A 138,036-nucleotide genomic window follows, 5' to 3' on the forward strand; every position below is an offset into this window, starting at 1 on the left:
CCCAGCGGCGAGGATGGGCGGCGGGATGGGAGCCGCGCAAGCAAAAGCTTAGGGAGGAAGTTGACCTGCCAAGTGGGACCCACAAACGGAGGAGAACGGATCTTAAAATTCTGTCATCGTGTCCCTTCGATCAAACAAAAAATTGTAACCGCTCCGTCCCCCTAACAAAACATCTCTATAGCCAAACATCTCTATAAAAACCATTCTATCCTAAAAATAGGGATGCAACCATTCCATTCTACCTCACTCTCTGACCAAATGCTATCTAACTGAATGTTACTAGCTTTTTCTGACAGCAAAACAGCTCGTGCGAACAAACAAATTCATATCTGCAGTTTGTTGATGGAAAAAAAAAAGTGAACCATACACCTATAGAAATCTTGTTACAATGCTAAAGCAGAACTAGTATGAAAACACTAATAAAATAAAGCAGAACTAGAGAATTATTGCCGATAGAAAGGATTACTGCTGAATATTATCCGAAAATACTACCTTTATCACCGGCAACCATCTTTTGATTTGGATAACTCCAAATCAACTGCTCTTTGTCTGTTGCCACTAACCTTTTGTAAGGAATAATAACAACTAAAGGGTTATGTACAGTAACTCCAACATTCGTACAACACCCGTTGATTGTATGGGAAAAAAATACACATAATTGCAAAATCTAAATTGGGGTGAAATTTGCCATGCAAGTATTCCAAACATTCTGTGCATTCATTCTTTTCCTATTATTGACTCTTCTAAGTAACCTTACAAAAATAGTTGCCATGAAAAAATTCACTTTCTTTAAAAAATCATAAAGTTGCATAAATAAAAAAATTCTTTATAATAAATAACTCCCATAATAATACTAGAACTCTGTTTCTATGCTTGCTTAAAGCAGATGATGAATAGTTGCTTTATTAAATTCGTGTAAGTGCCTTGTGTACAACTCGATTCTTTTATAAAAACTTGATTTTGTTGGCATGAGTTGTGATCTTACCCATATCTTTAACCTTGTGGGAGCAAGTGCTTCAACCCAAATCTAGGTTGTTGCGAGAATGTGATACAGTTGAGATTTGAGTTAAATCTAGTTATAATTCTAGTAAGGTGAAATCTCAATTTTGTCTTTGAAAAATAAAATCTTAAACAAGTTCCTCAATGGTTTAAAGTTCCTGCTAAAGCCAAATACTTTACATGATCAAACCATTACAGTGTTACCTTTTGTCGTGTTGAGTTTTGTCAAACATTGCGCCCTTATTAAGTAATGATATTTCAAAGACCGAACATTTTCCTTCATGTTTACCATTTGTTTTTAGCCTTTTTAGGTCAGGTTATGCTGAATTACAAAATGGATCCAAACATCCACCTTCACTAGATATTTCTCCACATAACCTAAACCTATCGCTTCCTTTGTGTATTTTTCATCCTATCCACCAATATGAGCACTCCAAATAAATACCCCAACCATATTCCACATATTCCCTTGGAACCCCTTTCAAAAAGAGACATAGGGCTATAAAAAAATAGTTAGATAGAAAATAAATAAATAAATATAGCTCCATGTTCTTAAGAAAAAATTCAAGGGGGTTTGGGCGATATAAGGAGTTCACTTAATTTGTGACCATATTCTTCCTCAAACACAACATCCGGTGTGTTGTACTTATTAGTATCATACACTATCTCACTTGAGTTTGTTCTAATCCTTGGGATGAGTCCATTTTCTCCCTCAACCATGAAATGTTATTCCAATGATCGCTTTGAGAAGTGTCATGACCTTCATAGGATCAAATTTTGACTTAACAAAATATACAACAAAGGTAAGCCCTTCTTAATCTCTACCTTTGACAGCTCCACATAAGCCTTTAGTTAGAGGGAAAAGAGGTCCAATGGCCGTGGTGAGGATTAAAAACCACTTGAGAGATCACAGAGTACCATTTGAGGAACTTGATATTTTAATTACAAAGTTTCCAAACCTCCGAGAATAATCTGGAAAGAGATTTTACCATACAACACTCTGTCAAGACTATTCTGTCTCTCAACACCTAAAGATGAGGTGAGAATGCTAAAAAGCCCCGCGGGTATGAATTAAAAGATTGGGATACACTTGTGCTAGTTTATTCAAGTCATATAAGGTGGAGTGTTGATTTTGCACTTGATACTTGCGGAAAAGTAACATTAATGCAACTCCTTATCAGCCGAGACCAAGTCTAGCTTTGCTCAAGAATGACCAAATATTTAAAATAGGGTGTGTTGATAGCTGTTATTTTTGAATTTTGATCGCCAATTTTTTTGTGAATAAAAGGGATATAAATATAGTACCATGCATTGTTGGTTTCTGTCTAATAAATTCCATGAGTTTTGGTGACTTGAAGTGCTTTGCAGGAATGTGATAAGAATGATATTAAGTGGAGCAAAGACAATTGGCGCAAATGGACATGAGATGAAACCTAATATACCGCATCATAAATAATCTTAAATACTAAATTGGAGTACGCCCTTGTGAAGAACTCCTCAATATGATGGAAATGGACTTTTGGTTCATCCAATTTGGAGTCTGGATGCCAAAGTTTTGCATGTCAAGATTGTAACGCGAGCTGATGAGTGGGCTGAGTTTGACCAAACTTGAGGTCTTCGGTAGTGAGTTCGGCCGAACCCAAACAAGCTTGAATGATCCGGGCCTTTTGCAGAAAGCTTCTTTGGACATCCTAGGATGGTAGTGCCGAAGGGAAGGAAGTATTGGGCCATAGGTCAAAAAACCTTGGTTCAGCCGAACCAGGCCGGCAGCATTTCCTGGTCCCTTTTGCCACATGCAAGAATACGGTGAGAGAATGCCTTGGCGCGAGAGTTTACAGCCAACTGACTTCCCCCATGTGCTAGGTGGCAAGAGGAGAAAACTTGGAGGGAGAGTATTCCCTAGCATCAAGGAGGCCTTCACCACTCTTCCAAGGCAACTCTACATTATAAATAGTACCCTCTCCCTCACTGGATTTAGTCTCTCTAGCTACTGCTTCCGCGATGGGTTTTGATCCAAGTACTAGTTATTAGATCGGACATAGGCTTTCCTCTGCCGAGAGCTAGTTAGGGGATAGTTCTAGTTTGAATCTATAGGCATGGTACCTAGAGCTACTTGCTGACTTGGTTTGCATCTAACCCCATGGATTATAGTGGTAGCCAGCACGTGACAGCCCTGTTTGGTCTATGTATTCCACTACATGAAAGTGGTTGGTGCGGCAGGACTTATGAGTGGCGGGGCGGCTCCCCTTCTCATTCTTTTGTTGAGTTTGTTCTACCCGGGCACCTAACGTATCTAGAGAATGACCACTGCAATTATACTTTTGTCAGAGCTATTTATTAGTTTACTTCTAAATTAGAGTTAATTCGAAATTATAGGAAGTCCATAGGAATCTATATCATATCGTTGTCCTCCCAACTAACTAGATCACGTATCACTCCTTATCCTTTAGATTTCTCATGTGTGTATCATTGCATATCACTCCTATCATTCCATTTACCCCCACTCTAATTTAGCTGGTATATTAATTACTGGATATATCCTTGTTAGTTATCATTATACTTTAACCATTGTTTCCCTGAAGAAAAATATGATAGTATGGAAACCTACCAGGTGACATGCTACACTGGGTATTCTGTGCATTTGCAGAATTAATTTTGTATTCAATTTGTGGACATAAGAAACACTGACCGCCACCAAAAGATGGGCATAATTAACAAAGACAAAGAAAGTGAACCGAAGTGACCGGACCAAACCCAATTCATTCCTATGTTCTTGGTAACCTAATTAATCATGGTTATTTTTGTCTAGGTGTCGGGTACCTAAAATAAACAAGCAGGCCGGAATTGCAAAGAGGCCTAGTAATACTACCATCTCAGCCCCCTTCAGCTATACCAAATCAAGTCAGCCCAAACTGGCTTCGTCTATCTAACCCTAACCCACCCAAGCACTCCACCGGATCCTCTCTCAGCCTCTCACACTTTCAGCAATGTTGCTATCGTTCCCTTTCTCTCCCACTCACTGCACGCATGTGTAGTCGCCCCCCTGCTCCTGCATGCTCCCACTCGTGGTGAGCGCGCACACCCTTTCTCCCACTCGGACCTCCTTCCCTCATGCTGTCTGCTAGAGACCACGACTGGCGGCGCGGCTTCCTTCGATGAAGTACCCAGCCTCTTGTCGGCTTGGCGCTGGGATGGTGGGATGTGGGGATCACCATCCCCACCACCGGAAAATATCACACCCGATTTCGAAAAAAAATCAGATGCATTCTATATATACGTCAGATCAAGTTCACACACATATGATAGACGTCATAAGTGAAATATATCAAAGACAATGTTCGAAAAGTAAACTAAATAGAGTAAATAATATTATTATACTCCGAATAAAATAGACATGAAGGTCTTAAACATTTCACTGATATCCTAAACGAGATCTGCAATGAAGCTTCTTCCACAGGCGATTGACTAGTGAACGCACACCTAGAACTCCTCGAAGTCGATGTAGTGTTCCACTTCCATGGTTATTTTTGAACAGCAGTTAGACAAGGGTGAGTCCTCTTATAGTTGGTACTCAACAAGTGGGGGAAGAATGCAAGGCCAGCAAAAGAGGTTAAAGGCTTATAGCGGTTAGCGTTTTTAGTTAGTCAATTTTTATTAGCAAGCACCTTAATACATATAAGTTTATACCAACCCACTTAAGCATAAACGAAATAACAGTATTCCAAAACCAAAGAACCACAATTTAATTCATTCTTTAAGTTTAATTAATCATGTGACAGTCCAAACCGCTCGTAACCATGAGCACGGCTCATATATCAGTTTTAGACACTCAGCAGAGGTTGTACACTTTCACCATAAATCGTGTTCCCCTGAGTCACCCGGGTTTGCAAAGCCCTTAAACACTTCCGAGGTGAGTGGCGAGGGGTTCACTACAAAGCCTTTACAAAGACATATAGAAAACTAGATAGCCCGCTAGAGTTTCGGTAGCAGCGTGAACCATAACCCTTCCTAAAGGTCAGCACCTTAGCAAAGACTGCTACCCCAAGATGAACGGGCTATACCCCAATCACCGACCCCCTCCTTGCCCTTTTGGTAAGACTACCAGTTAACTACACGCTTAATTAATCAGCTAAGGTCAGAGCCATGTGACAATGTGGTTGTACGGTTTTCTTGGATGGTTCTCCATATTCCATTTAAACAAAGTGATCTTGCAAAATCCAAGTATAACGACAGAATAAAGTCATGTTTAACATTCTCAAAAGTTTATGATAACACCATTGCCAAGGTTAAGCAGCTAAGCATTTCTATCCAAAAAGATAACTAAAACCAGGTGTTTCAAGACTTGGGTGAAAAAACTAGGTCAATCCTTAATAGGTATCCCGTCAAGTTTATATAATTTGACAAGTAAAGCAAAGTGTATTCTCATGCTATTATTGGGATAAAAATAGAATACATAAGGGGGAAATCCACTTGCCTTCCTCATCAAACTGCTGGTTCTATTCCTAGTACTGCTGCTCTTGACCTTCCTCGAACGTCACGTCGTCTACACGATCACACAAGCAAATACATACACAAAATAAGAGACCAAACAACAAACAATATAAACATTGAAAGATAAGGTGATAAAGATATAGAGCATGCTGCAAGGATCGCGTGAGTGCAAGAATTACCAAAAACAAAGTTGAAACAAAGAAGATATTGCTAAAACAAGGTTCCAGGGACTTATTTGCAAGAGATTTGAACTTCCAGAGGCTAGGTCTGAAGAAACCAGGGGCTAAAACCTAACAAAACTTAAAACACACGGGCTAGACTAGAAACATAGAGATTAGGAGTGCGGGTACAAAACCTAGAAAAGATAGGGGCTAAAATAGAAAAGAAAGGACTGTTTTGTAAATACTTTTGAACTGCACTGGACGGCGGGTTGGTTTCTCGGAAATAGAGGGGTTTTTTTGTAAAAGAGATCAGAGTTGACCAGTCTGGAGGGGAATTGACTCGGGCTAGAACTGATCTGATCCGTCGGATCGAGATGGGGCGGTGGGGGTGGCTCGGGTGTGGCTCGGGCGGCATTGGGTGGCCAGCGGTGAGGCTTGCGGCGGCGGGCGATGGAGTTGCCAGAGTTCACCAAATTCGGTGTTCCGGGCCTCGGTTTTTCACGGGATTTGGCTTGGAAGCAAGAGGAGATGACGGCGAACTCGATGGAGGGCTCAGGACAGCAGTGCGATGCTAGAGAGGTGTGCGCCACGACGGCACGCGGCTCGGTTGCTCCGGCAAGCAATTGCCGCGGCGTGACGGCAAGAGAGAGCGCGAGGAAGGGACGATGATGACGCCCACCACCACGCAAAGCTCCAGTGGTGGCTTGTCATCTAGGAAAGGCGGTAGAGCGGCGGATCAATGGTGAGGCCGAGCTTGGTGAAGATGATGGCAGCACGAGCGAGAGCGTAGGGAGAGGGAGCGAGAGGGGAGAGTGGAAGGGCACGGCGGGGCTCCGCGGCTTTTATAGGCCGAGGGAGGGAGCGGAGTGGCCGGCAGGGGAAGAGGCGGTGTTGGTGGCGGCCGGCCATCATGGCCGTGATGGCGGCGGCGGTTTCCGACGGGAGAGGAGGCGCGAGTGGGGAGTGAAAGCGGGGCTCATCACGAGCATTGAATGGAGCGGGCGCAGTGAAGGAGGGGAGGGCGACGGGCGGCCAACGGCCGGGCGAAGCGCATGGCGCGGGGATGGCAAAACGGCCGGAGGTGGGGGATGACAAGCAGGCCCCACCCGGTTGGTGGCGGAGAGAGAAGAGAAGGGGGGAGGTGGAACGGGCTGGGGAGGGCTGACTGGGTCGAGCGCAGGAGGGAGAAAAGAGAGAGGGATGGCTGGGCTATTAAGAGGGCAGATGGAGATGGGCTATGACTTTTTTTTCCTTTTTTTTATAAAGGGTGCTACAAAACCTACCCCCTTAAAGAGAATCTTGTCCTCGAGATTCGGAAAGATTGGAAAACAACTAAGGGAATTATGCAATCAGCTCATCTTCTCTTTCCCATGTAGCTTCATCCTCTGAATGAATGGTGACTCCATTGTACTTTACGCATTTTGATTACTTTGCTCCGAGTGACTATCTGGGATGTTTCCAATATTTTGACAGGGCACTCTGAATAAGTCAAGTCATCCTGCACATTGAGTTCTTCCAGCGGTAATTGTTCTTCACGCACTCTCAAACATTTCTTTAGCTAAGATACGTGAAACACATCATGGACATCTGACAATCGTGCCGGTAGTTCCAACTGATATGCCACTTCACCCTTCCTTTCTAGAATCTCAAAAGGACCGATATACCGAGGTGACAACTTTCCCTTTACCTTGAATCTACAAAGACCTCTTATAGGTGATACCTTGAGATACACATAATCCCCGACTTCAAATGTCAACTCCCTTCTACGAGTATCAGCATAACTTTTCTATTGTGACTGTGCAGTCCTGAGGTTATTCCGCATTATCTGGACCTGCCTTTCAGCTTTTTGAAGAATTTCTAGCCCAAAAACCTAACTTTCTCTTGTTTGACTCCAGTATAATGGCGTTCTACACTTTCTCCCGTATAACGCTTCAAATGGGGTCATCTTGAGACTGGCTTGATAACTGTTATTGTAAGAGAATTATGCATACGACAGACTCTTATCCAAACTACCTCCATGCTTTAAAGCACATGTCCTTAACATATCTTCTAGGACTTGATTGGTTCTCTCAGTTTGACCGTCTATCTGTGTATGATATGCAGAACTGAAATTGAGCTTTTTATCCATTGATTCATGTAGCTTTTACCAGAAACACGATGTGAATTGAGTACCTCGATTAGATACTATCTTTTCTGGAACACCATGTAGACACACAATTCGTGACATGTATAGCTCTACTAGCTTGGCTCCGGTATAAGTTGTTTTGACTGGTATGAAATGAGCAACTTTTGTCAATCTATCCACAATAACCCATATAGAATCGTAGCCGTCACGAGTGTGAGGTAACCCTACGATAAAATCCATACCAATCTCTTCCTATTTCCATTTGGGTACTTTCAATGGCTCGAGTAAACCTGCTGGCCTTTCGTGTTCTGCCTTTACTTTCTAGCATACGTCACACAAAGCAACGTGGGTTGCTACATCTCTTTTCAATCCATACCACCAGTACTTCTCTTTCAAATCTTGGTACATTTGGGTACTACTAGGGTGAATTGAATAGGCTGAATCATGTGCTTCCTTCAGAATGAGTTCACGAACATGGTCAATGTCAGGTACACAGATCCTTTTTCTAAACCAAATAGTTCCCTGTTCATCTTCAGTGAAATCTGGGGCTTTCCTTAAACCAATTAGAGTCTTGATTTTTTTGATCCTAGTATCTGTCAATTGCCCTTTTCTGATCTCTTTTTTCCAATGTAGGTTCAATTTCCATGGTCATTGCTTCAGTATGATAAATGATCCCTAAACTTAGTCGTTCCATTTCCCAACATAATTCTTGGGGCATCAATCGAGCTATTGCCAAATTAGCTTGACCTTTTCGACTTAGTGCATTGCTACCACATTTGCCTTGCCAGGATGATACTAAATATCTAGATCATAATCTTTGATCAACTCTAGCCATCTGTGCTGTCTCAGGTTGAGATCCCTTTGAGTGAAAATGTACTTCAGACTTTTATGGTCAGTGAAGACCTGACATCTATTCTCGTTCATATAGTGTCTCCAAATCTTCAATGTGGGTACAACGGTAGCTAATTCCAAATCATCAGTAGGATAGTTTTGCTCGTGCTTCCTCAATTGTGTCAAGGCATAAGCTACCACTTTGCCTTCTTGCATCAGCACACATCCGAGACCTAGACATGACGCATCATAATAAACATGGAACCCTTTGTGGATATCGGGCATTATCAGCACTGGGGCTGTATTTAGCCTTGTTTTCAGCTCTTCAAAACAGGTCTGGCATGCGGCATCCCATTTGAACTCTTTTCCTTTTTCCAATAAAGAAGTGAGGGTTTTACGATCTTTGAGAATCCTTCAATAAATCTGCGGTAGTAGCCTACAAGTCTGAGGAAACTTCTGATTTCTGATATTCTTAGGTGGATTCCAATTTAGAACATCTCAAACTTTACTTGGGTCTACTGCAATTCCTCCATCGGTGATAACATGTCCAAGGAAAGAAACTTCTTTCAACAAAAAATCACACTTACTCAACTTGGCATACAACTGATTTTCTCTAAGCTTCTGCAACACTACTCTCAGGTGCTCTTCGTGTTCTTCTTCATTTTAGGAAAATACCAAGATATCATCTATGAACACCACCACAAACTTGTCGAGGTATTCCATAAACACCTTGTTCATCAGGTACATGAAGCATGCTGGTGCGTTCATCAACCCAAATGACATTACTGTGAACTCATACAGACGGTATCTGGTTGTGAATATGGTTTTGGGAATATCTTCCAGTCGGATTCTTAACTGGTGATAGCCTGATCTCAAATCGATTTTGGAGAAGACTTTTGCACCTCTCATCTGGTCAAACAGATCTTTGATTCTAGGCAGTGGATATTTATTCTTAATTGTTACGTCATTAAGTAACCTATAATCCATGACTCAGCTGAGAAAATCAGATGCAACGTCTTGCTCCAGTCAGCCTGCTACTTACAAGGAGTCTGTCATTAACACGACCAGAACGTTCAACGACGCTCTTTCAATGTTGGCGATATGGTTCTTTGCCGAATCCAGGATGACTCCGGGTTACACAAGCTTAACTCACGATGGGACGGGCCTTTCATCGTGCACAAGGTTACAGGACCTAGGTGGTACTGCTTACAATACCCCAATAGCCAGAAGGTTCATAATTCTTGGAATATTTAGCATCTACGCCGTTTCCGTCCTCAATCAACTAAGATATCTTCTGTCGACGCCTGGAGACCAATACTTCCAGTATAGCTCCATTTTACTGGTTTACGACTGGTATTACGCACAAGTTTGCTGAAGGGGCTCGCTCCTATACTTCTAGTAACAGATTACTAGTTTCCGACTAGTATCCTATGTTACTGAAGGGGTCTCATGCTCATACTTCCAGTATAACTCCATTTTACTGGTTTACGACCGGTATTACATGCAAGTTTGCTGAAGGGGCCTCACTCCCATGCTTCCAGTAATAGATTACTAGTATCCAACTAGTATCCAATGTTACTGAAGGGGCCTCGCGCTCATACTTCCAGTATAACTCCGTTTTACTGGTTTACGACAGGTATTACGCGCAAGTTTGCTGAAGGGGCCTCGCTACCATACTTTCAGTAACAGATTACTTGTTTCCGACTAGTATCCTATGTTACTGAAAGGCCTCACGCTCATACTTCCAGTATAACTCTATTTTACTGGTTTACGACTAGTATTATGCACAAGTTTACTGAAGGGGCCTTGCTCCCATGACGTTTACTAGTTTACGACTAGTTTTACGCGTGTTTGACTATTTTGACTACTCGTCTCGCCTACTAATCTAGTCGGAATCAACTCCGGCTAGACGGCTTCATCGATTGTTTAAGATCCAGCGGCAACTTGGTCAATTCCTGAGCTCGGGGTCGGGGGCTGGTGCCGTCGACTACCAGGCATATATTATGCGACTCATCTAGCTCCCTGGCTCGGGGGCTGGATGCAACAAGGCACTCAGTGTGCTTTCAGTGACAGCTCTCATGCTTTAAGGTTGGACGCTATAAAAATACTCGGAAGATCCCGATTCAAGAGGCTTTTGAAGATTTATCTTGGAAAGATAATTGTTAACCATTATTTCTAGGATTTTATTCCGAAATAAGGGGTTTTTCATATTATTACCCAAAGGTCTTATCTAGTCATTGACTCAAGGAACAAGATCTGATTTGAACAGTAATTTCGGGCCTTTTTTGGAGAAGTTATTTGCTTAACCATTTTTTAAGTTAATTCATCTCGAAAAAGCGGTTTTCGAATTACTGAGCCACTTGCCCATCTTAACCATCAGATCTTTACTGTCATATATTGCATACCACTGATTATTTGGATCCTTTATTCCAAACCTTGAAGATTTTGATTCAATGCTCGGGGGCTACGGGACACGTGTCATCAGCGATTTATTTTTTAAATCTGTTGGAAGATAAGGACAGAAGACTAAAGATTAAATTGACCCTCAGTCTGATTCTACGAGTCAACCTAAGGCTTGGGGGCTACTCCATATGGAGTGCGAGTTTAATCGCACCCATATAAAAGAAGACTTCGCAACTACTCAGAGCATAAGCACCTCACAACCTCGATGCAGCCAAGGAAGTACTTGGAGGACACCTTCAAGATGAAGCTTGAGAGAACTCGAATACGCCTTCAGAAGTACTCGGACGCCTGCAGTACTCGACAACGAAGAGCTCGGGGGCTTGTCAGATCCGGGCCCACGGGACTGTGCACATAGCGTACATTTCCTAGGATAAGGGATGGGACATGGCCCACACCCTACATCTGTTGTAACTAACTCGTAGCGTAGTAGGACTACTCATACAGTAGTAAAACTAGTCGGAGACAATAGGAAGGTAGGACTCCTGGGCTCGTACCCAACTAGGACTTCCATGTAAACCTGTCCCCCCAGACTATATAAGGGCAGACAGGCATCCCACCTTTATATAGTCTTGGGGGACAGAGTTAAATGGAAGTTCTAGTCCGATATTAGCTTAGGAGCCATACCCGAGTACTAGTCGGGTAGTTTCCTTCTATTCCGACTAGTTCTACCCTTGTACGAGTAGTTACAACTGGTGTAGGATGTGAGCCGTCTCCCATCTCTTATCCTAGAAAGTCTATGCCAAGTGCGCAGTCCCATGGCCCCGAATCTGACACTATGTGTTAGGCAAGAGGTCTCAGGTTCAAGTCCCACGTGGTGCATTCTTTTTTTTAGCGCGTCACAGACCCTTTAATCCTAGTTGCTACAACTGGGACTAAAGGCCGGGATCTTTAGTCCCAGATTTCTAGTCCCGGTTGCTACATCCAGAATTAAAGGGGGGTTCTAAACTGGGATTAAAGCCCGTTTCTGTACTAGTGTGTCCTGCCCTGAAATCTTAAAAAAGTATGGAACCTTATATTGGCGTGGAACCGGAACCCTATCAAACCACTCAGGATACGTTGCCGATACATATGGATTTTTCCGTAGGCCTGACCCCAAACTGTTCCCACATCATCTTAGTAATTGCATCGGCCAAATCATCACCTCGCTGTTGTTTGTACTGGTTCCCTTGAAACCCTTCTGGTCGATGCTGATATAATTGAGATGACAACAACAGTTGATGATCTTGCATTATATCCTGATGTACTATCATCATCTCTGTGGCCCTAAATTTCTCTGGCAAAACTATCGGCTTTTTGCTTACTTCGACAACCGATTGATCTAATGTGTCCACCGGCTTCATGCTTATTTCAGCAGCTGATTGATGTGGTTCGTCACGCTGATACCGATACGATTGCTCATACCGATGATGTCGTACTTGGTCATCAGGTTGCCCCCCCCCCCTCCATCCATATCATCGGCATTGGCATTGGCTCTTATCGTGTCATGACGAAGGAATCTAAGCAAAGCTTCTGAAAACCAATGATATGTTGCTCCATCTGTTGCTTCTGTTCTTTCATCAAACATTTCACCGTAACTTCGTCCTCAGACATGTTGGCTCATTTAATCGTGTCCTACCAGGCGTGCCAATTTGTGCTGCCGCAAAAAATCGCTCGGTTGACGATGATCCTCGCACGCAACACTCTAGCCTAGGAGATTTGCTTAGCTCCAATGCAGATCCTTAGCTTCTTGAGGTTCGAGGCGTACCAGTCAGTTTGATCCTGCAACTGACGAGATATACAGCGGATCAACCAGCAATCCGATATTGGCTATGTGTTAGCTGACAACCGATAGCTTGGTGTAAAATCGGCTATGTAGATTTTGGCAAAAAAAAAAAGCAATAAGAACAACTTTGCTGCAATCGGCTAAAACCAATTTGGATATAATCTTCATAAGTCGATACAACACTTGAACAGTATATAACACTTGAACCCGGCGATGAAACATTAGCATGAACCTATCGGATTCAACAAGGCTTCGATTATCAAAAGCAATATAGGAGATCTGACCTAACCGAGACAGTACGAGATTGTGCTTAATAATCTGATCTTAATGAGCTGATAAATCTATTTAATGTGATGGATATAACAGATCTATCTAAAACAACATCGTGATTATAGAGATATATCAGCTAAGGTAGAATATTGGACCTAACCAAGAAAGTTCCAACTAAACCGATACGTAGCACAATGCAATTAAAGATAGAACTGAGTATCATGTAGGCGACTGTACCAACCGAACCAGAGCAATCCAAGTTATCAAAATGATGCAGTCCCATACAATCGCTAGGGCTGGGCTTACCTCTTCGCCGGAGATCGAAACAATGCAGCCCCATGTTAGGTGCCAAATTCCGCCGGTGATAGAAAACCTCGAAAAAGACGATGCCGATGCGCCAAAAGTTGTATTGATCAAGAGATACCTGATACGGATCTTATATTTATACCCTGGACTGACACAAAAAACTTGCCTACAAGAAATGTCTAAACAAAACTTGTCTAACAAGAAATATCTAACCAAAAGAAAACATTACGATACATAGACTCTAATTTCCCTTTTTAAGCCCTTGCTTAAAGTTTTTTTGATCAATCTTGTCCTTCCTTGATATCAAATTACAATCTCCCTTCCATATACTTCATTATCTATAAAATTACTAAATTCTGGTGGAAAAAAAGTTATCAGGAAAATAGTAACAGGAATAAGAAAAGGAATGAACGAATGGAACCAACGAAAGTTGAAGTCATAAAATAAAAACGAAAGTCACGTCATCCAAGAAACGTTGAGGCGGAAGCTAAGGGTCCCTTTGGTTGAACTGTGGATTACTGAGAATCTGATTTCAGCTGCCAGCTGTGGGAAATCAGCTGTGAGCTGTCAGCTGTGGGAAAGCTGAAAGCTATTTGGCGAAACAGCTGTCAACTGTGGATTCTAGATAAAAATATCTGTTATACCCCTGTTATGTCCCTGAGTTGAGTATTAGTATTTATATGTACTTATTATAAGTTAAGTAGCAATATGCAAAACTATTATTTATTCTAGAACAAGTTTTATTTTAAAACTAGCCAATAAGCTTGTAGAACACAACATAAGGGACTCAATAAATTTTAGGCTGTATTTTTCTAATTTGCCTTACGAATTTTAAACGAATTTACAAGTTGCAGCTCTATACAACACTATACAGTTTTTAACCTTACAACCAGGTCCCTGACTTTATGCACCGAGAACCCTGAAAAGACCTTGATCTTTGCAATGTGGTCCTTGAGCGCAGCTGCGCTGGAGGGGCTTCAAATTCCGGCGATGGGAGGCTCGGCCGGCGGTGAGAGGTGGTGGGGGAGCACTAGGTCCGCGAGGGCGACACATGGGTGGTCTCAGTGGGGGTGTAGATAGCCGGAGGAGGGCCCGCGGCGGTAGCAGTGGGCGGGCGGCGGTGGTGGCGGCCGGGGGCAGGGCGGCAGGGGGCGGCGCGGCCGGGGCCGGGGCCGGGGGCGGGGGCGGGGCGGTCGGGGGCGCCGCCGCCGGGGAAGGAGCGTGCGCGCTGCCGCCGGGGAAGGAGCGTGCGCGCCTGTCGCACACAGGCATGGGAAAGACTCGGGAAAAGAAAACGTGAACCGGTACGTACATAAGCGGTGGCATTGCGGGTAATTTCACCCGAAACGCAGTGAAATCGGGGTCTGGGGCGATTCTCCCTATGAACTAGGCAACGCGGGTGCGTTACGAAAATCGCTGCACCTCACCAATCCGTTTGGTTTGGATTTTCACGTTCTAGACGCGAATCGGACGCACAACGCCCAACCAAACGGAGCCTAAAGAAGCTGAGCGTGAAAACCAGCACCAGCGAGGTAGAATTGTCGCGCGACCGCCACCAGGATGCACTCGCAGAAATCGCATTGAAAGTGAAAAAAACAATCACGCCGGCGCCGGCAAGGCCGGCAACATCGGACGCTCCGCCGTACAGCCTGCAGCACCGAGTCGTTTCCGTTTTCTCCGACGGGAACACGCCCACTAAACTAGTCGAAACCAAAACATCATGTGGAACCCGGAAGCCGCTAAAATCCATTCCAAAACCGCTCCTAGACACATCCAAAACCCCTCTAATCTCTCTCTCTCTCTCTGTGCTCCGTTACTCCTCCGGCCTCGCCTCTCCGCCGCCGGCGACCGACCCCAGGTACGGGCCGCCGCTCCCCTTCCTCTATCCGGGCTCCTCCGCCATTCCCTCTCGTCTCTCTAGCTGTACCCCGCTGCCTCACTCTCATAGCGCTCTGTGTCTGCTCGCAGGACGCCGCCGCCGGCCGCCAATCGCGCGCTCGCGGGGCGGGGAATCTGCGCCGCTCCTCCCCCCGATCCCGGGCTGCACTCCGTCGGGTCAGGTGAGGGGTTTCGCCCTGATCTCGTCTCCCTCCTCGGCCTCTCTCTCTCTCTCTACGTGCGGTCGCGCTTCATCGGGGCTCTCGCCTTTCGTTTTGGGCGCCCACCGCGACGGATTTACCACCGGAGGTCGCGCGGATACGTGCGTGCTTCTGCGCCGCCAGTGCTCGCGTATGAGTGCGGTGGCGGGCCGTGGGTGGGTGCCGTTCGGGGTCCTCAGGTGGCGGAGGAGCTCCACGGTAGACTCCGCCGCCGCCCCCACCCGTCCAAGACGATCTCCGAAATGGAAATTTTGGGGGAAATCTTAGTGTCAGCTTGTTTCCTTTCCAAGCGTAGGCTACTACTAGTTGTGGTTTGCTCTGATCTTGCAGCTCTGCTTTGCTTGCCGTGAGATTTGGTTACATCTATGCCGCACTCTGAGCCTAAACTACTGCTGGTTGGGTTGCTGGTACTATGAGTTTTGTTTTTCGGACAATATGGTACTATGAGATTTTTAAGAGCGAATTCGAACCAAGATACCATCAACAGGTCCTTCATAAAAATTTATGTTCTTTGGCATTTAGGTATGCCGCGTGTCATTTATGTAGACTTACAGGAACTTGGTGTGACATGTGGCACTGAAAGGATAACGTATTCCGTAACATGTAACGCAAACGTAATCCAGAATTTTGGCTTCTCCCTCCCGCTGCATGTGCGTTGTTCCTATGCTAAGCAGTCGTAACATGTAACGCCATTGTTCCCAAAAGTTGAAACATGCCTTTCTTTTCTTGTTTTGCAGTTGAGCCATGACTGCTCAGACAAAGAAGAGGGGTGCCGCGGAAAATGGGGATGGTGCTATTGGTTTGGGCCTTGCAGCCTTCATCGCCAACAAGGAGGAGTTGGGTCCCATTGTACGGCATGCTTTCGAATCTGGGAAGCCTGAAGCTCTCTTGCACAGCCTCAGGAACATTGTGAAGATGAAGGAAGTTGAGATTGAAGAGATTTGTAGACTTCACTATGAGGAATTCATACTTGCGGTCGACGAACTTCGTGGTGTGCTGGTTGACGCTGATGACCTTAAGGGCACGTTGTCTGATGAGAACCTGCGATTGCAAGAGGTTGCTAGCGCCTTGCTGCTGAAGCTTGATGAGCTTCTTGAGTTGTATTCGGTAAATAGGAGTGTTGGGGAGGCCCTTGCTACATTGAAGATCTGTCTGAAAGTCACCAGTCTGTGCAAGATATGCAACAGGGACATTGCGCAAGCCAAGTTACATTCTGCATTGAAAACTTTGGAATTGATTGAGAAGGACTACATGCAAAATATTCCTCTGAAACTTCTGAAAAAGGTTATCCAGAAACAAATTCCTGTTATGAAGCTGTACATCGAGAAAAAGGTTTGTAGTGAGTTCAATGAGTGGCTTGTATATATTAGAAGGATGGGAAAGGAGATTGGGCAGGCTGCAATAGACCAGGCCTCCTTGGGTCGACAGAAAGATGAGGGGATGTGTGCCCGACAGAGGGAAGCAGAGGAATGCAGCCATGTTGGGTTTGATGAGCATGCTTATTCCTTGGACATGGAGAACATGGATGAGGAAGCAATGCTAGAATTTGATCTTGCACCAGTGTACAGAGCGCACCATATCCACATTGGCCTTGGTCATGGGGAAAAGTTTCGAGAATATTACTTTAACAATAGGCTTATGCAGCTCAATTTGGACTTGCAGCTTTCTACATCGCATCCCTTTGTTGAGTCCCACCAACCTTTCCTTGCTCAGATAGCTGGCTTTTTTATTATTGAGGATCGTGTCCTTCGAACTGCAGACGGGCTTCTATCTGAGAGTCAGGTGGAGACAATGTGGGAAACAGCTATCTCTAAGGTCACATCAATCTTAGAGCAACAGTTCTCTCTCATGGATACTGCTAACCACCTCCTCAACGTAAAAGGTTATATCAGTCTTTTGGGTACCACCATGAAGAAATATGGATACCAAGCTACATCGTTGGTTGAAATCCTTGGCAAAAATAGGGACAAGTATCTTGAGCTGCTTATCTCTGATTGCCGCAAGCAGATAAAGAACATCTTGTCTAACGACTCATACGAGCGGATGGTTATAAAGAAGGAAAATGAATACGACATGTACATTGCAGCGCTTCAACTTGAACCCACTGATGTAGCACCAGATTTGCCATATGTCGCTCCCTTTTCCTCCTCTGTTCCCAATGCTTGCCGTATTGTGCGATCTTTCATCGAGGACTTGGTCAGATACTTGTCATTTGGTAGCAGCATGAACTCCTACGATGTGGTGAAGAGTTACTTAGACAAGTTCTTAATTGAGGTATTAAATGATGCTTTTCTGAACCTTATACATGGTGGTTCCCTGGAATTTCAACAGATGGTGCAGATTGCAGGAAATATTGCAGTTCTTGAGCAGTCCTGTGATATGTTCCTTTGCCATGCTGCTCAAATTTGTGGTGTTCCTAGGCGTCTTCTTGAGAAGCCCCATTCTGGTTTGACTGCTAAAGCTGTGCTCAAAGCCTCCAGGAATGCAGCATACAGTGGATTAATTACTTTGGTCAATTCCAAGGTTGATGAGTTTATGTTGCAGTTGCCTAGCATCAATTGGACTGTAGAGGAAGCTCCAGAACATGCAAATGACTACATGAACGAAGTCATTATCTATCTTCATGATGTGGTATCTTCTGGGCAGCAGATTGTACCTAGAGATGCCCTATACAAGGTTGTCTCCGGTGCACTAAGCCACATAGCAGACTCTATAATAACAGTACTTCTTAGCGACAGAGTCAAAAGGTTCAATGCAAATGCTGTAGCTGGTATTGACATTGACCTGAAAATGCTGGAGGGGTTTGCAGATGACACATATCACAGCACTGGGTTGTCAGACCTGAGAAAGGACACAAGTTTCAAAGATTGCCTAGTGGAGATAAGGCAGCTCATCGATCTTCTGCTCAGCAATCAGCCTGAGAGCTTCATGAATCCTGTAACCAGGGAGAAGAATTATGGATCCTTGGACCACAAGAAGGTGGCAATCATTTGCGACAAGTTCAAGGATGCGCCAGACAGCTTGTTTGGTAGCCTTTCAAGCCGAGCGACGGTGCAGAATGCCCGAAAGAAGTCCTTGGATGTGCTGAAGAGAAGGTTAAAGGATTTTAGCTGAGATTATCCGTGGTACATCTTTAAATAAGCTAGTACCCCCCTTTAAGAGAGAACTAGTTCAGTGTCTATCCTAGCCATTCCAAATTCCTTTAATTTCCTTTTCAATCACTTTGCTCCGTGTTCTTTCTGGAGCCTAGCTGTAATGGTATGTATAGATCAAATCTTCACTATTGTTATGAGTAGTGCACTTTGTTGTTATGTTCTCTCTTCATGTTATGACCTCCGGTAAAGTAATGCCCATGGAGGGCTACAGTACATGAATTGACGCACGAGGCTACTTGATGCTGCAAAACTATCATCATATATCATGGAAGAACTTATAGGTTCTGACATCAAGTGTGATCGATCTGATGGCGCCGATGCATGCAAGCACACCTATGATCGAGAACAAGATGGCGACAGCAACGCTGAGCACCTTCACAGTATACTGCGATCCTAGGTTATCAGGCAGCTTACTGGTCTTCAGAAGTGCCAATCCAGGCAGCACAAAGTCCAGAGGGGTGAACCCAACTGCTCCACAGATAGATACAAAGTCCCCAAAGAATGGCATTGCTGCGGAGACGAGGGTGATCACTGTCATGTATGCAGAAGTGTGCATCAGCCGCCACAGGCAGGATCTGCAGCTCCTGTTCTTCGCGTGAAGCCGCTCTTCAAAGTGCGCAAATGTTGGCCTGCAGTATATCTTGGCGCAAAAGTACAATTACTTGATGGCTGTGGCACCAAATTGGATATGGAAGTGGCAGGTGTTTACCTGAAAGCAACCTGCTATCTGAATGACTGCAAAAAGGTTTGCCATTACAATTGCCCATCTTGGAGCAGTCAGGGAGGACAGGATGTAGGGCTGGACTTGAGAACCGAATGCCCAGTAGCCACTGAATGCCAGGGTCCAGTAGGACATGACGATGATCGTGTACGCAGCCGAGACACCTTTGTACATGTTTGCCCTCACCGGTTCACGCACAGTACTCTGAATTTCGGTGAAGTTTTTGAGAATGGGAGGGTACTTTACTATTTTCTCTACATGAATCTCAATGAAACGTCATGTGTGTACCTGAATTTCTGGCAGCATAGCATCACCAAAGGAGAATGCTATGGTGCCCAGTGCGTTGAAAGCTCTGAAGATCTTAGTTGCAGTGTTTCCTTGAAGACTGTAACTGACTTCCTTTCTGTCGTTCCGATACCCTGCATAGCAGAGATTGCTGTTCATTCTTGCGTATATGGCAATTTCAGACATTTGTTGCAGGGTGAAAATGCACTGAGACTATTACCATCACAAATTGTGACACCAATGGTTGTCCCTGCAAATCCGACGGTGCTGGCAGTGCAGATAGCATTGACCCACCGGAGTGAATGGATATCAGGGAGCTGGGAGAGGAGCAGCTCGAATGCACCGAAGAGAATGATGAACTGCTGCAGGGTCATTGCGCTGTCGGCGGCGGTGTGGTAGTGCTTGTACACAGCCTTGAGGCTGCTGCCGGCTGCGATCTGGATTGCAATGTTGTTGCCCACCGATGCCACCTGCTGGAAGACCGACACATACCAGTAGCCCCAGGGACCTTCAACAATACCACAGTTTTAAACTTTTCAGTTGCAATGCCAACAACAGTTTCTTTTAACTGAAAAGGAGTTCACAGATGAGAAATCAAACTACAATAATCAGGAAGAACTTTTCTGCGAGAGATCATTAGTATCCTCATGATTATTGCTCTTTCAGAAAGTTTCTGCTGTGAGAGTACTGTCAGTTAGTACAAAAGCACTGCCTGATGGGGTGAAAAATGTTGCTGACCAAAGATGCTCTTTGCAAGTAGCCGGTAGCTGGTGTGCTTCTCTCCATTCCACTGCCACAGCGAGGCCACAACCAAGCTTGAGCACCATGTAACCAGTGTCCCAACAACCAAGCTGCAAACACCTGCGGTCTCAAGAAAAATTGGTTACTGAATTGTTTGTTTAGAAGCAAAGGCTGCATGTATGGAGAGCAAGCTCCTCTTCGGACCACGAAATTTCAGAACTCGACCAGCAGAAATTTGAGCAGCACGTGTATGGATAGACTAGAAGCTACTGCTCACCAAGAGGCCAGCCAAGGGAGGCGACGGCGAAGGGCAAGGGGGCGTAGGCCGCCGGCGTGGCGATCGTCGTCGCGACGTGGAAGGCCGCGTGCCGCCACGTGCCTCGCCCTCCCTGCTCCACGCCGACCTCGCCGCCTGCCCCCTGATCCTCCGGCGCGCCACCACCTCCCGCCGTCGCCGGTGACGACATGTGTGAGTGTGTGAAGCTGCGCTCCTGCTCTTCGCCTACCTTGAGGCTAGGACGTGTGGCGTGTCAAGCCACAGGTGGTGGTGATACTGAAGGGTGGCGAAGATCTCTCTCATTTCGCCCTTGGAAAGGAAAGCAGGAGGAAAATGGCGGGCCGATTCGTCTTATCTTAAGTTGACTGCAGAGTGCAGAGAAAGGCAGGCAGGCTCTCATGCTGGAGAACAACTTCCAGTGTTGCCTGACGTGGGACCTGATGTCAGCCTCACAAGGAGGGGTATGTTGTGGATTACGCTGTTATTGAGTGGCACATCGTGCATTTATTCTATCTCGTATGCGTGAGCTTAAAGTGATAGTATATTACTAGGGCTTCAATCAAATGGAATAAGCTAAGGTTTTATTACGTGATGACTTGGAAGGAAGGATTTATACACGGCTCAAGTTAATCCAAATAAAAAGATGCCTGTCAAAGGAAGAAACATTATAATAAAGAAAAAAAAAGCACGCTTCCCTAGGCTTCAATTACCTGAAAGCAGAGTGGTTTACTACTTTACAGTCAGGCGGACCATCGGCGACCTGCCTTCAAGATTTGGTTCCTCGCGAGAAAGTGTTCCCAGGCTTAGAGGGAACACTTCACTCTCAGAAGAAAGTATTGGTTCCTCGCGAGAAAGGAAAAAACATGATATTCAAAGTGGCAGATGACCCATTATCGCTTGTTTTTAATAGACAAATGTTGGTGCAGAGATAAATTTACTCATGAAAAAAAGGACGTAAGCCCTGTTTGTTTTAGAAATTTTATAAAACGCAAATTGCAAAAAGCTAGTTTACAACTGCTTGGCAACCTAATTCTAGGGTTATCAGATAGTTACAGCCTGGGGGAAAGTTGTTTGTTTGTTTCAACTTCGGATTGTAAGACCTACAATCCACAATTTGAAGCTGAAACAAACATGCCTCAAAGCTACGTGAAAGCAAATTTGGCGCACATGTTTAGTCAAGGGCAAATTAGTATAAGTTCCCCTAACTATCATCACATGTCAGTGGCCAATGGCAAATTATTCACTCAAGTAGTTGGTTAATTTGGATGGCCATTACGTGATACTTTGCATCCCAGGATAAGGGCATATTCACTGATTTTACAAGAACTGCATTTTATCATGTATAATTTGACTCCTCTTTGCAAGAACATCAAGGTTGGTTATATACATATATGGGACAGACTTGCTCCTTAGTCCAAACAACCACCGTATCACATACAAGAGATGTTTGATCTGTTTCAGTAATCTGCAACAATGGTCCAGCTAGGTCGATCGGAAAACTCAAGTCAAGTGCAAGAGATGGAATATTTTGGTCAGTTATGCCTTCTATCCCACATTGAGCCAGATCCAAACAAAGAACATTGGTACTCCTTCAGGTCTATGATATTTATGATGGATGGCATTATGGGCACTCACTGGAAGCACCATTCTTAGCCTGTACCATCTCTGCAAGAGAAGATCTGCAAAAAATATTGGAATAAACTGGGGTCAATTTCTTTCTGAGTTGACTGGAAGTTTTAGTGATAAGAACTGTGGTCACTCCATTTGTCAAATTACAATAAACTGTGCCTACACACTATTTTGGATAGTTAGGAACCATAAACACTAGCATCCACCAGGAACAAAATTTTAGAATTTTGTGCATGGTAGATAATGAAAGTTTCAGGTTCTCATCATAAGCAATGATGTCTTCATTATTCAGAACATGTTCCATAGTAACCCCCTGCTATTACATGATGACTAGAATAGTTCTTACCTCATGACGAAATAGTGTGAACTCAAGGCAACCCTTTTCCTTCACTGAATTGCAACTCTTCGCAGCTCTGCTAAATGGCTGGTTATCTCCTGTATACACCGCAGTCCATCACTGCCACATTGGAGGGAACTCAATACCTGCTTGAGAAACTCCTGATCAACTTCAAGTGCCATCAGTCTTATATTCAACAGCGAAATTTCATTCTTAAGACCTGCTACACCACCCATATTGTCATTGTGTGAAGGAGAACATGGACATTTATCCTTGTTGTCCTCAACTATTTCATGTCCTCCATGTTGCTGATCTGAAGTTGATTCACCGCTCATATGTTCATCCAACTGAGAATTCTCCCTGTACCGGCCATCAGCTCTTGTATGATCTTCAAACAGTAGGTCCTCTTGACTGATTTCATCAGAAGCAAGTCTGTTTGTGGAAATGCCGAGATTTTCCTCCAATCTGCTCAAGGATTCTAAAATATATGCCTTTTCATCTTCGAAACGTGACATGGTGCTCCTCACAAAATCCAGGCCATTCACGAATTCAAATGCCAGATTCCTGTCACCTATTGTGTTGTTCATTGTGTCAATGGCATCAAGTCGTGCACCATTGAATGGCTCGCTCTCTAGAAGCCTCCGGCAGTTTGCAAGTTCAGCATCCATGTCGAGTAATTCTTTCTCCCTCTCTGTAAGTAAATCATGTAGATTCTGTATTGCTTCATGGTCATGGTCAGCCTGCTGTTCCATCATCCTCAGGTATTGCAGTGCTTCCATCTGCATTGCAGCCTTTTCCTCCTGCAATCTATTGATCATGGCCATCGTCTGGCTAGCTGCAACCGCTGAAGCGCTCCGTTCTTCCTCAAGCTCTTTGTAGAGAGCAGCCATTGACTTCTTGTTGAGCTCGAGCTGCTTCTTTACATTCTCAAGAGAACTTTCCCCTTCGATATCATCAGTGAGGCTCCCGTCTGAAGGTTCCAGCACAGAATAATTCCTATCAAGAGATGGTTTCTTGCTCGTAGGATTGCCTTCTTCAGTCTGAACATTGATACCAGGCCTAGGAGTCCCTTCACTCAAAGAACTGTCAAGGCCCCTAACAGAAGACATCTGGGAAAGGAGTGCCTTCACTTCTTGCTGAGTTGTTGAATTGCTGTCCCTGGCAGAGATGATTTCTGATGGCCGAGGAGATGTCAAGTTGGCCCTAGACGCTAGCACATTTTTTACACTGGTGTTGCGGTCGACAGCAATGCATGTTGGTGCAGCAGATCTATATGTTGCTGGCTTTGCTGTCCCAGCATTTGCAGAAGGACCACTGTCCTTTCTAGACTGTCCATCTGATTCATGGTGTTCCTCAATACCGACCACAAAAGCTACATCAAGAAATATGATACAATTAATTAGAAAATAAAACAATTCAGTTATAATAAAACTGAAGTAAAACGGTTTGATAGCTACACATACCCTTCTCTTTTGGATGATCTGCAGGGACTTGTTCAGGCACAACCCTGGGTGTCATAGCAACAATGTTGTCACTTGCATAAACATGGCTCCTACACTCCACAGCATTGGCAGTTTCGGAATGCTTCTGAGCATTGTGGGTATTCTTGAATAGCTCCGAGCAGCAAGAACACAACCCTCTTGACCTCGATCTGGAGCTAGAGCTAGCCTCCTCACTGCCACCTACAGCTTTGCATGCGAGGAGGCATGTTTTGCAGAGATCATCAGAGCGTGCAAGCTGGTCATGGCTCTTGCAGTAAGCCAAAGATGAGATCTCTGAGCGATGCGCGGTGCAAACCAAATCCGCTGAGAACCACACCCTGCCATGGAGGGCATGGTCCAGCCTTGTGCAGAAGATGCATGGCACCTTGAGCCCGCAGATGTGCGCCAGCCTTGTCGCTGCGTATGATGCCAAAGCCGCCACATATAGCAGTATGATCACGAAAAGCTCGCCACAAGCGTATGACAGCATGGGCCAGAACCGGTGCCAGAAGCAGTCCTGTGATCCTGAGCCGGTTTTCGCAGCCATGTCTGATCAATGTACATAAAAACTTCACATACAGGTGACGGTGCTTCCTCGATGAATCACGCAGCACAGTTGGTGGGGAGGAAAACACTGGATCTTTGTCAGGCCAATAATGCCTCAATTCTGCTGAAGAAACTTCGATCTCTATAAGGAGCTTCCTTGACAAGGAAGAACGGATGTGAATTCGTGTCACCAATGCACGAACCACAGCAATGCAAACCTCTGTGGCAGAATTCCCAATATATCAGTGGTTGATTGCACAGGGAAAAGTAGAATTTTGATGGGGGAAATCAAGATCAAAACGTTCCCTGCAAAGAGGCTGCAGAGACGTGATTATGTTGACATAGTGGCATTCCACACCCCCGCATTTACACTCACAATCACTCAAGATTCCTCTATTGATAAACAATTTCCAAATAAGAAAAAAAGGCGCATTTGTGCATCATTTAATCGGTTATATTCAAAATGAGCTTCATAAAATTCAAAATTATCCCCAAAAGCATTCATATTCAGAGAAGACTGATGACGTTCGTTGCAATAAAGATGGGGGGAACGGGGTAACAGATTATGAGACGTACCCTACCAGGGGCGCGGATGCTGCAACCACCACCGGCCTGGAAGAACCTCGCCGGAGAATCGATCCCACCGAAAAGGGCGATGAAATGCGTGGGAAATCCGCGAGAAGATTGGGGGGAAATCCGTAGAAGAAATTTGTGGTTTCTTGGCAGGAAAGAGGAGGGGCGCTCCCCTGTCTCTCTCCCTCTCCACGCGGGAACGGAGAGAGGAGAGAGAAACGAGGAGCCGAATGCGTCTGCCTTGCAGCCGGGGCCCCCAAACGCGGCGTTTTCCCTCTCCAATGCCCGCATGCGCCCGGCGAGAGGTTTCAGCGCGGCCCCACGTTTTGGGATGCTGTCTGTACCAAGCACCAACAGAGAAAATACTCTGGTGTCGTTTTATAGGTCATCTGCTTGTAATTTTCTACTGCCTTTTGACCAAACAACTCCATTTTCACACTAGTTTTGCTTAGATAAACATTGCTATCTTGGGTCTTGACTCTTGTACTATCATACAATTTCGTATTGTTTATATTCAAAAAATTACCCATGTCAAGGCTAGATCCCTTCCCCCGGGTTTTCTCAGCATTAGTAGTAGGTGCCTTTTGTGCAGCACCGAGTAATCCTTGGCATTGTGGCAGTAGTAGCAACCAATATCCACACCCAAATAGCAAACGACTTTAGAGCAGCTAACCGAAACAAAGAATGGTGACGATGTCAAGGAGAAAAGATTAGTACGAATATGATCCATTGCAACGCAACAGTTCAAATTTAAAACATCTCAGAACACATCTTGTACTGTTACATCATCTGTGCCGAATCAACCAAAAATTCGCTTCCATGGACCATAAGCGCAGGCTCTAGCTTCTTTTTTCTCACCAACACCTCAGCCTCCAGTTTTTAAACCATGGAATGGATCAAGGCTACAAAACGGTCTACAAAAGAATCTAGATGAAATTATCAGCGTCAAAATTGGAACGGTATAATCATCTCAGGATAAACATCAAAACAACTTTCTGAATTTGCTGTATCGGTATTTCCTGTGTTGCCGGTATCAGGGTTTGGGTAGTATCTTTGCTGGTATGTGCAGAAACAAAACTTTTTGGGAGCTTTCAGTATATCATTTGCAGGCGCTGTTCTGGCAAAGTGACACTGCTTTTCTCAGTAGTAAGAATATTAGCAATGGGAGATCTGGATGCTGGCAAATATGATGGAATGAAGTCGAAACTATGACCAGGGGAGGCGGCAGCTGCTTCAGCCATAAAGTTCTAGAAAAGAAAACAATGATCAAGAAGTGAAAAGCCCATGTTTGTAACACAGATAACCATGAACAGAGTAATTATAAAGCATCGGCTTAAAACTAGTATTACAGAAAACAAGATGGTATGCAGAAGAAGTAAATTGGAGCCGCCACCATTTTACACTAATCACAAAGTAAGGAGTTGGCTCTTTCTTCGGCCAATATTAATGATAAACTGATGACCTGGTATTCTCGAATGGAATGCTTCGGCATCAAAGCTCTAGATATAAGTACAGATAACCTGATGCATTACTCCTTAAAAGGAAAAAGAAAGCACCACATCACCAGGATAGTAGCTATTAGCTTGTCTGCCGATGCACTTGGACTGATGTTGAGCATTTGAACAAAACCAGCAACACATTTGTGGCAGAAAGAGGCAGATTCTTACCCAACAGATGCCAATAGATTAAGAGGACTGAATGTAATTGACACTGAAAATAGGCATCCAACCAGGGGACAGAATTCTATGTTTTATATATGCAATCACAGAGGACTATAACCGGGAAATTTAATAAAATTGTTTGCTCAGCATAATAACCATGTAAAGTACTATCAAAACGATAATTAATATATTATCTTAGAAGACATATAAGAAATCTCTTAGAATACCTTAATCAGCTGTTCTGCAGTTAGAACATCTGTTGCAGCACTTCCAGTGATCTCAATAGACATTACGCTCTCCTCAGAATTGTTTATCAAAATGCTCGACCTGCTGGTACGACGAATGTACTCAATTCTTTCACCAGATGGGCCAATTACAGCTTCAGCATAGAATATTGGGACTTGCATCTTCTTCTTAACCTGTCAAACAACCCACCATCCCAAATAGATACTACCAATTTTAGCAGGACAATCATAACATGTGATCAAGCGTACAAATAAGACACCTTTGGTAACCACAGACCTGAGAAGCAACTGCTGCAGACCGACTGGTTGATGAAGGCGCAGCCTGATGTTGTGGTGCTTCTGGCCCATATGCAGATACACGACAGTGTAGAAGATTTTCCACAGTAGTTGGTGGACACATCCTGAAGGTTGGAGATGCTTCTCGTCCACATGCAGAAATACCAGAATTTGGAGGTAGTTCAGTAGCATCTGATGGTGACACCCTGGTTGGATGAGCTTCACTTAAATGTAAAGATTTTCCGAAGCGTGGATGTTTATTCATTTCATCTGATTGATATGTCTGTCTCCGTGGATGTGCTTGTTGTCCATACACAGATATAAGGGAGCGAACTCTTTCAACAGAAGCTGTTGGACTAATTGGAGTTGCATGCCATCCATGTATGAGGCTGCAGTGTGAATGTAATTCCATAGGAGCTGAATGATATGCCTCCATAGGTGAAGATGCTTCTGGCCAATATGCACTTCTAGCATGGTGTGGTGGTGTAACCGATCGATATTGCCTGAATGATGTAGATGTCTCCCATCTATGTTCAAATGTATCAGCATGTAGAACATTTTCGATAGGATGCCTGACCCTCGAATAGGAAGTGTCACTCCATGGTTCACAATGAAAATCTTCAGCACATACAGAGTGATAGCCTGGACTAACTGCGCGCACAGGGCCATCAGGATGGTCAATGTAGTGGCATAGAGGCATGTCCGTGTGTAATATTGGCATAGGGACCTGAAGGAGTCATCAAAATTAAATGTTGGCAAGGATAAAAATGTTCTCATCTCAGTATGCCTGTTAAGCAACTAATGTTCTAAAATTTGGCAGCTTACATGACGGTCAAACAATGGGATGACACTCCGATCAACTAGATACTTCCTCAGATGAGAAGCAACAAGCTTCAAAGCCTTATGCACTCCTGCAGGCAGTCCCCATATTTCAATAACCCTATCTTCTTCCAGTGCAACAGGCGGCAGGTCACCATCTAAACAGTTAAACCATGTAATGAATGAGGTACAGACTAAATAATACTTAAGGCTGGACTGACAACCCAGCAATACCAATTGCAAGAATAACACACTCAAACTGTCTGTCATGGTGCCTCCAGATGGACAAGATAGATTCTCATCTAGGCCAATAACAAGTTGAGACTTAAATTTAAATAATGCTGAACAAGTGAACACACTTTAATTCAAAGATGGATGAGGTAAAACCATGCTACTTCTAGTTCACAGGGGATGCATCATGTGATTTTTATGCAGTAACAATTGAAAATGTTTCTTTTCTGTTGTATTAATGAATCAAGAGCTGTCATTTCAGTGTTAAAGCTGATATTACTAGACAAAACTCCAAGAGATCAGTTGAAAAGTACGAAAAAAAATACATGAACAATTAAGGAGTTTAAAAGTTCCAGCACAGTTTGTACTTTACCAGAACTCTTTGAATGTGGGCCAATACTTTCTGACCATATATGACATATTGATACCTGACAACATATAGCACATATATGCATCACACACCATTGCTACAGCAACATTACATTTCAGAAGTGCATCGACAGTCTAATATTGATAGTTCAACCATGTTTGAGAAAAGATGCAATCATGCAAATTGCAATAGCAGGTGTACTTCTGTGATGAGAGAAAAGCACAATTTATGCTAGCATGAGCTTTAGCAGAGCAAGTTGGGCAGAAACAGGATTAACTGTTCTAATTTCATACTTCATTAGGTACAAAATCCTGTTGCTTGCAGCAGATTACTCATATTCTCACTAAGTCTGTGCAATCATCCATGCACTTCTACGACAATCACTGATATCAGCAGAAGGAAGAGTAGCGGGAAAATGAGCTGAGAGGTAGATGAAATCAAAGTAAGAAAGTTACCAAGGACACGGATATTGGTTTGAGAAGCTTGCATGATTGAACTTATCATTGCACCCTGCTCACCAATAAGGCTTGTTGCCTGTTCTCTTGGTGTAAGAATCCGTGTCACAATCGTACTATTGGATCCCACATCTAAATCATCATCTTTAATTGTTTGCTGATATACTCTTAGTAGTGCATCCATGGCCGGAGGTAATGGCTCATCAGGCTGCTCCTTTCCAAAAATGATTACCTTCCAAAAAGAAAGTGAGAGCAAGTTTTAGGACAACTCTTTACGTTGAACCAACACATGAAGGAATTTTGAATTGTCTTTATCAGCCAGCTCAGCAAAAATTTAACGGGAGATAAAGCTCTGTGATGGGTGTGGCATGAATTAAACAACTTTCAGAACAAGTGGCATGAAACGGATAATTATAAAAGCAATGGTAATTGAGACAGTGGCGTGAAATTTTCCAAACATAAATCAAGCTCTTCTTTTAAGAGCCATAGGAGTTGACAACAAAGGACACTAGAAAAGGAATATATGGTACAAGAATTGTTCCCACCAAGCCATAATATTTTGAAGAGTTTTTTATTATTATGATCAGCTGGTGGAATATTTGTCTTAGTAAGTGGCAGATGCTTTATAAGCTAAGCGGTTGTTCTCTTGTTTTGTTTCAAAATATTTCTATAAACCCTCAAAAACGAAACATTCTTCACTATATATCTTGTTTAGATTCATAGGATATCACGGATTAAAGGAGTTGCAGTTTTAGCAGTACTGCTCTAGCTCCTGGGTACTCGTGGAAAGCCATGTTGTTACAATAAGGAAATGAAACTGTACAATTTATAATAATTAACAGCACATCACAACATTAAGATAGTGGGTGGGTGTGTACTAGGGGCTCTTTATCCCCTTCTTCTATAATATAATGATACGCAGCTCTCCAGCGTGTTCGAGGAAAACTTTAAGATAGTGGGTTGACAATCTGTGCTGACAAAATACCCTTTCTTTGACCAGGATAAAGTGAAGTAAATATAGGATTCATGTGGGCTATACATTGATAGTTAGCCGAAGTTTGATGGGACCTACAAATTTAATGAAACAAAGATGCATTTTTATCTATTGTACTAACTAGTAACTAAGCCTGAAGGTGTTTATTACAAACAAATAGCAACAAGTTGTAATCGATCACATACAAGGATGAAAACCATTCTGGTTTTCAAAGGCCAATGAACATATTCTTTCCTAAAAGATAAAAGGGAAATATAATGCAGCCAAAAATACAAGAAATTGTATTATCCAATGAACAAGAAACATAAAGTCCTTAAGGTCCTGTTTGGAAACCAGGGAAATCCTAAATCAATTATAAGGTAAGGTTATTGTGCAGTGGACAACTTAGAACTTACAGCTTGCTCTGCCGCACAAAGATGGCCGCCTATAATTCGGACACAGGCTTTTGTTTCCTCACACAGTCTTCTAACCCTTTCACCTTTGTGGCCAATTATCGCACCGACTTTATGAGAAGGAATCAGCATCCTGAAGACACTGGTTCCAGGCCAACCAGGATACCTGTTTTCACCAGCAAAGGGGGTGGTACCACCAGAGTCTTCATCATCAACAGAGCCTTGTTTCAGGGGACTCTGCTCATGGGATTTGCCTGCCACTTTATGAACCTCTTGCTCCTTGGAACTTGACTGCATCTTAGCCATGCCACCAGCACTGAAGCACCAAAACATATAAACACAGGTCAAATCAACACCCAATAGAAACAATCAAATAATAATGATAATGGTGTTACATCTTAATGGTTAGGAGAAAGCAATAATGATGGGCAATGTTGAAGAATCAGAGCATTTCCACAGATACACAATAGAAACACACGCCGCAAGAACAATCAGGCTCGAAAATTGATTTCCCCCCAAATACAATACGAGTAATATTCGCACTCAAATGGCAGGCGCATATGCCAGCAATGTCTGATACTGATGCCAGGCAGCAGCCTTTCACCATCCAGACCATAATCTTAGTCCTACGCAAGCATCATACGAGCAGCAATCCGAAGAGATAAACCCAAAACTACGCCTAAGAATAAAAAGGAAGGGAAAAAAGTTCCAGAACCTTGCGATTAGATCAAGTCGACGCCGTTTCACACCCCCAAACGCTCAGGTCTACACCACGCTACCTCAATCCGACCCCATCATCCTTCCCCCAACCCTAGAAACGGAAGCGCAGCTCCTAGCGCCGAGCGCGGGGGCCGACGCCGCGCCGCCGCCCAACCCGACCAGAGGGCGTGATTCCCGGGACGCGCGCGCGCTCACGCCCGGGAGACAGGGTGCAGAGCTTATGCATACCTCTTCGCAGGAAGGGGGCCGGCTGGGCGGCGGAGGCTCGGAGCACACGGTGGAGACGGCAATGGCGGCGGCGACGACGAGTCGCGGCGCGGCGGAGCACGTGAGGGATCAAGGGGTTGGAGAGAGAGAGAAAGGGGTTTTAAAAGTTGGTGGAGAGCGTAGGGGTTTAGCGTAGCAGCAGCAGAGGAGGAGGAGAGGACCCGATTCACACCAGTCACCAGCGGCTGTTTGGGCCTTTTATGTGTTTACAGTGAGCTGGGCCGAAAGATGCTCATCGCTTTCGTGATTAGCTGGGTCCTCTTATTGGAACCTTGAGGGTTTGAACAATCCAGGCCCAGCAGCAGCCCACTTCTCTGTTTTTCTTATTTTTCTTTCATTTTGCTCTCCCACCTGATGACCTAAACCTCCCAACAGCTGAGGTAGTCTCCGTTAAAAAGACGCATATGTTGTCAGTTACTCTTAACTTTTTTTTAAGAACATGCACGCACGTATTTCATTAAGAAGAAAAAGAAGTAGTAACCTTTACATACTCGCCCCGATCAAACAAGACTAGCTATCTCCAGGAAGCACATGCGCGACCAGAGGGCTAACACAACAGTCACTCTAATTTCGCCGTGCTTTAAAAGATAGTGGATTTGTCCAGTATAAACAAATCATCATTCAATTCTATGACGGGAAATCATTTGTGTGTGTTTCAGCCCCCAAGTTGAAATTTATTGTGAATAATTAGGTGAGATGTGTGGAACCGAAGATCAATGTAGTGATGATGATGCTCTCATAGTTTTGCTAGGTTCTAAAAGAACATTTCAGCGAAGTTGTCTAAGGGTGCGTTTGGCAGAGCTCACGGAACTGATTCTCTGCTGAATCCAGCAGGAGCTCTGCCAAATAGTTTTTCGGGGAGAAGTAATTCCCCGCTGATACTGTGAAATGAACTAAGAAGTTGGAAGCTGAAAAAAATTAGTTTCTCCTGATTCTGTGAAATGATTCTCGATCCTGATTTTAAGAGTTTATGCTAGAGAATCAAAGAAAATTACTTTCAGCCACAGAATCACTTCTGTCAAAGAATCATCTCTTATAAAGAATCAAAATCAGGTTGAGCTCTAACAATCAGACCCTAAATCTTAAAAGCCAAGTTTAAGTCTTAAAAGATCAATGTAGTGTTGTGATAGGGGAGTCGTACATGAACTTGATCTCCCTGTCAATCGAAACGCCATACACTTAATTCTAGCCAAAGAATAGAAAATTGAAAATGAAAGGAAATTAGATGAAGAAATTGGATTTATTTCATGAATGGCGAAAAGGAGCCTCACAGAAAAACTCTTTTCCCTGCAGTTTCTCAAGTGCTAAGGGTCATCACTAGGTTTTAGAAATATCTTTCAGTAAAGTTATTCAAGTGGGGCAAAGCTACCACACCCCCCCCCACCGCTGCTGCGTCGCCCTCCCCTCCACCCCCCAGGATGCCTCCAGTGGCCGGGCGGGTGGCGGCGGCGGCCTGGCTGAGCCACTTCAGCTCAGCTCGTCCCTTTCCCACCTCCCCTTTCTCTTTTCCCAGCTCCAAACGCTAGGTTGTCTTCCCCGGCTCCATTCTTGGCCGCCAGCGACCGAATCCGCTTGCCCCATCGCCAGATCTGGCAGCCCTCTCTCACCGGAGGTGCTTGGCTGCTGGGAGGGACACCCGCTCCATCGCCGGCGCCGGTTTGGGTGCGCGAGGCCCCGGGACCGTCGGCCTCTAGGGTGCGTCGCCAAGGGGGCGCTCCCGACCCTCCCCTCGCTGGTGCCGACCCCCGCATCTCCTACAGCTAGTGGCTGCCTCCGTCAGCGGGGTCGCCGCTACTCCAGGCCCTCGTTCGATGTTGTGCCAACGGTCACGACAGAGCCGGCCTCTCCAAGAAGAGGATGCATCTTCTGTGCCTGCGTGTACTACATTTTCTTCCTCTCCACCATGATATGCTCCTTGTGCCGTTGCTACCAGGTTGCATTGGTCGTCTAATACTTCGTGTCGGTACATACAGACAGGGGTACCTCCTGCTAGGGTGTCCAGGCCCTTAGCGTCTACAATCCGTAATCTCCCCCTCGCCCTCTGGGTGACGTGGCATATGGCCCGGGCCTGACAGCTGGGACCACGGTCTCCGGGCCTTCCTCGAGCTTTGAGAGGTCCGGGGCCTCCGCACACCGAGGAGGGCAGGCGAGCTCTCGGGTAGCCCCCGCGGACCCGGACTCCCCAGGGGGTCCGGGGACGCCGCGTGTGATGGCCGGACCATCACGGGCCTGACCGCTTCAACCGGCCACGGAGGCCCGGACCCCCCTCCCTCCAGGACTGTTTCCAAGGCGGCGCGTCGTATCACCGTGCACAGTGCGCGGACTGTGTACAGTCCCATCACGGCGCTGCGTGCGTGATGATGGCCTATAATAGGCGAGCCAAGGCGTGCGCTGCGACAGTGCGCACGCAACGGGTCAGCGCTGTTTTTACCGCCTGATAGGAGGTTACATCCCAACAGTGACAGCACGGCTTCGCTGTTAGGCAACACTAACATCGGACACTGTGCAAGACAAGGTTGTACACGGCCATATCCTGACTATGGATACGCGCATCAACTTCCCGATAGAGAAGACTACGGAGAGGAGCTGGAGATGAAGATCTCCACATCTCTCATAGAGCAGGCTCCTGTTGGCCGGACCCACCTGTCAGGGCCTCGCACAGTGTAAGCACTCCCCTTAGGCTATAAAAGGGAGAGTGTACTCGTTAGAAAGGGAGGTTCACACACACACGTTCACGCTGCTCTCTGTTCAGGCTTGCATTGTCAATACAACACTAAAGTGGACGTAGGGTATTACGCTCCGGCGGCCCGAACCACTCTAAATCTTCGTGTCCTTCCTGCGTTCATCTGCCCACCGATCGAGCGCTCCTAAGTCTCCTCCAAACCCATCCTTAACTAGGTTTAGGCGGGTGCTTTCCGCCACCCGGCTGGAGAATTCCTCCGATATTTGGCGCGCCAGGCAGGGGGCCTTAGGTTTGGTTTGCGCTCGGTCGATCTTCACGACCTCAATGGCGCAGGAAGATGGTCACAATGACCTCCTGTTGGGTGAGGAGGTGGCGTCTACGACGCCACATGTTTCCCGTCGTCCAACGTCCAGGGCAGCGCGAGCAGCTCTGCAACGCGCTCCGGCGCGGGCGTCGGTGGCCCAATCGGTGCCCGCACTGAATGGGCCACTCATGGCGGCCAGGGAGTTGCTCCGCAACCCCCCTGGTGAAGCGGCCTCACCCGACGCACTGAGGCAATGGCGTGACGACGTCGACCGCCTCCTCAACCTGGCACAGGCTTCCCCGTGTTCTGCGGGGGGGGTCTGCCCCCAGGCAACGCCGTCATCAGGGTGGCGCATCCGGCTCTGTGCACTCACCATCAGTGAGGAGTGCACGGACCGAAGATCTCCGGGCGGAGCTCAACCGCAGACGTGCGGGAGAGGATGCCCGAGTGTCCATCGAGCGGGCGCGTGGTCACCGGCTTAGTATCGAGGGTCGCGACCTCGATGCCGAATTCGCTGCGGTGGTTCCGGCCCCGCAGGCACCTGCCCAGGCGCCAGTGTCTGGGGTGGGCTGCGCCGCGCTCGCAGACCACCTTCGCGCGGTTGCCTGGCCATCCAAGTTTCGGCCACACCTGCCGGAAAAGTACGACGGGTCCTCCAACCCGTCAGAATTCCTGCAGGTCTACATCACCGCCATTACGGCGGCTGGAGGTAACGACGCCGTCATGGCAAGTTACTTCCATGTAGCCTTGACCGGGCTAGCCCGGACCTGGCTCATGAACCTTACCCCGGGATCTATCCGATCCTGGGGTGAGCTGTGCGCACAGTTCACGGCAAACTTTGCCAGTGCGTATCAGCAGCACGGTGTGGAGGCCCACCTCCACGCTGTGAGGCAGCAACCCGGAGAAACCCTCCGGGCCTTCATCTCCCGCTTCACCAAGGTACGTGGAACGATTCCGCATATCTTCGACGCGTCTATTATCACGGCTTTCCGACAGGGGGTCCATGATGAGAAGATGCTGGAGAAGCTGGCGACCTACCAGGTGGAAACCGTCCCCACCTTGTGCGCTCTGGCGGACAAATGTGCCAGGGCTGCAGAGGGCCGTGCATGGCACTCTGCAACCCAAGCAGGACCCGCTCAGATGAGCGGGCCCAGTGTCGCTGCCCCTGGCAGCGGCAAGAAAAAGATCAAGAAGAACCGTGGCTTCGACAAGTCACAGATCGGGGGCCCGGCTGTTGCAGCAGCAACGACCGGGGACCAGAACCTCCGCGGCAAGCGCCCACGACAACAGCGCACCGACCCCGGGTCGTGCCCTATCCATCCTGGGGCTCGCCACAGCGCCACTGAGTGCCGCGAGATCTAGAAGCTCGCGGAGCGCCTCAGCAAGAGGCGTGACCAAGCCTCCAGGGAAGGCTCCTCCCCTCCGCGGCGGTCTGGGAAGGAGAAGGTCTCCGACGCCGACGCAGCCGCGACGGAGAGAGAACTGGGGTATCAAACCCCCAACAAAGACCTTAAGGGTCTCTTCCACCAGTCTGACTCCGAGTCCGGTGGTGACGAGCGTCGTAAGAAGCTGTACGTGATGTACGGCGGCAGCTCGGAGCTCATCGCCCGGCGGGACGTCAAGACCCTCCGCCGAGAGGTCCTCTCGGTGAAACCGGCGATGCCGAAGGCGGCACCGCACCAGCGGTGGAAGAACACCACCATCTCCTTCGGGCCGTCGGACTGCCCGGAGAATATGGCGGGAGCTGGTGTGCTGCCGCTTGTCACGGCACCCACCATCTCCAACGTCCGCCTTCACCATGTGCTGATTGACGGAGGCGCCGGCCTCAGCGTCATCAGCTATGCAGCGTTCAAACACCTGCAGATCCCGGAGTCCAAGCTGGCTCCTTCGCGCCCATTCTCCGGAGTGGGCCCTGACCCGGTTTACCCGGTAGGGACCATCACCCTACCGGTTACATTTGGGACCGAGGACAACTTTCGCACCGAGAACGTGCAGTTCGAGGTTGCGGAGGTTAACCTTCCCTTCAACGCCATCATTGGCAGACCGGCCCTGTACCGGTTCATGGCCATTGCCCATTACGGGTATTTGGTCCTGAAGATGCCTTCTCCAGCAGGCGTCCTCACCGTCCAGAGCGACCGGGCCGCTGCTGTAGTGGCGGTCGAAAAGCTCCACGCGCTGGCAACAGGACTCGCCCCTACAGCTGGCGCCCAGGGGTCCGACCCCTCGACCTCACGTGCCAAGGCTCTGCCCAAGGCGCCGAAGGTCCGACCGTCTGACACGGACGATGTTCCCGTGAAGACCGTCCAGGTCGGAGCGGAGGCCACCCAGACCACCCGCATTGGTGGCAATCTGGGAGAGAAATAGGAAAGCACGCTCATCGTCTTCCTCCAGGCAAATGTTGACGTGTTCGCCTGGGAACCGTCACAGATGCCCGGGATCCCTAGGGAGGTGATTGAGCACCATCTGAAGATCCACCCCGACGCCGGGCCGGTCCGGCAGAAGCCACGCAAGCAGTCCATCGAGCGGCAAAACTTCATCCGTGAAGAGGTCCGCAAACTGCTACAGGCTGGTTTCATCGAGGAGGTCTACCACCCAGTGTGGTTGGCCAACCCTGTCGTGGTCCCGAAGGCAAACGGGAAGCTTCGGATGTGCATCTACTACACCAATCTTAATAAGGCATGTCCAAAAGACCCCTATCCACTTCCGCGTATAGATCAAATTGTAGACTCCACCTCCGGGTATGATTTGCTGTCCTTCATAGATGCCTATTCTGGTTTTCACCAAATCAAAATGGCTAGTGATGATAGGAAGCACACTGCTTTTGTAACAGTGGATGGTCTTTATTGTTATATTGTGATGCCTTATGGATTGCTTAATGCTCTGCCCACCTTTGCTCGTGCAATGAACATCACTTTAGGTGATTTGGTTAGAGATATAGTTGAGGTGTATGTTGATGACATCGTTGTCAAAACAAGAGAGTCACATTCCCTATTAGAAAATTTAGCTCAAGTCTTCGACAAGTTACGAGCGACCTCCACCAAGCTTAACCCCGAGAAATGCGTCTTCGCCGTATCGGCGGGGAAGCTCCTTGGTTTCCTCGTCTCCTACCGGGGGATCGAGGCCAACCCAGATAAGGTCCGGGCGATCGAGGCAATGAGGCCCCCTGCGCGCCTCAAGGACGTCCAGAGGTTAACGGGGTCTCTCGCAGCCCTCAGCCGCTTCATCTCGAGGCTGGCGGAGAGGGCACTTCCCTTCTTCAAACTGATGAGGGGGTCCGGTCCATTCACATGGACTGAAGAGGCAGAGAATGCCTTCCAAGAGATGAAGCAGTACCTCACCTCCTTGCCGGTCCTGGTTGCACCGGACCCGGGTGAGACACTATTTCTTTATCTCGCAGCGACAGCCGAAGTGATCAGCATGGTCCTGGTCACCGAGAGGTCCGAGCATCTCCCGCAGGAGGCCCCCGCGGACCCCCCTACGGGAGAAGGAGGTCCGGCCTCCACCACTCCGGCAACCGGCCCTACTTCGGAGGGTTCGGCCGGGTTCCGACCCGGAGAAGCACCAAGCAACATGGGGCCCGACGGGTCCCCAGCACAAGCTGAAGGATCCAGTCCGCCTGGCAGAGTCAGGACCGTCCAGAAACCGGTTTACTACGTCAGCGAGGTCCTTCATGAGGCAAAGGCCAGGTATCCTGAGACGCATAAACTTCTTTATGCTATACTTGTAGCGTCCAGGAAACTCCGCCACTACTTCCAAGCCCACAAGATTGTGGTGGTTACCTCCTACCCATTGAGGGCCATCCTCCACAATTCCAACGCCACTGGCAACATCGCCAAGTGGGCAGCTGAGCTCGCTGGATTCCAACTCGATTTCCAGCCCCACCACGCCATCAAGAGTCAGGTCCTAGCTGACTTCGTGGCGGAGTGGACACCAGCTCCAAGCGTCCTAAGGGGTCCAGACCATGAGTCGAACCCCCCACAACTGGAATTCAGGGCCCCGGCGTTCACCGGACCCCACTGGACCCTCTTCTTTGACGGGTCCGCCCGCAGCAAGGAGGCAGGGGCTGGCGTGGTCCTCATCGACCCACATGGCGAGCAATTGAAGTACATGGTGCGCCTCGATTTTGAGGCCACCAACAACATGGCGGAGTATGAGGCCTTAATATTTGGGCTCACGACGGCTCTGTCCCTGGGGGTCCGGGAGCTCCTAGTCAAAGGTGACTCCCAACTCGTCATCAGGCAAGTCCGGGGGAGTGTTGCTGCAACAGCCCCCAGCTCGCGGCCTACCTCATTCATGTGAAGAGGCTGGAGAAGGACTTCGATGTGCTGGAACTGCAACATGTTCCACGCGAAGGCAATTCAGCAGCTGATGCCCTCTCCGCGAGCGCATCGACTCAGGCACCCGTGCCTGAGGGCGTCTTTTAGAGACGTCTGCTGAAGTCTTCCGCCCAGCCTGCCGACCTGGGCGAAGGGGGTCGGACTACCACCTCGAAGCTAGCGGTCCCGGCAGTGTTCCATCCGTGGAGCCCGTCAAGGGTCGTGTGCTCCCTTGAGGGTCCCGAAGACCTCAGGGAACCACGCCCAGTTTCTCAGAAAGGTCCCGATGCATGGATCTCTAAGGTCTGGGACTACCTGAAAGATAATTACCTTCCTGAAGACCATGCATCTGCTGAGCGTATTGTCCGAATGGCTAAGAGGTACACAGTGGTAGAAGGGGATCTCTACCGCCGTGGCGCCAACGACGTCCTCATGCGGTGCATCACCCAGGAAGAGGGCCGCGACTTGCTTGCGGAGATCCATGGAGGCGAGTGTGGAAGTCATTCCTCATCCCGCACGCTGGTCGGTAAAGCCTTCCGGCATGGCTTTTACTGGCCGACAGCGCTCCAGGATGCAGCTGAGTTGGTAAGGTCCTGCAAAGCGTGCCAGTTCCATGCAAAGCAGATACACACTCCAGCTCAAGCGCTGCAGATGATTCCTCCCTCTTGGCCCTTTGCCGTGTGGGGGTTAGATATCCTGGGACCTTTCCCTAGGGCCGTCGGCGGGTACCGATACCTCTACGTCGCCATTGACAAATTCACCAAATGGCCGGAGGCAACCCTAGTAGTCAACATCACCAAGGCGTCAGCAACCGCTTTTCTCAGGTCAATTGTGTGCCGGTTCGGGGTCCCGAACCGGGTCATCACCGACAATGGGACTCAGTTCACGAGCCAATACTTCCAGGAGTACTGTGAAGACATTGGCATCCAGCTCTGTTTCGCCTCAGTGGCGCATCCCAGGAGCAATGGCCAAGTTGAGAGGGCCAACGCTGAGATCCTCAGAGGACTCAAGATCTGGACCTACTGCGATCTTGAGAAACATGGCGCAAGGTGGATTGATGAGCTTCCGAGTGTGCTGTGGGGAAACCGGACCACACCCAGCCGGGCAACAGGGGAAACCCCTTTCTTCCTGATCTACGGGGCCGAAGCGTGCCTTCCCCCGGAGATCACTGTGGGCTCTCTACGAGTCCAGTCTTTTGATGAGGATTTGCAGGAACAGCAGCGCCGCCAAGACGTGGACCTCGTCGACGAGCGCAGATGGCGTGCAGCAGTCCGAAACGCACGGTACAACCAAGCGCTCCGGCGCTACCACCAACGATTCGTGCGTAGTAGGGAGCTCCAGGTCGGGGACCTAGTTCTAAGACGAATCCTAAACCGAGAGGGCATGCACAAGCTCTCCCCCAGTTGGGAGGGGCCCTTCAAGGTAACAAAGGTGTGCCGACCCGGGTCTGTTCGTCTGGCTGCGGAGGATGGAATGCAACTACCCAATCCATGGAACATTGAGCACCTCCGTAAGTTCTATCCCTAGGACCTAGTTGAGAGGAAATTTTTCCTTTGTAATTGATAGTATCACAGTGCGGACCAGGGCGGTGGAGGTCCGTCCTCGTAAACCCGGCCCCTGGCATACATCGCACAATCCTTCTGTACCAATTGATTAAGGAAAAATTTACTTCTCAGTATGTCCTTGAAGTCCATGCGATTCTATCTTTCTTTGCTCCTTGTTACGCTAACCCCCATGTGTTTTTCGCGTCTATGTCGTGCCCAAGGCCCTTCTTAAGTTGCTACGCTATGTCTCTGCCCGGGACCTCTGTTTCACAGGAGCAAAGGAAACGGACCCCTGGGGACTGGCTTCAGTGAGACGTACTCGCCCTTTGCTGGGGTCCAAGGTTGTGTAGTCGCTTAGCCTGGTTCCGTACCCTAAGCCTACATGCCCTGCCCTCCTAGGGTGAGTACCGTTGTACCTCGAACCATGGACCCGGGGGCCGGGACCCCTTTTAATCCCCGAACATAGGTCCTAGAGCTCCGACTCGCTATGCAACTTAGGAGGCTTTCGCTGGCCAGACCGGGAACCCGTGGGGACGTCTACTAAGCGTCGATCCTAAGTCATGTGCAGGACCTCGGTTCTATGGCAGCTAGCCCCGACCTATCGCGACTACCTCCCAGGGGGCCACGGGACCTCGATGTGCTCAACCGGGAAAACAGCTAAGTTTCTCACGAAGAATAGACGCATGAAATATTTGAACGCATCACTAATAATATGTACAACATTACGAAGTTATGTTACAAAAATAACTAAAAGATACTGGTACTACTGCTCTGGTGCTCCGGAGGTACTCCCACTTTCTGCAGGTTCGGGACGACGCCGGAGGCGGGCCGCGACCATGTCCACTATCTCCAGGACCCCTTCTCGCGCGGCGGCCGCTGTTGTCCGGAGGGGTCCGACCAAGACTGGAGTCAGTTGGATAGCGGGGTCGTGGCTCCGGAAGCTGGTGAGGATGTACTCTGCTGTTCCCCGGGCAACTTCTCGCCCTTCTGTCTCCAGGAGGTCCTGTATGCCGGCCTCCACGTCCCGCAGCCGCGCGGCGGTGGAGTCCAGAACCTGGAGGGCGGTGCCAAGTGGCGAAGGAGCCTCTGACACCCGGATGGGGTTGGCACCGAGCGCTTCCAGCAGAGGGTTCACAACGCCCACCCATCTTGCGATTCGGCCGACGCTGGCGCTTCGCTCCGCCAGGATCTCCTCCACTTTGGCCTCCCTCGCCCGGAGGGCCGCCTCCCGCTCCTGGAGCCTCCGTGTCCCGGCTGCCAGCTCCTCCTCCACGGCCTCCTCCCGTGCCTGGAGCCTCCTGGTCCCGGCTGCCAGCTCTGCCTCCACGGCCTCTTCCCGCTTCTGGAGCTCTTGGAGCCGGGCCATCTCCTCCGCTTCGCGGGCGGCCAGCCTCTCTTCTTTCTTCGCCGCGGCTGCCACCAGCGCGGCGACAGAGGCCTCATGCGCCTCGACCGCTGCCAACGCCTTCCTGACCTGGTCGGCCAGCTCCAGGGCGGTCCGCTCCCTATCCGTTGCCGCCTGCATCCTCTCCTCCGCCGCGATGTGCCGCTTAAGGGCTTCCACTTCCCATTGGCGCGCTGCCGCCTCCCGATCGCGAGCCTCTTGCAGTTGTTCTTGCAGGAGCTCGCGCTCCAACAGGAGCTTGGCGCGCTCGTCGGCGTGGCGGGCGGTGGCGGGCTTGATGCGGTCCCCTAGGTGGTGCTCCCAGTCAGAGAGCCGGAGGTCCTCCGCCTCCAGCTTCTCCCACTCCCGGCGCATGCCAGCCTCCAGCTCCTGCAGGACTTGCTGGCATTTGGCTATGAGTCGGGGAGGGGGATCTCCACTGGGCTCGGGAGGAGGCGCCTTCCCAGCACCACCTCCAGTTCCTCCTCCTCCGTCGGTGGTGCGGCGGTGCTGGCGGTGCTGGCGGCCTCAGCAGCCTCCGGTGCCGCTACCTCCGGCTCCGCAGCCTCCGGCACTGCTGCCTCCGCTGTGGCGGCGGCCCCCTCTGTTGCTGGCTCAGCTGGAGGGGGCCCAGCCTCGGCGCTTGGTACTGCTGCCGTTGTCGCGGTCGCCGCAGTGGGACTGGCGGCCCCCTCCTCTTGGGGGGCGGCTTTGGGTTGTGGCGGTGTGGTGGCCTCAGCCTCCGGACCCCTGGGACTGGAGACTCCTGGTGCTGACCCCGGCAGAGGGCCTGTTGGGGCTGACGCCGAGGACTCCGGCACTGGCTGGGGGCCGGGTCCCCCAGTTGGAGCATCTGAAAATTGGGGCCTGCCGTACCACCGTTATGGACAAGGCCCAGAAGCTAAGAGGGATAATGAAAAAACTCTTAGAAGACCGCTTACGTGTAGTCGTACCACTCCCATCTGCCCCGGGCTGCACGGGGGGCCTTCCTCCCTGCTGAAGACCCCTCGGACCTCTGGCGGGTGTCCCCGGCCACCGGCGCTTTTGGTGGCGGTGGAGGGGTCTGTGGCCTGGGCTCGGTCGGAGGTGGTGGTGTCGCCGGATGCCGTGCTGGCGGTGGTGGTGGAGGAGTCTGCTGCCTCGGAGGAGCTCTGCTCTGCTCCTCCACCCCCGCCGTCCTCTGGCGCTTGGCTGCCGGCTCCCCCACCAAGGAGCCGTCGCCACGCGGGAGCCTTCGGAAATCACTCCCTTCAGCTTGACTGCTTCGCGTGGGTGCCACCCCTTGAGCCTCGCCACTCTCTTTGGCCGGGGCAGCACCCGCATCGACCTTCTCCCGGTGCTCCGGCACCGGCACCCTCTCCTTTCCCTTCCCACTGGGGGCCGGGCCTCTGGGATTTGGCCCCCCGAGACCTCCGCCGGTACGCTGCTGGCGGTCCGGTGCGGTGCCAGGGATCTGGAGCCCACGGTTGGGGTCGCCTCCCAGTTGCCGGACCGCCAGGCCGCCCTCGTCCAAAGTCGGCATCGACGCCAGGACCGATGTCCGCAACGCTTGGTCCTCGCACAGGGCCTTAACCCCGCTCGGGAGGACCAGGGACTCTGGGATGAACGCCTCACCGGTCATCGCCCGGAGCGCCGCCTCCAGCTCCGTCCTGGTGAAGTCGCCGCCTGGCCCGCGCGCGATCCTGCAGCAGTCATTTAGCCCCGTGCACACGTAGGCCATCCGGGACTGCTGCTGCAGGGGGCGATTCGCCGCTTCAAGAAGTCACCCAGCACCATCATGGATGTCAGGCCGCTCCTCGCCAGCTTCTTGATCCGGTCCAGGACCGGGTCAAGCTCCACTGGGATCGTCGGCCTGGCCTTCCAGGTGCTCCGGTCACTTTGGGGGGCCTCCGTTGGCAGCTCCAGGTGGTCGTGGGGGTCGGTCACCGCGATGACCCAACCTTCGCGCCAGTCCTCCCACTTGGAGCTGGAGAAGGCGCCAATGTAGGAGCCCGCCATCCCGTGCCGGAGCTGGAAGTAGTAAGCACCGATCTCACTGTGCTTAGCCTTTCCAGTTCCGACCAGGGCGTAGAAGTGTTTGAAGATGGTGGTGCAGGGGCGCACCCCCACGAACATCTCCAGGAGGATGGAGTGGGGAGTGAGATGATGAAGTTGAAGGCCGAACTCCTCTAGGAGCAGGAGGAAGAAGGAGGAGAGCGGAGGGACCAACCCGCACATAATGTACAAGTTGAAGAGAACAAACTCCCCGGCAGCAAGGTCATCGAGGGGAATCCTGCCGGCCCTGATCTTCCCGGCCAACGCCGGTGTGGTCCATCCAAGAAGACGCCACACTGAGTCCAGCTGAGCCTGGCTCTGGAAGCGACGCGGGAAGGGAAGTGAGGACATGGCGACGGCAAAGAGATCACGAGGGATGGATCGCAAAGGGGCAGGGAAGAGAAGGAAGCTGAGCACAAGGAAACAGATCGCAAGAAAGGATGCGGAGATGAAGAGGCGCTACAGCGTCTGTTGATGGCAAGAGCGAAAAGGTAGTCGTTCCCTTCGGCGCCTACCTTTTATGCGAAAAGCTGTTCCCTACTTGCGCTCCACGGCGACTGGGAAGAAGTCGAACGGTTGCCTGCACTTGCCTCCCCTCCACTCACGCCCTATGACCGGTGGGCCCGGGCCCACCAGTCAGCAGCGTGGGTGCTGAAGGATCGAGGGAGAGGCGGAATCCGAACCGCCCGAGCCGCATGACGGGCTCGAATAAGACAAGAATCTGAACCGTCTGACGCGCACGGTGTGCGTGGAGGACGGGCCCCTCGGGGATCCCGCTATGGGCGAAAGGACGTCCGTGCCCTTACCCGGCGGAAACGAACTGTCCACCCGGCACGATGCTGGGATTTGGCCCCACCTGCGGGTTCGTCCCGCTCCCGAGGTGGGCCCGGGGGCCTCTGTCGGTACATACAAACAGGGGTACCTCCTGCTAGAGTGTCCAGGCCCTTGGCGTCTACAATCCGTAATCTCCCCCTCGCCCTCTGGGTGACGTGGCATACGGCCCGGGCCTGACAGCTGGGACCACGGTCTCCGGGCCTTCCTCGAGCTTTGAGAGGTCCGGGGCCTCCGCACACCGAGGAGGGCAGGCGGGCTCTCGGGTAGCCCCCGTGGACCCGGACTCCCCAGGGGGTCCGGGACCGCCGCGTGTGATGGCCGGACCATCACGGGCCTGACCGCTTCAACCGGCCACGGAGGCCCGGACCCCCCTCCCTCCAGGGAGGGGTCCGGTGCCGCAACGTGCCGCCCCTGCAGGGGAGCAGGGCTGGCCCTGCCGTGTGCCTACGGCTAGAGGCCCTTCGCGGGTCTCCAGCCCACCTACCAGCGTTTAATGCGGTAGCTGGGCCGGGCGCGCCCAAGTCAAAAAGGGCGGCCTGCCACTGACACACAGGGCAGGCAGGCTGACACCACGGTAGCCCGCCTGTTTCCAAGGCGGCGCGTCGTATCACCGTGCACAGTGCGCGGACTGTGTACAGTCCCGTCACGGCGCTGCGTGCGTGATGATGGCCTGTAATAGGCGAGCCAAGGCGTGCGCTGCGACAGTGCGCACGCAACGGGTCAGCGCTGTTTTCACCGCCTGACAGGAGGTTACATCCCAACAGTGACAGCACGGCTTCGCTGTTAGGCAACACTGACACCGGACACTGTGCAAGATAAGGCTGTACACGGCCATATCCTGACTATGGATACGCGCATCAACTTCCCGATAGAGAAGACTACGGAGAGGAGCTGGAGATGAAGATCTCCACATCTCTCATAGAGCAGGCTCCTGTTGGCCGGGCCCACCTGTCAGGGCCCCGCACAGTATAAGCACTCCCCTTAGGCTATAAAAGGGAGAGTGTACTCGTTAGAAAGGGAGGTTCACACACACGCGTTCACGTTGCTCTCCGTTCAGGCTTGCATAGTCAATACAACACTAAAGTGGACGTAGGGTATTACGCTCCGGCGGCCCGAACCACTCTAAATCTTCGTGTCCTTCCTGCGTTCATCTGCCCACCGATCGAGCGCTCCTAAGTCTCCTCCAAACCCATCCTTAACTAGGTTTAGGCGGGTGCTTTCCGCCACCCGGCTGGAGAATTCCTCCAACAGGTACGGTCTTGAAAAAAAAGTGGGATAAAGCTAAGGTAGACTTATTCGAGACCGGGAAGTACAATTTCTTTGATCTCCCCGTCAATAGAAAGCTGAAACCCTCAAAAGCCTGATAGTGAAGTTCTGCCATGGTCTACTCACCAAAAGAGGGAAACAGAAACAAATTAAGCAATCGTTTTCTGAGATAAAAAAATACAAATTAGGTGAAGAAAAGAAATCATTCATGTAAAATGGCAACAAATAAAGAGCAGAGCAAATACTATTTTAATTTCTAAACCGCTTGTAATCCACATTCTCAGAAAAAAGGCTCTTTTGCTGTAGCATAGCGCCTCACGGCCAGTAGTTTCTTCAGCGCTAAGCTTGGAATCAAAACAGCCAGGCAACGCAATGCAAAGCTAAGATGAATAAAGAACCCCTTTGGCCTTTGCTGGCGAATAAAAATCATCAACTGATGTCAGGGTCAAGCACTCCTGAAAGAACAAACTATCTTACCAATCCTTTTTCCTCCAGCGACCCAATATTATGCTTAATCATAGCCAAGAATAAGCGTAATGATGGCTTAGTCATCTTCAATGGACTAATTGACCTTTCTGCCACAAATTTTTCAGTTTAGTTGACTATCAACCAACCGCCGCCACGCCCCGCCCCCCCCCCCCCCCCCCGGCGGAATCTTGGCGCCACGTTTTTGCATAACCATCATAGCTGAGCATATATTACCCATGATTGCGATTTGCGACTGAATGTATATATGCCCATATTAAAATCCATGACCATGACTGAATGTCTCAATCCCCTGACATAAATCCTCTTTGACACTGCATTGTGATGTGCAGGCAACAAAGATTTGGTTTCTGCAGGCGCTACCTGCAAGGTGTAGTGTGAAAGTAGCAAAGAAGCTAAGCAGGAAAGGGGCTTGCTTGTGGACTTGACGCCATTGCCCGCCACAAGGCAGCATCATTTGATGCAGGCAGCAGGCAGCTTGTATAAAGAAAACTCCGTCCTCTTCCTCCTCCGTCCCCTCGCGATCGTCTTGTTGAGGGGAATGTCGTCTGGCGCGAGACCGGCCGGACAACGGGCGGCGTGGGCTGCCGTCGCCTCGGACGGTCTCGGACCAGGCTTCATTCCCCCCAACGGCTCCATTCGTCGCCGGAGTCGGGAAGAAGACGGTGCTGCAGTGCTGCCGATCTGAAGTCTGAACCTGTATTGGGGAAAGACCATGTCCATGTGCTGTCTCCTTGTTTGCAGTAAGTGTTTTCCTTCTTCTTTCTCGAACAACTTTCGTTTTTTCTTTGATTGTAGCTTCCAGTGGCTTAATGTTTGCAAATCGAACGCGGTTTTCCACCACCAATTGGCCGGGTTCACCTTCTATCAACAATGGCGCTCTGTACCTTGCAGCTAGCATTGTTTCAGATCAAATACTGTTCTTGAGGAGGAATGCGCAGTCTAGAACTTCAGACCCCGCATCCTCTCTAGCTACCGGTTTCAGTCATAACTTCGACATTTTAGTTTTTTCTACCGTGGTTACGGCAGTAATTAACTAACCATGGGTAGGTAATTAACGGACCAGCACAGACTATATATGATCACTATCTACTGGCCGGGCATAGTAGATTGGTTAATTTTGAGGCCGTGGGGCCACCGCGTGGCCTGATCTGCATCGGTTCCCGTGTCGTCGTCGTTACGAATCTTTCCGATCATGGAAAGATGGCTTCCAAGACTGCTTCGTCAGTCGCCTACACGAGCGCTTGTCAAGACCCAGCTAGCGTGCGTGCACGGACCACAGTTGAAGCTGCTGGCTGGCGCTGCCGACAGATGCATGCATGGGAGCGACAACACAGGCAACCATCAATCGCCAATGTGCAGTATCTGTAGCTACTCATAGTGCATAGGAGTAGGTATTAGCCAAGGCCCAAGGGAGTAAATAATAGAATTTGTGCAGTCACAAATTCACAATGTGTTAATACTTCATTTTGACTTATACACAATGTATATTTTGTAGTTAATTTGAACATAGGAAAACAATGACATATGTATTAGATATTTCCTTCATATTGCACTCAATAACTATTTCTAATAAACTTTTGGTGGTCAACATAGCATCATGTTGATTTTGAAAGGTCCAAATTATACTTATGTTGGGTCAATTGAAAGAGCTCCACTTTTGGAAGGTATACATTCGTACAGGATCGATCTAGACATTGTTGAGTGATAAAAGCGTAAACTGTTAGCGCTACCTAACAACGGCTTCTTTTCTTTGGCTCATCATCAACCTGCTCTGGAAGACTGAAAGTTCATGCAAAGCTTGAGTGGCCCGACCTTGACACTGTTCGGGTGCCCATGCACATGCTTTTGGTTGGTGTCTGATGGCATGAGCCCATGCCATTTTTCTGACTCCATGATTGTAGCAGAACACCGAGTCAAAACTCGTCACCATTCCGTGGGAGATAATGACTTTATCCCTGATCTAATCAATAAGTATGTTTTGGATAGGAGTACTTTTTGATGGTGCTATGTGCTATATATGCATCTCCATGTGTGAGCCATCATTTCATAAAGCTTCATCATCCTAATTGGTTGGTTGGGACTTAGGTCGTCTTAGTTTTTCAACTTCCAAGTTTGAGAAGCAACAGAACATGTCTATCAGATCACTACCACAGCTTCGTACACATACGTTCCTAAGAACAGCGTCTAGCGCAACTCGTCCCCACCACATTCTCATCTATGTGTACATGGACACTCCTAATGAGCACATCACCGTGGCACATCACCTTTTGGGGCCGTTTGGCCGGGCTTCGGAGAGTCCTGACAGCAGCACTATACTGTTAGAGGAGCCGGAGCCGGTGGAGCCACAATTTATACCTCCACCTGTTCCTCGTTTGTCTATGAGAGGGAGGAGAAAAGAGAGGAACCGGAGCTCTCCCAAACAGGTTCAAAATACTGGCTCAAAAGCTTGTTGAGGCGTTCGTACACAAACACAGTGGAGTATATTTGAACCACACCACACCTGCATAAGGATTCCAATTTCCAACCCAATAGCCCACAACTAGTCATCTACCTTAATAAGGGGTGGTAAAGAGTCTAAAATTCTAACCTATATAATCTAAGAGTTGGGCCTTAAAAGGACCGGACTCTAATCTAATACAATTTTAACTTAAAATATATAAAAATATATAAGATCCAAGTTGGATTGTGAAGAAAGTATTAGAACTATAATCACTATAGTTACCACCCCGCATATACTCCGGACACCGGACAGCTCTTCCGCACGCAAGATACAAGCACTGTAGTCGCCACGAGAAGCATCACGTTCACCCTGAACAAGCGAGCTAATGATTTCTCGGTATCACATATTTTTACAGACTACCCTGATCTCATGGGCATGGTCATCCGAGCTATCCTTATGTTCACCTGCGCAATCAATTTATCCCTCCGGGCTATCTTTTCTTCCATCAGAGCAATCACTTCATCCTCCGAGCTATCTCTTCCAGTTCCAGCACACTCTCCGTGATGCCTGTGTTTCCAGGGTATATTTAAAATGCAAATTCCGGAATGCGTAGCGCGGAGAGAGAGAGAGACCATAGATGCTCCGTGGCTAGCGTACAGTAGAGATTAAGAATACTGTCGTATTTATACTGCTCTCCACATTGAGGGCACTGGAAAGATGGATATAGATTGAGCTACCCCATGCGCGTATGCACTATGAATTACCGATACTTCAATATTTCGATACTCCGGTACTCTCTCTATATTTCCATTATATCGTTTTTCAAACTCCCGTATCCCGTATCGGTGATACATAGTGTATGCATATAGCTAAACCGAGAAATCATTATGATGATGCCCTGACAGATAATGTGGGCACCCAGGGCTGCAGCAGGTGTTGTGCCCGTGCGGCCTCCCCTCCGCCCCGGCAAACCCCTCCTCGTTGTCGTAAACGTTGAGGCCATAGCCGCCGGCAAACACCGCCTCCTCGTCGCCGCCACCTTCTTGTTGGGACCACCACCGGGCAAATGGCATGGTTAGTACTGGTCGGGCTAACCGGTACTAAATGGAGTGCCGTTTAGTACCGGTCGCTGGTTTGCACACGCGCATCGTTGTAAGTCACGGGAATTTTTCACGCGTAAATGCGCGTGCGTGATCGTGAGGATTCGAACCCACGACCTCCGGCCTCGCGCGTAGCTTTCTTACCATCCCACCTATGCATCACATGTAACTAGGTGGGAGATGCATTTCTCTTAAAGTAACCTATGGAGGACCATTTAGCACAGGACCAAGACACCGGGCATACTAAATATCACCATTTAGTACCAGGTGGTATCATTGACCGGTACTAAATGACCGCGCCATTTTAGTACCGGGCTAAAACACCATCCGGCACTAAAATGCGATATTTAGTACCAGTCGGTGTCTTGACCCATACTAAAATAGTTTCGGAGGATTTCAAATTTGGACCCGGTACTAAGAGAACTCCGGAATAATTTTAGTACCGGATAAAAATTAACGTACTGACCGAAGGGTCGAAAGCTCATTTTCGTAGCAGTGGGCAGTCCCCTACCCCACCTGCTGCTGCTGCTCCGGGGACCTCCACCAGGTGGGCCGCCGGCGGGGCTCCCCACGGTGGCATCTCCGGCCGCGGCGCGCCGACGCGGAACCCTTGTCGCCCCTCCATTTCAGAGTCAGAGCCGCCGGCCTCCCGGACCGGCAGGGCCGACATGGAAAGGAAGCCATAGTGGCCACGGTGGCGTGTGGAGTGTTAACCGATGACTGAAACAATAGTGTCGCAGACGCTCCGTCGCTCCGACTTCCGGATGCAGTGTTGGGCCGAGGCCGGATCTATTCCGGGCCGGAAAATCACTTGAGGGTTCCATCCAGGCTCCAGTGTGGTGGCAGGCCCGTGTAGCAGAAACTGACTTGTATGAACAAACATCACACACAGACGCCAAACATGGCCCTTGTGAGCGCAGAAATTCAGTTGCCAGTCAATACAGCAGGCAGCAACGGTCCTCCATCTCTAGCTCGATGCAGACTGACAGGTCCGTTTCATAAAACAGCAATCTCAATACTGTACTGTTGGCGGCCGTGAGCGATCATCACATGCATGACCATGGCACTAGCACATACCAGACAGGTACCACCACGACCCCTAACGTTCATCACACCCAAATACTACTCATCAGCTCACCAAGTACCTACACCTAGATCGATCACATCAACAAGGCCACGGTAACACACAACGCCATGTCACTGTTATTTTAAAATATAGGTATATACCTCGTCTCTTAGGCTATCTCCGACCGTCGTTCTCTATATACTTCTTTATATCATTCATTTACAGAATTCTCTACAAGATTCTCTCCTCTATATCTCATTTCTCTAAATCTCGTTCTCTATACATTAAACCCTATATTAGAAACGTATTTTGTTCCAAATTTTTGTACGTACGTATTTATCATACCTCAAATGCTATGTACATATTTTATTTTTATTTAATTCAGTGTTTAAAACGTAAAGAAAAAATAGAGAAAAGGAGAGAGAATCTCTATATATAGAGAAAACCTGTAGCGTTCTCTATTTTAGAGGACCATTTAGAGAACGCTGCTGGAGCAATAGAGAACGGAATCTTCTCTATATATAGAGTAGAAAACGGTTTAGAGAGCACCGTTGAAGACAGCCTTAAAAAACAACAATATCATTAACAACGAACATGCAGTGACGATCACATCAACAAGTCATTCAGGAAGATAAAAAACAAAGCTATCAGCACTGCTAGTCTGTTACATACAGGTCTTCAGTAAGGCTGACCACGACAGACAATGACCAGACTGGTACAAAGGGCCTGTTTAGTTCCGGTGTAAAGGCAAAAAGGCAAAATGCAAAATTGCATGCGTAAAACTTTACACCTTTTTGCATTTACAGGTGTTTAGATAGCCAGGTTTTTGCATTCTTGTGCATAGATGAACAGCAACGTTAGATGAACGGCGGGGGAGGGGCGGCGGGGGGAGCAGCAGGCGGCGGGGGAGGGGCGGCGGGTGAGGGGCGGCAGGGGGAGGGCCGGCGGGGGGTGGGCGGCGGGGGAGCAGCAGGAGGCGGGGGGAGGGCCGGCGGGGGGAGGGCTGGCGGGGGAGCAGCAGGAGGCGGGGGGAGGCCCGGCGGGGGAGCAGCAGGCGGGGGATGGGCGGCGGCGAAGGGGCGGCGGGGGGAGGCCCGGCGGGGGAGCAGCAGGCGGGGGATGGGCGGCGGGGAAGGGGCGGCGGGGGGAGGGCCGGCGGGGGAGCAGCAGGCGGCGGGGGAGGGGCGGCGGGGGAGGGCCGGCGGGGGAGCAGCAGGCGGCGGGGAGAGGCCCGGCGGGGGAGCAGCAGGCGGCGGGGGAGGGCCGGCGGGGGGAGCAGCAGGCGGCGGGGCAGGTAGGCGTCCACGGCAAGCAGGGAATGGATGGATACACGCGGCCCGATGCGCAAACGCAAAAATACACGTCCCGGCCCGTTTAGATTCCAAAACGCGTAAAGGCCCTAAACACGAAATCTTTTTGCGTTTTTGCGTCGATCTAAACAGGCCCAAAGACCCTGTTTAGTTCCAGTAAACGCAAAAAAGTCGTAAACGCAAAATTTTCGAAGGAATCTTACTAATTTGAAGTACTAAATGAAGTCTATTTACAAAACTTTTTGCATGGATGCGCTGTAAATCGCGAGACGAATCTAATGAACCTACTTAATCCAAACATGTGATGCTACAGTAACCATCCGCTAATTATTGCTTAATCATGGATTAATTAACATCATTAGATACGTCTCGCGATTTACAAACCATCTGTGCAAAAAGTTTTATAAATAGACTTCATTTAGTACTTCAAATTGGCAAAATTCTTTTACAAATTTTTTTTTGCGTTTGCACGCAACGAACTAAACAGGCCCAAAGTAGTGAAGACCAAGCCTACAAACAGCTCGTCACATCCATACATCTATAGGCGTTCATCACAGTGGCAAATTAAACAGTCTCATTCACTTGTACCTTCACTGGCCCCATCTTCTGGCGGTCTACTTGGAATCGGCAGTTGAGTGTAGGACTGCTCCATGAACTCTATCAGATCCATGGGCGTCGCATTCTGTTCCGCCATCTTCTTCATCTGCTCCTTCGTTGACACAAATGTTTTAACCATCGCCCCTACAGCATGGTCCAGCTGCTTTTGATACAGTTTCTGCAGGTCAGACAGAAGCGCTGATGTGTGCTTGTGGAGCAAGTCATTCAATACAGGCTTAAGTTCCTCCATCAACTTGTGACGTTTCTCTGCTAACTGTGCTTTGAACTCCTGATTGATGGATCATAAAGATGACTGGTGACATGCACGCATTATCATCGAACAATTAATATAAAGTTAAGGATTTTGGTTAAAATGCATACTGTTTTAATTATTAACCTTGTAACTAAGGATACCACTTCTTGTTTAATCAATAACAGAAACAGCTATAGGAATTGAGTCTATTGGAGATGAAACTGAAAAGAGATTGCTTCCTCAGAAGAACAATTGAGGAAAGCAAGATATGATATTAAGGGGCTGTTTGGATCCATCCCCAAATAGCAAAAGGGCAAATGGCAAAATTTTTGCTCCTGTCACATCAGATGTTTAGACGCTAATTAGAAGTATTAAATATAATTTAATTAAAAAACTAATTACATAGATGAGGACTAAATGACGAGACGAATCTATTAAGCCTAATTAATCCATAATTAGCAAAATTACGGTAGCATTTGCCCTTTTGCACTTTGGGGTGTTTGGATCCAAAAGTGCAAAAAAAAATGCAAAAGAGCAAAAGTTTTGCACTTTCTCTTTCTCTTTCCGTTGGATCCAAACAGGCCCTAATTATGAGGCTTCCATAGAACAGTGAGGAACAGAAAGAAGGGGAACCTGGATATGGCAGCAACCATCCCATAGATTTCCTGGTGCATAGAGGTTAGTAATATGCTTGAGCTTAAATCGTTCACCACACTGGGGGCACTGCAAAGATTGACAAGCATACAAAGGAAATGTTGAGAACTTTTATGAGTGTGTATTAGCATCAAATTTTTGTTAATTACGAAGCGCATCTAACATGAAATTAATTTGCCTCTCTGAAGTCACGCATAGTACCTTTGCGCTCCTATTACCACAGCGTTGAAGCCACCTCTCCAGGCATGACCTGCCATACACATGCCCGCAGGGAATGCAACTGCACGTGGTAGATAGATAGGCAACACTCAATTGCAAAATTACGCACTCTCTACTTAGAACAAAAGTCATGCACACATATAACATGAAAAAAGACAGATCACAAGAAAGAACGAACTAGTCAGTCCAATTATAAATCATGATGCACATCACTATCTCTCTTTCTCTAGTCTCTGTTTATGCTATGCACTGCTCATTCCTTGTCATCATCTCAGAATATGCATGCAGATCCATGATGCGTGATGTCCTATTTTTTTTTCTCTAACATACCAGTTTTAGTTACGGTTAAGAACAACCAATATGTCAATAAAGCGTAAGCACTACATGATGAGCCTTGTGAAACATTAAATGGAACTAACCCATTGAATAATCATGAGAACCGGCCACTGAAGTTTCATATATTTGCAAAGAAGATACCACATAGGCACATAGCCATGCTACTTAACAGACAGTTTCATGGTTCGATCCACAACAAGTGAGCCCAAACATGTCACAATGCACATTACAAACCAATCCATGTTTATCTCTGACAACCTAGATGGAATAAATCATTCCCACTTATTTACTCCTAACAGTCCTAAGAAGATATATATGTGATACGCCCTATACAGGTACATATTTTTAAGGTAAAAAATAGTAACCTAAATATCTTAACCACTAAATCATGCAAAATTGGCGGTGGGTTTATATTCGTGATTCCAAAATTGAAGTGTAAAATAGAAATCTGAGTCTGAGCTCTTCAACAACTGAAAAATTACAGACTTCATAGTTCATACTCCCACAATCTCCCTAATCCGGGAAAACGAGAGAAAACAAAAAAAACCGTAGGCGTGATTAGCTTTTCAGTAGCAGTACTAGCAACAATAGTCACCTGAAGAAAGCAATCACACAAATTCACCAACGAATCAATCCCGCCTTCTCTAACAAACTCACCAGATGCGGTGCGCGCCGGAGCAGGTCCAGGGCTCCATGCACACGCAGCAGGCAGGCGGTGGCCTCCCTTCCCCAACGCCTCCATCCCCTCCCGCCGCAGCCGGAACCCTAGCCCCGGCGCGGCCATGCCCCTCCCCGGCTCCTTCGTCGTCGTCCATCTCGTCGCCATCCTCCGACGACTCCGACCCCGCTCCTTCGTCGTCGTCCGTCTCAACGTCATCGTCGTCCTCAAACTCCTCCGAGTCCGACCCCGCTCCGCCGTCGTCGTCCGTCTCAATGCCATCGTCCTCAAACTCCGACTCCGACTCCGACCCCGCGTCGGTGTGGAACTCGGCAGACGGCGGCATGGGGCCGGGGTCTCGGAGGATCGCTCAAGCCGTCAAGCTAGGCCGGCAGGCCGCAGCAGACTCGGCGAGTGAAGGAGAGAGGTCGCAGCTCGTCGCGACGGCGGATGCGGCGGCGGCACGGCTGTGGAAAATTGCCAAACTGGGCCTCGACTTACATATTGCGGCGCTGGTGCTTGCGGTCCAGCAGAGGAGAGCAAGCGAGATGTGGGCTACGGCCGATTTGTTCCTTCATCTGCTGCTGCCACGCCCGTGCCATGGCCCACCATGAAACTGCCAGTCCAATCTAATTCCCAGCCTAATCCGTAGTGTTACGGACATGCTGGCTGCTGCTATATTGGCCGTGGGCCCGTAGCGACAAGACTTTCAGGCCTGAGCAAGTGCGGAGATCTTCCGGAAGCCTCGGAAGCTATGGCTTCCATCTTTGTGGGCCGGACGATCTCCATCTCCTCCGCTGCCTTGGACCGGGGCCGCCGCCGGCGAGGGGTGGAGGTAGGAGGAGCGGTCGGGTGGTGAGGTCACGGTTAGCTGGAGTGGTGGTTGAGATCGGTGGGGTTAGGGTTTCTAGATGCCCTGGCTTTTATGATCGGTGGCTATGGAAAAAGGTCGGTGGCTGTGGAGATGAAATAGCGCGGGAGCACCGCCGGCTAGGCGAGATTGGACCCCTGGGCGGTGGCCGACGGCGAGCCGAGGGGTGGGGGGTGGCCGGGCGGGGTGGGGGGATGAAGGGGAAGACGGAGACGGTCGTAGGTTGAATTTGGACCTCAAAGGTATGGCTCCTACGTAACTTCCATGATAGGAACCTCCGGTCAAATAACCAAACCACCGAGAAATGTTGTCTATGAATACACCAGCGAAAGAAGACCCTCGAAAGTGACTTATCCTACACTAGCTCGGCAATACTCAGCAGTCGCGATCGTTGAATAAGCCGTGACATCCTAGTCGACGGACACTTCACTATACCATTTAGCTTCACGTGTACGTTTGGTTGCCGATGCGGGCCTCGGTTCCAAGCGTGTGATCTGCACAACCGGAGCCCTCAGCAGTTACCACTGAGCTATCGTCCATGTCTCTATCTTGACGATCTTTTTTTCTCTACCTTTAGAAGAGTTTTGAGTTACGGCCTGTACCCTCGTTCAGCTGATCCTAGGTCCGTCCCTCGATGGTCATTACTCGTGTGTGCGAACCCGCGGGGCGATGACTTATCCCTGTCCTCCGGCTGCTCCACAGTCGGTTAAACTTTACCTCCTATCGAATATTTATTATTAAGAGTATTAAATATAGATAATTATAAAATTAATTATATAGATGGAAGCTATTTCACGAGATGGATCCAGTAAGCCTAATTAATTCATCATCATATAGCACCATATTGTCAATCATGGACTAATTATATTTAATAGATTCATCTCACAAATTAGCTTTAATCTGCATAATTAGTTTTATAATTAGTCAATACTTTTAATAAATATCTGCATATTTGATGTGACGTGGACTAAAATTTAATCCTACAAAGGCTAAGCACGCTGCACGCCTCACTATCACACGACCTCTGCTCCGACCTGCAGAGGATGCCATCGCCATGGCAAGCGCCACGCGAACGCGCACCAACACAGCCGCCGCCGCCCTCCTCTACGCGCTCACGTTCCGGCTCCTGACGCGCGCGTCATCCACCGCGGTCACCGTCTCTCCACCACCGGCAGCCGCCGCCGCCGCCGAAGCCCACGCGCTGCTGCGGTGGAAGTCCACTCTGCCGCGGTCCAGCTTCACCAGCGCCCCGCTCTCCTCGTGGTCGCCCGCGACCCCCGCGTGCACCACGTGGGCCGGCGTCGCGTGCGGCGAGGATGGCCGCGTCGCCGAGGTCGCGCTCCCCGGCGCGGGCATCGCGGGCACGCTCGCGGCCCTCGACCTCGCCGCGCTCCCGGCGCTCGCGGGCCTCAACCTTAGCGGCAACCGCCTCGCGGGCGCCATCCCGGCCAGCGTCTCCGGGCTGGCGTCGCTCGTCTCGCTCGACCTGTCCGGCAACGCGCTCACCGGCGGCATCCCCGGAGCGGCGCTCGCAGCGCTGCCGGCCCTGCGGGTCCTCGTGCTGCGCAACAACTCGCTCGGCGGCGCCATCCCGGCGTCTCTCGGCGGGCTGCGGACGCTGGAGCGCCTGGACCTGCAGGCCACGGGGCTGGTATCCACGCTGCCGCCGGAGATGGGAGGCATGGCGAGCCTCAGCTTCTTGGACCTCTCCAGTAACAACCTCTCCGGCGGGCTGCCGCCGGAGATGGGAGGCATGGCGAGCCTCAGCTTCTTGGACCTCTCCAGTAACAACCTCTCCGGCGGGCTGCCGCCGGAGATGGGAGGCATGACGAGCCTCAGCTTCTTGGACCTCTCCAGTAACAACCTCTCCGGCGGGCTGCCGCCGGAGATGGGAGGCATGACGAGCCTCAGCTTCTTGGACCTCTCCAGTAACAACCTCTCCGGCGGGCTGCCGCCGGAGATGGGAGGCATGGCGAGCCTCAGCTTCTTGGACCTCTCCAGTAACAACCTCTCCGGCGGGCTGCCGCCGGAGATGGGAGGCATGGCGAGCCTCAGCTTCTTGTACCTCTACAGAAACAACCTCTCCGGCGGGCTGCCGCCGTCCTTCGCTGGGATGAGCAAGATGAAGGAATTGTACTTGGCGAGAAACAGGCTCTCGGGCACGATTCCACCTGAGATTTTCAAGAGCTGGCCGGACCTAACCCTGCTCTACCTGCACTACAACTCCTTCACGGGAACCATCCCAGCAGAGATTGGAGAGGCGAAGAAGCTGCGGCGGCTATCACTTTGGAGCAACAACCTCACCGGAGTCATCCCAAAGGAGACCAGCGGCTTGCCGAGCCTGCTGATGCTGCACCTGGGAAAGAATTGCCTCACTGGGCCGATTGCCCCTTCTTTGGGGAACCTGACTCAGCTTGTGATCCTGGTTTTGTCCTTTAACAACCTCACAGGCATGGTCCCTGCTGAGATCGGCAGTCTGACAGCACTGCAAGAACTTGACCTTATCAGCAACCAGTTGGAAGGTGAGTTGCCTCCTACCGTGTCATTGCTCAAAGTTCTTTCCTATCTTTCCTTGGCGAGTAACAACTTCGTCGGCACTGTCCCGAACTTTGCTAGTCAGAAATTGGTCTGTGCTGAATTGAATGGTAACAAATTCTCTGGAGGCTTCCCTCTGTCATTCTGCCAGTCGACTTCGTTGGAAATCCTGGACCTATCTAGCAACCAACTTTCTGGTCAGCTCCCTAGCTGCATATGGGACTTGCAGGATCTTAGGTTCATGGATTTGTCCAACAATGCTCTTTCAGGGGATGTACTGGCTTCCGCAAACTCTAATTTATCGTTGGAGTCATTGCATTTGGCAAATAACAGATTCACAGGTGGCTTCCCATCAATAATTCAGTACTTGAAGATGCTATCTGTCCTGGACCTTGGTGGTAACAATTTTTCCGGCGCAATTCCATCATGGATAGGTTCAAGGTTACCTTTGCTAAGATTTCTTCTACTGCAGTCGAACATGTTCAATGGCAGCATCCCTTTGCAGCTGCTACAGCTCTCTCATCTCCAGCTGCTGGACCTGGCTAGCAACAATTTTGAAGGTCACATACCATGTGGTCTCACCAACTTAACATCCATGATCCGACCACAGACTGAATTCAACATGATGTTGGCAGTGCCCTATCAACTTTTATATCTAGAAGCTGATGTAAATTATGCCGATCGAGTTGATGTGAACTGGAAGATGCAGACTTATGAATTTCAAGGGGCAATCGCGCTGATGACTGGTATCGATTTGTCAGGCAATTCTATCAATGGTGAAATCCCAACTGAATTAACGAATCTTCAAGGCCTTCGATTGCTGAACCTGTCAAGAAACCATCTATCTGGTACTATTCCAGCGAATATTGGTGATTTAAAACTTTTGGAGTCCCTTGATCTCTCATGGAATGAACTATCTGGTCATATTCCTTCAGGCTTCTCGGCACTGGTATCTCTTAGTTCGTTAAATCTCTCTAACAATATGCTCTCAGGTGAAATACCAACTGGTAATCAACTCGACACATTAGCCGACCCTTCAATTTACAGCAACAACTTTGGGCTTTGTGGCTTTGCAATGAGCATACCATGTTCCACTGGTTCAAGTATACAACCGTTGGACCCCAATAAAGAATTTGAAGGTGTCTATGTCTACTACTCGATAATTGCTGGAGTTGTGTTTGGGATGTGGTTGTGGTTCGGATCATTAGTTTTCTTCGCTCCATGGAGAATTTCATTTTTCTACTATGTCGATTTCACTCAGAGAAAGCTTATGAGATAAATCTTTAAAGTCTGTTGTTGTTGTAAAATTAAGTAAGGATGCGTGCGATACTATTTTTCTTATCATCTACCTTTCTCTTTTCAATTTACCTTTACTTTCACTTTGACATATTGCTTGAAAACTTTTTTGTGGCAGATCTTGTGCTTAAAAGACAATTGGCTTCGAGTCAAACAGATATTTGAATTAGGAGGATTTATTAAACTTTCGCCATTATTATTCATTTTGATGTATGTACTAATGAAGTCTTATATGCCAGCAGATGGATTATTTATTATCGGAGTTTGCTATTACAGATACATAATTAAATACATCAAACGATAAGGATTTAAACCTTGTAAGTGAATAAAGAACGAGTTCACAGGAAAGACACCATTCTTAATACCTGAAGAATGAAGGACTAATCCGTCTGGAGTTTGAACATGGAATTCTTTTCGCAGCTGCTTTTCTTTGCAGGAACAAGCAAACAACCAGGACACCCTATTCCTTTGGGTGTGCAGATGTTTGAACCTAAAAAAGATCAAATTTTGGTTGCCATTTTTGGCAAATAGTATGTTTATCACTTGGGGAGTTGTTGGGTCCGATTGGTCACTGAGAAATCGCCCAATCGACCACCCCTCTGCCATTATTTATTTCAGTTGGTTTAATCTATTCATAATGAGAATTTCTTTCCTCCACGTACTAGTTGAGTTTTAAATTCAATATCATAACTTATATTGGAAAATGCACTAAGAAATTTTCATTTTCATTTTCATATGCTAAAGGATTTAATACTAAATTATTCCTAGATATTCTCAAAATATTTTTCATACTAGGATATCATGTCCTTTATCACTTCATAAAATCGAATTTAAAACTCAACTCGTACATATAGAAGTGAAATAGCTCAATCTTATTCGAGATGAATTGGATCAACTGAAATAGTTTGAGTGAGCAAGTTGAGCCAAAATTTTGTTTGGGGAGGGTTTTCAAATGGATAAAGTGGTTTTTTTCATAACAGGAAAATAGACTTTTTTTCTAACAAGATGTCATGTTTGTTTGCTAAAAATATTTCCAGTGTCACATGCTACAATTGAATCTTGTTAGGGATCACATACTTCGAGTTCAGATAAAGTATAGGACCTTGGTTATATTCGAGCAATGGTGCCTGCTCTGATACTAAAGGTCATTCGGCCGTCAGGATCAAATCTAACGGTGTCTGCTGCTCATGCCATCTCCCCCCTCCATCCTCTCGCGACATAGTTACGGCAAGGCAGCTGCCACGGCGGCCGCTCCGCCTCCCGCCTCCCTCCCGCTCCGCGCGCCGCCACCTCCCATGGCGTCGCTGCTCCGCCTCCAGGGCCTCGCTCCAGCCCTAAACGTTCCCCGCCATCGTTGCTTCCTCTCCCCTCTCCGCCTCGCCTCCGCGTCCACGGCTCCGCTCGCTCGCCGCATCTCCACCGCCGCCTCCACAAACGCGCCAGAGCCGCCAACCTCGGAACCGGTGATCCCCTCTCCCAACCCCAGCGATGCCTGGTTATGTGTACCGATGTTTTTTCGGTAGCTCCTGTAGGGGTGTGTGTCAGTAGTGCGGACTTGTGGACTTGTGGTTTTCATGTCAGCTCGGTGTCTCGATGCGGCTACAACTTTTTGCTAATTCCAGGACTCAAACTGTTTTAAAAAAACCACGCGGTTAGAAGTTATGACTACCTAGCTTGTTTGTTACTGAGTCCTAATGCATTATGCAGTTACAATTTCAAAGCGAAACAGATTTGTTTTATGACATGTTATAGTTGGCAAAATTTGGATTTGATGGTCTTGCTAGTGTTTGTGTGACACAATTATGAGATTTTTGTGTTTGTGTGACACAATTATGAGATTTTTGTTCAAGTGAAATTTTAATAATAAAAATGCAATGGATCTCCTTGTAAAAAGATGTAGTTATCCTTGGTTACATCTGGAACATATTAAGATAAAGAATTTTTTTCTATGTAGCCTTATGGCTCAATCAATGAGTTTAGTAGATTTTTTACCAGAAACTGTAGTTCTCTTCATGGCTGCAGCAATGCTATCTCAAAATTGGATTAACTAGTTTGGGAAATGTTCGAGATGTAGAAGAGAACGAGTAAGGCTACCCATTGCCACCTCTCCTTTCTTGCCATTCCAGGCATCAGCTCGCTTCACAGTGATATAAGCATGTCTGATTTCATTCTTCATTGCTTGTTTGTGATACCTTTCTTGTGGTGCTTCATTTTAATCTGCAGAATCTGGAGTCAGGTCTGTATCTTGTCGCAACGCCAATTGGAAACCTTGAAGATATCACCTTGCGGTATATTTGCCTCAGCTGCTACTCCTTTTATACTGCCTCAGTTCCTAATGATTTTGCACATGGAAAAGATTTGAGTAGATATGCTTATGCTTTGAAGTCACTTGACATTATTGTGAAGTCAGGTCTGTATCTTTAATATGAGGAGGAGGCCATAGATAGCTTGATTTTACTGAAACATCTTTTAAGTTATTATTGCGTATAGATCTCAAGTTATCCCCATTAAGAAATACACAACAGCTTGCATGCTTTAACAAGGAGCTACATGCTATATATTGGAATCACCGTGTTATTGATCATTTCCTGAAACAAACTACTGAAATTAATCTTGGATGATTCTTCCTTCAGGGCACTGCGTGTCCTTAAATGTGCTAATGTGATATTATCTGAAGACACAAGGCATTCTGGAAAGCTGCTTCAGCACTATAACATCAAAACACCTCTTGTGAGTCAATCACATTATTAGCTTTCATGTCTGAATTATGAGTAGTCGCGTATTTGATATGAAACATTCAGCTTAAATCTTTAAACTCTACGCTTGCAGCTTAGCTTCCATAAGTTCAATGAGCGCGAGAGAGAGCCCAGTATCTTAAGGAGGCTTCATGAAGGTGAAGCAGTTGCATTGATAAGTGATGCCGGTACTCCAGGCATTAGTGACCCTGGCATGGAATTGGTAAGTAGATTAACCTCAATTAATTTTGGAAGTTGCATCTTGGATGCGAGTATTCAGTAGAAGAAGCATACAATAGCTATCTCATAGCCAGGTTGCATCTGTATTGCTATCCACTCATCATGTGACGAAGCAAACAATAGCTATCTCATTAGCCGTGTTTCCCTGAGCGAAACATTGTAACTGAACTTGCTATCATTTTTTTCTGGGGAAAATGAACATGCTATCAGCCAGTTGAGAGGACACTGTACATTTATGTTTAATAAACAGCACCAACTTCTTACTTTCTAACTCTACTGTTTCTCCTAAATTGTTGAGACTTTAAGCATGGCATACTATTATTCACAGGCTAGACTATGTGCAGCTGAGAAAATTCCTGTCGTTCCCATTCCTGGGCCTTCTGCTGCAATTGCTGCTCTTTCCGCGTCGGGTTTGCCATCTAATGAATTCACATTTGGTAAAATATGCTGACACTGTATTCAGATTATTTATCAATTGTAATAATAAACCAAGAGTCAGGCCTAATTTTTAATTTTAGTTGGGTTTTTACCAAAGCATGCTCGGTCAAGAAGAGATAGGCTTGAGATATCTGCCCGTGAAGCTGCTACACAAATATTCTATGTTCCTCCCCATGGCATTCATCAATTTCTTGTTGATGCTGCTTCATCTTTTGGCGATTCAAGGTAACAGACACTAAGTTGCTCCTGCATGCCATTTCATGATTTAGAAATTCCATTTCTTAGGAAGTGATGTAGGGAAATCATGGTATGTGCACTTCTGTGTGTTAATGTATTATGTGATGTTGCAGTCATTAATCACTGTATGAGCAGATTACTGCAAAAATATTAGAATTCTTGTGCTTTTTGGTCAAACCTTCTATCACATATGTTTATTTTTCTTGCTCTCATTTGTTTTGATATACAGGTCATGTGTTATTGCAAGGGAGATAACAAAATTACATGAAGAGGTAACCTTCCAGTTCTTTTTTCTGTATGTAATTGTCCATCCCTTTTACCTTTCCCTCATTGTCTGTTGGTCATATAACTTCGAATATATTTCAACTGGTAGTTACACATACCCTTTTCCCTGTAGAGAAGTATTTTGGTTTGCAGTGCTGCAGTTTTGTGAGCCACATTCTGATCAGATGCTACTTAGCACGCTTGGTACGGACTGATGAAAAATTGGAAACAAGAATATGTCCAGCCTCTTTTACATAATTATTGGCATCCAGTTGGAACCCACCCCCACCCCTTTTTCCCCCATCTGAACGCTGGGCTGTTAGTGATCTTTGCATTTAATCCATTGTTTGTTCGCAGGGAATAGTGTGCAAATGTAGACCACATTCATTCCAATCCTTTTAACTTTTTATGTTCCCCCCATATGTAGTACTGAATTTAGCATACCATTTGCAGTTCTGGCGTGGAACTCTAGGTGAAGCAAATGAGGCCTTTGCAACTCGACAGCCTAAGGGAGAGATCACAGTGCTAATAGAGGGGCAGTTAATTTCAGTTGATGAAACTCCATCAGAGGATTTCCTTGAGCATGAACTAAGAGAATTGATGGCAAAGGGACATACCCTTTCAGCGGTACACATTCAACTCAATTCGTTACTACACTTTGAAGCTTTTAAGCACATTGTCGAAATTTAAGTTTTAACTGCAGAGATGACCCTACCTAAAAAAGGGCTATTTCATATTATTTTAAATGTACTGCTGGTTTTCAATTATAGGCGGTGAAATTGGTCACTGAAGCTACATCAGCAAAGAAGAAAGATGTTTATGCTCTTGCATTGAGGTTGTTTGGAAAATGAGTAAAATGCAACTTTTGATCGCATCTGGTAATTGAAATTATTTATATGTACCGGCATATCTACCATTTGACTATGTAGAGTAGCAGAATTATGTTAGGAAGATTCTTTGTATAGTTTTTAAACATGCTGTGCATAGCTTACTCGCATGTCCCCTTACAGCCTTTCATCGTCTTTGTAATTTGGAACAAGAAAAGGGATCCAAGCATTTCTTTGACAATAAGATGAAAGAAAATCTTGTTGATTAAGTTGGACAATGCAGTAAGCACCATTTTAACTAAAATAGTAATAAAATCTCAGTCTTCTAGTCTTGTGTTAATTGTGTTGCCATCTATAATTTCAGATAAACTTTGTTTGATTCTCATTAAAACTTATGCACAGCACAGTTTACACTGATTTGGTTCATGTACAATATCCTCTTCCGTGGGCTGTTAGTACTGGAAGAATTACTAAAATGGCCGAATGTCCATGTATTTCAGAATGAGGTGGACAGCATTTTTCCTCTTATCAAAGCCAGAGGTGGAGTCCATGTAACTGCGTCCTTCCAGAAGCCATCTATCATCCTCAACGCTGTAAAAGGGTGAGAGTGACCATGAACTGTCAGACCCTGTGCAAGTGCAAACAAACTTATAGTCTGGCTTGCATGTCATGTCTTGTGCAAACAGCCGCAGGTTCACCTCTGCTGGAACGCCCCACCACCACCGTGCCATAAACAATGTGACTAGTTGTAAGAACGAATACATGCCATGATTGTCAGCTAGGTTAGGTTTAGTTAGAACGAAATCATGCCATGATTGTCAGCTAGGTTAGATTTCACACTTTTACTGCTGTGGTTCTCAGGTAAAAGGTTCCATTCATTTGGCTGTCTGTACTGTATTGGTCGTGGACATGGCGTTCTCAGCCTGATGGTTCAACTCACCCCATCGTTCATGAGATGTATAGACTTTTCTATCTGAACATAAGAACATTGGTACATAGCCCTAAATTAGTTGTATTCAGTTGTAGTTCTTAATTCCGTTATGCAAATGGATGGAACTATCAGGACCAGCCTTTGTACAATTAGAGTGTCACTGTCGTAGAATTTTGTCGTTTCCCATGTTTGTTACCTTGGAAACCAGGTTAGACTCTGCTTATAACCGCCAATGCCGTAGGTTTCTCATATGATTCACGTTGTACTTTGAGCGCAACCTCATGATAGGAGATGAAGGGCATGTTTTACTGACCAGATAAGAGCCGTGCCGGCATCTCTTGAATGAGCTGCACCTCAACCTAAGAGCATTCCTTGTGGTACAACTCACCTTCATAGGTTCGAATCCTCGACTTGGTACTTGTGTACTTTCCTTATAGTAGACATGTTCATCCATATTCAAATCTTAGTCTCTTGTATTTTTCCTATAGTGTCTTCGACAATCTCAACATCTACCGGACCAGTCTTTCGGAGATGTTCATAGGGCAAGTTTGTAGCAGATACATAATCGTGTTTAATTTGGTGTAACTTGAACTAACAACATGTAATCACATCGGGTCTAAGAATTAGGCATTCAGTCTTTCAAAGACGCTCATTAGGTGAGTGTGGTAGATACAGTCGTGTTTGATTTGATGCCACGGTACAAGCTCAAACATGTACTGTCATGGTAGCTTAGTATTTCTCGACTAGCTCAGGAAGTCTGAACCAGCACTCTTATCACATCGGGCATAAGAACTAAGCGGGAGTCTATTTCAGATTAAAATGTTAAATTATGCTTTTTTTTTTTGCCCATACTGCTGGGATTGAACTGATCATGTTGTTCAAATCCGGTCTATTTCAGATTAATACACAAAGCAGACAAAGGTGATAGATTCTATTTTTCCTCCTTACTATCAGCAGCCACTGATGGAATCATGCATCGTCGTCCTTCTAGAAACCAGCTTTCATCCTCACCGGTATTCAAGTTAGGAAAAACTGTGTTTCCTACTCTGTCGCTTTATGATGACCAACATAATGAATGGGCTGTTATATGTAATAAACTTAATTTATCGAAAGTTTAGGACTGAAATGTATACAAATCAGTGATATATAATGGAATTGTCGTGATTAGGAGTCCAGTATTGCCAAACTTGTCTCTGTTTGCTGTGTATGAGAAACATTGAAGTTTGAACATAAGCACTAGGTTAAATTGATCTTGAGGAGCAACAAGGCCTGAGATCTGCATGGGTCTGAAACTATAAATGTGGTTCGCATGCTCATCTGAAGCATGCACAGAAGGCTAGAGATCTGCTACCTTGAACTGTAAATGCCATTCGTATGCTCCTCTAAAGCATTACCCTGAAATCCAAAGGCCGATTGTCCGTTGAGCTCAACGTCATGATAAGAAACACAGTACGCAGTTTATTCATGTGTGGGCATCAGATTGATGAATGAGCCACATAAATCATGCACTCTTTGTATCTCCCTTTATATAAGAAAACAACCTCACTCATTGGAAATGAATTCATGCCATGCAGAGTAATAGGCTTTTTCCTCCGCTTAACCGATTTGCACAAACTGAAATATTGGATGATAAGTTGATAACTAACATCAGAGTAAAAAAATTTCTTGTCTTCAGTGACAACAGAAGCAGCAACTTGTTCATATTTGTCTTTTTGGTACATATAAGACACCAAAGTTCTGTTGAAATTTCCACAGATGTTGCTATTCTTTCGTTCTTTTCTTCCAACTAGTAAAGCGCACGTGCGCCACGCACATGTTTAAAAATATAGTAAATAAAAATTTTATATTATAAAACTTCTAGTAGATACTAATTTTATTTACAGTAAATATGTGCATGCAACAAGGACATATTTTCTAACAACCTTATCAATATAGATTTTAGATTCAGTAAACTAAGTCACAATCTAGAATTGTGCAACTCTAAATTTAATGAAAAAAATCATCAAAAAAGGATTATGTGAAAAATACCTCTAAAATTTAATTCCAAATATTTTAATGAAGAAATCGTATCAAAATCAATAAAATGAAACAAGATATGACTTAAATGTGTAGCTAGTTACCAACCTTGAAAAGAAAAATATTATGTGATTCCTCCAAAATTCGGTAGCCTTTCTGAGCATTTTAATGTAAAATTTGTCTCTACATAAAAGGGAGACTTTTTTTCAAATTCATCCGGAAAATTCAAAATCTAGCCAATGTAATAAGCAACGAATTAAATAGGTTACTAGACACCAACCTTAAAACAAGTGGGTTATGTGAATTCTTCAAAATTCAGGAGCCAATTTAAGCATTTTGATGCAAAATTTACCTCTTAACATGAACAAAGCCTCTCCATCAAATTCATCTGAAAAAAGGTGTACGTGAATCCTTAAAGTATGAATTAAATGGGCTGACAACAAACAGCAAGAGTTGTGTTCGGAAATGGCCATTGTCCCTCAGGAGTACTCTAAACTGGCGGAGGTGATTAAGACAAGGATTTGAGACAAGTAAAGAAATCTGAAATGATCGCCAGTTTAGTACTTTGTGAATAGCTGCTCCAAGCTAGCTCAATTGCAAGCGAAAGGAATTGAACACCATATGCGTGGAACATGATGTGGATGTGCACTTATGCAAGTATAGATAGACATTTTTAGGAAGGACAAACATGCACTAACAAGTTTGTAAGTTATGTGAGTATCATCCATAGCCATAATGATTCTGTTGACAATCTTTATATGTCAGCACTCGGCAAACACAAAGAAAGATATTAAATCACCCTTTATTTTTTTTAACAGCTCACATTGCCTAGTCTTGGAAACTGCCGGAAAAATGTCTGCCATCAACTGTTAGGCTGGGATTGCTCATGAATCTATGCACGCATTTCGTCATCACTTTTGCATTCCGATGCATGCAGTTAGAATGATTATAGGATGATGAATATGTTTGAAATTTTTGCTGGATCCATACTCAGTCATTCGTTGGACGTGAAACATAGCAGTTGCATGCATAGGCCTTGAATGACTATTACGACACTTGCGGCTTTGAGAGCCACCCTTTGCTATATAAGTACAACCCAAAGTCACAAACTCTGTTCAAGCTTTCTGTAGACACAAGCATTGCTATTGCATTTTTGAGGTGAACATATGCTCTATGCAAGCTTCCACATAAATATTTTTTTCTCTTCTGCATCCAATTTTGGAGAAGCAATATGGGTTATTGGAGCAAGACAAATGCCAAGCCACCAGTTGAAAATATGGACCTGCCAGCTCTCTTATATGGCTAAGGTGATGTGGTCTCACAGAGTCCAATTTAATCTGTAGATGTAACCGTGGATGTGTGCTCCACCAATTGTTGGTCCGTTAGGTGGGAATGTAGATGGTACCTGAGGAGTGAGGTGTCAAGTTGCTGTAGTCCAGGCACATGTAGAGATTGAGGTAACCCCAGCCTTGTTTTCGTACCCAACACCACAGTTAATAAAGCCAGCCGAAGGTCACAAGTGATCCAGCCATTCCTTACATGAGTCTGTAACCTTTGGATTTTTTTCTAACTTTCGGTACTAATATGTTGGTTACAACAAATGAGCAGGAAATTTCGGAGCTAGCATATGAGATTGGATGATGCACGAACCTTTGGGTGATGTCATGTGTTCAGCATGATCCGAAGCCAAAGTTGTCGCCTGAGGATCACAAGGAAGGCACGATCAGTGTGACCCGAAACTGAAGCCACCATATGCAAGTCACTAGCGAGGAAAGCATGATCTAAGTACAGAAATATGAGTTGTATTCTTCTTCTCTAAATGACTAAATGTATAACATATTTCTAGGGTATTTACCTGGCATGAAGATTAACTTTGACAAAAGCAACTTGATGGTGGTGGGGTTGGATGAAGAGGAAACCAGCTTGTTTGCTATGCTCTTCTACTGCAAAGTTGGTGACTTTCCCTTTACTTACTTGGGAATCCCTCTTCATTATAACAAACTTAAAAGAGAGAATATTCAACATGTGGTTGGTAAAATCATTAAGAGGATTGCTGGTTGGGAGGGCAAACTGCTCTCTTATGGGGGTATGTTGGTCCTTTTAAAGTCTTATTTGGCTAGTATTCCTACCTATCTTATGTCTGTTATTAAGTTTCTTAAATGGGAAATTGAGTCCATAAACTCTCGAATGCCCATTTCTTCTAGAATAATCTAGAGGAAGAGAGAGGCAAATATCACTTACACTGCGTTTGGATGTAGATATTCAGGCTTGGAATTTGGAACTGGTATTGGCAGCTCCGAATACCAGTTATTTGGATGTTTTGGAATTTAGAATTGGAAATCAACACCAATACCAACCGGTATTTGTCTCCCCCTCTCCCCCTCATCCTCAATGCCGAGCCGGACCCCTCCGTATTCGCTATCATTGGTTCTTCCTGTCCCTCTCTCTCGTCCCTTCCTTCCGCTTGAGCTGCCCCGTCGCCCTCCCCTCTCCCTCCCTCCGTCGGTAGGCTGGGCCGCCCTCCCCCTCCCTCCGCCGGTGAGCCGCGCCGCCCTTTCCTCCCTCCGTCGGTGAGTCCACGCCGCCTTCTCCTCCTTCCGCCGGTGAGGCATGCTGCCCACTCCTCCCTCCGCCGGTGAGCGCACCCCCTTCCTCCTATCTCCATCGGCGGGCTGCGCCACCCTCCCCCTCCCTCCCTCCCTCCGCCGGCAGGCCACGCCCTCTCTCTGCTCCATGGATGGCGGATCTGGAACTCAAGGATGAGTGGTGGCGCGCGGCAAGAGCTCAAGCATGAGCGGCGGCAAGAGCTCATGGAGCTCAACGACAGCGGTAGGAGCTCAAGGATGAGCGGCACGTCGAGCAGAGGGTCGGATGGTGGAGGAGGATAGATGAGAAAATTCCAATATCTTCCATTTGCACATGAAAACATGAATTGGATTTGACTGCTTCTAACGATTCTAAAAGGGAATGCAGTAGCCATCCAAACAATAGAATGCGAATTGGGGTCATTTCAGGCCCTGTTTAGTTCAGGGCCTGTAAAGGCAAAAACTTTTTTTGCAAAGGAATCTTACCAATTTGAAGATGAAGTCTATTTACAAAACTTTTTGCATGGATGGATTGTAAATCACGAGACGAATCTAATGATGCTAATTAATTCATGATTAAGCAATAATTAGCGGATGGTTACTGTAGCATCACTGTTGCAAATTATGGATTAAGTAGGCTCATTAGATTCGTCTCGCGATTTACAGCCCATCCATGCAAAAAGTTTTGTAAATAGGCTTCATTTAGTACTTCAAATTAGCAAGATTTCTTTAAAAATTTTGCGTTTACGGCTTTTCTGCGTTTACGGGGTGGGAACTGTGCCTCAATACCATAGCTGAATTGGTACTGAACCAAATTTAATGCCAAACCCTCCAATATGATATCCAAACGCACCCTTAGCCAATTGGCAGTCTATGTCGCAAAAGAAAGAGTTTGGGGGCTTGGGATTCGTGACCTTCAACATATGAATCTGTGCTTGTTGGCTTCTTGGATTTCTCGATATCACTTAAGTGATAGCTCCATGTGGAAGAAGATAGTAGACCATAAATATAGGTTTTCTAGCCCCAACCTGTTCTGGAGTTTCGCCTTTTTGGAAAGGTGTTCTCTGGGCTAAACAAGCTGCTCAGATGGGTTACAGGTGGTGGGTGTATCGGTAATGGTAGAATGGTCAGATTCTAGGAGGACCAATGGTTTGGCAATTCTAGCCTTGCCATCCAATATTGGCCTTTATATGTGATTTTGAATGAGAAAGGAAAAACCATTGCAGAGGTTTGGGATGGTGTAACTTTAAAGTTCACTTTTAGAAGGACTGTCTCCCCACAGATGATGGATTTGTGGAGGGAGGTGTAGGTATTGCTGAGTCTATTTCCTTGTCGGCTGAACCAAGTTTAATTCCAGTGGGGTCTATTCAGTTCAATGTCTCTATGCAGTTGTTAACTTCAGGGGTGTCAAGCCGGTGTACCCCCTGCTATCTGGGTGCTCTACATTCCTCCTAGAGTCCAGGTCTTCTTGTGGCTTTTAATCAAATAATAAGCTCCTTACTAGGATAATCTAGCAAAGAGAAGGGAGGTGAGTAATAAAACTTGTTTGTTTTGTAATGAACCAGAGAGTATGCATCACCTTTTCTTTGAATGCTGTGTGGTTAAGATAATGTGGGACCTATGCTCTAACATCTTTGGTTTGCAGTTGGTTGGTGGCTTTGAAGCCGTGGCCAAGTGGTGGATTAGTAGGAAGAACCACACTGTGTTAAATACGTGTACCTCTGTTGTGCTTTCATCTATTTGGAATCTGAGAAATGCATTTTGTTTTCAAGGAAAAGTGGATGGACGTGAAGAAGAAGATGGGAGTTCCTATGCATGGAAGGAAACGCGCTGCGCCTGGGAGAGGTCGTCGCACAGATAGAAGCAAAAATCAGATAACCGACGATGATCATGTGGGAACCGAGCTGGTCAAGTGCTGCTCAACCGACAATGTCGCCGGGAGATCAAGCAGTTTCATCAAATTCTGGCGCTCCTCTCATGCCTGATATCGTCACTGTTGTTTCTCAGTTAGCTGAGCTCTGAGTTTCTGTATACTTAGACAAGCGCGTCTCGAATACGCCTAAACCCTTGTCTCTAAAAATTTCTAGGGTATTGTAAAAAAAACTAAGGACAAGGAGAGAATAGAATGTAAATTTCCCTCTATCTCACTATAAAAAACCTGCTCATGACTTGGTGAATGTGAATTTGATTGCAGATAACTTCCGTTTGGAGATTTTCTTACCCAGCCAGTGAATTGTTCGTGCTGGAAATCGGGACCTCGTGAACCGCACCACCTTCTCCGTGTCCGCAAGATGCAGCCTTCAGGACTAACCTTCTAGAGTTCTAGTGTAATTTATTCCGCGAAACCAAGTAGTGTGCGTGATGTTTACAAATCGGGATTGCAAGCATCTGTCGACTTTAGTTTCTTGCAATCAAATCTGTAAATATAATAATATATGCATCGACAAGTTTATTTGGTGGCGACGCATAACAATAACAACGGCGGCGGAGAGGATCTTATCATTTGGTGGAGACATCATCGGCCCCGAACTTTTCCTGGAGGAACCTCGTGAACCGCACCACCTTCTCCGTGTCCGGCAGGACGCGCCTGGCGGCGGGGTGCGCGGCGAAGCGGCGGCTCCACCCGTCCAGCAGCGGCGTGGCGGACGCGTCGACGAGGGAGAGCCCGTGGAGGCGCTCGCAGGCCCGGAGCGCCGGCAGGAAGCAGCCGAGCGCCAGGTCCAGGAGCCCCGGCGACGCGTCGCGGCCGGAGAAGAAAGCCGCGCCGCCGCTGCGGTCCCTGAACGCCTCCTCCAGGAGCCGCAGCGCCGCGCGGGTGTCGTCGGCCGCCTGCGCCTGGGCGGCCGGGGTCGGGCCCAGGGAGACGGCGTCCAGCGCCGGCCAAAACTGCCAAGAAACACAGACGCACGCATGCCGTTAGCCTCCGGCGAAACAAGCGTCGCCGCCAAACATGCATTGGCGAGCTTGAAATCGATCGATGGTTACCTTGTCGTCGATGTAGGCGGTCCAGAAGCGGTGCATGGCGCGCTCGTAGGGGTCCTCCGGCAGGAGGAGGCAATCGTCCTCGCCGCCGGCGCTGGCGGTGGACCGCGCGGCGTCGTCGACGTACTGGACGATGACGGCGGACTCGCAGATGGCGCGGCCGTCGGGGAGGAGCAGGACGGGGATCTTGCCGTAGACGGGGTTGGCGGCGAGGAGCCTGGCGCTCTTGGCGGGCCCGAGCGGCTCTTCCAGGAGCTCGTGCGCCACGCCCCGCAGCTCCAGCGCCAGCCGCGCCCGCGCCGTGAACGGGCTCACCTCCCCGCCCAGAACCCTCACCGCCGGCGCCGTCCCGGCCGTCATCGACGACGGACGATGGGGAGATCGCTAGCTGCAGGCCGGCCGGCTGGTCCCGAAGCGATCGAGAGCTTGTCTTATCAGACGCTCGCTCGCTTGCCTCTGTTCGAGTTCGACCGGCTCGGCCACGACAGCAATTTAACGAGCGGCTGGCCAGAGTGGCGAGTCGTATGTGTCGGCGTCGTTGACCGGCCGGTGTTTAGTGTGTGCGCTCGGGCTCGTCAGCTCGTGCGGGTTGGTGCGAGCTAATTGCTGTTGGTGGTGGTGGTTGCGTAAGGCCGGCTCGCGCGCGTGCTTCGAGTTCGACCTTGCACAAGAGGTGAACGCCACACGTGCGGTTAATTAGCCTGTGATTACCGTGTTGTGCCTGTTCATTTTTACACAGGTACCGGTAAAAAAAAACTGGTGTAAAGGTCTTGTATTTTGTTCGAAAAACTCAGGCTAAAGCTAGAAAAATATTTTTTGTTTCTAGAAAATGTTAGAAAAGATATATATACCCCTCTTCAACTCATGTGTACGTGGCACAAGAATTAGAAAAGTATTTATTTATACCACTATTTCCATCCTGATTTGCAAACGCGGCCCATTCTCAAAAGAAAACAAACATCGGGCCGAATCCATCCAGTTTACGGCCCATCTTCTCTATACCGGCCCGCTCCGTCCAGCCGCCGCCCTCTCCCGTCTTCCGCCGCCGGGCCACGCCAGCAAGGTCCTATTCTTCCTCGCGCCGGCGACGGCGCACAGGCAGCGATTCCGACGTCTTCTCCCGTCGCCGCCCTCCTCTCACTCGCCCTGAACTGGTACCAAACTGGATTGTGACCGGGTTGGAAGCATATCCGGAGTCGGATTGATTTTAAACCTAGCTTGCTCCCAGTCTGGAGTTAGTTCTGCACCCAATCGGGCAAATCCAGGTCTTTCTTCTTCCTCCTAGTCCGGTTGGTTGCGGATTTTCTTGCTGCCTGAGAAGTCTGCTGATCCAAACCGTCCGTCCGTCCCCCTCCCTGTGGTTCGATTTGTCTCTTAGTCTTCGTCAGCGCACAGGATCGACCTCGGTTGATACCTGACACCACAGGACCTTCCGACATCAAGGTACCATTCAGTTTGTTTTCCAATAACACTTCTGCGTTCAATCAAGTGCGGCTCCAAAACCCCGTGTAAAATTTGTGTTCGGGAAAGGCTACTAAGTCGCGATGCTTTGTGGATGTTGTGTTAAGCGTGGTAAGCTAATGCTTTAGAGGTTGTGATGCGCAGCTCTGCTGATTGGGTAGATGGAGGTGCCGATGAACTCAGCACAATCCGGTGCTCACTTCCCAGTTCAGCATCGGTCCGTCTCACTAGACATCAAGGTACCTGTCTTCCTGCAGCAATATTACAAAGTATGTCGAATTTTAGTCAGACTAAGCGAATATGATGAATATATTTATAGTAGGACACGATAGTTTGTTCCTAGAGTGAAGTTCTGATAACATTTACAATTATTAGTATCGTTTGGTATTGAAGAGAGTATGATTTGCTTTCTTAGAGTTTCCTGACAATGAAGATAACTTGATTATTCCTTTCCCTCTTCTGCGTTTTCTAGGGCAATAAGACAGACATTGTTATCAGTAAATATGAAGATACCTTTCTGGTAAGTTGCAGGTCTCAGTTCTTATTCAGTCGAGCCCTGATCCTCACATGACAAGGATGCTCATCTTTATTAAATCCGCAGGTGATTGTGACACAAATTGGCTGCATGGGAACCATACTTGCTGCCAAGTATGCTTTTCTGTTCTTATGCAAATATTCTCCTGCACATGTAAAATTCAATTTTGTTATTTGCATTATCAGTTCTGCACAAATTAGCTTCCTCCATGCTATTTCTTTCACATTGGTTTGAGATTGCAATTTTGTTGGGTTCTTTTGAAAGAGTACTCAAACTCCCTCCACATATACTGTCACTGACTATCATCTAGATACAAATCTGCAAAACACTTCAGGCACATGCATATCAGGTCATATCTTCCAGAATGTTAACATGCAAGATAACGCCTTTGTTACTACCTCAGTAAGATAGATGGTATCTTACTACTTACCGCTTAACTAATTGTAAGACCTTACTGAATGACATTTCTAGAGTAGGTGGAAAGTTAGTGTCTCTGGACATTTCTAGCTTAAGAATGCTGGCCTTATAAATGACATGTTGGTAGTAATTGTTTTTTCCATTTACCTTGAAACTTCTGTACTGTATTTTTTTATTAAGCTTTAAGCCCCCTCCATAGGAAAGATGAAAGTGTTTTCTCGGACCCAACCTACAATGTGGCTGTTCTTTTTGGGAAGAGAGATGAGGTAAGCTCATTAGGCCATCAGCCATCAAGATATCATCTGAACATGCACAGACTAACAACTGTACAAAATTTTGTGAATGCAGCCCCTCTTACTAGCTTGTGCACGCCAACTTATTGAGCACATAAGGTTTGCTTCCTTCACCATCTACTTCTGCCGTTTTGTTTCTCTCCAGTCTCAACATCTTTCAATAATGTTTTTCATATGTATGTTTACCTGTCATGGCAAACTGCACGCAATTTATGAATTATGACCCTATGCTGCATGCCAGACCATGTCTGTACCTGTCTATTATTAGTTGAAGTATTGATAACCATCTGAAAATAGTCAGCAGCAAGGAGCTCCTCTTTTTTGTTGTTCTTGGACATCTGTGCAAATATTCTGCAGCAAAATGGCTCTTTGATTATAATTGTTTTTGTCTCTATTCTCTGTATAACCTCTATGCTTCTAATATCACAAAATTTAGTTATTATTATTCCTAGCACCACTATTATCTGTTCCTTTGGCTGACGATTGATACACCATTTCCGTACTATTGGTTACACAAAGAAATCATATACATTGAGAACTTACACAGCATTGTACATTCATTTTTGTAGTGGCAGTGGCTCAGCACGGTCGTTGGTGATCTCTCTTGGTCTGAAAGATCATTCTCAGGTAAGATGGAGAAATTCACTTTGTGCGGCTGTTTTTACAGTTGATTTTAATTTTCCAAACTTATGGAAATGGTCAAGTGAAATTTTAACATTTGATGCTTAGTGAAACGAGTTCTATGCATATCACTCTGGAGAGTTTCCAGTTGAAATAATTAATATCGAGTCTGGTGACAATGTTTGCCTGATGCGATAAACTTTGCAGGGAACACTGAAGGATATAATTGCAGCTGTGATTGAGAATCGTCTTTGGTGATGGTTTTGATTAACTGAGCTGGAGTTGGGATGGACTGAAGACGCTGACATGAACATATAACATTGAGCAAGAGGAACCCTCATTTTATCATGTACGGAATTCTAGATCTTTGTGGGTAGAATTTCTTTCTACTTTAACAAATATAAGATGTGGTTTCTAAGCTGTTCCGTGATCAATGTTCTCCTAGCATGGGCGAGGTGGGGATGGTGGTTGAGGCTTCTCCTGTTGCCAAGATTTGGGTCTCATGCTAAACAAAATCACTTTTGGGGGAAGCATCTTGTTTTTTTTCTCCATGTTGCAAGCAATTTTATGCTATCCAACCCATTCATCTGCAAACACATGAATGCCACTTTCCCTAGGCAAACAAGAATAAGCTCCCATCTGGTGGCTCATGTTGGTTAGGCTAGAAAACAGGACCTAAGACAAGCTCTTTGTTAAAGTGATTACTTCAATTTTTCTGCAGCGTCTATTTGAAACTATTTGACAACCCCAGGATGAGACGACAGTAATTTTCAGTTGTAGGAGAGAACCTCCCATCTGCTAAAGTTTGCTACCTAGGCAGGTCAGGCTCTGCGAAAGTCTGTAAAAAATTAAAAATTAGATTACAAATCCCCAATAGACAACGATGATGGGCATGAGTAAAATTACTCAATCAATGGATGGAAACCGAGCAAGTAATAAGGAACGCTAAGTCGTGGTTGCTAGACTGAAATTAAGATGCACTTGGCAATAACTAGTAGCAACCAAGCGCAGCTGGTGGCTCCTCCTGCGTGCCACCATCTGCCTGGCTGTAGTTCTCTCCGCCCGAGTTGTTGCCATCTCCCTCCATCGCCGGCGGTTCGTCGTCGAACGCCGGGAGCCCCAGGATCTCCTCGATCGTGAACTCCAGGTAGCTGTCGTCCAACGGCATGAGGTCGAAGTTGTTCCAGTCCTGCATCCCGAGCTCGCTGTAGTCGTCCACACCGAGCTCGCTGTCGTCGTCCACATCGGCCATGCGCTCGTCTTCGGGGGCCGGCGGCACGACATCCTCCTGCGTGGGCGCCGCCGCCGCCTCCTTCGGCTTACCGCAGTCCGCGAACTGGACGTGCCCGGGCTCCGTCGCGGCGTTGGCATGCGGCTCCGCCGGCGGGCTCGCGGCAGCTGGCGGTGGTGACGGCGAACGCGTGGCCCCGGACGGACCGGCTTCGTCTTGCCCATCGCCGTCAGTCGCCGTCGCGTGGGCCTCCTCTGCTGCGTTCGCGGCGGCTGTCGGCGCGGCCACTGGCGCCGGCGGGATCGCGGGCTGGTACTGGTACATGTTACCGGGGAACTCGGCGCCGTGCACCGGCATGGTGTACGCCTGCGGCGCCGCCGCCGCACCGAACGCGTGCTGCTGCTGATACTGATAGTATTGGGCATGCTCAAGGCTGGGATGCTGCGGCGGCGGCGGCAACATCTGTGAGGTCGAGGCGCCGGCGTCGAGCGGTCGATGGTAGTTTCCGGTGGAGATCCCCCACGGCTGAAGCGGTGGACACGGCGACACCGGGAAGTGGTCATAGGCGTTTGACATCATCTGGATGCTGCTGCTGCTGCTGCTCCCGGCCCCGTTCTCGCTTTCCATGTCGCCGCCCTTGAGGATGTAGAGGCGGTACAAGGCCAGGTCGTAGAACTGAAAATCAAGAGCAAACGGTAAAACGAAGATATACATAACCAATTAATATACTACATGCCTAAAGATTACACGCCAGCTCGTGGCAATTAACTGTATACTCCTGACGGCGTAGTATTGGTTAAGAACTAAGATTAAATCGATCTATGTCGTCCATAATAATCAATAAGAACAATCTAATTATATTAAAATTTACTTATATTAGGTTCTATTTGGATTCGTTAGTGCTAATAGTTAGCAACTGAAATTAAGCAGGAGGTGACGAAAGCCCTTAAATAGACCTACTAACTATTATTATGCGACCCTGCTAACAATTAGTCTAGCTGGTTGTAGGTTGTTAAGAGGCACTACTTTTTATAAAATTAAGAAAATTTTTAAATTACTCCCCTCAAGTTCGAATAACCTCTTTAACTATATCGCTTGGTTCAATTTGATCCTAGACTATATCATTTAGTTCAATTTACCTCATAATACAATTTATCTTCTTTTCTTACGAAACATAGTACGGACGCAGACGCTCATATACATGTACGGATTGTAGTGGGCATCACAACTTACATCAAAAAAATATTTTTCCTATAATTTTGGATCATAAGGGTTAATTTATTATTAAATATCATACCTTATCAAAATAATGATGAAAATTCTTGACATATTTTTCTAAAATATGTTACGATGTCCTCTATCATCTGGTAATCTTATTAGGGGGTAATTTTATTGGATAATATAGTTAAGGGGGGTGACTTGACCATATTTCAGGGAGGCAAACTGGACTTTTTCCGATTTTTTTTAGCATTATAGTATGCTAACAAATACGGAGTATATTTATATAGCTTCTTCCGTAGCAACTCACTGGCATATTCTCTAACAGTTCAAAACCAATTATCAAGCACCGGTTAGTATGTGATCTAAAAAATAGCCCCTCATCATAGTTAGCTAACTAACTAATAGTTAGTTGCTATTAATTATTAGCCAACTAATTAAGTATCCAATCGGACCTTAACCGTTTGAGTCTTCGAGGTTGAAATAGTGTACAGTATTTTTGAGTGACTATAGCTAGGGAGAGGGATACTGACACGTATATACTTGTTATCAGTCAGGGAAGTCAGCCTCGGGTGTACGGGGACGAGGAACTCGTGCATGCCCCAGTTGCTCTTTACGCCGTCGCCGCCGTCCACGCGGTCGTAGAACACCATGGTGACCATCCTCCCGGCGACGAAGCCGCCCTTCTTCCGCGGCCAGCGCAGCACCTGGCCGCCGCCGGAGGGCTTCCAGCCGCCGCCCCTGGCCACGCGCACCGGCCGCGGCTCCTTCTGGTCCTTGTCCTCGGGGACGGCGGCGCAGGCCCCAGGCTTCTGGAACTCCCGCACGCTGAAGAAATAGATGTAGCGGTGCTCCGCGGCGTCCTTGAACCTCTCTGCGCAGGCATGGCCGGCCGGAATGCCGGATCGGACGTCAGACGCCGAGAGAGAGAGAGAGAGAGAGAGATTAGGGGAGAGGAAGAGGGAGCGGACCGTAGAGCTCCTCGGGGTGGTAGTCGAGGATTCTGACGTCTTGGAAGATGGTGTGGAGCGGCGGGGGGAGCGTGCGGCCGCGGATCTGGTCGGAGAGGATGGAGATGAGCTCCAGCGAGGTGGGCACGAAGCGGTACCCGCGCGGGAACCCGTGCTTCGTCAAGCTCCCGTCTGCTGCCGCCATCCGCCCGCCCCGGCTTCAATAATTCGCGCGCGAGAACGTTTCGTCGAGCCGAGTCCAAGCCCTCTGTCTCGCCGGGAGAGGAAAAAGAACGGCCCGGTAGATTAAGAGTTGGAAGCCGTCGCGGCGCCTATTTATGTGGCTGTTGCCGCCGGTAGGGGAGTTTCGACTGTGATTCGTCGTCGATCTGGAATTCGAGTTGGACGAGGAGAAGAAGCAAGATGGCCCACAAACAAACCGAATTGAACTCCTTTCCAAATTTGGGCCTTTCTTGTCGGTGCATCACCTCATGTTTTGTTATTTTTCATTTTATTTATATAGTTATATATAATATATTAGTACATATATGTGAGCGAGAAACACATAGGACGTGTGCATAGGTAAAGGTCGATCGGCGACAGAGATGCTCGGCATCAGAACTGGGCGGCGGCGGCGCCGTCGGGCTCGCCGCCCCACCTGCCGGGGCAGAAGGTGATGACGTACTCCCGCGCGTGGCACGCGCTCGCCGTCGTGGCGGTGGTGTCGTAGGCGTAGCTGTAGTAGGCCGGGCACGCGTCCTTGAACAGCCGCGAGTAGACGCTGCCGCGGCACGCCGCGGGCGTCGCGTACGCGCCGCGGCAGCAGAAGGCGTCCAGCCCGAACGCCAGGCACGCGCTCTTGCACGCCACCACCGCCGACTTGGCGGTGACCTGCATCTCCGGCGGGCACACCGCGTTCACGTCCCTGGCACACCCGGCGATGGCGCACTTGCTGGGGTCGGCGGCGCCCGTGCCGGGCACGGCGGACACGGACACGGGGAGGTTGTATCCGTCCACCAGGCTCACGTCGTAGGAGCTCCCCTTGCCGGGGCCCTCGTGCATGCTCACCTCCACGAGCGTGGCCGGCGGGGCGCCCACGGACCCGTTGCAGGCTAGCCGACCCTCGCAGTCGCCGGTGAGGCACGCGGCGGCGGCGCCCACGCCGCCGTTCGCGGTGAAGTTGCAGCCGGTGCGGGCCCAGAAGCGGCCGTTCCAGGTGGCCGGCGCGACGACGCGCTTCGACTTGCCCTGCGGCACGAGGAAGCCGCCGCCGGCCAGCACCGGGTGGCCCGTGTTGGGCGCCGACGCCGGCCACACCGGGAACGGGCACCGGTTGGCCACGTGGAAGACGATGCCCTCGGCGAGCACGAACGGCCCGGCAGCCACGAAACTAAGGAGAGCCATGAGCGCGCAGAAGAGGAGCGGGCGACGAGCGCCGGAGGTCCGGCACCGCGAGCAGTGCTCCGCCATCTCTCTCCCCCGATCCCGGCGGCCTGGGTGCTCTTGCACGTACGACATCTCGGTCGATCTTGCTTTGCGAAAGCCGCCAGATATGGAGGGTGCGGGGATATATACATATATATAGTAGGCTAGTAGCTCTGCAAGATACAGGAGAGAGGAGGAAGGACTGACTATGCTTAGGATTTGGTTTGCCTAGGATGAGGTCTGTTCTTAGTGTGACTTGCATTGCAATTGAAGTAAGGCAGAGGCATGATTGGGGAGAAGAGGGAGGGAACGAGGCCACGAGCCACCTGGTGCAGGTAATCAAGCAATGGAACAAAAAGCTGCTGAACTCTCCACCTCCAAGCTAAGGCACTTCTTCCCTCCGTTCCAGATCAACTTCCAAAAAGCTTCAACTTTTCACCTTGTTATTTGCTTGTTTATTTCAAACAGACTTAGGCACACAGTATCTTCATGCATGCTCAAAATTTGAAGGGGAATGTGAATAAAATGTACTAACATTCTGGTGCAACAAGAAGCCACAAGAATTTACCTGGTTGGCTTGCGATAATTCTTCACATGTATATACTCCTCTTCCATCTACCGTCAATAGTAAAGAAACGGTCATTGTTTTTGTCATGTGTCCTGGTGCACCCATTATACTTAAGTTTGGTTATAATATACCGCATACAACGTCAATGATGAATAAGCTATCCTATATATCATCTTTTTTGGATCTTGTAAGCTTAAGTTTGTAGGAATTTTAGATCCTATGGATGGAGTCCAATTTATATAAAAGACAGTCCAAATCGCAGTCAAGACGTCCAAATTGGGGTGTCCAAATAATTGCTGCGACGAATTGGACAAGTGGCACAAAAATTCAAAGGACCGGTTGAACCAACGCCCATAAAAAACAACGGGTCGGTGCATTGGAAGTTCAAATGATAGAAGGACTGGTTAAACCGACCACATCACCGGTTTAACCGACGCTCACAAGGAAGCCGTTGGTGCAATTGTCGTTTAGATTGCCTGAGAGATTTGGGAGTCAACTGTCTCAAGAAGTTTTCTATGACCGGTTAAACCGACGATCGTCGGTGCAATGTGTCGGTGTAATGACGCAAACAAGCTTAGGCGTGGCAAAGAGACGTTCAACGGCTAGCATGCAAATTCAGAGTGACCGGTTAAACTGACGGCTATGACCGGTTTAACCGATGCTTTAGGCTTTTTGGCAGAAAAGAAAGCAACGGGTAGAAGTGGATCTCTAGCCTATATAAGGTCTCACCTCAGGTCATTTGAGACCGCTGGAGTTCGCGAGAAGCTACACAAACTTTGAAGAAGTTCTCCTAGCGACCTAAGAGCTCATTGATCACATCACTTAGGTTTAGCACAATCTTTAAGAGTGTTACTGCTAAAATTAGCTCTAGAGAGAGTGAGAGAGCAAGGTGTTGCTGCCTTATATGCTGGTTCATCAGTGAACCACAAGTTGTATCTCAGAGTGCCGGCTCCTTGGAGTCTTGGTGGCTCGCCGGCACGTCATCGACCCTCCGGCTTGGTGTGTAGCGGCAACGACGGCTTTGTGCGGGGGACGTGAAGACCCCCTTCCTTCGTAGAGAAGATTTTTAGTGGAGACGGCATCAGGTGATCGGGGACTTGGCGAGAGCCTTGGTGGCGAGTCAAGAAGAGTCTCGGAAAAGACTCGTTGACCGGGAAGCAATACTCCTAGTGAATGCCTCAACAACGTGAACTAGGGGTGGCCTTATGCCTACCGATATCATAGAATAAATTTTCGTGTCGAGAGTTTGCTTCCCCTCGTCCTCTTCTTTCGAGCTTCCGCATTTCTTATTGCAATCTTATGTATCTTTATATTCTTAGTGTAGTATTATGTTAGGATTGGCTATAGGTTGCAAAACTTTTTAGGATGAGATTTTCACACTATTTGTACCGTAGTTGCATATGTAGATAATATGTTTCAGCTTATATTTTGTGCTAACTAGTTTGAGCCAGAGGTTAAGATTCTAAGAAGTGCCTAATTTACCCACTCTCTATTTTAGGCTACGAGCACCGGTATCTTTCAAAATATAACAAATTCTAGCCCAAATTATATTGTCTCGTGGACAATGCAAATTTTTAACCGCTATTATATCACTATACAGGCATATCTTAGATAGATCAGTGCCGAGACAAATAACAAAATTAAGTGTAATTCAATAATTGTTCATCTTTATCAATCCAAACCCTTCCAATCGCCACCGTTCTTGTTCCTCTTGCCATCAGAGGCGGAGCTCCCCCATACTGCAGGGTGGTGCAGCTACCCCAGCTACCCGGCGGAGTAAACGCCCCTCCCGACTCTTCATCAGCAAGAGATCTGAACGCAGATCATGGCGGCTGGACGCATCTCCGTCGGTTATGGCATCGAGCGAAGGAAGAAGAAAGAGAAACAGAGAGCAAACCGTTACGTGGCTATATGGGCTATGCCTAATTGGGCTGTTGAGTCTTCTTTACGTTTTTCATAGGTCCAATTGGGCCAACTATCAAAGGCCTGCTGCTCTACTTGATGCGTCCATCCACCAGACAGGCATATGCCGTCGCCCAATCCTCCACCGCTGCTCGATGGCCGCCGTCCGCCCCCTACCCAGAACCAGGCAGCAAGGGCAATGCAGCCGGGCTATCTGCTTCTCCATCTTCACCGAGCCAAAAACATTTCAGAAGGTATGAGCTCTCGTTCTGCTGCAGTCACTTGCTACACAGCGTGCCCCTCAAATGTTCGTTGAAATACCAATGCAAACAAGTGCACACTGTGTTTGGTGGAATGCTGACCACACCCTTCTGTTCAGTGCGGAAGCAAATGGGAAACCATGGAATTGAGCGAGAGGAAGCAATTTCAGGTTGATATTTGATAAAAATGCCTAGGATAAGTTTGGCAAAGTAGACGTGAATTAGACAATTTTAAAAATTTAACCTATGGCTCAAACTAATTTGCACAAAACATAAACTAGGTCATGATATCTAGATGTCCAACTAGGGTTTAACTCGTGTAAAAATCTCATTTCAAAGAGTTTTACAACCTATAACTAATCCTAACAATATACTGCACTAAGAATATAAAGACACACAAGTTGCAAGTATTAAATGCGGAAACGTAAAGGAAAGGATGATGGGAAGCAAACTCTCGACACGATAATTTATTCGTGGTATTTGTAGACTCTACAAAGATATCCCTAGTCCACATTATTGAAGCACTCACAAAGAGTATTGCGTACCGGTCACAATATCTCTTCCGGGGCACCTCTTGACTTGCCACAAATGCTCGACCACTAAGGCTCACGCTAAATCTCCCGGTCACCTTGATGCCGCCTGCACTACGGAGCTTCCCATGAAGGAGGAGTCTCCTCGTCCCCCGCACAAAGGGTCGAAGACTTATTGACAAGCCACGAAGACTCCAAGGGGCCGGCACTCCAAGGTACAAGTTTGAGGTTAACTCAAGAACCAGCACAAGATCACAACATTTTGCTCTTGTACCCTCTCTAGAACTAGCCTAGCACTACACCTCATAAAGCTTGTGCTAAACCAATCAATGAGCTCAATGAGCTCCTTGGTTTGCTTGGAGAACTTCAGCAGAGTTTCCGTAACCGCTCACGAACTCTAGCAGCCTCAAATAACCCGAGGTGAGACCTTATATAGGCTAGAGAGCAGCTCATAGCCGTTGCTTGCTTTTACAAAAAAGCATAAAGTGTCGGTTAAAGCAGTCACCACCGTCGGTTTAACCGTCACACTAACACTGTCTTCTTCTACTGACGTCATTTCACCGACACCTTGCACCGACGAGTGTCGGTTCAACCGGTGCTGAAGACCCTCACTCTCCAACTTCAAATGCTTATGTATCAGTAAACTACCAATGCACCAACGCCTTCTTTTTGACCGTCGCTTCAACCGGTGTCTCTGTGTTTCTTCACTTGATCATCATGGCACTCAACAAATGCAACGACGTATTCAACCGATGCACCGTTGGTTAAACTGGTGCTACTGACTTGATTACAGCAGAATCTCCCAAATGCACCGGTCAGTACAATTTTTATACTGTTGGTTTAACCGATTGCCCTCTTTCTGCTTCAACTTGGACACCTTAACAGCGATTTCAACTATCTTGTATATGGATTAGACTCCATCCATAAGATCTAGAAATCCTACAAATCTTGAGCTCATAAACTTGTTAGTCACTTTGACTATTTTATCACATAATTATCAAAATCATAATTATAGTCTAATGGAAATATATTTCTTACAAGATGACAGTAAACCAATTGTCAGGCCGTAAATTTCAAAGCTTTACGACAACAAAGGATAATGCGGGATGGAGGGGAGGGAGAGCTAGGAAGCGGTGGTGGTGGTTGGCATGCAGGGACCAAAGGTGAGTTCTGCCCCAGCTAAAATTCCGGGCGAGCTCTGCCACCGGTTGTCATGCAATCTTCCATCATTTTTTAACTAAAATAAATAAATGCACATTTACCTTCAGACATGGTATGAAGCTACTATATTTCACTAATGCATCTCATCGAACACATGGTATGTCCAAGACATGTATGGAGCCCAGAAAGGAGAACGATGCATCAGCGCTAGGAGAGGTGGAGATGGCTTCGGCGGACTGGGAGAGGTGGAGGACATGTCGGCGCCAAGGAGATGGAGAGATTGCGACCACAACTTGGTGCAGATGGCACTCACGACGGCGAAGCCTGCAGCAGTCGGCGATGGCGAAGGCGCAGCCCGCGGCAGTCGGCGCTCGCAGCGCTCGCGATGATGACGACGGGCAGTTGGCGCTGCAGTCGGCGTAGTATGGGTCAGTAGGCGATTGCGATGATGCAGCCTGGTGTAATCAGCACATGAATGGTTTGGGAGAGTCCGAGAAGTGCGGGATCTCATTGCAATGAGATGGCCATGGATGCAAAGAAACATGAAACTGACGGTCTACGTCGCTAATGGTAGGATGAAATGGGGTTAGCACGAGGATCGCACTAGGCGGGAGGACGATGGAAATTAGATGAGAGAGCATTAATCAAATTAAATATATATTTACATTTAAAAATAGCAACTATGACACAACAATGCTATTAAACCAAAGCTTATGCTAAAAGAAAACTAACGCAACAAGAACAAATGGAAACAATCTAAAACGTGGATTCTAAGAAAGAAACAGGGTTACAGGGATCTAATTGCGATTAAATGTAGATCTCAGGGGCTAGCGGGGAACTGTCACAAGACTCAGAAAACTGAGCTTGCAAAAGGACAAGATAGGGTTAGATCTGTTAAAGAGCGGAGCTAGGGCTGGGCTGTTAAGATCTAATAGATCTAGGGTTTTTCTGCAGATTTCGCAAGACACAAGAAAAATAGTAGAATTAAACCGTTTTCTAGGGGTTAGATCAAAAAACTTGAGCAACATACTCCCATGGTGGCTGACGGCACTACTGCTCAAATTCCTAGCGATTTAGGGGAAAAGAAAGAGGACAACGAGGGAAATCTATTTTATACCTCACTTGCGGTAGGGACTCACCATGGTGGCCGGAATCTCGCCAGAAAAGGAGGCGCCGGTGCTCTGTTCTTGGAGATCAGGGGCGGCAGCGCTGGTCATCGCGTGCAGTGGATGTACGGGGTCGAGTTGAGCAGGGAGGATGCAGGAGGGGGCGGTCGGCGCTCGCGACGATGACGGCCAGTTGGCGCTGGCGACGACGCAGCCTGGGCGGTAGGCGATTGCAACGGCGGCGGTTGAGGATAAGCACGACAGAGGTTTATGGGTTTCCAAATTCAAAGTCCAGGGGTGAACGACGGAAGGCGCAGCGAGCGCGATCCCTAGTGGCGACAATGACACATATCGGACAACATATGGAGCGGCTGGACGAAACAGATCGAACGAACTATGGAGATTAGCCGCTGAATGAAGATGGATTAGTGGGCCCATCGCACCGCGGTGACACACCAACGAAAGCTTCCGTCCGCTTAGTCTTTTTAATAGTAGAGATATAAACTTAGTGAATCGCTCCTCAAAGAATCGTTACCAAACAGGGCCTTACTGTAGTTCAACTAGTTTGATTCTATATGATAAAATATATCCATCTAGATTCAAATCTTTCACTTAGCATGAGTGCTCTCATTAAGGCTAATCATTCCTCAAGTGATAGGCCATGTACCCACCGAGAATAGCAAGAAAAAAAAAGAAGATGAATCCAAAAAAACTAAAACATCAGAAGTATATGAAAATCAATTGAATAGGTTCTAATCATCATTTATAATATATAATAGCCATTGTATCTATTATCCTCTCTCCGTCCCAAATTATATTCGTTTTAGCTTTTTTATTACATAGTTTTTGTTATATATCTAGACATAGTGTTTATCTAGATGCATAGCAAAATATATGTATCTAGAAAAGCCAAAACGAATTGTAATTTGAGATGGTTTCACACCTCTAAATTTATGAAAATAGTCCAAGATAATAACTTAAATATATATTAAATCTATATTATTGATGATAAGAACCATTGGTTCTTTTTTTAAAGAACTACGCACCTCTATCATTACGAAAATGGTGTTAAATAATACATTTAATCAAAATATAAATTAATACCTCTGCTATTATAAAAATACTCTAAAGTAAACTCTAATCTTCATCAAAATTACCTACACATGTCATTATGGAAAACATCTAAAGAACTCTCTAAATTGGCATCTAATTGCCCACCACCATTATTAAAATAGGAAAATCTTCTGGTTTACACACTCAAACTATTGCAAAAGTCCGACTTTTAACAGTTAACTATAAAACCGGATAACGAGGGTCATCCAATTGTCCAGACAAGACAAGTTTAGCTCTTTGGGTGGTTTTGAAAATCGGACTTTTACGATAATTCAAGGGTGTAAACCGGACTTATCTTGGTATATATTTTCATATTCTCATTTGTTCATCTTTTAACGCAACACTCATACAACAAATATTTTTATTTCCATATTCGATTGTGTTTTTATCCAGAGTTAACCTCCTCGCCTCCATACATTGCCCGTTGGAGATCGAATGGATTTTGGTGGATGTTGGACGCGAGCTTGCTTTGAGATCGCAACGGACGGGTAGGCCCTTAATTTTCTGAATGAGGCGTGGTTAGGCGTGGTCGTCATAACGTAATACGCAGCTGTGGTCGATTTCCCACCGTGACGATTGGAGTCTTGCTTCCCTGGCGTTAGAAATCCGTGTGGTGTGTGATCGTCCTCCGTTCCTCAACGGTTAGCTAAACCCTAACGGCCACTTAGCTAAGGGTGCGTTTGGTTCGGCTGTGAGCTGTGGAAAAGCTGCTGTGAAAAAGCTGCTGTGAGAAAGCTGCTGTGAAAAAGCTGAACGCCGTTTGGTTCAATCTGCTGTGAAACTGTGAATTGCTGTAAAATATCCGTAATGCTCCTGATATGCTGTATATATGTAAAATGAGCGTAATGATGTAAATTTTGCATTGGCGACATGTTTTTCACGAAATTATATTACATATATAAATAAATGCATTGTTAATTTCAAAAGAGTTGTGAGCTACATAGCAATCTAATGCAAGTCTTGTGGGGCTAATCATTTTCATTTACCAAGAACTTCAACGATTTCAGAATACGGACCAGGAGCCAGCAGTATCCAATCTAATGCAAGTCAGCAAGGCGTTAAATAAACACTACCCTCCTAATTTCTGATTTTAACACATCCACAAAACAGAAGTGAATATTTTTTAAATTTAGAGAAAAACATGAACATCTATCATATTAAAGTAAACTACAAATTACATGGGTCAATTCTTGTTTACAGATTAGTTGTAGTCTTCTCAACAAACAATTCTGATAACCGCCGATTTACATGGACTCTTGATCTAAACATACAAGGATAATACAATGCCTGAGTTGCCACAACAATGCCATCAATCACTTTACAGCAAATTACAGACTGTGCATTCAACATGCACTAGCTCCTATATTTGTGTTCTACAGTGAATGGAAGCTTTCTCCAGTTGTTTTGGTTCAACTAAGCGGCTTGTTTGATTCTATTGTCAGCAAGCTTGCTTTTCTCGATCAAATTTCTTGGTGCCAACAGACTCTTAGTACGTTTATAAATCACTCTGGCATTCAGAAAGAAGATTGGTTTGTCCATCCTTAAAAACCTTAACATGGCAGAGCATTCCTCCAGTTTCATCTGCAAAACTTATCTTTCTTTGTTTCCGTGGCGCTTCAGGATGTGAAACAACGTTCTTCTTTGCTAGGCTCTGCAATTGATAATTTAACATAGCCATGACAGAAATATCAGGTCAGTCCAAATGGGCAAGAGAAATATATGAATGTTCTGTTCTGTGTTATCTACTTCCATTTTCATTGAAATAATATTTTGAATAAGAGCATTTGGAATCCAATGTTAGGCCCACATCTACCGCTCAGGTAAGGTCATAAGGTATTTAACTTCAAACAGTTACAACAGTATCAGTGATAATTCGTAGCACTTAATCCTTATTCGTGGGTAGTCTCCTAGAGGAAACACTCACGAAGTAACAAGTATGCTTATGGAAGAAAATCTGCATCTGTACTAACAAAGTAACAAGTACGCTTATGGTACAAAAGAGTGCATTTGGTAGCAATGCTTGATAGGCGACGACACCAGGGAAACTGAATCCACTCGAGCACAGCAAGCAAGGAATTACCTTCCCAACAAGCGAGGGCGAGGGCGCCGGGGGTCGGGGGCCGCCGGGGGTCGGGGGGCGGGGGCGCGGCCGGTCGGCGGTCGGGGCCGCGGGCGCCGGGGGGCGGGGGCGCGGCCGCTCGGGGGTCGGGCGCCGGGGGCGCGGGCGGCGCGGGCGTCGGGGGGCGCGGGCGGCGGGGGGCCGGCCGGGGGCGCGGGGGCGCGGCCGCCGGGGGCGCGGGCGGCGGCGCCGGGGTGTCGGGGGCGCGGCCGCTCGGGGGTCGGGCGCCGGGGGCGCGGGCGGCGCGGGCGTCGGGGGGCGGGGGGCCGGGGGCGTGGGGGCGCGGGAGCCGGCCGGGGGCGCGGGGGCGCGACCGCCGGGGGCGCGGGCGGCGGCGCCGGGGGTTCGGGGGCGCGGCCGCCGGGGGAGCAGGGGCGCGGCCGCCGTGGAGAACCGTAGCGCGATGGTGCGGGATGGGGAGAAGCGAGAGGAGAATGAAGGAAAAGAATGAACCGGTACCTGTGTAAACGATGGCAGGCGGGTAATTTCTTCAATCTAGCCGCTGCCAACGCCGCGAACGTGCCCCCGACCGGCTGTGGCTAGACACGTTATCGGAAGCTGCTGCGTTTGGAAACGCTGAGGTGCGTTTGCGGTCGTTTGGTTCGGATTGTGCGTTGAAAACGCAAACGCAGGCCCCAAACGCCCAACCAAACGCAGCCTAAAGCTAGCGTGGGCGGGTCCGCACGGCCTGCAACTGGCACTGTGGCGTCTCATCGCAGGAATTCCTCTATCGCACGCCGACGAGTTGGACCGACATGCCGTCCCGTCTGGGCCCAATGCAAGGCCTTCAGTTTGCTACTGGCCTAGCTAGCTACTTCGCTGTCTGTGCGCAGCGCTTGCTTCACGTGCGCGGTGGCAAGCAGGCTCGTAGCTGCCATGACTTTATTGGGAAGATTGATTTGTCGTAGCTCTCTGTCCGTTGGTCCGGCCGGCCCACAGCCTGCAAGGCTGCAAGCGTGGGAGTGTGCGTCTATCACACGCCGACCAGATCCATGGAGATCTCTATCTGTCTATCACATGTTTCTCCAATTTTGAATGCACAAAATAAAAAGCCAGGTCCTATCCTATGCAGTTATTTCCAGGTGTGTAGGTTTTTTTTGAGAAGGTGTGTAGTTATTTCCAGGTGTCCACTCTCTTAATGAAAAAGAAAAGACGGTTTAATGGGCTCATTCGCTTCAGCTATTTTGACCGGGCCGTTCGGCTGTAAGCAAAACCACCTCTAGCTACAAAGCAAGGATCAAACGCTTCAAAAAAAAAAAGAAACTACTGGCTGACTGCAGCTATTACTGTAATATTGCACATGCTTCAAAAAAACGCTCCAATTATTTCCATGTCTGATGACTGACGTGACAAGCCTTACATATTTACCTTGTGCTGTAGTGTGCAGTAAACAGTTGTGACTTGTCTCTTCTCTACTCGGCGTGATCGAGCAGTGCAGGGATGGATCTACTGTAGATCCATGGGGAGCAGATGTACTCCCAAAATTTAAACTTATGATGAAATATCAAGTATGCATGTATAACCCTTAGTTGTATAATTGATGTGTATGTATGCAGTACGGTGTCGAATATGAATCTTTTGAGCCTGTGTAAAAACTCACAAAGGAGACACCCAAATCAGTGACGCGAAAATGAAAATGCGTCACTAATATCATATTAGTGATGGATAAAGTTGTAGCACGTCATTAATGAGTTTGCTGTGAGCAAGACATACCCTAGCATGCACATATACGAGAAGGTTCTCGACTAAACGCGTCACGCTTAATATGTGGTCTGGTATCGGTGACGCGTGTCGTCGACCCGTGCCTTAGCATCCAGACCCGAAATTTTCCTCAAATCCAGTTGAAATCAGACCTCGCGTCCATCTGCCTCCGAGACTCCTCGAGTTCCCGACCCTTCCTATCTCTCTCCTCCCTTCCTTTCTCTTTCGCATTCGCATCCACATCTAGCAGCCTGACGCCCCAGCGAACTCGTCCTCCCCCATGTGCCGCCGCCGAGCATTCTCCTCGGCGCTGCCGTAGGGAGGAGATCTTCCGCTCGCAACGCCGTTTCTTTGTCATTAGTGACGCATAACTCCTACGGCCATCACCTTTATTTGTCATTAGTGACGTGTAAACCATACGGCCGTCACCTTTGTGTGTTATTAGTGATGCGTAAATTCTACAGTCGGCACCTTTTTAAGTCCTTAGTGACGGCTTTTCTCGTGTCACGATGTGATTCACATCAGTGACAAAAATTTAGTGATATAGAATTTAGCCGTTACTAATGTATATCTACAGCCATCACTAATTAGGGGTTTCTGACGTAGTGATCCCTAAGCAAAAATAGCCAGCCATTGCCGAGTACTCAATATTTTGGACAAGATGTTCACTTGTAAATAACTCCCTAGCCTCTTTACAGAATGTTCATAATAGTCTAGGTATTATATTCTTTTAATGAAGAGTAACGATAATCTAGCCTTGCATCTTTTTTCCAGAAAAAGAAAAGGAGAATATGATCGAACCCCTTCGTGGGGTGTTGTAATTTGATTACTACGGCTCTGTTTGGGGAGTTGAGCCGAGCCGATTTAGGTACAGCTGAGCGAGCTAACAGTTACGAGTTTTTTTTTTCACCCCCAATTGTGTGATCCTTCCGCTCCTGCTACAGTGCTACTACCAGAGATCTGCAGACCGTGGTCTGCTGCTACCTGTTGGATCTGATTGCGTGTTTGGGAAGAACAATTGAACTAGAAAAGAGGGAAAATGGATAAGAAAAATAGAAGAAGAGACCGGCGGAGAACGTACTGCAGCTGCAGCAGCCGTCAGCCGACGTACGCGCTCGCCAACGGCGGCGACATGGACCGACGTCCAATGTGCTCACTGGCCCCGTGAGGGCTCGCCGGTGGTGGCTGCACAGAATAGGTAGGAAATCTGTCACTAACCGTATCTTTGTTGGGCTGCTCAATTAACGGGGTGGCTTTCCACATGCATGTGTTTGGGTCTAGCTCCGTTTCAAAACAACCGCAAAGCCTTTTTTTTTTTTGTTCTGGCGGCCTTCGTTGAGGACGGCCTTTCAACCCGCCGGGGGGAACGGGCCAATCTAAGGTTCAAAGACTTTTTACAGACCGGATCCTAAACAGTATATTTTTTTAACAAGGGAAATATATACTAGAATATTCCGGCCGCTACATCCGAACATGCACAAAATCTGCCGCTTATTAAACGTTTCATGCTATATGATGTAGACTCCATACGTGACTGGGGTGGTGTTTGGTTACCGTAGGGTTAATTTAGCCTTTTCACATCGGATATTTGATATGAATTAGAAGTATTAAATGTAGACTAATGACAAAATAAATTGCATAACCTTCCGGCTAATTCGCGAGATGAATCTATTAAATCTAATTAGTCCATAATTTGATAACATGGTGCTACAGTAAATATGTGCTAATAATAAATTAATTAGACTTAATAGAATTGTTTCGCAAATTAGCCCGGAATTATGCAATTAGTTTTATAATTAACTTATATTTAGTTCTTCTAATTAATATCCGAACATCCAATACGGTAAGGCTAAACTTTAACTTAGAATCAAACACCCCTAAGTGCACTATAGCAACCACACAACAACTGGCAAAAGGGCTAAACAAATACAAAATGGTCTTGTGTTCTCGACCTATTGCGAAACCTCCAATCATCTTAACTCTTAAACTAAGAGTCTGTCAGCTACTACTAACTATCGCCTCCAGTCTTACAGTCACAAAGAAGAGCCCTTCAGGTATTGATGCCATTTGTCAACGAAAAATTCAAACGGAGAGGCCTTTTAATTTAGGCTACATCGAGAGGCAATTTGATTTCAACATGATTGTCGGCAATGATGGCCGGCGGCGGTGGCATGACACTGTTAGGGTTCGGATTCAGGATTTGGTATCTCGAGTTCGGGGTTGGGAAGGGATTTCATGGCTGCGGGGGAAAAGGAATGGCTGGGGAGTGACGAGGCGACAGTGGCACCGCCGGGCAATGGAGGATAACCGATCACAGGTACCAAGGCAGGGGCATCATGGAGACATCGCCAGTAGAGGTGGTTAGCGTGGTGGTGGAACTGCGGCTAGCTGGCCTGCGCTCTAGCCGCTCCTACTGTCCGGTCGCATTCCTGCTCCTCTCAATTACACACTGTCAGTTACACTCCCTTGTTTTTTCTGATCCTCTCAATTACACTGATCTGTTTGGAAGGGAAGATGTTTTTTCTTCGCGACCGTGCTTGAGCACGGTTTTCATTAAGAGGGTAGAAAAGGAATTAAAAAAAGATTGGTTTTAGAGACATGAAACCAACCCTGCAAGTCCAAAGCGACACAATTACAGAACAACCAATACGCGACCCGGAATCTACCGAAAGCAACTATTGCCGGCTCTAGCCGCCTAAAGCCCACCTGGACCAAGCCACGATTTCATCAGCCACCCGAGCTAAGACATCATCTATCGTACGTACACGGTGATCAAAAGTTCAATCGTTCCTCTCTTTCTAGAGTAGCCAACAAACCAGGACGATAAGAGAATCAAAACAATGTCGGCTGTCCTTCTGAATCTTCTTCCTCACGTCGATCCACCAATCCACAAGCTTACTGTCCTGGGCATCTGGGGATACGGCATCCCAGCCGAGCTTATGTAACGTTTTGAACCAAATTTGTTTTGAAAAGGGGCAGGTGACTAGAAGATGGTCGATCGTTTCCGTCGCCTGAGCACAGAGCGCACATGAGTCGTCGTCCTGCAACCCATGCCCCTTACGCCGATCAGCCATCCAACATCGTGCATGGAGCACAAGCTAGATAAAAAATTTGCATTTGGCCGGGGCGCGCGCTTTGCGGAGCAGTTTGGCTCCCTCGACAGGATGCTGACCAATGAAGGAGGACATGTAGGCCGAAGAGGTCGAGAAAACCCTGTCAGACGTCCACTTCCAGCATATCCTATCTGCCCGCCCCTCAGTAAGCTGGATGTTTCTTGTCAGGTCCCAAATACGCAGGTACTCAAAGAGAACCTGCACGGTCAGTGCTCCAGAAATGTCCCTAATCCATCGATCATCTTGCAATGCCTGGGCAACAGTTCCCAAATTTTTAGTACGGGTGCCCACAGCATTGCAAAGACAGGCGCCAGATCGAGGAGGGATTGGCCCTGAAACCAGTGATCGGTCTAGAAAAGCGCCTTACACCTATCTCCCAACTCGACATAAATTGAAGCACGAAACATAGCTTCCACCACAGACTCCTCCTCAGCAGGTAAATCCTGTCATGACCTGGCCTCATCAGTTCTTTTCAGCCACAACCATCTCATGTGTAAAGCATAGCCAAAGCGTTGCAAGTCAATAATTCCAAGACCCCCCAACTCTGCGGGCTTGCATACTCTCGGCCAAGCCAGCAAGCAATGCCCCCCTTTCGCTGATTGGGCCCCGCACCAAAGGAAACCTCTCCTGCAGTTGTCTATGCATTTGATCACCCATGGTGAAAGGTTGACCGCCAGAGCCGTGTGTGTGGGAATAGCTGATAGGGTGCTCTTGATTAAGACAGTTCTACCAGCTCGATTCAGGAGGCTAGCCTGTCGACCAGAGGCTGTAGCTCAAACTTGCCAAGCTTCCTCAAGTCAAGCGGAATACCCAAGTAACGGATGGGAAATGGATCAATCATGCACGAGAAATGATTGAGGAGCGTAACCGTAGTCTTCAAGTCGCACTGTATTGACGAGGTCAAGCATTTTGATAAGTTTGTCTTAAGACCCGAGGCCCCCGCGAAGATCTCCAGAATAGCTCTTGTGAGCACAAGGTCGTGCTGCTCCAGGGAGAGAAAAAATGGCAACATCGTCCGCGTACATGAAGGCCCTTTCTTTGATCCTAGGATGTAACACCCTCAGGAGCCTCTTGTCATCAGCCAATTTCAACATAGCATTTAGCCCTTCCATAACTAGGACAAATAGAAGAGGGATAACGGGTCGCCTGGCGCAAATCTCTGGCATGATAGAAAACCTCTGGAAGGGAAGGTGTTGTCTCTGCCGTTGTTATGGATCCACGTATAGGGAGCATAGCAGCATCTGTTCAATTCTGTTGCTTCTACAGATCATAAGAAATGGATACTGAGCCAGATACTACGGCGTGCGACCCACACGCCCGACGTGGCACAACATGGCAACACAAAGGTGGAAGACTGGAAGCAGAAAACAAAAGAACTGTTGCAGGAACCTTCTAAGGTCCCATGCGTATTCAAGGCATACAGCCAGATAAACTGCTTCCATTATTTTTCATTCTGATCTCTGAGCTCTGAATTATGTACCATGAGACACGCCAGCCGGGGGAGCAGGGTTCCACGCATGCTTCCATGACTAGAGCAGCAAACTCTGCTTGCTCCTACTACCTCCATGACTAGAGACTATCCCTATTTGGTTCCTAGGTGATAGGAAACGGGGACGCTACGCTAGCTACCGCGTTCAACAAGAATCTTATGTAAGTGGATGATCATGGATCATTACCACTAGACACGCAGCGCAGCGGAAGTAGAGTTGGGTAGCTCGCCCCAATGTAGTCACACGTCGGTGAAGGGGAAGCAGATCATGGCTCGCAGCTCCTCCTCCTTGCCCTGCCGATCAGCACCACGGCAACGCAGCAGCACATCCTCGAAGTCCACACGTACAGAGCAGGAATGCCGGTCACCGGTGTGCTAGCACCACGTGCTCGGCTAGGGTTGCGTGGAGAACAGGACGATAGTAGCTAGGGTTTGTGGCGCAAGAGTGTTCGCCGCCCATAACCCGGCCCCTCATTATATAGACCCCACTTAATAGGCCTTCACACTGGAAGCCCTTTAGGGTTCTAATTCTCCTCGGATCAATATCCGCCCCATGCATAATTACCTCTTGGGCATATCGCCAACAATCTTCCACTTGCACTAGAGACAATCATAAAGGCAAGTTTTCGTTCCAACCCGTTAAGTTTGTGACACGTAAGGTTTATATTTGAGTAGTTGTACTGCAAGAACCATTCTTGCACCACTAATAAGCAGACGCACCTAGCAGGACGTGCTGACTCCCACGCACACATAAAGATCATGTCGGCAAAAATCTTTGGATATACACATTCACTAATCCCTTTATCTCAGGATGCTAGTCAAGCTCAAGGCGAGTGTCATGCCACCCTTGTGATAGCTCGACCATTTAACTCGATCTTGCAACGGATTATAATTTATGACTAACTCTTTAGTCACTTTGTGATTATCTCTTTAATCACTTTGGCACGGCCATGCACTTTCTTAATCCAACAGCATCGAGGGGTCTAGAGATATCTCTCCTATTGTCTAGGAGGGGCAAACTCTATCTTGATCCGCTCACATCCCATTTCATGATTCATGATACACCCAAATACTACTTTTATAGCCACCCAGTTACGGAGTGGTGTTTGGTAGCCCCAAAGTGCGCCACTACACACAGTGAGAAACAATGGCTATCTCAGGTCAAAGGATTCAGCAGGTATACCACTCGAGACCAACTGATGGCATATTTTAACATAACTACTCCGCAGTGTCTCGAGGTGGGTCAATCCAACACCATATTCCCTAACATGTGTCCACATTATTGATTTAATATCTCCATATCTATGATATGTGAAATATGATCATCAATCAATACATGTGCTAGTTTATAAACCATTATTGTTCCTCATAACGGCAAAACTAGGGATTATTTTGAACAACATATAATAATAAGAGAGTTTCACAAACAAGTCACATACTTGTTAATCAATGTAAATAATTTTCATTCAGAGAAAAAATAACACTTTATTGAATAAAACACAAACTTAGACGTAATTACAATAATCTTACTCTCACTAGAATCAACCATGCAAATATCTAATACCCATGGAACTCATATGCGCCTCATGCTTCTGCTGTGAGAGGGCCTTCGTCAATAGATCAGCAATGTTTAAATCCGTGTGCACCTTGCAAATCTTCACATCACCTCTATCGATTATCTCACGGATAAGGTGATAGCGCCGCAGTACGTGTTTGGATTTTTGGTGTGATCTAGACTCTTTAGCTTGTGCAATGGCATCGCTATTATCACAATACAGGTCCATTGGACTGGATGCACTAGGAAGAACACCCAACTCGGAAACAAACTTTCTGATCCAAACAGTCTCTTTCATAGCTTCCAAAGCTCTATGTACTTGGCCTCCGTCATGGAATCTGCTACATTTTCTTGCTTGGAACTTTTCCGGCTCACTGCTCCTCCATTTAGGCGGAACACAAAACCAAATTACTACGATCTAAAGTTGTACTTGTCAGTTTGGAAGCTAGCATCGGTGCAACCATTTACAACGAGCTCCTCCTCACCTCCATAGACTAGGAACTTATTCTTAGTTTTTCTGAAGTACTACAGGATATTCTTGGCTGCGATCCAGTAAGCCTCTCCTAGGTTTGACTGGTATCTACTTGCAACACTTAGAGCATAGGCTATAACAGGGCGTGTACAAAGCATGACATACATGATGGACCTAATAGCCGAAGCATATGGAATCCCACTCATCTTCTCTTGCTCATCAGATGTTGAGGGACACTGACTCTTGCAGAGACTGACACCATGTGACATTGGCAGAAAATCCTTCTTTGAATCTTGCATATGGAACATTTTCAATACCTTGTCAATATATGTATCTTGGCTTAATCCAATCAGCCTTTTTGATCTATCTCTATAGATCTTAATGCCCAAAATATATGCAGCCTCACCTAAATCCTTCATTGAGAAATTTTTTCCTAGTGAAGATTTAGTGGCTTCCAACATTGGAATGTCATTTCCAATCAATAATATGCCATCCACATAAAGGATCGGAAATACAACCGCGCTCCCACTAGCCTTTTTATAAACACAAGGCTCTTCCTCATTCTTGATGAAGCCAAACCCTTTGACTACTTCATCAAAACGAATATTCCAACTCCGAGATGCTTGCTTTAACCCATAAATGGATTTTTGAAGCTTGCATATTTTTTCAGCATTTTTAGGATCGATAAAACCTTCAGACTGTACCATATACACATCCTCACTAAGGTTTCCATTCAGAAAAGCCATTTTAACATCCATTTGCCATATCTCATAGTCATAAAATGCGGCAATAGCAAGAAGAATCCGAATAGACTTTAGCATTGCGATGGGCGAAAATGTTTCATCATAGTCAACACCTTGAATTTTCTTAAACCCTTTCGCCACCGATCGCGCTTTATGGATATGAACATTTCCATCCATATCTATCTTTTTCTTAAAAATTCACTTGCACTCCACCGGTCTCACACCATCATTGAGATCAACCAAGTTCCAAACTTGATTTCCGTGCATGGATTCTATTTCGGATTTCATGGCTCCAAGCCATTTCTCAGAGTCTTTTCATCCCATTATTGCTTCCATATAGGTCTTAGGCGCATCATTATCCAATAACAATATGTCACGCTGCCCCGTAGTTAGGAGGTGAACTTTCCAGGTGCGCGACCTGCTCTTATAGACCTTCGTGGGGCTAGTTCTTCCACAACAGGTTCTACAACTCGTTGTTCATCCCGTGAAGGTTCAGTGGGGGCTGAAACCGTTTCAGGTACTTCCTGAATTTCTTCAAGTTGCACGTTGCTCCCACTAACTCCTTTTGAGAGAAACTCTATCTCCAAGAAGACACCATTGCGGGCAACAAATACTTTGTCTTCCGCTTGATTGTAAAAATAATATCTTTTGGTTTCCCTCGGATATACCATAAAGAAACACTTGTCTGATTTTAGAGTGAGCTTATCGGATATCAAACGTTTGGCATAAGCCTCACATCTCCAAACTTTGAGGAAAGATAATCCGGAATGTTTCCCAGTCCATATCTCATATGGAGTCTTTTCCACAGACTTAGTTGGAACCCTGTTTAGTGTAAACGCAACAGTTTCTAGAGCATAATCCCAAAATGATAGTGGAAGATCAGTTTGGCTCATCGTCAACCTAACCATGTCTAACAAGGTTTGGTTCCTCCGTTCTGTGACCCATTCCATTAAGGCGTTCCAGACGGAGTCAATTGTGGAACAATTCCACATTGTTTCAGATGATCACCAAATTCGTGGCTCAAATATTCACCCCCACGATCAGATCACAAAAATTTAATTGTCTTGCCCAATTAATTTTGTACTTCATTCTTAAATTCTTTGAACTTTTCAAATGATTCAGACTTGTGCCTCATTAAATAGATGTATCTGTATCTACTAAAGTCATCAATAAAAGTGATGAAGTACTGAAAACCACCTCTAGCTACTGAGCTCATTGGTCCACATACATCGGTATGTATAAGTCCCAACAAGTCACTTGCCCTCTCACTTTGACCAGTGATGGACGCTTTAGTCATCTTCCCAAGTAAACAAGACTCACACGTGTTAAATGATTCAAAATCAAATGAGCTCAATAAACCATTTTTATGGAGTTTTTCTATGTGCTTCTCATTTATATGACCTAAGCGACAATACCGAATAAAAATGGGATTCAAATCATTCGGTCGAAACCTTTTTGCATTAATGTTATAAACAAGTTTATCCTCAAGATCAAGAATGTACAATCCATTCATCAATGGACAATGAGTATAAAGTATATCATTATAATAAATTGAACAGCGCTTGTTCTTTATTACAATCTTATAACCATTAACTTATTCCAAACATGAATAAGAAATAATGTTCTTACTCAAAGCAGAAATGCGATAACAATTATTTAATTCCAAAACTAATCCAGAGGGTAAGAACAAGTGATAAATGCCGACCGCCACGATAGCAACGTTTGCTCCATTGCTGACACGAACATCCAACTCGCCACTTGCAAATCTTCTAGTCCTTTGAAGTCTCTGCAACGATTTGCAAGTGTGAATCATCGACCCAGTATCAAATACCCATAATTCACTAGAAGATATAATAATATTAATTTCTGTAATATTTATAATATTTATGCCTGAGGTGGAAGTCTCACTTCCCTTCTTCTTCTTCTTCTTCAGATCTTCCAAGTATTTCTTGAAGTTTCTTGACCAATGCCCCTTGGCATGGCAATGGAAGCATTCATCGTTAGGAGTAGGTCCAGATTTGACCTTTGCCTTTTGTTTAGAGCTCGAGGGCTCATTAGGAACCTTTTCTTTAGCCTTGCCTTTGGGAGGCGTCCCACGTTTCCTCTTTTTGTTCTCCTTCTGAACCACCATCACATGAGTGGAGTTTTTCTTAATGCTCTCCTCTGCTGTTTTTAGCATCCCCTGCAATTCAGCCAATATTTTCTCCATGCCATTCATTTGAAAGTTCATGATAAAAGACTCATAGCTTGTCGGGAGTGATTGGAGAATGACATCAATAGCCAGGTCAGGCTTGAGTTCAGAACCAAGTTTCTCCAAAGTCTCAATATAATCAATCATCTTGATCACATGAGGACTGACCGGGCTACCCTCTGCCAGCTTACATGCAAACAAAGACTTTGAGATGTTGTACCTCTTAGTCCTAGCGTGGTTCTCAAACATTCCACATAGCCCCTCAATCATGGAGTGAGCATCGGCATGCTCATACTGCTTCTGCAGATCAGGGGACATGGTGGCAAGCATGAGACAGCTGAAATCGAGTGAATCATTGCAGTGCTTCTCATAAGCTCTACGGGCTGCAGCAGTTGCACCATCGGGGAGGTCATCAGGGTATTGTTGCTCAAGAACATACTTCTTTTTCTCTTGCCTAAGAATAATTCTCAGGTTGCGGTACCAACAATAAATTTCATTCCATTTAACTTTTTTTCTCAAGAACAAATCACAAATTGAAAGTGGAAGTGTTACTGGCAGACATGATCTACAACATTAAAATAAGAGTAAGGTTTTAGCACTAAGTTTTATGCAATGCTTCTATTAACAAATTTAATAAAAGACTCCCACTATATTAACATCGTCTTCTCTCTAACGACATATAGGGGACCAAGATCCCTATTCACTAAAATTCTAGTGAGCTTTGGCTTCACTGCTAGAAAGTTAGTGACATAGGTAAACAACAAATTGCTAATCATATCTCTATATGACTCTTGTTTGTTGGGTGCCATCCAATGCCCCGGCTCCAACTCCATATCCTAAGCCCAAAACCATTTTGATAGATTTGTTGAGTAAACCAATACTATTGCTAGTGAATATCCCACACTCACCCTATTCATGATGATAGTTGATGGTACTCTACTTTGGTAAACTTACCACACAACAATCAAATTTTAATAGATGCAGCTATTGGAAAAGGATATCAAAGTTCTCAACTTTAATGAGGGAAGCTATTCTAACATGATTAAAAGCATATAAACTATATGAAAGATATGAGAGAATAGTATGATAGGTAAATAAACATCACAGGCATATAATCATATTATGTTGCGAACAGTATGGACTTTTGCATCACAATAGGCTCCATCGCCATGGCTCCACGGTGACCTCTATTGCCATCCTTCCTTTCTTGTGGTGATCATCATCGCCATCATGCTTGAAGCCTCCAAGGACAAATACTAAGCTATTACATCTAATAGCATAAAGTAAAGTAAATTACATGAGGGGATCAAGCATCACATGTCGACACGCAGGCCGTTATACAATAATGGGACAACCTCAAACCGATTGTTTCAACTTGTGACACGCAGGTCACACAACTTGTTACACACAGATCATCACATGATATTGAGGCAATACCATTCATATGATACCCTGCAAAAATGAGTTAGGCGCAGAACGTATTGTGCCGTAGGGGTACAAAGAGGGCGCTATCAACAGATTGCAACAGCAGTCCCCCGCAGGTCTCAGGGCAGCACCCTGAAAGCTCTTCGGGAAATCATAGATCGTATCTATAGAATCGCTATGAAAATCTCATCGGACTCATCCAATCAAGCCGATTCAGGATCATTCATAATGTCCCTTATTTTCACTGGACCAATCACATTGACTATCGTGACAGGTACATCGGAGAAGACCGCAACACATGACTTAGATACGATGGGTTATCCTCTTCTCGTTTGCACAGTTAGCCCAGATGGTATTTCCGGCTGGTATGGGCATGTCGTGCGCACAGTAGAGAAAGAACACGAACCAATCTACAGTCATCGTGATGCTATCAACTCGTACCGATCCCACACTGTGCATCAATCTATACATAGCATATGTACATATTGCAAAACCCTAAACAAAGCATATCTCTATATGCGCATCCAGACCAAAGGCTAAACATGATCGCTCTGGTACCACTGATAGGAAACGGGGAAGCTACACTAGCTACCACGTTCAACAAGAATCTCATGTAAGCGGATGATCATGGATCATTACCACTAGACGCGCAGCACTGCGGAAGTAGAGTTGGGGTAGCTCGCCCCAATGTAGTTGCTCGTGGGTGAAGAGGAAGCAGATCATGGCTCGCAGCTCCTCTTCCTTGTCCCACCGATGAGCACCACAGTAACGCAGCAGCACCTCCTCAAAGTTCACACGTACGGGGCGGGAACGCCAGTCACAGGTGTGCTAACTCCGCGCGCTCGGCTAGACTTGCGTGGAGAAGAGGGGCGACTGCTGGCGCAAGAGTGTTCACCGCCCACAGCCCCGCCCCTCATTCATTATATAGACCCCACTTAATGGGCCTTCACGCTAGAAGCTCGTTAGGATTCTAATACTCCTCGGATCAATATCCGGCCCACGCATGCTTGCCTCCTGGGCGTATCACCAACACTAGGGACTAAAGTTTAACCCATATCACATCAAACGAGAATCTTACCATCTATGAGTATTAAATAAAATATGTTTACAGAACGTTTTGCACAGATGGATGCTAATTCGCAAGACGAATTTAATGAGCCTAATTAATCCATAATTTGTTACAGTGATGGTACAGTAACCCTCCGCTAATCATAGATTAATATATCTTATTAAATTTGTCTCGTGAATTAGCTCAGGGTTCTGCAGTTAGTTTTATAATTAGACTTTATTTAATACTCCTAAATGATAAAAAAAATTAATATGATAGGGCTAAAGTTTAGCTCTATAAAACAAATACCCTTAGGGAACATACGGAGATAATGGTGTGCGAGAGAGTGTGAGAACCAAGAGAGGGGACGACATGGCGCCAGCGCTGCCTGCAGGCCAGCTTCACCTGGTCACTGCGTTGCCATTTACCAAGCACAAGCCGCATGTGCTTTGTATACTTAGACAGTGGTACAGTAGTGCTAACTTCGTATCAAATGCCTAGGTACCAAAATGATTGGTACTAGTACATCTGTTCAACGTGAACTTCTGAAGCATATATACTTTTGATACCAAATTGAATTGAAGCATCTCGGTTAATAGAATGCCGCAGCTCGATCTGTCATGTGCCCACCTTGTTCGATCATCTGAAGCACTGTTTGTAGCTGGTGCCGCTCTGCTCTGCTCTGACTCTTGTCAACAGAAAGAGAGCACAGACAGAAACAGACTGCATCTCCCACATTCTACTGGCACATATCACCGAACAAAACAGCCCATGGATATGGATGTATCCATACAGTACAGATCGATCCACACGCTCATCGATCAGGCCTGCCACAGCATTGCCAACATGTACAAGGAGCAGAAGAAGACAGTTGCAGAAAACCTCCAATTTCCATGCATGCGTACCCCATTTACCTCCTACGCCAAGTCAGCAAAGTCGGTCCGGTTCGTTTCGTTTCCATTATCTCTCTGAATGATCTCTGGATGCAGGCACCATACGACGCCATGGCTCTGCGTTCCTGCACGCAAGCAGGCAGGCAGATGATGCAGGTTCCATGCAGGCCGCAGGGCTCTATTCTGCTCCGTCGTCAGGGGATGATGCGTGCGTGTCAGAGGTCAGAACCCAGAACAACAATGAGAGGGCGGCAGGGCGCCACCTCAGCCTGCCTGCTTCGCCGAGCAGGATGCACAGTGCAGCGGCGATGGTGGCTGCAGGTGGGGTCCCGGCCTCCCGGGTGCATTGAATCGGATAGGGATGGCTGGCTGACGCCTGACCGGAACCAAGCCGCCCAGCCGGCCACCACACCAAACCCTGGTGGCGGTGGTGTTGCTGGTGGTAATGGCTGGCGGATCGATCGGAATCAGACGGATGGACAGAAGAGCAGCGAAGAACGGTGCGGAGCAGAAAGGAATGGAATGGAAAGGAACTAGTGAAGGGAATGGGATGGAGTCCGGTCGAATCGCCGGCATCACCTGAGTTGGTGTGCCCTGATCCAGACCGGCTGGGGAGTTCAACCACCGGCGGCCGGTGCCTCTCGATCTCTCCAACGAAAGAAGCATTGAGTGATTTGCTCATTCTAATTCATACTTCTGCAGGAACATTGTGTGTTTCTAGACCCAGTATCTCCTGACATCTATGCTGCTTTTCATCTCCTGTGAGAAGGAGAAATAAACTATCGCGGCTGGTTTGATATGATAGGCGCACCGGCACATGACAGGATCATTACCATACACTCTCGCTGTCAAAGTGGTTATGGCCTCCACAGTGGCTGTCCTGTGCAGATCGTATGGCATGCATAAAGCCGCGATGTAGACATATGCTTCCTCTGCTCATAATAAATAAGCGACGTTTTGATACTGTTTTAAATCAATCTTTTTCGTGACCTTGATTACAGATTACTTCTTATGATTCAGTTTTGGATATTTGAATACGATGTGCGTGACCGTCATCCAATAACTATGAGTAAATATAAAATCTATTTTTGATACCGTCAGCCTAGTGTAGAGGTTCAAGAAAAATCTATCAAGTAAGTTGGCATTTTATTACCATCCCATCATCAAACCGCCACTTCATGCAGCTCAACCGCCACAGTTTGAGCGAGACCGCATCATCAGCTTTAACTGACATGGACCAATGCTGCCAGTAGGCACTCATGCCTCCGGCCGCGAGAGTTGCATCATTTTTCCGTAGCACATATATACACACCCTTACAGCATGCAATATCCTTAGGTTTTCTCTTGACGTTACAAGTAGTTATGGGCCATAACTAATGGCCTTATAGTTGCTGTCCCTTGCAGATCTATACCATCGTACGCATGCCTAAATGATGATGTAGACCTGTACTTCCCTCTAACCATAAGTGAGGGATAGTTTTAAATCAGCCTTTCAAGAACTTCTTATGTGTTGAGTTTGGGGCATTTGAATACGATACGACTAGATTTGTTTCAAAATGTGGTAGTTTTGTAATATATGTATGGTTTGATGGTGTTATGTAAATATTTCGTAACAAAAAGTAACAGTCAAAGTTCAAAGTTATATATACGAAAGACCGCGTTGATGTCCACGACGCCATAGTTGCAAGGAGCGGTAGTTTTCAGCGGAGTTGTTCTACCAGCAATTGATTCGCTGATCCCATGCTGCGCGCTGTTGCATTGCTTGGCTCCACCAGCCAAAGCATCTCGTGGTACTTGGTAGGACGCGAGGCACTGTGGCCCTGTTGGTATGAACCGGCCGGAGACTTGTTGGGGACTTGGGGATGCATGGTGCCAGCTAGTAGTGCATTGCCCATCCTTGGTATTAAATGAGAGATTGAAACCTCCCGAATCTAGCATCACTGGAGAAAGCACGTACGCGGTGTCACCGATCATTCTAGTGATGCCACAGGAGAGCTAGGGTCGGATGATCCTGTACCTTATTACGATAATGATCAATTTAATGTGATCAAGCACATGGTGTCACCGATCAGTAATTAGGCGGCGGCAAATGATTTAATGTGCCAAGAAATCTAAGGAAAGTCTAGTGGTCTGAATGGATCCTAAATCTCATTTTTAAATATCGTTATGTTAGCCTAATGGATAACAAAAGTATTGTACCAGGCCACGAGCAAGTGGTTTGTTTTCGAGAGAGAAGGTTTTTTTTTTTTTGAAAAGAAGAGCTCTTTCTAAGTTGACTTGCATTGCACAAATCATGCACATTTTTTAAAGTGCTTTGTAAAAGATCTTCAATGGAACGTGTTTCTTTTGACCATTCCCCCCTCTGACTGGGATGTCGTGTGTTAAAGCACGGTCTGGCGCTCGCAAATGTTGCTCCCCACTATCCAAGGACAAAATAAAACTTGAGTATATATAATCATATCAGGTCACTTTGTTTAGTCAATCAACTCATTAACCGAGGCCAAGCACCCAAGGCTATATTTTCTTTAACGACCCCCAATAAGATACACATACACACATAACGGACACCACTAGTATAGTAGTAACTAACAATGCCACACATAAAGTAGCAGTAGTGAGCATGGCACGGCAACCACACCAGCACGGCACAACCGCCAACTAATTCTTAGGCGCGTGTGTGGCAGAAAGCTGAAATCATTAAGAAAAATCAACCATCAGTTGCATGACAAGGACGCATTAACGCGACGACAGTGACATATATTGCATGTTCGCTTCATGACGTGTCCCTGATCGATCAATTGGTGATCGATTAAACGAGGCTAAACCATGCAAGTTGCTTCTCTTTTTTTCGGCGGGTTTAAAACTGACGTTGATATGCTCGGCAGCTTGTAATAAGGACCGGCTGGGGATAATGTTGAAGCGAGGGCGGAGAAGACGAGACTACAAGTGCACTACTAGGGCATGTCTTACAATAATAATATGTGTCTGCTAGCTACAAGAGATATGCGTAGGACTTATATCCATATGGATCGAAGGAGGGAACGAATGAAAAGAGAGGTAAAAGATGGGCTAGTTAGTAGTCAATGTATGCGCATCATATAACTGCATATGCAATATTCAACACGGGATAAGATATGAATCCGTACGAGCTACTCTCTCTGCTCCAAATTGTAGGTCGTTATTTTAATTTTTTTAAATATATATATATATATATATATATTTTGCTATACATCTAGACATTGGATACATATACTTATTCAGGTTAGATTTAAAAACAATCTACAAACGAAGGGAATAGATTTAAAAACATTCTCCATGGTTAGATTAAAAATGTTATCTTTTATATATGCTATACTATAATGACATGGATATCCTTGTTGTATATAACCAGCTCAGCTCGTGAGGCCAAGGTAATGTGCTCCCATACGCTGGACGGCCAGCCCCCAAATAAAGCGATTATTATGAACCATAGGAGAATAAGACAAGGTTTGATTCCGGACTGTTGGGGTTGTTCTAGGAATGGGATGGCGAGAAGCTTAAGAAACTATAACTCTGCTGCGCGTATTTTAGTATAAGACATGGGCGCGTAATCTTCGAGCCTCCATCATATCTGTCGTGTGTGTACGGCAGTTGTAGCTACCGAGGTAGGAGAGAGGCCAGTGCCATGCATGGACATATGACTGATGAGCGAAGGCTAGCTTCAATGTTTTTTCTTTCGAAAGGTACATCACAAGCACACACGGTAGTTTCTGAAGGTATGGTGGTGTGCAAACATGTAATTAATTCGTAAAATAAATGAGCCATTCTAGAGCTAGTCTCAACACAGTAATATTTTCCTTCCTCTCGACCGACGGTTACTTTGGCGATGGATATATGGTTGCTTGTTTTTTTTCAATGAACTATTAGCAAACTAATACTCAATCCATTTTTAAATTACCAGTCTCTTTATGTTTATCATAAGTTAAACTTATCTATTACCTCCGTCCTAAAATATAGCAACTTTTACGTTTGGTCAAAGTCTAACATTTTCATCTTTAACCAATAATATCTCCAAAATAATTGCTTTTAAATAAGAAATGTCACATGTTATGATAGTTGCACTACACCACGGATGACATTTAGCAACTGATACTAACTACTGGCTGTTGGTTGTTAAAACGTTAGGACGGGAAGTTGGTTGCTAAAAGCAGTTTTAGTAACACGTGATCAGTTGCTAATGTTAAGTTGTGATCCAAATTTATCTATACATATATAAAGGACGACTTCGGACATAGCGAAGTGGAGGCCCAAACCCTAACCCCTCCGCGCCCCAAATTAACCCGATTCCTCCTCCCCTCTCCTCCCCACGCCCTGGCGCTTCGTCCTTCTCCTCCCCGCTCGATCCGTCCTCCTCCCCACGCAGCTGGAAGCTCCTCCCGGCGCCGCACCCCCGACCCTGAGCAGACGAGCCTCCTCCCTCCTCTCTCTTCCTGTGCGCCGTGCCGCCGCCGCTGTCCGCCCGCCGCACCCGCCGGCCCCCAGCCCCCCCTCTGCTTCTCTTCCTATGCGCCGCACCCCCAACCCCAAGCGGCCGGCCCGTCCCCTCCCCCAACTCTCGAGCGGGCGAGCCTCCTCCCTCCTCTCTCTTCCTGTGCGCCGCGCCACCGCCGCCGTCAGCCTGCCGCACCCATTAGACCTCGCTCGGTCACTCCCCTGTGCGCCCGCCCGCCCCCCCCCCCCCCCCGGCCCCAGCCTCCCTCTGCTTCTCTTCCTGTGCGCCGCCGCCGTTAGCCCGCCGCACTCCTCCCTCCTCTGGCCCTCCCTCACTATATCCGCGTCCAGCGGTCTGAGGCTCGACCGCGTGAGCAAGAAGGCCGACCGCTACTGCAAGTGAGGTGAGGCATTGGGAGCTAAGCTATGTGTTAAATTCTGATGTTGCTGCTATGTGTTAAATGCTTCCTGACCAATGTTCGAGCATGGTTTAGGTTCTTGAGGTTCTTTTTATCTTTTGAGTGCTATTGATATCTTTGCAACAGTGTGACTTTACTGACTCAAGAACCAAATCACAATGGGGTGGATTAAGTCCTAGCAGTTCTGGTTTAGATTGTGGGGAAAAAAACATGACCTGCTTAGGTTATCCTGGTGTAGATCTGAAGGACAACCAAGGAGACAAGTAATCTGCTCTCGTATCATGCTTTTTGCATCCGATGTTAAGTCCTTTGTACTCATGTAAACTGCAATAAAGATGTCCCTAAGTGCTGCCAGTTCAAAGCACTTCTTGTCTTTAATTGTCTTTTAATTTTTTACACATGGTTGAAAACAGGAAAAATAAACAGGTTGCTGTTTTGCTATGATTTTTGCATGCCTTCATGTTCTGATTTTTTTCCGCCGGTAATGCATTGCTACTTAACATGTACTCGTACGCTGGATAGAGACAGAACTATGCAATAGCCTGGTACCTACTTGTTATTGGAACTACTTTTGTTTGTTCTTAGGGTAGCACTCTGTAACAATGTTAGCTAGAATAACAACTGAAGCAATTCAAGAAAGAACTAAATGGCTGAACCAACCTATGACTTTCTTGTATTCAGTTAAAATTGCATAGGATCAGTGCCCTTTCTTTGTTAGGGTCATCGTTGCTTTGACTTGATAACTGAGTTTGGCACTTTCTTTGTTTGGTCATCGTTGCTTTCACTTGATAACTAACTTATTGTATACTCTTAGTGTCCAGGAAGGGATAGAGGCTGAAGAATGTTGATAAGTGTGTGCTGGAGGATTGGATGACAGAAGCTACTTTGTACAGGACCGTTTCAAGTAGATGACATGGAAGTATTTTGTGAATGATTTTGTAAACATGCAAACATTGTGTTGTAAACTAAGTGTGGTTGCTTTTGTGATAAAACTAGCTAGATAGTTAATTAGTTGGATGATTTGGAAAGATGACGGTAACTTATGAGCATGTGAAGGATTGCTTAATGAAGTCATTAACTTGATACAAGTCATTTGTGATGATTTCTTGCTTCTTTACTCAGTTGGCATTTTGAACCTTCCATGACAAATAGCCCTGAATTAACAATTATTATTAGTGTGCCATTTATTCAGATTATATCAGGCGTCATAACTTACTGTTGGTTGCTAAATGGGTTGTACAATCGGTTAGATATAGAGCAGCTATGGAAGGTCGTTTGCCAAAGAGGTGGTCGGTTGCTAAAGACTTTTAGCGACCCCACTTACAGCAACGAATCGTGTCGGTTGCTAAAAGTCTATAGCAACTAATCGCAAGTTGCTGCAAGCGCTTTTACCGACTGATCGCAAGTTACCATAAGCCAACCGTGCTGTAGTGTTGGTTTAAACTAACAGCATTTTTATGTTGTTAATATTTATAAATTTTTTTACCATAGTCAAAGTTTAAAATATTTGACTTTAAAAATAGCTATTTTATAGGGCGGAGGGATCACACAAAAACATCATATTAGTTTTATTAAATTGACTGTTAATTATTTATTAATAATGTATTTATTTGGTATGGTAGAAACTTATATATTTTTCTATAAACCTAGATAAAGGTTGTATAGAGATTTGACCTAGAATAAAATTAAAGTGATAAATAGTTTAAAATGGATGGAGTACCGTGAGCTCGAATCTAGCCAAACCGGTGATACTATGTATCTACTTATGGCTGATAATCCGGTAATCGAGCTATAGCTAAGGGTGCTTCCTTCGTACGTGGGCAAATGCACCCAGCAGCTTTTAGCTCGATCGAGCTGCCAAAGCGCGTGGTATTATTATTCACGGTTAGTTGGTTAAGTGGCTTGCTTTTACTCACTCAACTACTGTAGCCCATTCGTAGAGGAACACCAGCCATCCATGGAATTTCAACAAGCGTACGTGCACGCAAACTCCTTTCTAACTACAGGACCAGCCGGTCCCCAAGCGCCCATGTGGTTTTTCATCTTTTAAAACGGATTCGTTGGTCCCTGGAGCCGTATCTTAATTGTCAAATAAAGTTGGCTTGCCATGCTGTTTGGTAGGGCTATTTCCTCTCAATTCAATGGCTTGTCATGCCACGGATCCGTCGAGCGGATCCCTTGAACGCTGCGATCATATGCTGCCATAATAACCTCAAACTTGTTTCGAGTTGGAGCGAGATCTTAATGGCCAAAGTTGGTTTGAAGAACCTCCGGCTCATAAGTTTCAGAAATTTTTTTACTTTGAAATTATTCTCATTTATAACAGTATTCCTTGAACGGGGTGATACAAAAATATATCATGTCTTTTGTTGGTGGGCGGACGAAAATTGAGTCTGTCCACCCATTGGACAAAAACTCGATTAATCAAAAATGTCTCAACTAGTTGCTTAAGGCTAAATCATGATGAGGGCTATGATTTGTAACAAATGGTCCCCCTTACCTGTCACAAATAAACCACACGTTCTTTTGGTCACAAACACGGGCATAGACATGGTGCTCACATTTTACTCTTACCATATGACTATGAGGAAATTTCACTAGAACAAGGAAGTTCACATTCACGGCCACATCGAGTATATATCATGATTCTTATTCAATTGTGAACCTTCACTCTATCTAGTTTTTAAAACCATAATCAAATTAACATGTTCACATCTATGGATGCAGTGCCACTTTGACTAAATAATGGCTCTCTAACAAGAAAAAAATTGTTGGCTAAAAGATTAAAACCTAAAAAATACAACTATGCAGCACTACTTACAATGCATAAAAATCATATTGCCAATTGATTAAAAATATGGTATGCCTTGTGTCCACTTGTCACTGCTCACTGGTAAGCATCTCTTTGTTAATAATACTCATTTCGGAATATTAGTGACCATGTGTCGGTGTTTCGATCATCACGGCTAGTAATTTGTGTCGTGTTTCTCTATGGCTCGATGGCTAACAATCGAAAGCAAGGGTTTAGACTGGTTCGGGCGAACACCCTATGTCTAGTATGGGGTGGTGTTCTCACGTTCAAATGCTTGGCACTTACAACGGGGCGCTTGCAAGCGGTGCGTATGTGCGAGTGTGGTCGCGAGAGAGAGAGGAGAAGGCCCAGCTCCGCCTTATATATGTGGTGGGCTGGGCTACATTTTGTGAGAGAGGGGGTGTATTCCCCCCATAGGTCGGCTGCCCTACACATATCCTGCTCGGGGCCTGAGTCTGGTCGTGCCCTTCCATTTGCCAAAGTCAAGTCAGGTCCATCCGATCCACGGCACCGCCTGACACGTCCTCGATCCTATTGGCCATCCCCGTGGCAGGGGATGGCACCGTCATCCTTGCTGCGCGCCTCCCGGATGCGCGGGGGGTGGGCCTCTCGGCAGGTCGGCAGGCTCCAACCTACCCTTCGCCAATCAGGAGGTCGGGCGCCTCGGTTGCGGTGGCCGTCGGGTTCATGGCAGGGCCCGCTAGCTCGGCGGGCCTGCCCTCCAAAACGCCTGATGACGGAGGGCTACCTGGTACGATCCGCCACATCGTGGTGACGGAGTGAGGGTGCTACCAGCGTGAGCACCAGTCGTGGCATCATGATGGCCCGTTGGACCCGAGACACCCCGCCGGTCCTCTGATCCGTAAGCGGCGCCCCTACGCTGGTTGTCGGTGCGTGCATGCACGTCTTGTCAAATCTTAGGGAGTTAATGCCTCTCCGCGCCTTCCCAAGGAAATCCCGCGGCTGGCTCCCTCCGGTGGCTGGCTCGGCTCTTCCGGCCCCTGCAGCGATGCGAGGGGTCGAGGGAGCGCCACGTGGCTTACGTCCTACTGCTCCTAGGCCGTGACGTCTTTATCCGCTGAATCGTCCAACGCTGGATTGCCTAATGATATCCGGCTAACCTCTGCTTAGGCCCTAAGGGCCGCGCTTTGGGGTATGTTGATATTTCTTAGCGTCATCACCAGGATTGTTAGTCTTTAGCAATGATACCAAGAAACACCGTGTTGGTATATCTTAACATTTACATAATAAATCCACAAGCGCACGGATATAACATTGTAGCATTTCACCCGAAGAGTATCAGGGTATCGTTATTTATATTTTCCCAAAAGATGACATGGTGTAAAAGAGTTTACTAGGTACATCATCCAGACAATATGCTTAAGCTATAGACTATATTTCATACAGGGGCAGGTTATGATAAATGAGGTATAAGGGTACTATGACACACACAAGCCAATCTCATAAATAAAGAATAACAAATAAACCAGAGATTAGTTGGAGCATAGGCATACAAGGTTGTCCTAGTGATATCTACTCAAGTTAGCAAGGGTTATACATCACATGGTTAGGATTATATTTAAGCATTCAATATTATAGGGAGACTACCCAGTACTAGTCTGCCTGCAATCTGGAATAGCACTTTAGACTTCTACACCACGTTCGAACATGGGGGACTATGAAGGACGGACAGGGCTGTCACCACCTGCCGCCTACCCTGACAGACCGTGGGATGCAGTCATATTCGATAGATCCTCGTGCCCAGACCACCACGCCTGTGCACAAGATCACTACTCTAGCCCCTCTGAAACCCCCACCATGATGATGGACACGCATAGAACTAGAGCAAGCCCGAAAGCATATTAAACCGATGTTGAGACTAAAAGTTAACATAAACATAGTTATATAACTTAAGCGAGCATAACACATGGTATAGCATACTATCAAGATAGCAAGATAACCATGAATCAACTCTATATTATGAGTAGAATTCCGACAAGTTAGATACAAAGCCATACCAAGGGCCGAAGGTTGCTCAACGATCCTAAGGATGATGTGGTTTCGCTAAGAGAGATAACTAGCCTAGCTCCTCCAGCCTAAGGATTACAAGTCACAACTAAAGAGAAGGAGAGAGGCTTCAAGTATGGTGTGTTGAGAATGAGGGGGGAGGTCTGCTTTTATAGCTTGAGAGATCAGTTCCCGCCAACCCCTGGTATATGGAAACTTTGGCCACCGCCTTCAAAAGGTAAGGACGATCCTCCCAACAAAGATCATGAGGCCGGGAAGGCGGCTAGGTTCGGCCCAACCTGGGGTTTGGCCGACCCTAGGTAGTGCCTCCCATCACCGCCTTCCTCTGGCTAGCTGGCATGTGGATTTTGGTGATGATCCTCGGTGATTCATGCCCTGGTAAGGTTATTTGCTCTGCCAGGTGGGTCCTCTTATCTTTGGGTACTCGTAGGATAGAATTTTCTATGCATTTCACCTGTGTTTTGTGTATGTTTCTCCCTTGTAGTGGAGTTGTGTTCTAGAAATCAAATACTTGCCAATACATGTGGAACTAGGTTATTGTAAATAAAATATGTGAGTAAGGTGCACTGTTTTCCTTTATTTGTGATTATGGTTGACGGTCAGATTTGGCACTTAAGGACCGTCAACAACTCCCCCAAGCTAGCCCTTTGCTCGTCCCGAGCAAAGTTTTAGACTTAGGTTGTTGATCAGCAGTTGTGCAATGTTGCATTTCCAACTTATATCATAGGCACAACTAGGTGTTCTTACCATGATCCGAAGGTTGCGCTTTGATAGTTGAGAGTCAGAACAGTTTTTTGTAGAGTACCATTTTCTCACTTGTTTTGTTTAACCATCAATCCGGAGGTTTTGTAAGATTTTTCAAAAAAATTCAAAGCTCCTCAAATGAACTCTCGGATCGCTCAATGTGTAAATTCCTCACCAAAGCTTTAATCGTGCCTTTCTTTCTCAGCCTACTCAAAAGGGTTTGTTTTCTGGAGCTGTAGGTATGGAGAATTTGAAGGCATACTTGTATCTCATATTTTTTAACTGAAAGACCGGATCCAAAGGAGAAACAAGTTATAAACCTTGATCAAGATGTGCATATGTGTGGAAATTTTTGGTGCATGGTGTATGAAACTCCTTTTTTTGAACCATCTCTCTCCTTTATTCTTTTTTTTTTGGATATAGGCTATCTTTCTTTTCTTTTTCTTTTTCTTTTTCTTTTTCTTTTTCTTTTTCTGAATTCTTTTGGATCTTGATGTGTTCAACTCCTTTTCTTTCTCCTTTTTCATCATGCTTTCTTGAGCATGCCTTTTATTTCTTTTTGCATAGCCTATATCCTTTTTTTCTCATGATGATAACTTTGGAGAGAGGGGTCATGAAACAACATGGAGTGCTTATTTTGTGGATGAATGGATGAAGTGCTTGATATCTACTGGTGTATAAGCTTAGCATGTGGTGGAGATGTGTACGTGATCTTGATCATGAGAGTATGAAATGCATCTCACAAAGGGTCACAACAATTTGACAAAACTCAATGAGATAACAAGCTGCATATGTGGAGGGTTTTCAACTTTGAACATCATATGACTTTGAATGGGAATTTCATATCATTGAGGAACTTTGCTTGCTTTTGTATTTTCAAAATTAAATACTTTGGAAATCAAGCATCATGTAGGAGAAGATTATAGCAACTCTATTTCAACCATACCATAGCTCACAACAACCCAGATTCGGATCATGCTTTTTGCTACCCACGAGTTTCAAGTTTTAGGTTTGATCATTTAGCCAACATACTCAAAACTAGATAGATCACTAAGTTATAACTAGGCGTATGAAGAAAATTAACAGAATAATTATTCATCATCTCAACAAGGGAAAACTACACATGCTTACTATACATAAGAAAGCAAGTAAATATTTTTGATCTTTTCTAAGTTTTGCAAATTTTTATTTTGTTTCATGCATAAACTAAAAGCGGTAAGATACAAGTTACCTCTCGTGGGGGTCCTCTCCCAAGCTAGCTTCAGGCTCACTGCTGTTGGTTAGGGTGGTACCCCGCCTAACGGAATTAAGCCTTAACTCCTCCTGTTGCAGGTGCTGCATGGCATGAATCCTCTTGCCGTTCATTTTGCAAGTTGCGGTAGGATGCATCGCTTTGTCCAACTTCATGTCCTCAGCTTGCAGTTCGGCTTGTTCTTTCTTGTTCTTTGTGTTCTTCTTTGCAATCCATCAGGGTCGGGCTTGGCGTTGGTTCGGGAGAGTGATAGGATGCCGAGCTACCCCGAGAACGGGATGAGCTTGCACCCGTCATCCTCCTCAATGCACCGAAGAGCTTCGGACCCATGCCCCATATGGTTGAAACAAGAATGAACACAACCAACTTGGAACGGGTTACGTTAGCAAAATTGAAATGGAATGCTTACCCGAAGTTCCTCCTCCAAGTTTTGGCTAATCTTGCAGCAAAAAAATGAGAGAGAGAGGTTTCTTGCACTTGAATTTGAGCAAAAATCCAATGAAAATCCGAGAGCAAAGGTTGGAGAGAGATGAGTGAAAATGAGTGTAAGTCAAGAACACCCCACTCTCAGGCTTTCTTTAAAGAACAAATGGTCAGGGGCACCTGAACGGCCATGTGAAGTTATTCCTGGGTGCCCTGACCAAACTCTTGCTCTAGAAATTTTTGAAATATTTTTCCAAAGAATTTTTTATGCTCAGATTTATTTTCAGGATTTTATAAGAAGGGAAAAAGGCTAGAAAAATTCCAGCATGAAAATGGGAGTTGGAAAAATCAAATATGCAATGAGAAAAATTAAATTTTGAAAAATCAAACATGTGATAACTACCGATTTACCATCGGCAAGGGCTCATCTTTTGAGTCTAACGAGCGAGATTTTTCTCCGACTTGTTTTACCCATCAGCGTCCTATTCTGGAGAAGTGGATGAGGGTGCTCATTCCACCTTTCACCACACCCTTTTAGTTTTCTTCCGTTTTGTTGGTCTGGATGGTGGTTCTTCATATTGGGATCGTGGCTCTGCCCACAACCCTTGCCCCTTGTCATCTAGGTACATTTGTTCTTCCCAGAAGATTTTTGATTTGGGCATGATGTTGACGCTTGCCCCAACATCACAAAGGCTTACTCGAAGTGACAATCGTATATCGAGCAGCTGGGTACCTAGGATCTTTCTTCCTTTGTGCTGCTAATTTGCCCCACCGGTTCATCCTTTCTTGTGTGGGCTTATCTGCATGGTTAGCATGAAATGGTCTCCAAGATGGCTTACCCCATCTGGTATTTATCATTCTAACATTTTCAAGGGAGCTTCGGGTTGCCTCGAAATTCTCCAAGGTTCAGAAACAGCAGCAGCAATTCGAGCTAACCGGGTTTCTATCATTTCATTAAAGCTCAATTGATTTTTAAGGGCAGAGGAAAGAGTTTATATTTTTATATTAATACTTTCCAGGGATTTATCATTGACAGCAAGCCTTTTATTTAAAGATTCATTAATTTTAGCTTGGCCAAAAACGAGATCTTTCAGGGAGGGTTGATTCGAATTGAAATTGTTACCTCCCTAGTATGGTGGGCACGACTGGTTCCACCCTTGGCCTCCTTGTGGATGGTAACCGTTGTTGTTGTTCATGAAGGCTGGATCTTCATGGGTACAGGGCAGTCGTTCCCCGAGTGTCCACCACTGCCGCAGACTTCGCACGTGAAATGTGAGTCTATGGCATGGACGGGTTTGAGTGCGAGTTCTCTTGCCTTTTCTTGTACATCCATGCGCTTGAGTAGGAGGTCCATCTTCACTGTAAGTATGTCTGTCTCTTTGTTAGTGTGCATGCCCTTGGTACAGGGTTGGAGTTGGTCTTCACTCCAACCTTCATTGGAGACCATCTTCTTGACCACGGCCGTAGCCTAGGTAATCGTGAGGTCGAGGAAGGCTCCTCCAGCAGCAACGTCGATGTGGGCTTGAGAAGTCGGCCTTAGCCCATTGTAGAAGCTTTGTATGACAAGCCAGTCGTCCATTCCATGATGAGGACAGGTGAAGATAAATTGCAGCAGCCTCTCCCACACTTCTGGGATTGATTCCAATCCCGACTGCTGAAAGCTGGAAATCTTCCCGCGCAGGATGTTGGTTTTGCCCAGCTGGAAGAATTTTGCGACGAACACTATGGAATATTTGTCCCATGTGTTGATGGCTTCCTTGTCCTTGTAAAACCACCATTTCACCTTCCCCAAGAGGGAGAAGGGAAACAGACGGAGTCGGATGGCGTCAGTTGTGACTCCCATATGACTACGGTTTCACATAGCTCAAGGAAGCTCTGAGGATGAGTGTTGGCATCCTTGTTAGGCTTGCCACAGAAAGGGCTAGCCTGCACCATGTTGATGAGACTCGACTTGAGTTTGAACTTCACATCCCGACGGCGATGTTTGGTCCAGTGGCCACGTTGGCGGTGGAGGGGACGGAGAATTCATGAAGAGTCTTTTCAGCCATGGGCTCAGGCGCAGATGGTGCTTTAATGACTGGTTCGGCTGCCGAGAGAATGACTTGAGGAGGGATGACGTGAAGTCAGACCCTTCTCACAAGCTTCTCTGGATTTTCAACAAAGTTTGTCGGTAAGGAGAAACCGTTCATACACTACCCCTGTTCAACTTTATTCTGTATAAGCAGTGGCTATTTCTTAAACATATAGCCATGAATATGTATTAGTAAATTTTTTAACCAGTGTCATCCCCGGCAACGGCGCCATAAATGCTTGTTGACATTTCTTAGCGTCATCACCAGGATTGTTAGTCCTTAGCAATGACACCAAGAAACATTGTGTTAGTATGTCTTAACATTTACAGAATAAATCCGCAAACGCACAGATATACCGTTGTAGTATTTTACCTGGAGAGTATCACGATATCGTTATTTATATTTTCCCAAAGGATGGCATGGTGAAGAAGAGTTTACTAGGTACATCATCCAAACAATATGCTTAAGCTATAGACTATATTTGATACAGGGGTAGTTATGATAAATGAGGTATAAGGGTAATGTGACACACACAAAAGCCAAACTCATGAATTAAGAATAACAGATAAACCAAAGATTAGTTGGAGCATATGCATACAAGGTTGTCCTAGTGATATCTACTCACATTAGCAAGGGTTATACATAATATGGTTAGGATTAGATTTAAGCGTTCAACATTACGGGGAGAATACCCAGTACTGGTCTGCCAGCAACCTGGAATAGCACTTTAGACTCCTATACCACATCTAAACGTGGGAGACTCCGAAGGATGGACAGGGCTGTCACCACCTGCCGCCTACCCCGACAGACCATGGGATGCAGTCATATTCGATAGATCCCTCGTGCCCAAACCACCATGCCCGTGCACAAGATCACAACTCTAGCCCCTTTGGAACCCCCACCATGATGATGGACAGGCATATAACTACAGCAAGCCCGGAAGCATATCAAAATGATGTTGAGACTTAAAACTAAGCTAAACATGGTTATATAACTTGAGAGAGCATAAGCACCTGCCGTCTACCCCGACAGACCGTGGGATGCAGTCATATTCGATAGATCCCTCATGCCCAGACCACCACGCCCGTGCACAAGATCACAACTCTAGCCCCTCTAGAATCCCTACCATGATGATGGATAGGTATAGAACTACAGCAAGCCCGGAAGCATATCAAAATGAAGTTGAGACTTAAAACTAAGCTAAACGTGGTTATATAACTTGAGGGAGCATAAGATATGGTATAGCATACTATCAAGATAGCAAGATAACCATGAATCAACTCTATATTATGAGTAGAATACCGACGAGTTGGATGCAAAGCCATACCAAGGGCCGAAGGTTGCTCAACGACCTCGAGGACGACTTGGATTCGCTAAGAGAGATAACTAGCCTAGCTCCTCTAGCCTAAGATTACAAGTCATAACTAAAGAGAGGGAGAGAGGCTTCAAGTGTGTTGTGTTGAGAATGAGGGGGGAGGCCTCCTTTTATAACTTGAGAGGTCAGTTCCCATCATCCCCTGGTATGGAAACTTTGGTCACCGTCTTCAAGATAAGGATGATCCTCCCGCCAAAGATCAGGAGGCCGGGAAGGCGGGCAAGTTCAGCCAAACCTAGGGTTCGGCCAACCCCGGGTAGTGCCTCCCCAGCACCGTCTTCCTCTGGCTGGCTAGCATGTGGGCCCTAGTGATGATCCTCGGTGATTCGTGTCCTGGTAAGACGGTTTGCTCTGCTAGGTGGGCCCTCTTATCGCAGGATAGGATTTTCTGTGCGTTTCGCCTGTGTTTTGTGTACGTTTCTCTCTTGTTGTGGATTTGTGTTCCTGAAATCAAATACTTGCCAATACACATGTGGAACTAGGTTATTGTAAATAAAATATATGAGTAAGGTGTATAGTTTTTCTTTATCTGCCAGTATGGTTAACGGTCGGATTTGACATTTAAGGATCGTCAACGGGGTACCTATGATCCATAACCCCATCACCATGCGAAAAGGTAAATTTAAATATAGGTTGAAGTGGTACAACTGTCTATTGCATGCTTTTAGTAAGCTTAGTAAAAGATGGTTTACATCTTATTATTATCATGAATCCGAGCAAATTTCGAAGAACAAAAATTTTTCAATTCAATATCACAACTAAATAAAAGGTTTCAAATTTGACATGACAAACATTTCTACCTTTCAACCATGAAGCTTCATGTCACCCAATTTCAATAGCAATGAAAATGACCTTCTTTTCAAATAAAAATTGTGGATTAATAATTGAAACCAACGAAATTCAAATGTGCCACAAGAATATTCAAAGTCAAAAAAAGGAAAATTTTTATTCAAATGTACTAATTGAAAAAAAATTAGTCTTTTTGCTAGGTTTAAATAGTAAGTATGAATCATAATTCCAATTTTTTATTGAACCACTCTATATATTTCGTGTTCCAGATGTTAGACTAAATAATATCTGATGAATTTCTGTTCCATGTTGCAAAACACTTCTATTCTTTCGTTGAGTTTGAAAGATCATCTGCATCTTGTCATGAATCCAAGAACTTGAGGAAATTCGAACCATGGCTAATGTCCCAGCTCTTACTATAACCGAGTGAAACCTCACAGCAGTCAATTTAATCACTTGATTTGATGGTGTACAAAGAGTTGTTTCTTCCCTGTCAGCAGCCAATGCCATTTTAAACATTTGGCTCTCTGACAAACTAGAACGAAAAGAAAAGAAAAAAAAGGTGCCACACGTCAGCCAGTCTCTCTCCCCGTCATTCCCATTCAGCTAGAGCTAGCCTTGGACCACATGCCCCATCTCTTAAAATTGATTAGACCTCCACGATAAATGAAGAACATAAATTGCCGCTACAGTTTAACTACACTGTCAGTTGCCCTCGTGTCCTCGCAACCATCAGTTGCTTAAGACTAATCACGATTAGCACCACAATTAGCAGCAAACCACGCCCACCCCTACCGCTCACCAACCAACCATACCGCTCCACCTTCGCCACAACCGCGGGCACGGGCGCCACCCCCTCCTCTCCCGCCAGTATATATACGCCCGCGCGAGCACAACCAGAAGCTCGAGCTGGCGGCGCAAGACGGCACGAGGCAGGCAGCGCGTAGTGCGAGGGAGTGTGTGAGCTCCTCGATCGCCGGAGCACGCGCGGCGCCTGTCGGATCGGACGCGGAGAGAGGGCGGCCATGGAGGCGGTGGAGGCCGTGGTGGCGGCCGGCGTGGAGCCGTTCCCGACGGTGGACAAGTGCGACGCGTCGGGGCGCGGGTCGCACGCCGTGGCCGCGGACCTGGACGGCACGCTGCTCCGCTCCCGCAGCACGTTCCCGTACTACGCGCTGGTGGCGTTCGAGGCCGGCGGCGTGCCGCGCCTCCTGCTGCTGTTGCTCCTGTCCCCGCTGGCCGCGGCGCTGCGCGTGGTGGTGTCGGAGGCGGCGTGCGCGCGGGTGCTGGTGTTCGCGGCCACGGCGGGGGCCCGGGTGCGCGACATCGAGTCCGCGGCGCGCGCCGTGCTGCCCCGGTTCTACGCCGCCGACGTGCACCCGGGCGCGTGGCGCGTCTTCTCGGCGTGCGCCCGGCGCCGCGTGGTGCTCACGTCCACGCCCCGGGTCATGGCCGAGCCGTTCCTCAGGGAGTGCCTCGGCGCCGACGCCGTCGCGGGCACCGAGCTCGCCACGTGGCGCGGCCGCGCCACGGGCTTGGTGGACGCGCGCCGGGGCGTCCTCGTGGGCCGCCGCAAGGCCGAGGCGCTGCGGGAGATCTTCGCCGCCGACGGCGACGCGCCCGACGTCGGCCTCGGGGACAGCCGCTCCGACTACGCCTTCATGAGCATGTGCAAGGTCAGTACACTGCAAGTCACCACGCCTATTTTCTCGATCTCCGACTATTTCGTATTACCGTAGCTCACCGTACCCCCAATTTGCACTTAATTAAACTCAGAATTCCGTAGTCTGGTTAAGTTGCACGAAGTTCTTCACAAAGAAAATCTTAAAAGCAGATGATAAAATTTTTGTGAAGAAGACAAAATTCAACTATATTCTTTGCATTGCGAACAGACCGAGGTAGATCAAAAGCCGAATTTGTGTAAGATTCTCGCGTCCCAAAGCTCTAGACGCACTCTTGCGATAATTGGGAAGTCTGCATAGGTTGCCAAATCGAGCTGCGGGAGATTATTGGCAGCGAAGTGAATGTTGTACTCTCAGTAGGCAGCTGCATGGTTGGAGCGAAGCACAAGCTCAGGCGCTGAATAGGATCCGTGTGGCACCGAGCGAGCCGCGCTGCGTCGCGCGTGCATGTGTTTGCAGTCAGGGAGTGGTTTCTGCATGTTCCCGCCATAAATTCGAGATGACACTGTAGCTGGGTACCTTTACCTGCCACGATAAAAAAGAAAAAAAAAAGAAAAATAGTATAGGAAACTTTTGCAAATTCAATATCCATCTGCTGCTAGCCAAACAATTGGCTAGTTGCATGCACGAGCCAATTCAACCGTATCGTCATTAACCATCGTCGTCGTCGCTCTAGCCTGTTATGCAATTGCTTCACAGATACGAGCCACGTGGAAAAATTAAACAGATATGCAATTGCTCTGCAAAATTCTGAAAACTAATTTGCAAGTATTGCTAAACTCTGGGATCGGATTTGTGTCCGGCCCGATTGCCCGTTCCTCCAAACCTGCTCTTAATATACTCTTGATTGATCAAGGCGATCGAGAGAGTTCATAGTCGGAGGTTTCTTTCTCCAGCTGCATTTCTCTTCGTGTAGATCACCTCATGGTTGCTTGCTTGCTCGCATGCATCTTGCATATGGGTACACTACACTGCTTGTTCCATACTCCTGGCACAGCCACAACCACCGGGGTACTAAAAGTTACAGTACAGGAGCGGTCAGATCAGAAACGAATGCGGTTGGGTCACATCTTTGGGCAGTAAAGAGCGTTCGTTGGTCAGGCAGCAGGGACCCGGCATGCCAGACGCTGCCCAACCTAACCTACGCTCATTCATTGGATTTTTTAGTATCCGGTTGGCTGGTATTAACTAAGCAACCCGGCGGGCCGGGTTGATTACGCCTAGACGCCAATTTATATTAGTTTGGCCCGCCGGTAGGTCTGGTTTGGACCGGGTCTACTCTATCTCTTGTCTCTCTTAGGTTGCCCAAATTGTAAGACAAACTCGGTGAATTTGCCGAATTTTGTTAACACTTGCCTAAACTTTGGTGAGCTTTCGTCGAAGTTTAATTTTTGCCTTGCAACCAATCGTCGCAAGACCTCGCTGGACATGGATGCACCAAAGTAAGTTACTGCTACTATGGCTACACGTACGGCTACACGGGTACGGCCTTTTAGGTGAATCTAACCATCCATAGTTACTTGCTATAGCTGGAGTGAGCTAGCTGCTGGGGGGTGGACAGAGTTGCTGCTATCGTTGCTCGTCTGCCCTGGATCTTAGCATCATAACACGCGTGGATCGGGATCAAGCTAGCCCAGTGTTACACCACTGTTAGAAAAAAAAATGAGTATTCATCGCGCACATTATTATCGGTTAATTTTTAGCTCGGTACTTAAAGTTGTCGTGAAGATATTTCAATACTGGGTTCAAATTTGAAAACCTCCGGAGGTACCGAACCAAGACACCGGCCGGTACTTTTACGCGTGCCATGGGTAGTACACAGATGCGACAAGTAGCCATGCCCTGGCTGCTTGCGCATCTAGCAATGTCCTTTGGAATGCAGGAATTCGCAACAAATGTTACATGTTTCTCTAGCACGTAGTGTGCGATGGTGGTACAATCATGGAGCATTTTGGGCACTTTAATTTAATACAATTTCGATCGATCATGAGACCTTTCTAAATGTGGATTATGCCGCTGCTAATTACTAACTTGATAGAGCAATGGCGTGGTGGTTGCGCGCCTCTTCAATGCCCTGGCGCTAGCATTAGTGTGGCTTCATAATGGTGGCGCCTTGCCTTGCCTTGTGCCCGTGTCCTCTTAATTCGCCATTAACGCACGCGTGGTGGTGGGGCATGATGCATGGATTGGATGGCTGCAGGAGGCGTACATCGTACCGCGGGCGCCGGTGGAGCCCCTGCCCATGGACCAGCTCCCTCGCCCCGTCATCTTCCACGACGGCCGCCTGGTGCGCCGCCCGACGCCTCTGGTGGCGCTGCTCGTTGCGCTCTGGTTCCCCGCCGGCTTCGCGCTCGCCTGCCTCCGCATCGCCGCGGGCGCGCTGTTGCCCATGCCGCTGGTGTACTACGCGTTCTGGGCGCTGGGCGTGCGCGTGCTGGTCCGCGGCGCGCCGCCGCCGCCGCGCGCCGAGCGCGCCGCGGGGCGGCGGGGCGTGCTGTTCGCGTGCTCGCACCGTACGCTGCTGGACCCGATCTTCCTGTCGGCGGCGCTGGGGCGGCCAGTGGCGGCGGTGACCTACTCGCTGTCGCGGCTGTCCGAGTTCCTGTCGCCGATCCGGACGGTGCGGCTGACGCGGGACCGCGCGTCGGACGAGGCCATGATCCGGGAGCTGCTGGCGGAGGGCGACCTGGTGATCTGCCCCGAGGGGACAACGTGCCGGGAGCCCTTCCTGCTGCGATTCTCGGCGCTGTTCGCGGAGCTCACGGACGAGGTGGTGCCGGTGGCGATGGAGAACCGGATGAGCATGTTCCACGGCACGACGGCGAGGGGGTGGAAGGGGATGGACCCATTCTACTTCTTCATGAACCCGAGCCCGGCCTACGTGGTCACCTTCCTCAGCAAGCTCCCGACGGAGCTCACCTGCGCCGGCGGCAAGACCAGCCACGAGGTGGCCAACTACATCCAGAGGCTCATCGCCGCCACGCTGTCCTACGAGTGCACCAGCCTCACCAGGAAGGACAAGTACCGGGCGCTCGCGGGCAACGACGGCGTGGTGGCACCCAAAAGCTAGCTAGTAGTGTCTGCTAGATTAATCTTTAAAAAAATGAAGATTATTGGATTGTATGGTTGTGATGTGTCTTTGCTTGTGAAGTATTTGTGATGATGCATGGCAATGGGCAGTGATTTTTCTCTTTGGTGTTTGGTCATCTCTATTGTACTACTGGCTATGATTGAATGCAAGATGACACGAGTTAGAAAGTGAAGAAAGGGGACAGGGACTCACTACTCTCACGATTGTCAGCAACGCGGACCTTTAATTTCTGCAGCCAAACAGCTATGAGCATAAAGGCAAAGTTATTTCGTTTGGTAGATTGGTTGTAGTTCACATACCCATAGGCCACAGGCTGCATGTTGTTGCAATTCAGTAGGCAACTGGACAACAGCTCAACAGGTACAAGAGCACCAAACACCATTGATATACACACGGCAAAGCACGCCCTCCCCTCGACCCCCTAGCTTGTTTCAACAAAAGAAGGAAGGCCTCATTTCCAGCGAGACGAGTTATCACGCACCAAAGATTGCTGTATGGATCGCCATTGATTAGACTGCTCAACTGAAAAGGGTAATTTCTGCGAGGTTCGAACAAAACATAAAAAAGTGTTCTAGCTGGTGATTTCCTGGCCTGTATAGGTGATAATCGATAGCTCTCTTACAGTTCCTTGTCCCAGGTTCATGCTATGCTCAGTCCTATCTACATCCTGGAATTGGAATCGCTACATAACATGCCATGTCACTTACAAGACAGCGGATTAATGGCTTACTCTGCGCAGACTTTGCAGCTCTTCCGGCAGAACCCAGGTGCTTCCTTGGTCCCCACCATGTAGTTAGGGTTTTTGGCGCACTCACCCACGGCCGCCCACTGGGGGCAGAGGACATTGTCATCCTCGCATCCATTAGATGAACCCGCCTGCTTGACAGGGAGGTCAAACGACCTCACATGGATCCATTTAGTGGCGGACCACTTCTGGCCTTCGATGACGGGGCAGCTCCCGTGCAAGCTGTCAGAATCTGTTGTTGCATCAGGGTGGAGACTGAAGAACAGCAGGGCGTCACCCTTAACCGGTTTAACTGCGGAGGGAGCCAACAAATAGACATCAGAGCAAACGTAAGTGGAAGGTATACCTTAAGATATGCAAAAAGCTTAAGAAGTCTACTGGGAAACTAGGCTCGGGTCTGGAAAATAGTCATTTTATTGTTATGTAAGAACCGGTCAATGTCATATATCGTGCAGATCTAGACGGTAATTTTAGTTTTATCAGAAACGTCTGTTATACCTGCATATCCATTTCTTGCGCACTCAGACCAGGTGTCGTCCTTGGGCTGTAATAGCTTCCCCTGTTGAATGCCTGAGTTATCGCAACTGACGTTCTTAAGAAAGTAACACAACAAGGACAAGTAATTACCTCTGCATTGGGGAAGATGGTCTCTCCGCCCTTCTCAACATTTGATAGGTACATGAGCACAGTGGCGATGCGGTGGCCTCCAAGGGCTTGATTATTTTTGTCATGGAAATAGTCATAGTGGGGCTCATACTTCTCACCGTTCTGGTAGTGTAATATCTGAATGGATTCACCATTCTCTAAGCATGCCACAACAATAGCATTAAGATTATTGACAGTTAAAAGGAAGGAAATGCAAGCCCAAAAGGGTTTGAGTAGTTTAATCTAAGCTTTCAAGGTACCTGGTGGAAGAAATGTCCAAGCAGATATCCTCTCCTCTATTCTAGTTACTACTTCATCCTGCCAAGTGAATAGCTTAGTTAATATATTAAGGTTACATTTTGTAGTCTGTACATAGTTAATTGATGCCAGCCAGAGGATAGGATAGGACATCTCTACTATTTTACTGATTCCAAATAAGACATGACACCATGAATGTGAAGGCGTGCTATCAGGAAACATATCCTGTTGATCAAACTGATCTGAGAACAAGCACGACTGCGGCTACCTAAAATTAGTATGACGTTCTTGTTCAAAAAAAAAGGAAAAGTGTATCATGTGCAGCCCATTAGGGCCCATGTGAGGAAGAGCACTAGAGCAGGAACCATGTATCCCTAAGGATGGTGCACAGTTCATGGGTGGTTACTGTTCATGTGAACAATGGCCATGTGGTTGCTGTTACTGCATGCTTAGGTTTGGTTTGCACTTCATGTGTTATTAGATTGAGCAATCTCCTTGATCCAAGTCAAGTCAACCCATCTATATAAGGATGGGTCTGTATCTCTACTCACTAATCAAATAGTACATCAAAGTTGCTAGCACTGTAATCTATCCATGGCCGTGTGGTGTTGACGCCAGTCATTGGCAATGAACATGCTGTTTGGGTTCAGACCATCTAATTGCATATGACAACATGTCTGGTATTCTGACTCTAGGGCAATGTCTCAGGTTCCACTTGCTAGTCCTAAGCAATCGACATTGAAGCCCATAAGTGGAAGGTGACATGACTCAGCAACAATTTGAAACAATCCATCAAACGTGACGATAATGAACGAAGACAAATAACCAATATAAGCTGCCAAACATGGCAAAACATGTTGTGCTACGCATATGTGAACAAGTGAGGGGGTATGACCAATTCCTGCGCTAGCCAAACCAAAACTCTAAGGATAATTAAAACCACGAAGTAAACCCGATAAAGCCAATATACAAAACTAAGATAAAATGGCAGGATAGAGCAAGGGTGTGTCAAACAAAGTACAACAGAACAGGACCACATTCCAAACAGTGTACAAGCAAAACATGGCACTCTTACTCCCATCTAGCATAAAGAAATCAGCAGACCAAACTGAAAGAGCAAAGATGGCATACATCAAAATCCAGTCACCTTACCCCAAATATCAAGGGACAAGATTTTTTATGGGATCAATTCAACTGACACCACAATGAGGAAAGCAAATAAGAAGCCATCCTCATATGTTTTCTGTCATATGTTAGAGGTACAATGCCTCATGTGAAAAATTTTTAGAAGTACATGATGAGCTATTCTAAAACTTAAACAAAAATGTGCACTCCATAAAAAAAATCAACAAATCCCATCAGGGTAGAAAATGTAGAGAAGGCAAAAACTGGCAAGAACGAACAAGTTTTAGTGCTTTCGTGAATAGATGCACTGAGATTATATGGTCATCTGCAGTTCATGTCTCTGCAATTAAGTATTGTGATACAGCAAAACAATTAAGCAACCAGGAAGACAAACAAAGTTTAACTAAGTTTAACTAAACAGAAATGAATCAATTTCGTTGACTTTAATTCAGTGATGTAAGATATAGATACGTCTAGGAAGCTAATAGGTAATAAGATATTTTGTTATAGTACTTCACATAGTATACAGTGAAAGTCACAACAAAGAACTAGCATATAAGGATGCAAGTGGGCATGCCATTCTATATCATTGCTCCTCCTAAATTAATTACGTGGAATGCCATTCTAGTTCATTTTATCAACTTTTTGGGTCAACCCAGTGACCCAACATGATTAGAACTTGCAACCCTACTGACATATATGAAATAGCCACAGTTGAAATATAAAGAACAACCATTTAATAGAAGGAACAAACTTTCAGATCTTCATGCATACTGTGGCAGATAAGCTTAATTCAAATGGCAGATCCTTGTCATATTACATCTGGACAACTAAAGGTACAGATGCTTACAAGCATCAACATTCAATGGATAACTGAATCTAAATATTTATAAAAATTCAATTTCATGAAAAATAATCAAAAGTTACCCCTCTGAGCTATTGGTTACACAAAGTGAAACCCAGTATGAATATTATGTATGAGCACCAGAAGTAAAAACAAAATTTAGTCATGGTGGCAACAGTATCTACAAATTCATACAGAAACAACTAAACTTCACAAATGTCCACAGAAGCGCTATAGTACTAATTGCATTCAAGCATTTCACCCATAGATCAACACTGTTAGCACAAGAACCATGAACCATGTAGACCTATAAGTTAATTCAAGCAAAACAGTGCCCTGCTATCTCAGAATCTGCAATTCTCAATGTAAGCTGCGATTGTTCCTTCAATCTAATTAATTTCACTTTGTGAATGCACAAGCATTCCCTTCCATTACTTCATACAAGCACCGAATCTACATGAGACTCCTTTCCAGCTCCGAACCATTTCAATCCCGAATATGTTCAAAAATAAAGTGAAATCGGTTGGAGTGCCATCTGCTCACCTGCTTCTTCTCGAGGAACATGCCGGAGCTGGTGCGCACCTCGCTCTGGACGCTCTTCCCAGACTCGTTGTCCGCCACCATAGACTTCTCCAGCTTGTCCTTGGCCTTCAATCGACCAGAAACCGAATCAATCAACCAATCAAAGCAGACATCACAACAAGCCAATCCCACCCACATCCTCCGGCACTCACCAGCGCGATCAGGTGGTCGCACTCCGCGTCCGTCAGGAACCCCTTGTGGAGGAACGCCCTAATAGCCAGACGGAACCACACGGCTGTCAGACTCGCGCGCGACATAGGGGTTTTGGGAGAAGGGGAGAGCAGAGTGGAAGGGAGATCGGATCGTCACCTGGGGCGCCACGAGAGCTGAACCACGCGGGAGGGGTCGAAGGCGCCGGCGCCCCGGCTCCCCGCGGTGGCGGGGACAAGGCCGTCCGCGAGGAGGAGCGCGACCGCGGCGGCGAGGAAGAGGTGGCGGTGGAAAGCCATGGCGCCGCGAGATGGGAGGAGGGCGAAGCCGCGAGGGCGTGGGGAAGACGAAGCAGGGTGCCGGGGTTGTCAACCGTCCAGGAGCCGACGCAACGGGGGAATGCCACTGACAGCGGGCCTGATAACACGTGGACCCCGATCGTCAGTGACCGAAGAGAAAGGTCGTGGGGGAGGGCTTTGCCAAGTCGTTCCGGAAGTTTCCAAACCCACGCCGGTGGCGCGTTGTTTGGACTAAACTCAGTGTTTATTATAAATCTCACAGTGTTTATTATAAATCTCACCATATTGGATGTTTGATGTTAATTAGAAGTATTAAATATAGATTAATAATAAAATAAATTTTATAGCCCTAGGGTTTTTGCGAGACGAATCTATTAAGCCTAATTAGTCCATAATTAGCCCATGTGATACTACAGTAACTATATGCTAATCATAGATTAAGTAGGTTTAATAGATTTGTCTCGCGAATAAACCCTTAACTTATATAGTTAGTTTTATAATTAGTTTATGTTTAGTCTTTCTAATTGGTATTGAAATATTGGATGTAATAGGACTTATTATAAGCACCTGGAATTCAAACAGCCCCTAAAATCTGGTCATATCGGATATCGGATGTTTGGACACCAATTAAAAGTATTAAATATAGATTAATTATAAAACAATTGCATAAATAGAGACTAATTCATAAGATGAATGCCTTAAGCCTAATTAGTCCATAATTTGATCATGTCGTGCTACAGTAAACATATGCTAATGTTGGATTAATTAGACTTAATAGATTTGTCTCGTAAATTAGCACCGGTTTATATAAATAATTTTATAGCTAACTCATATTTAATCTTTCTAATATCTAAATATTCACGTGACTAGACTAAGAATGAGTTACTGAATCCAAGTACCCCTCAGCTTTCTCAACCGGGAAGCGGGAATGCAGGGCCCGTACGTGTTCCCACCTAAAATTTAACCGCACCTTCCGAGCAGTTTTTATTATGGTTGAAAATAGAATGAAAAAAATTTATTTCCGTCCGTCCATTTTTCTGTATTTGTCATGTATTTTCAGCTATACGAAAATTGGACAGAAAAATCCAAAAATGAGACAAGAAACGGAAGCGGTGTATTCGGGAGCGGGACAGGAAATGGGAGATGATGCATCCGTCCGTATTTACCGGATCCTGTTTTCATGCTTTTTTAACTTATGCGGACTAGGCCCAATCGATGAAGCTTTCAACCTCTCAGCCCACGAGCCCAATAACAATACGTACAAGTTATGAAGATCGCTCGTGCAACCCTAATTCTCCTAATCTTCATCCCATCCGACCATCTGCGTCCAGGCCCTCCCTAACCCATGCAGCCGCTGGCCCGCTGCCTCCGTCCGTCGCACTCGCCGGCTCGCCCCTCCGCTCCTCGCCCTCCCTTCTCAGCACAGCGCTCGCCAACGTCCTGCCCGCGCCTGCCCTGCCTAGCGCGTGCGCATGCACAGCCGGCCACATGGCGCGGTTCTATGTCAGGATCTATTTGTTAATTAACTGAGGGTTGACTAGCCGTTCTATTTGTTAATTCCTTGACATGATTACAGAGAAAAATTTATGAAGATGCTGCTAGTGGTAGTCAAAGTGCAGTGTGCATAGTGCAATGTGCCCAGCAGCTTGTGCTCCTGTGCTAGGCTGCTGGCGTGCTACCTGTGCAGCTGTGCTTGTGCAATTGTGTTGCACGTCTGCACTGCTACTAGAGCAGTAGCACTAGCATGCTAATAATATGTGCTTATGTGAATGTAGTCAAGTAAGATTCATATTTTGTAACGTGTCATCTCGGTGTATGCTCCCACTTTCCATCTATTTCCATTGTATTTTCACCCATATTTATTCATTTTTGCGTACCCGTATATTCCGGTTTCTATCTCGCTCCCGGCCGGCTATCCCGCTCCCGTTTCCGTTCCCGGTAAAAAAAATGTAACAGAAACGGGTAAGGAATTTTGCCGCCGTTCCTGTCCGTTTTCTTCCCTAGATTTTATACCATCATACACGCACCCGCCGGTTATCTGGACAATCATGATAGCGCAAATATTGATGAGTCGTAGGCTTGTAGGGCAGTATATGTATTATATTTGTATAAAGTAACAGTTATATCTGTATCCGGTGAAATGTAGATTATTATTCTAGAGAAACGATTAGAGTGTTCGAGAACTGCACGTGGGCTATCAGTCGCACGGTATAAACGTGTTCTGTGAGATGGTTCCAGAGAAAGAATCTCCAACAATATAACAAACAGTACCCCCTTGGTAATAATGTTCAAGTCGCATTTGTGACCAATGGTCTAACTTCATCCGGTGATTGCAGAGGAGTTAGCATGCTCCTACGTTCAAAGAAGACCATCCCTTTCGAGCTCTCATCCCAGAGGGTAAGGAACCGCACCCGCCTTAATAGTATAGGGTTATGGTAGGTCACATGTAGAAGCAGATACAGTGTGGGGGCAAGGAGGGTTGGAACCCCCTACCACTATGCAGCCCATGGAGCCCCCCTCCCCCTAATAATTTTCAAGAGTAAGAAGAAAAGGAGAAGGAGGAGGAAGGAAAAAAAGAAGACAGAGGAAAACAAAAGGAAAATAAGCCCCTATAGGTGCAGATCCTGGATCCGCCCCTAGTTGGTTGCAGTCGGAGTGGTTGCAGCCGATGACGAGACAAGGAGCTCTTACAGAAATGGAGAAGGTATGCACTCATATGTTCCATATGCAACGCATTTTAGATCTATCTAGTGTATCTCCTTGTTTCTAAATCTATTAGGACAAATGGTTTCTGTTGGGTGTGAAGGGAGGCGAAGATAGATGTGTAGCCATGGCGCGTGGAAGGGTGCAGCGAATGAGGTGGGGAGATAATTGTGGGGACTCCACAAGTATAACTCAAATTCGGTAACTCATAGGTGCCATCGACCATATATACCGTTTTGTGCAGACATTCCCCAAGTAAAAAAAAAAGGACCTCGATTGGAGTCGATGGCCTGCTATGTTTACCTAATTTGATGAAACTGAATTTTTTAGTTTGTGGTTGTTGGATCAAGTTGATGTGAGTGCTCGGGCATTGTACTAGATGAGAAATGCATGATTCATTTAAAAAGTCTATGGTATACCATGTGAGCCAAGAAGGATTGGTGGAGCTGGTGCCCAGGTATCGTAATAGTCAGTTGCGTTTATGCGTGCATCCATTGGCTTGGAGGAAAAATATTCACGCAGTTTAAGCACATTGAAGCTTTCCTAAATAAAGAAGTGTATGAAACTTCTAGCCACATGGAGCATGAATGTTTCCAAAAAATGCATTTATAATGTATGCTACAGGCCACCTGCTAGCGCCATCTTTAAAGCATGATTTTGTGACAGTGGACTATTGGGGTGCCTTGAAAAGTGCAGATCATATTGTCAACTATAACTGGTGTGTCTATGTGGTTAGATCTCGAGGCTGCCCACAAAGTTCAATCTGGATTCTATAGCAGGGACCGATCACCATCTCTGGTTGTCATTGTTCCTGCAGCTATGGAACGCAAGTCCTGCATGTGAGATTTTTTTTATTTATCAAATCCAATGAGTATTTTGGCATTAATATTGAGAAGTGCCTGCCACACAATAGTTATTTTAGAAATGGAGAAATTATATTGTTGGTTCTTATATTCTGCCACACAAAGTCTTTCTAAGGATAAGAGAATTTAAGTGTAAGAGGATAAAAGTTATGATTCACCGGAGTGTGAAGTGTTGTGGGTAGTGATGACATTTATTCATATGCATTGGTAAGCTACAATCACTTGGTGCACTTTTGGTAAAAAGCATACTGAGTATTAATTCGATTAGTATTTTTTAGCAACACGTTGCTGTTTAATTTCTTGGAGAATTGTACCTGATTGTCCTATTCATTTAAACAACTTTAGTTTCTTGCATTGGACATGAGATGATGCCAAACCATTTTGGGAAATTGCCAGGATTTATCATAGAGATTCTGTAGATTGCAGATTTTATTGTGTGTGAGATTCCATGGTTTTGCAGAGTTTCTACGGAACATTTTGCACATATTATGCAACTTATACAACTCCCCCTCTGTCCCCCGCCAAGGCCGTGTGAGATTTGAGAAGAGATCTCTATGGAAAGCAAGTGAGAGTTCTAAGAAAATTTAGAATCCATCTCTTAAGCACTTGGTTCTTCATTAATATGGTGGATTTTGTGTTTATTGATCTGGAAGTTCAAACCTCCTACACGGCTAGGCATTGTCCGCTAAGCATCCAACTCATGTGGATCTTGGGATGTTTATTATTACCCATAATAGATTGAATAAATAAACTCTAGCGCAATTTTTGTGATTTCTTAGGTGTGGATAGGACTGAGAATCTCATTCTTTGTGAACTCTTCAACAAAGATGTAGATTTCTTTATGCAATTAAACTTGGGTATTTAATCCGTGGGGTACGTTTGGGCTACATGTAGTTAGTGAAATAGTTTGAAAAGTTGGTGTCTAGTACTTCGCCGATTCATGGGTGAGAAACTTGACTTCTTTGTTTTTGCAGAGATTCAGACATATTCACATAACTTTTACAACCCAGAAAAGTATCATGAGACTCCGCAAGTTGTTGACTCTATTGCTATAGGTTGTCAAAAATTTCAGTTCCATTTATTCATTCAACTCCTCCCCTCTAGGTGACATCCAAGATCCTCTCATGCTTTTTATACATTCGTGAACGAGCATAAATGCATAGATGGGAGCTTGCTTAATACTCTTCTCACACGACATATATGACGTTTTACATTCTTGCTGGTCAAACTGTTTTAAGTTTGACCATTAATGTATAAAAAATTATACAAGTTGACAATTTAGAATAGATATTATTAGACTCACTATAAAAAGTACTTTCGAAAGTTTTGTTTTATTCAAAGTTTTACCATTCGACCACACCAATATTCTAAACGACATGTGTTTGAACTCACGAGGAAGTATAATTATTTATCTTTTTACTATAGTTATCTGTGAGCCATTTGATTTAGTCGTACTCTTTGACACATAAGTTCTTCCCGATACTTTTGGCAATTCTAAGGCAACCACAATGTTGCAAAAAGGTAACCTTAAGCGATAAATGCTAGAGCCATAGCCATTGTGGAGGTACACCTTAAGGAAAAAAAACTCTAAGGTGAGCTTTAAGCTTAAGGTGTGACCTTAATAAGTAAAAAATTATTTTTCTCCCCTCCGACCTTCCTCCCCCTCTCACCGGATGTGGTGGGGTCCATATATATATTGGAGCAAGCATTAGGGCATGTACAGCCCATTGTTATAGCCGTCTCTTGAGGTGTCTTAAGGGGGTAAATGAATAAAATTTTAAGAGACAGGCTCTTCGTTAAGTTGCACATCTTTTTAAGAGTAAGAGACAACACCCAGTCTCTAGTGTGTACAACTCTATAAATGATTGTCTCTAAATGATTGTCTCTTTGGGAGTCTCTACTCTTAATCATTTATTAAGAGATAGCTTGTAGAGATCTTGGGCTGTACTTAAGTATCTCTTAGTGTCTCTTATGCCTTAGTGTCTCTTATGCCTTAAAAACTGTACAAGAAGTCTCAAGGCTCTACATGCCCTTAAGCGTTGTGGCAGGAGCAATAGTTGTTGCCATCTGATACAATATTCCTTTTTAAGGTCATCTTGAAAATACACATTGGATCTGCCTAAAAGGCCTTAGCTTACACTACAGAGTCCTGGTCCTTTATTTATTGATATATGCATGGTCAAACCATACCGTTGCAACGTGCAGTGTCAAATCGGTTGGGAGATCAGTAGAGGAAGCAAATGCAATGCGAATACCTACCGCCTGCAAGGATGAAGTTGAGTAAATTTACATGCTACTATCCATGACCAACAAGATTGGGCAGCTACTTGGTAGCGGAAATGGTCGCTCGAGGCTTTATCAGAAACTCAAGATTTTGTGACGATGCCTCAAGATTTCGTAAACAGGTTTGGTCAGAAGTTTAGTTTTCCACTAAAAACAACGGAACCTGCTGGTCCTAGAGTTTGTTCCGGAGCATAGGTTGATTGGTGTAGAGCAACAACTTGATACTATCATTGTGTAGAGCAACAACTTGATACTATCATTCATACAAACTCTAAATTATGGCCGTGCTCATCAGTGTTGCTACTATATTTTTAGATAACAAATTAACGAAGTTGCAAACCTATTATCAAGTCACATAATCAAGTCAAGACATCAAATGAGACATATTTCTTAGCGTTGTACTTAGAAATAGCGATAAGGCGCAGAGAAGTTCACATCGAGAAAAGGAAAAGTTGACACTAACCTAGACCCAGTTTGTTTCAGTTATTGATTGGGCTTTGTAGGCTGTAGCTTTATAATTCCTAGCTAAAACAAACAAGTTTTAACCACAGATTTCCGGAGTGTGACAATCCAGCAATCCATTATCTACCAGCTCATGGCACATATATTACCCATAATATGTCATTACAAACCCATTAACGTTAAGACCACATTCCCTTGTTTTAAGAAACTGGTGATGCACCCAGCACTATCAGGTACTCAGTTTTTCGAGATTGCCAAGATCCCCTGAAATTTCACCAAGGTGTATGCATACCAGATACCACTACAATGTTGCTTCACGCTGTGGCAGAAGAGTTGAGGTATTCGTAGAACAATTGAAGGTGCAGAGACTAAGATGACAAAGTTGAGTTTGGACTCGCTGTAGACCATCCATGGCCAACAAGGATGGAGAGCCAAACAGCTTTCATAACTGGTAATTCCACCCTGGATCGTCAGTCAAGCCTTTGCCGCTAGGATGATTTGAGCTTTCAATCCCCAGGCAACTAACCACAGAAAATATGAGCAGACATGGTATTTCATCCCCAAACACACTCACTTTACTTTGTAGTTTTAATCTTATAGACATGACCAGAACAACTTCTCAAATGGGTAAGAAATCAGATATTATGAAATGGAAGTCTCAAGATGCTAATATAAAGATCATAGCTAATAATTTTAAAGAAGCCTAAACACACATACAAGTCAATTCATTTGAACATGATAACTATGAGCAGTTAAGATATTGATAATTTGCAGAGCAGTCAAACATCAGAACATGTTTCTCCTTTTTTTTATGGAATGATATAGCAATCACTGGTTTGTATCAGATAGTGGAAGAGAGCAATTTATAAGAACAAAAAAAAAAGAAGACAAAAGGGATCATCAGACCATGAGAGATTATGAATAGAGGAGAGCAGTATAGGTGTAGTTTCCACTCAAGGTCTGCCTATTACAGTCATACGGTGCATGCACCTTGCTGGAAAGGGGAAAAAGAAAAGTAGCAGACTACCAAAAGCCACAGGTTTATTTTACCAAAAGTTTTCACAAAGCAAAATTCCAATGCAGGAAACAGTGCATGAGCTTGGACATCTGGAATGACAAAAAAATCACCAAACATCCTCACAAAATTTGTTCTCTCTCTTCGCTATAGAGAGAGCTCCCTGACCCCCAAACACTTATCCTCACTCCTTATCACTTATTCAAGTTACAACAGGAGATGCTCTCTCACACCTCCAA

At 46.6% G+C, this 138,036-nt stretch overlaps 15 protein-coding genes and 1 long non-coding RNA gene across 26 annotated transcripts in view; 6 read left to right on the forward strand and 10 right to left on the reverse strand.

The window, feature by feature from the left end:
• The first annotated feature begins 15,160 nt into the window (after positions 1-15,160).
• Positions 15,161-18,816, forward strand: LOC112875450 (exocyst complex component SEC15A-like). The gene is made up of 3 exons (XM_025939307.1): positions 15,161-15,266; positions 15,377-15,468; positions 16,245-18,816. Exon 3 carries the CDS (start codon positions 16,252-16,254, stop codon positions 18,619-18,621), a length of 2,370 nt encoding a protein of 789 aa, XP_025795092.1. The 5' UTR covers positions 15,161-15,266; positions 15,377-15,468; positions 16,245-16,251; the 3' UTR covers positions 18,622-18,816.
• An 82-nt stretch (positions 18,817-18,898) lies between these two features.
• Positions 18,899-21,200, reverse strand: LOC112875451 (GABA transporter 1-like). The gene is made up of 6 exons (XM_025939308.1): positions 20,687-21,200; positions 20,407-20,529; positions 19,889-20,176; positions 19,672-19,802; positions 19,372-19,587; positions 18,899-19,302 (listed from the first exon to the last, which is right to left on the reverse strand). Exons 1-6 carry the CDS (start codon positions 20,874-20,876, stop codon positions 18,919-18,921), a joined length of 1,332 nt encoding a protein of 443 aa, XP_025795093.1. The 5' UTR covers positions 20,877-21,200; the 3' UTR covers positions 18,899-18,918.
• An 843-nt stretch (positions 21,201-22,043) lies between these two features.
• On the reverse strand, positions 22,044-25,772 carry LOC112876507 (myosin-binding protein 1-like). Of its 2 annotated transcripts, XM_025940636.1 has the most exons (4): positions 25,256-25,772; positions 24,116-24,899; positions 22,662-24,024; positions 22,044-22,365 (listed from the first exon to the last, which is right to left on the reverse strand). In XM_025940636.1, the coding sequence occupies exons 2-3, from the start codon at positions 24,678-24,680 to the stop codon at positions 22,703-22,705; spliced, it is 1,887 nt and encodes a 628-aa protein (XP_025796421.1). In that variant the 5' UTR covers positions 24,681-24,899; positions 25,256-25,772; the 3' UTR covers positions 22,044-22,365; positions 22,662-22,702. The 2 variants fall into 2 exon arrangements, with proteins under 2 accessions (XP_025796421.1, XP_025796420.1); XM_025940635.1 differs by lacking the exon at positions 25,256-25,772 and having other exon boundaries at positions 24,116-24,974.
• A 188-nt stretch (positions 25,773-25,960) lies between these two features.
• Positions 25,961-31,829, reverse strand: LOC112877170 (flowering locus K homology domain-like). Its single transcript, XM_025941386.1, has 7 exons — positions 31,644-31,829; positions 30,699-31,011; positions 29,310-29,541; positions 28,260-28,411; positions 27,436-28,161; positions 27,141-27,332; positions 25,961-26,499 (listed from the first exon to the last, which is right to left on the reverse strand). The coding sequence occupies exons 2-7, from the start codon at positions 30,999-31,001 to the stop codon at positions 26,344-26,346; spliced, it is 1,761 nt and encodes a 586-aa protein (XP_025797171.1). The 5' UTR covers positions 31,002-31,011; positions 31,644-31,829; the 3' UTR covers positions 25,961-26,343.
• A 9,463-nt stretch (positions 31,830-41,292) lies between these two features.
• On the reverse strand, positions 41,293-50,746 carry LOC112872912 (translation initiation factor IF-2-like). Its single transcript, XM_025935940.1, has 4 exons — positions 50,593-50,746; positions 42,387-42,766; positions 41,860-42,276; positions 41,293-41,763 (listed from the first exon to the last, which is right to left on the reverse strand). The coding sequence occupies exons 1-4, from the start codon at positions 50,744-50,746 to the stop codon at positions 41,293-41,295; spliced, it is 1,422 nt and encodes a 473-aa protein (XP_025791725.1).
• A 2,202-nt stretch (positions 50,747-52,948) lies between these two features.
• Positions 52,949-55,686, reverse strand: LOC112877119 (E3 ubiquitin-protein ligase RFWD3-like). Of its 3 annotated transcripts, none has more exons than XM_025941330.1 (4): positions 55,169-55,686; positions 54,158-54,236; positions 53,936-54,025; positions 52,949-53,227 (listed from the first exon to the last, which is right to left on the reverse strand). In XM_025941330.1, the coding sequence occupies exons 1-4, from the start codon at positions 55,513-55,515 to the stop codon at positions 53,027-53,029; spliced, it is 717 nt and encodes a 238-aa protein (XP_025797115.1). In that variant the 5' UTR covers positions 55,516-55,686; the 3' UTR covers positions 52,949-53,026. The 3 variants fall into 3 exon arrangements, with proteins under 3 accessions (XP_025797115.1, XP_025797114.1, XP_025797116.1); XM_025941329.1 differs by having other exon boundaries at positions 52,949-53,338; XM_025941331.1 differs by lacking the exon at positions 52,949-53,227 and adding an exon at positions 53,336-53,362.
• Positions 55,687-57,034: 1,348 nt separating this feature from the next.
• Positions 57,035-59,942, forward strand: LOC112875202 (probable leucine-rich repeat receptor-like protein kinase At1g35710). Of its 2 annotated transcripts, XM_025938963.1 has the most exons (2): positions 57,035-57,750; positions 58,111-59,942. In XM_025938963.1, exons 1-2 carry the CDS (start codon positions 57,095-57,097, stop codon positions 59,852-59,854), a joined length of 2,400 nt encoding a protein of 799 aa, XP_025794748.1. In that variant the 5' UTR covers positions 57,035-57,094; the 3' UTR covers positions 59,855-59,942. The 2 variants fall into 2 exon arrangements, with proteins under 2 accessions (XP_025794748.1, XP_025794747.1); XM_025938962.1 differs by having other exon boundaries at positions 57,035-59,942.
• An 841-nt stretch (positions 59,943-60,783) lies between these two features.
• Positions 60,784-65,792, forward strand: LOC112875203 (ribosomal RNA small subunit methyltransferase I). Its single transcript, XM_025938964.1, has 10 exons — positions 60,784-61,334; positions 62,095-62,159; positions 62,505-62,601; positions 62,701-62,829; positions 63,175-63,283; positions 63,365-63,509; positions 63,751-63,793; positions 64,239-64,412; positions 64,556-64,663; positions 65,113-65,792. The coding sequence occupies exons 1-9, from the start codon at positions 61,059-61,061 to the stop codon at positions 64,634-64,636; spliced, it is 1,119 nt and encodes a 372-aa protein (XP_025794749.1). The 5' UTR covers positions 60,784-61,058; the 3' UTR covers positions 64,637-64,663; positions 65,113-65,792.
• Positions 65,793-66,176: 384 nt separating this feature from the next.
• On the reverse strand, positions 66,177-73,575 carry LOC112877898 (probable glutathione S-transferase BZ2). 6 transcript variants are annotated; one of them, XR_003225591.1, is made up of 5 exons: positions 73,130-73,575; positions 72,366-73,030; positions 67,840-67,947; positions 67,668-67,742; positions 66,177-66,938 (listed from the first exon to the last, which is right to left on the reverse strand). XR_003225591.1 is itself a non-coding variant. In XM_025942273.1 (2 exons), the coding sequence occupies exons 1-2, from the start codon at positions 73,484-73,486 to the stop codon at positions 72,644-72,646; spliced, it is 744 nt and encodes a 247-aa protein (XP_025798058.1). In that variant the 5' UTR covers positions 73,487-73,575; the 3' UTR covers positions 72,152-72,643. The 6 variants fall into 6 exon arrangements, 1 of the variants encoding a protein (XP_025798058.1); XR_003225589.1 differs by lacking the exons at positions 66,177-66,938; positions 67,668-67,742; positions 67,840-67,947 and adding exons at positions 68,261-69,258; positions 69,415-69,502; XR_003225590.1 differs by lacking the exons at positions 66,177-66,938; positions 67,668-67,742; positions 67,840-67,947 and adding exons at positions 68,261-69,321; positions 69,415-69,502.
• LOC112877900 lies at positions 69,999-72,286 on the forward strand. The gene is made up of 2 exons (XR_003225593.1): positions 69,999-70,129; positions 71,917-72,286. It is a non-coding gene; the product is annotated as an uncharacterized LOC112877900 (long non-coding RNA).
• A 567-nt stretch (positions 73,576-74,142) lies between the features above and the next one.
• Positions 74,143-77,166, forward strand: LOC112873549 (proteasome assembly chaperone 3-like). 2 transcript variants are annotated; one of them, XR_003224771.1, is made up of 9 exons: positions 74,143-74,569; positions 74,732-74,826; positions 75,060-75,107; positions 75,189-75,235; positions 75,739-75,805; positions 75,888-75,931; positions 76,402-76,459; positions 76,661-76,802; positions 76,899-77,166. XR_003224771.1 is itself a non-coding variant. In XM_025936542.1 (8 exons), the coding sequence occupies exons 2-8, from the start codon at positions 74,749-74,751 to the stop codon at positions 76,709-76,711; spliced, it is 393 nt and encodes a 130-aa protein (XP_025792327.1). In that variant the 5' UTR covers positions 74,143-74,569; positions 74,732-74,748; the 3' UTR covers positions 76,712-77,002. The 2 variants fall into 2 exon arrangements, 1 of the variants encoding a protein (XP_025792327.1); XM_025936542.1 differs by having other exon boundaries at positions 76,661-77,002.
• Positions 77,167-77,772: 606 nt separating this feature from the next.
• Positions 77,773-80,057, reverse strand: LOC112872913 (NAC domain-containing protein 72-like). Its single transcript, XM_025935942.1, has 4 exons — positions 79,874-80,057; positions 79,481-79,776; positions 77,891-78,359; positions 77,773-77,789 (listed from the first exon to the last, which is right to left on the reverse strand). The coding sequence occupies exons 1-4, from the start codon at positions 80,055-80,057 to the stop codon at positions 77,773-77,775; spliced, it is 966 nt and encodes a 321-aa protein (XP_025791727.1).
• Positions 80,058-80,346: 289 nt separating this feature from the next.
• Positions 80,347-81,390, reverse strand: LOC112876953 (thaumatin-like protein). The gene has a single exon (XM_025941136.1). It carries the CDS (start codon positions 81,368-81,370, stop codon positions 80,468-80,470), a length of 903 nt encoding a protein of 300 aa, XP_025796921.1. The 5' UTR covers positions 81,371-81,390; the 3' UTR covers positions 80,347-80,467.
• A 40,583-nt stretch (positions 81,391-121,973) lies between these two features.
• Positions 121,974-125,932, forward strand: LOC112875280 (glycerol-3-phosphate 2-O-acyltransferase 6-like). The gene is made up of 2 exons (XM_025939077.1): positions 121,974-122,726; positions 124,933-125,932. The coding sequence occupies exons 1-2, from the start codon at positions 122,076-122,078 to the stop codon at positions 125,800-125,802; spliced, it is 1,521 nt and encodes a 506-aa protein (XP_025794862.1). The 5' UTR covers positions 121,974-122,075; the 3' UTR covers positions 125,803-125,932.
• Positions 125,933-126,310: 378 nt separating this feature from the next.
• On the reverse strand, positions 126,311-130,563 carry LOC112875281 (probable prolyl 4-hydroxylase 7). The gene is made up of 7 exons (XM_025939078.1): positions 130,332-130,563; positions 130,175-130,232; positions 129,984-130,088; positions 127,474-127,531; positions 127,196-127,371; positions 127,067-127,127; positions 126,311-126,860 (listed from the first exon to the last, which is right to left on the reverse strand). The coding sequence occupies exons 1-7, from the start codon at positions 130,469-130,471 to the stop codon at positions 126,550-126,552; spliced, it is 909 nt and encodes a 302-aa protein (XP_025794863.1). The 5' UTR covers positions 130,472-130,563; the 3' UTR covers positions 126,311-126,549.
• Positions 130,564-137,860: 7,297 nt separating this feature from the next.
• Positions 137,861-138,036, reverse strand: part of LOC112875787 (angiomotin-like) — a 1,364-nt gene continuing 1,188 nt past the window's right edge. Inside the window, exon 1 of the mRNA XM_025939760.1 lies at positions 137,861-138,036. This exon is cut by the window's right edge and continues 1,188 nt beyond it. The gene's annotated coding sequence lies outside the window, so the exon portion shown is untranslated.

Source organism: Panicum hallii, chromosome 9, assembly GCF_002211085.1.
Source record: "Panicum hallii strain FIL2 chromosome 9, PHallii_v3.1, whole genome shotgun sequence".
Classification (NCBI taxonomy): Eukaryota; Viridiplantae; Streptophyta; class Magnoliopsida; order Poales; family Poaceae; genus Panicum; species Panicum hallii.

What these genes read in the sequence shown, in the direction of transcription:
- LOC112875450 (XM_025939307.1), top strand. Translation starts at nt 16,252, where the DNA reads ATGACTGCTCAGACAAAGAAGAGGGGTGCCGCGGAAAATGGGGATGGT.
- LOC112875451 (XM_025939308.1), bottom strand. Translation starts at nt 20,876, where the DNA reads ATGTCGTCACCGGCGACGGCGGGAGGTGGTGGCGCGCCGGAGGATCAG. An exon ending in TGGTGTCACAATTTGTGATG is followed by an intron (nt 19,803 to 19,888) that starts GTAATAGTCTCA and finishes TCTGCTATGCAG; the next exon opens with GGTATCGGAACGACAGAAAG. An exon ending in CTATGCTGCCAGAAATTCAG is followed by an intron (nt 19,588 to 19,671) that starts GTACACACATGA and finishes ACCGAAATTCAG; the next exon opens with AGTACTGTGCGTGAACCGGT.
- LOC112876507 (XM_025940636.1), bottom strand. Translation starts at nt 24,680, where the DNA reads ATGGCTGCGAAAACCGGCTCAGGATCACAGGACTGCTTCTGGCACCGG. An exon ending in AGATCATCCAAAAGAGAAGG is followed by an intron (nt 24,025 to 24,115) that starts GTATGTGTAGCT and finishes TTCTTGATGTAG; the next exon opens with CTTTTGTGGTCGGTATTGAG.
- LOC112877170 (XM_025941386.1), bottom strand. Translation starts at nt 31,001, where the DNA reads ATGGCTAAGATGCAGTCAAGTTCCAAGGAGCAAGAGGTTCATAAAGTG. An exon ending in TCCCATTGTTTGACCGTCAT is followed by an intron (nt 28,162 to 28,259) that starts GTAAGCTGCCAA and finishes TGACTCCTTCAG; the next exon opens with GTCCCTATGCCAATATTACA. An exon ending in CTGCAGAACAGCTGATTAAG is followed by an intron (nt 26,500 to 27,140) that starts GTATTCTAAGAG and finishes TTTCTTTTCTAG; the next exon opens with AACTTTATGGCTGAAGCAGC.
- LOC112872912 (XM_025935940.1), bottom strand. Translation starts at nt 50,746, where the DNA reads ATGTCGGCCCTGCCGGTCCGGGAGGCCGGCGGCTCTGACTCTGAAATG. An exon ending in CCCCGGAGCAGCAGCAGCAG is followed by an intron (nt 42,767 to 50,592) that starts GTGGGGTAGGGG and finishes CCCAATTTTCAG; the next exon opens with ATGCTCCAACTGGGGGACCC. An exon ending in AGCTCCAGAAGCGGGAAGAG is followed by an intron (nt 41,764 to 41,859) that starts GCCGTGGAGGCA and finishes CGGAGGCTCCAG; the next exon opens with GAGCGGGAGGCGGCCCTCCG.
- LOC112877119 (XM_025941329.1), bottom strand. Translation starts at nt 55,515, where the DNA reads ATGCCGCCGTCTGCCGAGTTCCACACCGACGCGGGGTCGGAGTCGGAG. An exon ending in TCCGGCGCGCACCGCATCTG is followed by an intron (nt 54,237 to 55,168) that starts GTGAGTTTGTTA and finishes TACCACGTGCAG; the next exon opens with TTGCATTCCCTGCGGGCATG. An exon ending in ATGGTTGCTGCCATATCCAG is followed by an intron (nt 53,339 to 53,935) that starts GTTCCCCTTCTT and finishes TCCATCAATCAG; the next exon opens with GAGTTCAAAGCACAGTTAGC.
- LOC112875202 (XM_025938962.1), top strand. Translation starts at nt 57,095, where the DNA reads ATGGCAAGCGCCACGCGAACGCGCACCAACACAGCCGCCGCCGCCCTC.
- LOC112875203 (XM_025938964.1), top strand. Translation starts at nt 61,059, where the DNA reads ATGCCATCTCCCCCCTCCATCCTCTCGCGACATAGTTACGGCAAGGCA. An exon ending in ATAACATCAAAACACCTCTT is followed by an intron (nt 62,602 to 62,700) that starts GTGAGTCAATCA and finishes CTACGCTTGCAG; the next exon opens with CTTAGCTTCCATAAGTTCAA. An exon ending in TCATCTTTTGGCGATTCAAG is followed by an intron (nt 63,510 to 63,750) that starts GTAACAGACACT and finishes TTTGATATACAG; the next exon opens with GTCATGTGTTATTGCAAGGG.
- LOC112877898 (XM_025942273.1), bottom strand. Translation starts at nt 73,486, where the DNA reads ATGACGGCCGGGACGGCGCCGGCGGTGAGGGTTCTGGGCGGGGAGGTG. An exon ending in CCGCCTACATCGACGACAAG is followed by an intron (nt 73,031 to 73,129) that starts GTAACCATCGAT and finishes GTTTCTTGGCAG; the next exon opens with TTTTGGCCGGCGCTGGACGC.
- LOC112873549 (XM_025936542.1), top strand. Translation starts at nt 74,749, where the DNA reads ATGGAGGTGCCGATGAACTCAGCACAATCCGGTGCTCACTTCCCAGTT. An exon ending in GGAACCATACTTGCTGCCAA is followed by an intron (nt 75,236 to 75,738) that starts GTATGCTTTTCT and finishes CCCCCTCCATAG; the next exon opens with GAAAGATGAAAGTGTTTTCT. An exon ending in CAACTTATTGAGCACATAAG is followed by an intron (nt 75,932 to 76,401) that starts GTTTGCTTCCTT and finishes TCATTTTTGTAG; the next exon opens with TGGCAGTGGCTCAGCACGGT.
- LOC112872913 (XM_025935942.1), bottom strand. Translation starts at nt 80,057, where the DNA reads ATGGCGGCAGCAGACGGGAGCTTGACGAAGCACGGGTTCCCGCGCGGG. An exon ending in CCACCCCGAGGAGCTCTACG is followed by an intron (nt 79,777 to 79,873) that starts GTCCGCTCCCTC and finishes ATGCCTGCGCAG; the next exon opens with AGAGGTTCAAGGACGCCGCG. An exon ending in TGCACGAGTTCCTCGTCCCC is followed by an intron (nt 78,360 to 79,480) that starts GTACACCCGAGG and finishes CTTGATTTTCAG; the next exon opens with TTCTACGACCTGGCCTTGTA.
- LOC112876953 (XM_025941136.1), bottom strand. Translation starts at nt 81,370, where the DNA reads ATGTCGTACGTGCAAGAGCACCCAGGCCGCCGGGATCGGGGGAGAGAG.
- LOC112875280 (XM_025939077.1), top strand. Translation starts at nt 122,076, where the DNA reads ATGGAGGCGGTGGAGGCCGTGGTGGCGGCCGGCGTGGAGCCGTTCCCG. An exon ending in CCTTCATGAGCATGTGCAAG is followed by an intron (nt 122,727 to 124,932) that starts GTCAGTACACTG and finishes GGATGGCTGCAG; the next exon opens with GAGGCGTACATCGTACCGCG.
- LOC112875281 (XM_025939078.1), bottom strand. Translation starts at nt 130,471, where the DNA reads ATGGCTTTCCACCGCCACCTCTTCCTCGCCGCCGCGGTCGCGCTCCTC. An exon ending in CAGCTCTCGTGGCGCCCCAG is followed by an intron (nt 130,233 to 130,331) that starts GTGACGATCCGA and finishes TCTGGCTATTAG; the next exon opens with GGCGTTCCTCCACAAGGGGT. An exon ending in TGTTCCTCGAGAAGAAGCAG is followed by an intron (nt 127,532 to 129,983) that starts GTGAGCAGATGG and finishes TTCACTTGGCAG; the next exon opens with GATGAAGTAGTAACTAGAAT.